The sequence below is a fragment of the Convolutriloba macropyga genome, chromosome 4, assembly GCF_964194025.1.
Source record: "Convolutriloba macropyga chromosome 4, txConMacr16.3, whole genome shotgun sequence".
NCBI classification, from domain to species: domain Eukaryota; kingdom Metazoa; phylum Xenacoelomorpha; order Acoela; family Convolutidae; genus Convolutriloba; species Convolutriloba macropyga.
This window is the reverse complement of record NC_134471.1, coordinates 60,243,969-60,378,823: the sequence shown is the minus strand read 5'-3', so window position 1 is coordinate 60,378,823 and position 134,855 is coordinate 60,243,969. Positions and strand designations below refer to the sequence as shown.

The window sequence follows — 134,855 nt, the reverse complement described above, 5'->3', positions numbered from 1 at the left end:
GAGAGAGAGAGAGAAATGAAAATTAGAACAAAAGAAGTACAACGCCAAAGAAGTACAAATCCACAAGTCAAAAGTTGATAAATGGAATTGCAAAAAACTATTGAACACAGTAAAGACATTAAGAATACCACAAAGAAATGATTATGAACTACTTTAACAATGATTATAGGAAATTGATTCTACGGATAACAAGGATGCTCCTCAATGTGCGTTTGCACATGAATTTCCGACCCGAGCTCATCTACATTCTTGACTTACCTGTCAACCAATTGAAGTGATAATCAAATATAGATATTTGAGCATTAAAAAATCGTTACAGAACCAAACTAGTCATTGAATTACATTATGCCATGCCTAATTACAGCGCTCACAAGATCTAAAATTACAAAGACGACGAAAAAAAAACAAACAACAAAATAAACAAAAACAATTAAAAACTCACGGCAAAAATCAATTTCTAAAATTAAAAGCACCTAGTAACAACGTCAAAAGTCAATAGGATAAAAACTTAACTACACAAATTTACTTTTTCCTAACTGCACAGCAGATGGGACTTTTAATTAATGAGAATAGGTAACAAGTCGACAAAAAGAAGAAAAAATGAGGCGAGTTCAAAAATCAATCATTTTTTGCCAAATATTTTCAGACGTCTTAGAAATCATTAGATTTTAACAAAATAATTTTTGAAAACGATATTGAAAAGTCATTACGAAACCAACAGGACTTGTCTCGGGTTAGACTAAGACACAGAAGCGGACTAAAATTTAGAAGAACTCAAAAATTACAATTTGCGTTAACACAAATTAATGAAGCCATTGAAATCATTAGCTATAATCTGAATAATGTGTTTTTGTTCAATTGCAATTTGCAATAATTCAGCTAAAAGCATACCGCAGAATTAAATAAGTTCACATGAACGGCATTTGAATTTAATTGGGATCTGAGATTACGCGAATGTGCTAAAAGAAGAGAAAAAGAGACACAAATATTTACCACTCGAAAATGTTTTATGAAAACGAGTATTGTCCAACAAACAAAATATCAGTTACAACACATCACAACACCTTATTTTTTGAAGTAAAAAAATGGATGGGACCTCTCAAGGATGAGAATAATAAGTTGACGAAAAAAGCAGCAAAAACTGAGAAGATATAAAGAAATTTTGAAAACGAATTATATCATAAACTTTCAGGCTCTTCGCTGTAAACGGACTGCAGTGAGTAACATCATTCATTCAATCATCAATTAGAAGCTTATGAGACAGTTTATTACTTTACGGCTACATAAAGAATAAAAAACAGGCAAAAACAGCAAACTCAAAAACAGAAAAGTTGAGAGAAATGTGTCGAAGCCATTAAAAAATTGAAATTTTCAATGAAAAAAATTCTATTTTGATTTTACAATGGCAATGGAAATCTTGTTTGGTTAACGAATTAATTTCAAAAGACCAAGAAACATGATTAAATGTTTTAAACCACGAAATTTTTGAAAAAACTCGTTGTATCAACGCCAATATTTCAATAGCGTTCAACGGAAGTCAATAAATACGCTAAATTATGCCTCTAGGGGAAGACAGGGTACCTCTCATCACGTATGTTGTCAATAAAACATCACAACAAATCTAATGACTATGAAAACAACGAAAAGTACAAGCAAAAAAAAGTCAACAGAAAAAGCGAGAAAAAAAGTCGAAGCCATTTAAATCCATACGCTTTCATCTGACATCATTATCAGTGATCCATTTAGCATGTTCTCTAAGCCAAGGGGAACTTTTAGTATTGGGATAATGTGATGAGATTTCAAAAGGAACCAAAATTACGGAAAATGTATCCCAATTCTTAAAAAAAAACATATGAGAACTCGTGAAATCGAAGTCATAAGACAATTAGTTAGAAAATGAAACCGCTAATCAGATTAATTTTGGTTGCAATAGAACGGAGGGGATCAATTCACTATTGAGATTGACTTAAGCTGCTTGAAACCAAGCTTAAAATTGTTTAACGTTAAAATAAGTTATGCCTGAATTGGATGACAAAGATATTGGTTATTCAGTAGTCATCAATAGGACATCACAATAAGTCTTATGACTATGAAAACAACAACGAATACAGACTAAAACCAAAATTCCAGTTGAAAAGTAAGAGAAAAAAGGTCGAAGCCATTAATCCAAAAGCTCTTCTCTGAAAATTTAATCTATGATGCAATGAGTGTTTTATTTAAGCCAATGAGAATAATCAATATTAGTATAATGTGATAAGATTTCAAAAGAAACCAAAATTACAAAAAATCCCAAATTTTAAAAACTATATATGAGAACTTGTAGCATCGAAGCCATAAAACTACTATTTATAAGATATAACCACTAAACAACGGAGCAATTTCGGTTGCAGTAGAAAGGATGTGGGTCCTATCAATTTTGAGACTGACTTACAGTTCACGAAAATGAGTTTAAGATCGGTTAAAGTTCAAAAAAATTTCCGAATAATTATTTTAAAGGCATAACAGCCTTTAGCTGTCCTCTCAAAGCTCTACATGGGTTCATTTATTGCTGATTAGAAAACGAATGACAGTTTTTGTCAACGAGTTGATGCCATAGGACTTAGAGACGAAGCCAAAAAAACATGAGCGATTACTTGAAAGCTAATGTTTTGTTCATTGGGCATCATTTGACTGCAAATGGGGTTTGTCAAAAAAGGATCTGCGATATGAAAAGTGACTAGTCCCTAAACGACTAAAAAAACAAAAACAAAATGAAAAATGTTCTAACAAAAACAGCTCTCAGATTGAATTCCAGTTTTTTATGGTAAACTTACTATGAGACCACAACTCGCCTTTTCATGGCTTTTTGTCTATTGGCAACACAAAATTGTTTCAAAATTGTTTTCAAACAAAAATTACGCTAAAAGTGAACAAAATCATGCCAAATATCCTGTTTTTACCCAAAACTTTTGTACCTCGTTAACTCCTCGAAAAATACGAAATACAGAAAAATCTTTTCATTTTCGAACTCTACGTTGGACGGGCTTTTTAATGATACCACTCATATTTCTCTACGTTGAATATATCGATCGGCCAAAATTGTCTGAACAAAAAAAAACCCGTTTGAGTATTTAGTTCCTCCCCTCCACAAGTGGGGTCGGAACAAAAATATTGTCTAACAATTGGAACAAAGTTTTTGATCAATTAAATTGTTTTGGCAAATTGGAGATTTGCCTGAACTGATGGGCCTGAACAGACTAGTAGCCTCTGCGCAAAAAAAATTAATAAAAACAAAAAATGTCAGCTAATAGTAACGGAGAAAAACCAATTACGGTAAAATATGAAGTTGATTTTTAGATCTATTCAATGCGCATTTATACCTTCTTCGTAATGCTAATCGCTGCGCCTTTAGAGAGTTCAGGGATGTTGGAAATTGAGCTTAGAGGGTACATTTCACAGAAAGTTGTGGGTTGAAAACCCGGTTTGTCTGAACAAATGAGTGCAACCACTAAGAATGAAAGATTTTCGGTTACTGAAAAAAAAGATAAATCTAAGGCGTCTACGGTAGCAGCTAGTATTAGAAAATTATCCGGGTCGAGGAAAAAATCGGAAAAATATGTAAGATAAGCGGTGAAATGTTAGTTTTTTCACCGCAAATTTCGTACATAATTTTGCGGTGAAATGTAGTGAATGCGGTGAAATTATGTAAGTTTACCGCTAGAGTAAGCGGTGATCTTACAAAAATTCACCGCAATTCACCGCTAAAATATGTAATTTCACCGCTAAATTAATTTCACCGCTATACAAATTCGAAATACAAGCAGATAAAACTCTATGTCGTTGAGAGTAGATGCTACGTGTCCTGTAACACGGTACTGTCGCATCTTTCGCATTTGAAATGGCAAGTGACTACATGAGTTAAAAATTAGTAAACATAACATAAATTCAAGCCAAAGTATGTACTAGGAATTGATGCACAAAGTTAGGGATTGATCCCAAAATACCCACCCTTTCTATTCTAAGATGCACAAAACATTGATCTTTTGGACAAATTATTTTATCTTATCTCCATTACTTTAGAATAAAATAAATAAAATATGGTGTTTCAAATCGTCTTCTCCTTTTGAGGGGTAACACCTTGTCCCATAATTATTCACACTCCAATTTTTGCCCATGTCCATCACATCATGCCAACATCGAAGCTGATTTAACGACAATCGGGTTATATGTATGTATTCATCGTACAGAGTTTGGAATGGCATCATTAGAAAGTCCGTACATAGTAAAATATCAAACTAAAACGACTTTTTTAGTTTCGAATTTTTACAGGCAGTTTTCTACTTTAAATTTTTTTAACCATTCGACTGATATCCGTTGTTTTTGTTCACTATCTCTTGAATTTCTGCTCAATTTTTCGTTGAGCAACGATTTTGTAAAGTTATTAATTTTTGTGCAATTTTGTGAAGCTATTTTGAAAACGTATTGTTTTTTTTGCAAATTTTGCAAAGTTACTGGTTTTGCCTATCAACAAAGAGAATGGTTGCTGACTCATTTTATCCGACACCTCTAGCTCATAATTGGCTGAAATTTTCAAAATTCCGCCTCTTTCATCAAAACCATTGTTTCCAAATATGTTTCCTAACCCCATTTTCTTTCAAAACTACAGCAAGTAGAGATCTCAACACTGCTGAAAACGTTTTGAAAAAACTCAAAGAAGGACCACTTGCATTTCCTTTTCCTCTAAGGGCGATCGGGATAGACAATTTTGCTGGTTTTTTGACAAGTTACTGGTTTTTCCTATCAACGCAGAGAATGGTTGCTGATTCACTTTATCCGACACTTCTACCTCATAATTCGCCGATTTTCAAATCTCCGCTGTTTTAACAATGTTTTGTTTCCAAACATGTTTCTTTACCCCATTTTTTTTTAAAATCTACAGCAAGTAGAGAGCTCAACGCAGCTGAAAACATTTAAAAAACTCAAATAAGGACCAGTTGCACTTCCCTTTCCGCTAAGGGCGGTCGGGACAACTATTTTGTTGGTTTTTTTTGCTAAATTGAAACAATTTTATACAAAATTTTTCATTTAGTTTGCAAATATTGAATATCTTTTCCAAATTATCTCTTTTGTTTACAACTGGATCAATTACCGGTTACTATCAGACTCGAAGCAATGTCAAGGCTAGTTCTCTTCTCCTGGTAGGTTTTGGCAAGCAAAAACTGTTATTGATCTATCGGGCCGCTGTTTTTTTTGAAAACTCTTCTTGAAAACATGTTTTTTCTATGTTTTATAGAACAGATTAGATTCGTGGCGATTACTGACAGCTCATATATATGCATAAATGAAGCCCCTTGATCATATTTTATGTTTTGAGAGGAACGTTCAGAAAGTTAATGGCTGAGGCAAAAAGCTTTCAGTAACTTGAAATGAATTTTTCTTGTTTTGCGCGTATTTGTTCAGGCAGCCTATAGAGTGCTTTCAGTTGATACCTAATGGTTTATATTTCTTTGAATATAATGATTTTAATGAAAAATCATTTATCTTTTGAACTTTGTTACTAAATTTTGTCAATTAATTGCTTGGTGCCAGTAAACACAAAGATCACCTTAATTTTAGAGGTGATTGAAAAGTTGATCATTGTTGCGGTTATAGACCACATTTAAAGTTTTCATGGCTTCATTGACACAACTTTCCATATTTATTTTTGCGTATAGACACTTGCATAATTTTGAAAATCATTTGTTGCATTTTCAGGTTTTTATTAAAATAATGGGTCATACTGCCTTTGAATCAAAAAGAAAACACAATGTAGCACAATGAACTTCATTGGCAATAGTGTATGGTTTTATGGGTTCGAATTTGTATTATTTTAAAAAATAAATGAGTTTCTGTTCTTTTTGTAGTCGTGTCACAGTTTATGGATAGTGATAGAACCCAATGATGGAGTTACAAAAGGATGCTTCAAATGACATCAGTTGATAGCTAACTGTATTTATGAAGATAAATGATATTTATTGAGATAAATTGTCCTTCAAAATTTTGAACGACACATTTGACCTACGCTTTTGCTATTCTTTCCGGCAAATTGAATCTTAGTCTTATTAGTGACAGGTCCATCTTCTTTTTTTGTGAAGGAATTTTTTTTAGTTATGTAAATATACTAAATATTTTATATGTTGTAGCTGATGTTTTATCGTTTTGACATTATGTGATTTCAAAAAATGAACTTTTTACTGGCAATTGCTTGTGGTTAGCTTTTGGTGCCTTTTTAGTACAATCTTGTTGAACTTAGTGCTCCTTGATGTTTAAATTTTACCCAATTGAGAACTCATAATTTTTTCAATTGATATTTTCAGCTTTTATTTCTACAAAAACGATTTGTTCTTGAATTGGTTTTGAAAACTTGAGTTATGACTGTATTCGTTGTTAATTTCACGCCTCAAAACATGGCCAACAGTGATAAAATTTACCAGTGGCTTCTGTGGAACTAAAAAACTATCTATGTAGTTGTTTTGAAGTCAAATTTTTGGGATGTTTTTAATTTCGGTATTTTCTTTGGTTTTTATGCTTGCTCAAATTTTTTAATCAAAGTTATTGTTTCTTTTTTCTGCCAATTTATGGCTTCGTCTCATTAAACACAGATTGTGTTTTTTTCTAGAGACGAAATTTATTCGTAATATTAGTTTCTACTTAACTGATAAATCTTTGGCTCTGATACTTTTCGTAATTTTGTTGTGACTTCTGAATATTTGAGGTTTTTGAGTTTTTTCTGTTTTATTCTCATAATAAAACTGATATGAGAGCACTTGTACTTATTTGTAGCTCTTTTCAGTTTCCAAGGTGGCTTTATTCTAATCATTGCTTCGATTCTTCCGTCATTGTGTTCGAATCTATGTTATATTTTTAATTGGCAGCTGATGGTTGCTATAAAGTTGCCGGTCAAATCTGTTAAATAATTTGCTGAAGTTTCAAAATCCTGCCTATTTTATCAGTTTTGTTTCCAAATACGTTTTCTTTCCCCTTTTTCTTCAAAACTACACCAAATGGAGATCTCAACAATGCTTTAAATGGAGATTTATTTAATTTAGGTTTTATTGATGCTCAATTGACTTCGTTATTTAATTTTTTGAGTAATTGGTTACTAAAATGACCATAATTAGTGTTTGAAATCATCTTCACCTTCTGAGGGGTAACAGCTTCTCCTGTAATTATTCACACTGCGATTTCCCCCAAGGTATATTTCATCATGCCAACAACGAAGCTGATTTGATGACAACTGAATTGTCGGGGTAAGATGTATGTATTCATCGTAGAGAGTTGTGATTGGTATCACTAGAAAGCCCGTACATAGTAAAACATTAAAACACAACGTTTTCCCTAATTTCGGCCATTTTCAAGCAGTTATCGTGTTTAAAGTACTGTGATCATTCGGTTGATATCCGTTGTTTTTGTTCCTTATCTGTTGAATTATTGCTCATTTTCTCAATTTCTCGTTGAGCAACGATTTTGAAAATTTTTTCGTTTTGCAAATTTTGCAAAGTTTTTGTTTTTTTTTTGCAAATTTTGCAAATTTATTGGTTTGCCTAACAACGAAGAGAGTGGTCACTGACTCAATTTATCCGATACCTCTAGCTCATAATTCGCTCAACTTTTCAAAATTATGCCTTTATTCATCAAAAAATTTGTTTCCAAATAATTTTCCTAACCACATTTTTTTTCAGAACTACAACAAGTAGAGATCTCAACACTGCTGAAAACAATTAGAAGAAAAATCAAAGAAGGACCACTTGCAATTGGTTTTCCTCTGAGAGCGATCGGGGAAAACAGTTTTGCTGTTTTTTTGCAAAGTTTATTGGTTTTACTTATCCACGCAGAGACGGGTTGCTGACTCAATTTGTGCGACTCTTCTATCTCAAAAATTTCTGAAATTTTCTACAAAATTCCGCCTTTTCATCAAAAGTTTTGGTTTGTAGATATGTTTGCTTACCCCATTTTCTTTCAAACCTACCTGTTTTTAATTCAAATTTTGTGGTTATTTTTAGTTTCAATAATTTTTTGGTTTTAAGATTGTGCGAATTTTTTAATGAAAGCAAATTTATATTATTTCTGTCAATTTAGGACTTCATCTCATTAAACATAGATTTTTTTGTAGAGACGAAACTTATTCGTAATAATAGTTATATTTAATTGATAAATCTTTAGCTCAGATACTTCGAGTTTTCATAATTTTGTTGTGACTTCTGAATATTTGAATTTTTTTAGTTTTTTCTGTTTTCTTCTCATGTTAAATTTGATATGAAAACACTTGTACTTATTTGCAGCTCTTATCAATTTCCATGGTGGCTTTATTCTAATCATTGCTTCGATTCTTCCGTTATTGTGTTCGAATCTATGCTACATTTTTAATTGGCAGCTGATGGTTGCTATAAAGTTGCCGGTCAAATCAAGTTGCCTGTCAAATCTGTTAAATAAATCGCTGAAGTTTTCAAAATTGCGCATTTTTAGCAGTTTTGTTTCAAAATATGTTTCCTTACCCCATTTTCTTTCAAAACTACTGAAAATAGAGATCTCAACAATGCTTTAAATGTTGATTTGTTTAATTTGAGTTTTATTGATGCTAATTTGACTTCGTTATTTATTTTTTTTGTAAAAATAGTTATTAAAATGACCATTATTAGTGTTTGAAATCATCTTCACCTTCTGAGGGTTAACACTTTCTCCCGTAATTATTCACACTCCAATTTCCCCCAAGGTCTATTACATCATGCCAACACCGAAGCTGATTTGATGACAACTGAATTGTCGGTGTTAGTTGTATGTATTTACCGTAGAGAGTTGTGAATGCTATTACTAGAGAGCCCGTACATAGTAAAACCTTAAAATACAACGTTTCCCTTAATTTCGGCCAATTTCAGGCAGCTATCGTGTTTTAAGTATTGTGATCATTCGGTTAAAATCCGTTGTTTTTTACAATATCTATTGAATTTTTGCTCAATTTCTCAATTTCTCATTGAGCAACGATTTTGAAAATTTATTCGTTTTGCAAATTTTGCTAAGTTTATGTTTTTTTTGAAAAATTTTGCAAAATTATTGCTTTTGCCTATCAACGAAGAAAATGGTCTCCGAATCAATTTATCCGATACCTCTAGCTCATAATTCGCTCAAATTTTCAAAATTAAGCCTTTTTTCATCAAAAATTTTGTTTCCAAATATGTTTTCTAACCATTTATTCTTTCAGAACTACAACAAGTAGAGATCTCAACACTGCTGAAAACAATTTGAAGGAAAACTCAAAGAGGGACCACTTGCAATTCGTTTTCCTCTGAGAGCGATCGGGGAAAACAGTTTTGCTGTTTTTTTGAAAAATTTATTGGTTTTACTTATCAACGCAGAGACGGGTTGCTGACTCAATTTGTGCGACACTTCTATCTCAAAAATTTCTGAAATTGTCTTCAAATTTCCGCCTTTTTTCATCAAAAGTTTTTTATTCTAGATTTGTTTCCTTACCCCATTTTCTTTCAAACCTACCTGTTTTTAATTCAAAAATTTGGTTATTTTTAGTTTTGATAATTTTTTGGTTTTAAGCTGCGAATTTTTTAATCAAAGCAAATTTATATAATTTCTATCAATTTAGGACTTCATCTCATTAAGTATAGATTTTTTTTGTAGAGACGAAATTTATTCGTAATAATAATTTCTATTTAATTGATAAAGCTTTGGCTCTGATACTTCGAGTTTTCATAATTTTGTTGTGACTTATGAATATTTGAGTTTTTTGCGTTTTTTTCTGTTTTCTTCTCATAATAAAACTAATATGAGAGATCTTGTACTTATTTGAAGCTCTTATCAATTTCCAAGGTGGCTTTATTCTAATCATTGCTTCGATTCTTCCGTTATTGTGTTCGAATCTATGTTACATTTTTAGTTGGCAGCTGATGGTTGCTATAAAGTTACCGGTCAAATCAAGTTGCCTAACAAATCTGTTAAATAATTCGCCGAAGTTTTCAACGTTGCGCCTTTTTTATCAGTTTTGTTTCCAAATATGTTTCCCTACCCCATTTTCTTTCAAAACTACGGAAAATAGAGATCTCAACAATGCTTTAAATGTTGATTTGTTTCATTTAGGTTTTATTGATGCTAATTTGACTTCGTTATTTATTTTTTTTTGTAAAAATAGTTCTTAAGATGACCTTTATTAGTGTTTGAAATCATCTTCACATTCTGAGGAGTAACACCTTTTCACCCGTAATTATTCACACTCCAATTTTCCCCAAGGTCTATTACATCATGCCAACACCGACGCTGACTTGATGACAACTGATTTGTCGGGGATAGTTGTACGTAGTCACCGTAGAGATTTGCGAATGGTATTACTAGAGAGCCCGTACATAGTAAAACATTGTAATACATTACATTTTTAGTTGGCAGCTGATGGTTGCTATAAAGTTGCCGGTCAAATCAAGTTGCCTAACAAATCTGTCAAATAATTCGCCGAAGTTTTCAACGTTGCGCTTTTTTTTATCAGTTTTGTTTCCAAATATGTTTCCCTACCCCATTTTCTTTCAAAAGTACTGAAAATAGAGATCTCAATGTTTTCTTTAATGTCGGCCATTTTCAAGCAGTTATCGTGTTTAAAGTATTGTGATCATTCGGTTGATATCCGTTGTTTTTAATCACTATGTCATGATTTTTTGCTCAATTTCTCAATTTATCGTTGAGCAACGATTTTGAAAATTTATTCGTTTTGCAAATTTTGCAAATTTATTTGTTTTGCCTATCAACGAAGAGAATGGTCGCTGACTCAATTTTTTCGATACCTCTAGCTCATAATTTGCTCAAATTTTTACAATTAAGCATTTCTTCATCAAAAATTTTGTTTCCAAATATGTTTCCTAACCACATTTTCTTTCAGAACTACAACAAGTAGAGATCTCAACACTGCTGAAAACAATTTGAAGAAAACTCAAAGAAGGACCACTTGCAATTCGTTTTTCTCTGAGAGCAATCGGGGAAAACAGTTTTGCTGTTTTTTGGCAAAGTTTATTGGTTTTACTTATCAACGCAGAGACGGGTTGCTGACCCAATTTTTGCGACACTTCTATCTCAAAAATTTCTGAAATTTTCTTCAAAATTCCGCCTTTTTCATCAAAAGTTTTGGTTTGTAGATAGTAGATATCTTTGCTTACCCCATTTTCTTTCAAACCTACCTGTTTTTAATTCCAAATTTTTGGTTATTTTTAGTGTCGATAATTTTTTTGTTTTAACATTGCGCGAATTTTTTAATCAAAATAAATTTATATTATTTCTGTCAATTTAGGACTTCATCTCATTAAACATAAATTTTTTTTTGTAGAGACGAAAATTATTCGTAATAATAGTTTCTATTTAATTGATAAATCTTTGGCTCTGATACTTCGAGTTTTCATAATTTTGTTGTGACTTCTGAATATTTGAGTTTTTTAGTTTTTTTTCTGTTTTCTTCTCAAATTAAAACTGATATGAGAGCATTTGTACTTATTTGCAGCTCTTATCAGATTCCAAGGTGGCTTTATTCTAATCATTGCATCGATTTTTCCAGTATTGTGTTCGAATCTATGTTATATTTTTAGTTGGCAGCTGATGGTTGCTTTAAAGTTGCCGGTCAAATCAAGTTACCGGTCAAATCTGTTAAATAATTCGCTGAAGTTTTCAAAACTGCGCTTTTTTATCAGTTTTTTTTCCAAATATGTTTCCTTAACCCATTTTCTTTCAAAACTACTGCAAATAGAGATCTCAACAATGCTTTAATTGTTGATTTGGTTCATTTAGGTTTTATTGATGCTAATTTGACTTCGTTATTTATTTTTTTTTGTAAAAATAGTTCTTAAGATGACCATTATTAGTGTTTGAAATCATCTTCACCTTCTGATGGTTAACACCTTCTCCCGTAATTATTCACACTCCAATTTTCCCCAAGGTCTATTACATCATGCCAACACCGAAGCTGATTTGATGACAACTGAATTGTCGGGGTTAGTTGTATGTATTCACCGTAGAGCGTTCATAGTAAAACAATAAAATACAAAGTTTTCCTTAAATTCGGTTTTTTTTCAGGCAATTATCGATTTTAAAGAATTGTGATCATTTGGTTGATAACCGTTGTTTTTGTTCACTATCTCTTGAATTTTTGCTCAATTTCTCGTTGAGCAACGATTTTGCAAATTTAATCGTTTTGCAAATTTTGCAAAATTTTTGATTTCTGTTTGCAAATTTTGCAAATTTATTGGTTTTGCCTATCAACGAAGAGAATGGTCGCTGACTCATTTTATCAGATACCTCTAGCTCATGATTCGCTCAAATTTTCAAAATTAAGACTTTTTTCATCAAAAGTTTTGTTTACAAATATGTTTCCTAACCACATTTTCTTTCAGAACTACAACAAGTAGAGATCTCAACACTGCTGAAAAGATTTTGAAAAAAAAATCAAAGAGGGACCATTTGCAATTCTTTTTCCTCTAAGGGCGATCGGGGAAAACAGTTTTGTCTTTTTTGCAAATTTTATTGGTTTTACTTAACAACGCAGAGACGGGTTGCTGACTCAATTTATGCGACACTTCTATCTCAAAAACTGCTGAAATTCTTTTTGAAATTCCGCCTTTTTTCATCAAAAGTTTTTGTTTCCTAGATATGTTTCCTTACCCCATTTTCTTTCAAACCTACCTGTTTTTAATTCAAAATTTTTTGGTTCTTTTTAATTTCGATAACTTTGGTTTTAAGATTTTGCAAATTTTTTAATCCAAGCAATTTTATATTATTTCTGTCAATTTATGACTTCGTCTCATTAATTACAGATTGTGTTTTTTAGAGACGAAATTTATTCATAAAATTAGTTTCTATTCAATTGATAAATCTTTGTCTCTGATACTTCCAGTTTTCATAATTTTGTTGTGACTTATGAATATTTGAGTTTTTTGAGTTTTTTTTCTGTTTTCCTCTCATATTAAAACTGATATGAGATCATTTGTACTTATTTGCAGTTATTATCAGCTTCCAAGGTGGCATTATTTCAATCATTGCCTCGATCGTTCCATCATTGCGTCCGAATCCATCTGTTATAAAGTTGCTGGTTGCCATAAAGTTGCTGGTCTTTTTTCTTGTTTTTCTAGACCTGACGTTAAGTCCCATTAAGGGCATGTTCTATATGCTTTGAATGTAGATTTGTTTAATATAGGTTTTTTTGATGCTGTTTTGACTTTGTTATTGACTTTTTTTGAAAAATAGTTCATGAAATTGACCATAATGAATGTTTTTTGTTGTTTCGTTGTTTGTATTGACTTGTGATCTTATTAATGCCAGGTGTCATCAGCTCTCCAATGCGGCTTTATATAATTCCTTCAGTGGTTTGGGTGCAAAATATCAATTTTCACTCATTAACCAATTAATTTGAAACAATTAAAATTCTTTCTCTTTCTCTTTTGGTAGACAATTATGTCAAAAATGTGGATGAGCGGGGTTGGAACACTGTGTGCCAAAGTACATCACTGGCTAACCTACAGTTCTCTTCCTGTTTTATGAAGCTCATTCATGTAAAGCAGTTCGTTTTTGCGTCGTTCAAAGCAATTTCTGACCAATTTTGGCATTAAGCTGAATCACTTTTCAATGTATCACATTTTGACTGATTGAAAATCAGTTATGATCAGAATTTGGCTCGTTCCATTCCATTTCAGGTATCATCGGTCGTTGGCTCGCTCAAAATAAGTTGTTCCTCGTACCTTCTAACTATATCTCAGGTATCATTAGATGTTGGCTTGCTAAAAATCTGTTATGATCAAATTTTACCTCAATCTCAGAGGCTAAACCATTGGGTTCTCAGAACCCCCCCCCCCCCCCCCTGCGTTATTGCTCATGATCGATTTTGACCAGCATGTTGACCTGCCCAACCACTTGGCAGCAGTCAATTCTCACAGACTTTTAACTTTTTGTCTTAAGTAAGCAGTCGGCTATGTAAACATCCGCCCTGTTAGAGTTTTAGTCTTTTCCCATTAGTAATATCGAGTGAATAGATCGAACTGCAGGTGATAGACTGTTTAGTTATTTCTGGCCAACCCTACTCACGCTAGAGTGCCTTTGAAATTCTCCCTACTAGTTGTCTACTACTAACTACCCTCTCCTTGTGACTAAATCTAATTATTCCACCCTCAAACCTAATTTGTCCAAAGCCGAGCAGTAGCTGATTTATCTCTCTTTTGGATTTGAACACTTTTTCGCGTGAACAGATTCGTGGTTGGATAAAACAACTCAGCGGTTAAAATAAAAACAATTTTGTCTCAAACTTTAAAGTTTTATTAATAATAGTTTCATTTTTTTTCAGAAGTTTTTTCATGGATCAGTGCGAAACTCCTTTTTTTTGATAACTGCCTGGGCTGCCATAATTCTCAAAAATTGAGGTTGAAACTTGAGTTATTGTTTTTATTTTGCCGATTTGAACTAATAACAATTTTAATTTGAACTATTTTTACATTGATTTTTTTTATTTTAACGGTTTATGAACCTCTTACAGTGCTACTTTCCATATTCAGAAGAAATCATGTGATCAACATAAATGATAAATGATTGTTATTTTTGTGAAAAATACAAACAATTTTAGCTGAATTATTGCAAACTAACTGAATGTTCTTTATGCTCAATTTACGAAACAGTTGCGGCGTGAAAAGGTGTCTGCTATTTGAGCTGTTGTGATAATAACACATTGTTCCAATTAAAATTTAACCTCGCTTTCAACTTGCTATTTTAAAGTTCATTTTATCGAATTTCACCAGATACAAATTAGTAAAAGTTGCGTATTTTGAACTTCTCTAACCTCCCTTTTTGTTATGTCAAATCTTAAACATACCGCCTATTTAATCCTCAAAAACTGTCTAGTAAAAAACAGGAATTATCCAATTTTTATCCCTACAAAACGGGACTTATTTATTTGAAACAAACCGCTTTTTAGCTTTACGAAGTGGTACGCTTTCTGTTTTTCTTAATTTCCTATTTTTAAATTTATGTGTACGTTTGTTTTGGTTTTAATTTTTTTAAATCTCAGGCTAAGTCAATGCGCCATGCTGACTGAAAACTAAGCGCCTCGCTGGGGCGTGAAATTAGAATTATTTCAGCTGCAGACTTCATTTATTATTTTGGGCATCTATTTATCACTACTGGGCTAAAAAAACCCTTCAAATATGTAAATTTTTGAAGCAAGTCCGGTCTTTTTTTATTTCATATACACAACATGAAAATAAAAACGACGCCGCGTTTTCTGTTCTTTTAATATTACAGAGGTAAATGGGGCTTTATATTTTGGGGAAACATTTTCTGTCTTTCGCTTTTCGTTACCCTTTCTTCCCATTTAATCAAATTTGAAATGTTTGATTAAATTTAACTTCCCCTCCAGCGGTTCGATTTTTCAGCAAGCCCAATTTTTACCCTCTATAGCCCCGCGGTCTGTATTTTTACTGCTTTCTTCGCTTTAACATTGGCTGTTTTTTGCCCGTATTGGTGTTGGCTATTTGAAAATGAACGAAAAAAGTATTACTTTTGTTTATCAATGGCCTTGTTATAACCGCATCGTGAGAGATTAAACACGGCTTAAACGCCATTGATAGTTTTATGTAGCGTTATTGAAAATGGCGTCAAACTGCTCGCGGCCTCACTTATGCGTTATTACTAATTCACTTTCATTTTGTTATTTTTATTACTTTTATTGTTCAATAGTCGCATTATTCTATATTATTTTCATTCTTGTAATATCTTGATGAGAAGAAATTGGCCAGCAAATGTTATTTTTGGGAAAGCATTCATACTCGAATTCAACGCAAAAGGAATTAAATTTTTCCTTGCCTTATATTATTTGTCCCTCGTTTTGAGTTACCAAAATATTATAATACTTCCAGGCATAGTTTCCAGCATAGAGTTGTGCGTAAAAAACAAACGTTTTAGTTACTATTTTGCTTAATTTGAACAGATTTTGAATAACATGAAGAAAATGTGAAACTCAACAGTTAATGACTTTAAGTTTCCTGCTGAGAAACATTGAGTTTCTTTCTTATAACTTTTTAAAAATAACAGCACTTGACAATTTGACCTTGATTTTGTCACTTCAAAATGCAGAATTTCATATTTCCAATGATATGTTGGTTCTTTGCCAATTGGACATGCGTAGTCATTTAGAACACTTTAAATTTGTATCAGAAAAGGCTAGCGAAATTATGTAAAAAGTTTTTTACACGGTGAGACCAACTTGGTGGTCTGGCATTACAACGGTGGCCTGGTTTAGAAAATCTAACCGGTGTTTTACCAATGACAACCCGACAACTAAATATGACATGGTTTCGATCTAGCTCATTACGTTCTAGCTACCTTATGTCATCTCGAAACCTACATCTAAATATTTTTTGGTTTGAATTTAACTCTACAAAAAGGTTTTCAAAAATTGTAAGATTCATTTTGACCAGCAGCATCAACACCTTATTCATCCCAGTGAATTGGAAATTGGTACACCTTGATAAGACATGCATGATCTTGACATTTCTTGCAAAACTTGAAACATCTTGCCAAGATCTTGAAATACCATTATTTCATGATGAATCTTGATAAGATCTTGGTAAGATCTTATCAAGATAGACCAAGAAGATTTCTTGACAGGTCATGACAAAGTCTTGACAAATCTTGATAACACTTATTATCTTTTTTGATGGCTGCTCGACTTATCTCGTCATCGGAAAATAAATCAAAGTTTTCTGAGAACTCAACACACGAAATAAAGTTCAGGTAAATTTACCTTAACGAAGTCAAGGTAAACTTTTGTTAAGATATAACTAAGTTACCGTTTACCTTAACTTTAGCTTCAACCTTGTTTAAAGGTGCTTTTCAAATTTAACAACTTGGTTTTTCTTGCCATCTCATGGCTAATCTTTCTTGTTTATATTGCCAAGATCTTGTTTCTTGACAGCCATGCAAAGATCCTGCAAGTTCGTACAAATTTTGATATTTTCATTGTATGTACAATGTCAAGATCTTGGAAAGTTTTAGCAGGATTTATTATACTTTTTATCAAAGAGTACCAAGTTTCAGTTCACTGGCCAGACACTTGAAAACGTTTTAATGAAGCTCAATTTTCACTTTTTGTACTATGTAAAAATTGACTTCAATTGAGGGAACAAACATTACACTAAAAGTCCAAAAACCAAAAAATGAAGGTTATGTTTGAAAATTAACGAACACCAAAAAACTTAGGTCCTCTGACAACTAATCAAGCTTCATGACGGCATTCATGCATGGATGAAAAAATTGAGAACATTTTGCATGGTGATCAATAATATGACAAAAGAAGAAGAGCAACTAACCATTAATGTTAAGGAAAAATTACTGAACTCTCAAAAATGAACATCTAACAGTTTTTAAAGAAATACTGTGCTGACTGAGGTCCAATTTTTCTATTCCAAAAGGGAAATCAATCTAGAAAGAAGAGAAGGAACTTTTCATCATTGAAATATTTTTTCTCTGAATTGTAAGAAAAGTTATTACTAAAGTTGTTTAGAGCAATACGAGACAACAAGTTTGCAATAAAACAGGAAGAAAAATCCTTGAAACACCTAGATCAATTCCTGAATCTTTAAATCACTGTGTCATATTTATTTCATTCAGTTAAACTACTAATTCCTTTTGATTATTTTCTTTTTTGATAATTCAATCATTTGCATTGCGATTTTTTATAACTACTTTAAAAATTCGTGTGCGTCAAAATGTTTTTCATCAATCAAAAGCCAAGCGGAAGTTTGGTTTGTGGGACTAAATTTAAAGAAAAATTAGATATTTTATAGGAAAAAACATGAAAAATTTTTATGATTTCGTCTTTGAGTAAATGCATTTATAATTAGCTGATTTTTCGCACAATAAAAATAAAACTCGGATAACAAAGAAAGAACATATCAAAAACGCAACCTGAGACCCAGTTGACTATTTTTGATGTTACGGATGTTTTTAAGTCGTTCCAATTCATGTATTCTTTCATATTTATTCATTCTAGAAAAATTTGTTTTGAGGGATTACTACTTTTTAGACAATTTAAAAGCGCTCATTTTGAATTATATTTTACTCTGAAACTCAATTTTTTCGTAACAATTTATCATTTTTGAATGCAGGGAAGACTGTACAAACATCGCAAAGAAACAAAGTTTTATTTTTTTTGTTGTCTGGATAACTTATAATTTGCGGCTATTGCAAAAGGTCGGTTTTTACAAAATTATGTCAATCTTTTCTCTTACCTTTTGCATGAACAAATAAAAACAAAAAAAGTCTTGACTAACAGACAGATTTGATTATTGGGTTTGTTTTGATTTACCGAGCCAACCAGCCAATACAAATCAAGAAAGAGAAGTTTTCATTGATACAAATACAATTTGTTATTCGACAGTCCTAGTCGTGCCTTTTTTTTTACATAAGCCACAAAATTGATCGTTTTTACGTTGCTTATCAAAATTAAGGAGTCTCGTTTAGTTTTGCAACATTTTCAAACCTGCATAATTATGTGCTAACAAGACTACAGACAAAATTTGTTCCATGTTTGTACGTGTTATAATTTTTTTGATCCAAAAATATAAGATCCATAAAAGCTCTTTCCTTTATTTACAAGTCCTCACATGAGTGAACTCCAAGTTCTCCCCAGAGTACAAGTACGGTTATACTTAGCGAATTTTTAGGAGATTTTTTCCATTTCTCTTTTGCACATGCCAGTTATGGTTTAATGTGCTGCTCTTGAAACTCACTTTTTACTTTTCCAATACGTAATTTTGTTAATAATCCTTTCGTGACGTCTAAGAATTCAAGCAATTTATATATGACATAGTATGGTTAAAAAATAATGTCGCCAAATATTGCAGCGTTGTTTTTTTTGGAATCAACAATTTATTGCATACAGATCTAAGCAGTTTGAGAGTTAGGTTGATATTTTGTCTGACTGCTAAGAAATCATACATCACCATATGACTAATAAAAATTCGATATGGTGAGCAACACGGGAACTCAATGAGGGCTATGCATTCGTGGGTGGGGGGGGGGGGGGGGGGCTCAATAAGCAATTAAAGAAGCAAAACTTTTGTGTTCCAATCATTTATTCTTTAAACTCACTTTCTTTTTGATTACGATTGCCAGTTCAGAATAAAGTGGTTGTATAATTGTATTTTATTGCGTCAATGTATCTATCTTCGGAGAAGATAAGACCTATATCTGTCTTCTTACTCATGTTAATCCTAAATTTCCAACCAAAATCCCCAGAAATTTATGACTACTTTAAGCAATCAGTTCTTTAAAGTCAGGGCTGATCTGAGGACTTTAAACAAAACATCGATTCAATATTGATTTACTATTTACTAATTTATGACTAGATTTACAACATTATTGTGGTAATAAAATGACACCCCTTCTATTGCTGGTTATAACTGTTGGTTGCTACATTTTTTACCCGCCATGCGAGGGCGCTCTTTCGTCTGAGCCGACTGATATCAAAAACGACACGACAAAATCAAGAATAATGGGATCGAAAAACGTGAACAAGAATGTGTCGCAAAAAATCGTGAACAAAAAGCGACATTTGTCAAACATGCATAGACTGATAGACGACTTGTTGTCGAACTATGATACGAGTGTCGTTCCGACAAAGAGTGAGAAAGAGAAAGTTGAGATTCGACATTTGATGGTGCTGAACAGCATAGTACAACTGGATTCAAAGGTTAGTATGCGGATCATCCCCCTTAGATCTCAACCATCTATAATTGTCATTTTAACACCTGCAAAATTTCATACAATAATTGCATTATCTTTCCCTTCATAACAAAGCCCGATACGGCATAATAAGTGCAAAACCACGCATTACTTTAATCACTGATTTTAATAAAAAATGGTTGAAAGTTCTTCACAGAATTAATATTCTTCACAGGAAGGGGGTGGTTGGGACAGTTGGAACAATTAGGTCTCTAGTTGTTTCTTCTCCTGCATTTGTAATGACTGTCGATGCATTAACTACAGAAATCAAGCATCGTTAGCTAGATTGGGTACACATTGCGATCGCTGGTTTTGATGTATAACTGAAACGTCTTTTCTGTAGAAAACGCGTCTTAAATTTTGTTGACTTTTTTTTTGCTGATCGATAAAGAACCTGAAATTCATTCGCCTCACAAAGCACGAAAATATATAATCCCACAAAGCCAGCTATTAATTCCAGATTATCCCGTCTTTGAAAATAATGAACTTAAAATTTCAGTATTGCTAGGCCTTGCAGGTTGCGTCTCCAGCATTGAGTTTTTGCTTCAATAAAAAGTGAAAAAACTTTTTATGTTTTGTTCATGAAAGAAAACAAAGATGCATTTGCACATAATGTTCCAACCCCGCCCAACCATACTTCTGACATAAATATCTAGTAAATGAGGAAGAGATAGAAGCATTTCAAAAAATTCATTTACTTTATACATTGTTCGAAAATGTTTGATTTATCCAATTTAAAAATTTCTTTTAACTCAAACACTTTATATATAAAACAATGTTTTTGAGGGCCCAAGACACCTGTCATTATGACCACTAAGGACAAGGCGGTCAAAAAAATCAAATAAAAGAGCCGGCACTAATTATTACCCAAACTCAATGTCAATCTGTTTATTAAAAAACCAATAACAGCATACAGAATAACAGAGCATCAGATAAAAAGTAAACCAAACAAACGACTTGCATTTCACCAAAATAGATATGGGCCATGTCTTTATTGACTATGGTTAAAGCGTGGACAAGAAATAAATGGGGCAAAGTTAAAGAGTACGTTTGTACTTTTTGAAAACAATTAATTTCAAAGTCATAAAAACCATTAACTATCAACTTAGATCATTAAATGGCGTCAGTTATACCTCCATAGGAAATCATTTAAACCTGCTGTTTTTGTTCAGAACGTCAAGCAACTACAAAATGGACAAATACAGAAAAACAAAAAGTCAATTAAGTTTCGTAAGATAACGGTGTCTGAGCGTTTAAAAATATAAAATAAAAACCTGAATTATAACCAATTGCGTTTTTAGTATAAGGTTTGATTTGTCATTATTGATGTAATTTTATAAGGCAGAAAAAAATCTCGAAAATTGGATGCAGTTGAACAAATCTTTGTGAAAACTTGCTGTAACAAAGCTTAGAAAACCATTATTTGAAAGATAAAACGTCAGTGAAGGCCATATTGCAAATCACTGGGAATAGTATGCAACCCCACAGCTTAGATTACACTGCAAGTTGACGGAAATAAGGTAAGAAATACCAAGTCTGAAAAAAAATCATTTTTTTAGGATAATTCTTTAAAACCATAAGTCATAACACTCTTAAGTTTTCAGCCACAAATAGTAAATAGTATAAATTCTTGCTGCATAATATATTATTCATTTTTGGTATGTTGACTTTTTGGTCGAATTCGTTACCTATTTGAACAATTTTTGTTTTACAGGTCTAGCAGCAATAGCAATACCTGAAGCTAACTGAACATGTCAAAACTGAAACACTTCAGAACTCACCATTTCAAAAACTTTATGGAAACAAATTGTTGCAGCCAAATAAACCATGAGACTTTTGCTGAAATTGTAATGTATGGTCATTGACCTTAATGTTCACATGAAGTTGGTTTGTCAATAATTCAGTTTTGATTTTTAATCATTTTGGTCTGTGAATTACTTTAAAAGAACAGAAAAAAAGGCTGACATATTTTTAAAAAAATTACAGCGCCTCATTACTTTCCGAAAAATTATCGAATTGTACAAGTGCAGAATTGGAGCAAAACTGTTATTGCTGTTGTTGCTTGTGAAATAAAATAAAAAAATTGTTCCAAATGTTACCCAAATATTTAATTTGACCATAAATTCAATATATCATAAATAAAGTTTAAACTTTGAATACTTATCGAGTACTTGTTAGCGAAAAATGAATGTGTGTCAATTGAAAGCTTTGGATAATTTCTTTAATAACTCCAGAGATACTGAATTCGACCATTGGCTAATTAAGCTCTTTATTAGACTACAAAAAATCAAATTATGGCAAGAAAAGAAATCAATAAAAATTATTCTGATTTTTTTTCTTCATTTTACATCATTTGATTTAAACTGGGACCTCCTATTAAATGAAATCATAACTGAAAACCAAATTGCTTGTATTGGGTGCAATAGATATCTATAAACCATAGACTCAAAACTCAATCTGAATTCTTTTTCATGGCTACATTCAAGACTAAAACTGGACTTGCTACTGCTAAACGGCTTTTACAGAATACAATGCTTCAATTAATTGCCCAAAGGATGTTTTGGTAAACGAAAATCTTAATATGTCAGAAATAAACGATGGGATGTTGATAGATATTGATTAAAACAACACGTTCGTGGGAACCAGATGTGTATAGGCGTCATCTGAACAATAAGGAGATTGTGTTAGTTCTTTAAATGTTAATGTCTGCATTACTTGTTAATTTGGATGAAGTAGGCTATTGGAACAACTGATAACATTTCTCACTATAATGTAAAAAAAAAACAAATTGCAGTACTTTTTTAATAATTCAGCCTAAACTTTAGCAAAAGGAGTTGGAAAACCAATAATTTTATTGTTAACACCTTCATCTTGTTTTGTGTAAAGTTGGTGACAATTTCAGTAGAAATTCTGAAAAATGGGAACAGAACAACGGAAATGAGCCCAACGTTCATAGAAGTTTCAACCTCAGTAACTCCTTGGAAAAAACGAATCTCAAAAAATCGTTATTATTTGATATTTGGCTCCTGGCAAAGTTTTCAGTGATGCCGCTGACAACTCTGTACTATGCAATGGATCTACCGATCGGCAAAAATTCACTGAACAGAAAAACACACTAATGCATATAGCTCTTCCCCCACCAAAGTGGGTCGGAACAACAAGAAAGCTCTTATGATGTTGTGCGTAGCACAGATTGTTCCCCTATTCATGTTTAAACACATTGCGTTATACCAGTCTTTTGAAAGGGGTATTGTTGCAAGGTTTTCATCGATCTGAAAAACAATTGTTTGCAGGTTATGGGAATTAAATTTTTTTGACAATATGACAAGTAAAACGTCAGACTTAAATTGATTGTTACACTCGACTTCATGTTTTCTCTTTGTAGGTAAATTTAAAGATCAGTTTTAGTAAGTAATGCCACACTCATCAAGCTTTGAGAATTTTTCAACTTTGAAGTTATTGGAAACTGTTCATCATTCATCCCGTCATTGCTTTTCAATTTCGACGGATTCAATATGCGGACAGATTGAACTACTATACTGCAAGAACAGCAAATAGAAAACTAACTCGCTTGATACGCAACTGCAATTTTTAAGACAAAACAAACCACTCTAGGAACATTAATTCTGTGTTTTTATTTTAAAAAAAAAGAAAACCCACAAAGGAAAAAAGAGTCGCCAAATAAATTGCGCCTCACGAAGTGGTTCTGTGCAATCTTAATCCCAAGATACAAAGCGGATTTTGCTAAGTTTGCAACTGGATTGCATGTCGACTCGTTGCCTGTTGCCTGTGGAGTTATTTTTCGAAAAAAAATGTTTTTTTTTTTTATACCATTTCGTGATAAATTTGGTTCAAATGACTTTTTTTTTAATTTGATTTGTGTTTCCCACAAAGAACATCCAAGATTCTTAAACACTTGAAAGCTAATGAAATGAAAACAACTCTGACAATAATAGTTGACTTGCGGACGCCGGCCAGAAAAATTTAATTTAAGAATCGCGAGCGTAGAAAAAATGGAATCTGAAAATTTAATTAAAGTAACCGAAATGGCTCTCCTTCAGACGTTTCTTCTGGTAGCAGTTTACCATTGCACATCATGCAACCTGGAAGTGTTTTGAACTTGAGAGCCGTTTCATGAAAAAAATCTTTCCTGGACAAAAATCAGAACAAAAACCATTAACTGCAAAAACATGTTACTAAAACTAAGGTTAAGTATAAAATGCAATTCTTCAGCAGTTTGATTTCACACTTTGGTTTTTTTTTACAAATTTCTTCAAGCCATATTATAAAACGCCGTTGTGTTTCGGGCACAAGAACTTACTGGTCTTTATTTTCTTGACTTGACTTTATCACTCAACTGAAGGTATCGCAATAAAAAACACCTAATGTTTTCAAATTATTTTTTTCTTATTAAGGAGATTCCAAATATGATATTTGCAAATTTGAAATAAAGTTTCTGGGGCTACTCGAATGGCAATTGGAGAGGGGTTTTGTGGTTACCGAAACTGGGACATAAGAATAATCAAACATTCCAATTTTGCAAAGACGTAGCTTAATTTTCATAAATGTGATCGAATGAATAAGCCAAACAAAGTGTGTTTTCGAAAACTTCCCACACACTTTATTAGCTAAGTTGCCTTGGAAACTAAGTTGAGCAACAAAGACTTTTTACGCAGTCACCTTTGCTCTATTAATTATATCAGATATAAGTCAAAAGTGGATAACATCAGCTAGTCACCTCTTCAACTTATTAAAGAAATGAGATCCTTTAGATTGAACCCGATAGTCTTTAAGCGTCTAGCAACAAAAAGGAACTTTTAATTTACACAAAAAAATTTTAAGTTAACTTTTACACAAAAAAATTTTCAACTGCAGTTAGAGCCTTGAAATAAAATATCGACGATTTAGATTCTACAAAAATACATTTTTGTTTGTTAAATTTTGAGCTTAGATACCAAAATTTTTCGCCAACATTTAAAAAACACTGACGAAGTATAAATATCAATTGCTTCAACACAGCTCAAATGATCTCATTCCCTATTATTGATAATGTGGATGAACCGGGATTATTTGCATTAAAAAGATCAAATTCGAGTTGACGTAACCAAAATGAATTCAAAAGTTTAAAACATTAGTCTTCGATATTTTCAGACTAGTTATTTTCTCAAGAACTAATAACTGGAGTTCTTGAGAAAAGAGTGGTTTTGCAAGTTTGGGCTCTGAGCTAGTACCGATATGAACTAACACAGATCGAACCGGGTGCCTCAACAAAAACTTCCTGACAAAAAAATTATGTAAGGTATTCTTTTTTTCATAAATGTTAAAAAAACAATGAATCACCAATTGCAGCATGATTCATATTAGTTTAACCGTCATTTCTTAGTAGTAGTCCAAATATAACCAAAGTTTTTAAATTGTCATACCTGTTAAACCAATTTTGTCGAAAATGTAAAGCAATTATCAAAAAATGAGACAAAAATATTCTAACTTTAACAGCTAACTTTTTTTAAGAATTGAGAAATCTTGCAAAATGTCCTTGTAGTGACATTTTGGAGGCAGAGAGTTTTGAAATGAAGCCACATAAGTTAGTCTGATACCGTAGAAAAATTCACTAATTGTGTCAATAAAATGTGGGGCTAACAAAATTTTTCAATAAATAGGGGAATGATCAAATTTAGACCATAAATTTAGGTCCGTCTTCTGGTTCACATATTTTGAACAATGGTTTTCTCGCTAGGTTCCCAAAACTAGCAAGTATATCTCTTAAAAAAACGTTACAGCTTTTCCCCATTTGAATAAATAAGCAGATCTCAAATTTAGGCTCAAAGGAACATTATATCTATAACATTTTCCTTAAACATTTTTTTCATAAATCGTTATATTCTGCTATCTGAATTTCTAATCTATTATTTTTCTACAAAAATTACACAGTTGACAAAAATATTAGTTTCGGTCAGCAAAACTTGCTTATCAGTTAATAAGATAATTATATCTTCACTTTTTAATTTTAATTGTCATACATTCTCGTTAAGCCATGCAAATGATCTATTTGCTGAATGTTTATTGTTTCATCTTAAAGTCCCATTTTTGTCTAATGCTCTCAATTGCTGCAAAGATTGCTCTCCGTGGCAAATCGTTGATCAAATTCGCTTTATTTTGACGTGTTTTGTTTGCCCTGCTATGTATTGAGGGGACTTAAAGTCGTAGTGTAATTAAAAAGTTGTAGTGTAATTAAATAGAACTATTCAGTTTTGAGATAGCAACTTTTCTGTTTTTGGTAAATCGCTGGTAAATGATTTTTTTTTTGTAATGGGTGCGGTTATTTTTTTGTATGAAACGATATAAGATTAACCAAAATGGACCATAACACTTTGATATAGGGAAGTACATAAATTTTGCGTCCAATGATACAGCACTACGCGAAAAGGTATCCATCCAGTTAAATTGATGATTTGAATTTTCAGCAAAACTACCCGATAGTAGACCGGAAATTCAAATAAAACAACATGGAAAATTTACAATATTCTGAAAAAATGGGCAGATTGTTTCTTTTATAAATGTATTACATTACATCGAAAAGCAGTAGTATAATGTATGTGAATTTTACTTCAGCGCCAGCAACTGAAAGTGTCAGTGTACGAGACATGGGAGTGGCACGACTTCTATCTCTCGTGGGATCCCTCCCTCTATAACAACATCACCCACACTTCCATCATGCGGGCACAGATCTGGCTGCCAGACCTGGTGATCTTGAATGAGATCCACAATGGCTTCACGCAACAGAGCAACATCCGGAGCAACATCATACCTGCTAATGTACACTATACAGGAAAGGTTAGAACTCTACCCAACATTGAAGGGTAAAATGGGCTCCTACGAAACTGTCTCGGACAAAAATTACACCTGATCCGGCAATCAAGCACGGGATCGAATAATACACTTCTGTGCTGTCATTCAATCGCTTTTGATCATTTTTTGCGCTCAAAATTGTTTTTGAAGAACAAATACGTGACTCCGATAAAGTCATTGAGAAAATTTTAACATTTGTCGAGAACCGCGTAAGACAATTCAATTCGTTCGACGCGCGAGCCAGAATTTCAGGGTGACTAGCAGAGTTGGGTAACATTACTTGCAACTCACACATCGCAAGTTTTAAAATCGGCTACAGTGTACAGCAAAATCTGACCCTCTTATAGTCTGGCACTGTAGATCTTCGCATTTTAAAACTTGGACGTGTCATTATTTCAACAGGACGTTTGTCTTAGCGAGAACAACGGATCTTGCAAGATCTTGTTAGAGTCCCTCAACAACAATGTATTATTTGTTGGTACTCAACTGTGGTATCTTAGCTACTTATAAACCTATGAGAACCAGACTCGCTTTTTAAAATGGCGAAGGCAAGTTCAAGTAACAGAAGTATGGTTCCAAGAGTGTCTGTCGTACAGATTTACAATCTGTAGTTTTAATTGTTTCGTAGCTCCAATTAATGTTCTTTATGACGGCCAATTTTAAGAGTGAATTGGCGGAGCGAAATGAGGCTCTATTTTGTTATTCGAATATTCGCTATTCGAGTTACAAGTTTCTAGGCTGAATTGGCGGAGCGAAATCGCGTTCACTTATTTGTAGTGTATTTCGCTTAGCGAAAGATACTAAATTTTTGTTACGTCTGAATTTAGACTTTAGCGAATCTGAATCTGGTTAAGAGAGAGAGTCAACTATTTTGAATTACGAATTTGAGAGGAATGAAATTAGACAAAATAACGAAACTGCTTAACAAATTGTTCATACATTAACATTACTAAATGCGGCAACAGACAACGTGATCAGACAAAAGATCATACGTAGGATGTAAACAAAATTTACAAGTATGAAATCTTAAAATTTGATCTTCAAAATTAAGTTAAATGAATGAACAAAATTAAATGGAGATAAATGAACTAAATTAAGTTAATTAGAAAATGAACCAATTTAGCAACACCAAATAACAAACTTAAACTAAAAATGGTACTATTGTACCACATTTCCCCCGTGGCGAAATTAAATAACATGTTATTTAACAGAAAATTAATAGTCATATGTACTTGTTTAGATATTTAATACTGTAATGTTTTAATCGGAGTTTTGCATGTAACAGTTTTACTCATTAATCGCTTTCACTTTCATAGAATCTCTCCGCTTCGCCAACTGTCATAGACAACTCTGGTTCCTCGTAATTTGGAGAAACGTAGAATTGAGTTGGATAGGAGGTTGTTGGAGAGCATGGGCCGACTGTGAAGTTTGACTCCTCTTGATTGGACTGTGATGCAGCAGTTTGTATTGCCGAGATTATAGACTTGTTTTCGATTTGCTGTTTCTTAAGGTTTTGCCGTCTTTTCTGTTTTCCAAGTGCTGCACTACTTGGTGTTGTGGGAGGACAGGATTGTATTGGAATTACAGATTCGTCCGATTCTGTGGTCGATATGGCAGAGCGTTTTCTCTTTGTGGGAAGTAGCGCTGCGGATGCTTTCGTAGCTGCCTTTCTCTTTGGTCTGCTTGGTGGCTCCGCGATAACGATACTTGAAGTCGGTAATTCCATTGGTATCGCGAGATTGTTATTTGACTGTGTGGTTTGATTTGGCGGCGCCGTTGTTTGTTGTTTCTTTGGCTTAGTCGGCATTCTTACTCGGAGGGCGCGTGTAACATTGGAGTGGATAGACGACACTGTGCTGACGTCATCTGCCACTTTTCTGTGTTTCATTTTCTTTCCGCCTTCTAACTTTTTCCTTGATTCCTTTGCATGGTGGTGTTTGAGTTCCTCCGTTGTTTTTCCCGTGGGGAGTTTTGGGCGTCTGTTTGCGTAAGTTTGCAAATCTGTGTTTCGTTCCGCCTTTGTGCCGAACTTTGCAAGATCAGAATTCCTAATTGTTACCTCTTTCTTGCCTGGTTCTTTGATTACTGAGGTGTTTTCGTTCGTTTTAATGACTGACGATCCGGGTGCGAGAACGTCATAAAGACCGTCGAGACTTTTCTTGGCTAGTTTCGTTCTTGGTCTCTTTTTAGCCAATTTGACCTCCAGTGACGATTCTGTTCTTGGTATCGGTTGGCCAACATCTGGATGAGAAATTAATCCCGATTCTTTGATCGGGTCATCCTTTTGTCTTTTCATGGCCTCTTTGCCTAGTTTGTCCTTGTTTATTTCCATTTCAATGTCACTTCGCTCATCATTGTCCCAATTTTCGTCTGTGATGAGCTGGTCCCATCTGACAGTCTCCAAATCTAAATATTTGTTAAGAATATTTTTGTATGTTAAACTTTTTGAATCGGGATTTGTTGTTATATTGCTTAATGGTGTGTTTGCTTTTCTGCCAAAATGTGCCTCAAAAGGTGATATTCCAATAGTCTTTTGACGGCATATTCGTAACTGATAAATTATTGAGTTTATTGATGCTTTCATATTAAATTGATTTTGCGCCGCCGTTTTAATACAGGCTAAGCGATTCTTGATTGTTTGAATGAGTCTTTCAAACAGACCAATAGCTCTGTGGTCGTGTATTGGTGCCTCGATTAGCTGTATGTTATTTTGATTACAAAATGTTTTAATTCGATGCCCCGTTTGGCATCTAGCCTGGTCCAATCTAATCGCGCGGGGTATACCGTGTAGCAAAACATATTCTTGAAGAAAGTTTAAAATATTGTCTGCATTAGCTCTATCAAATACTTCTGCTGTTGGGAATTTCGAAAATCGATCAATACATGCAAGAAAATAAATCTCTTGATTTTTTTCATTAAGATGGGTCCTCCAAAATCAATTTGAATCTCCTCATTAGGAACTTTACATAACTTTAATGGTGCCCATTTTTTTGCTGGTATAATAGGTTTTAAATTTTTACCAATCTTGACACAGGGGTTGCACTTTGCTGTTTTGGTTGCAATATCCCTGTGCATATATGGCCACCACGCGTGCGTTGCCATATCCGTCATTCCCCATGTCCCAGGATGAGTTGCGTGGATTGCGTCTAGATACGCATCCTTGATTGCATGGGGAAGAGCAATTCTGTCGTCTATGCAGACACACCCATTCTTCACGTGTAAGTCCTTCCAGAAGGAGTGGATGTAGGGTGAAATTTGTCTACATCTATCTTCATTGTCCGTCAAAATGCAGTCGCGAATCTCTTTCAAGATCGCGTCTTTGGTTGTCAGGCTGGCCATGAGAGAGCTTGAGAAGATCTTGGAGAGTGCGAAATTGAATGAATCTAGGTACAAATCGTCTACTGACGGCGAAGTGGCTGTTGTATCTGTAGTAGGTGTAACGGGGGTCACGGGTGCCGCTTGGGCAGTTGAAGGTCCCGCCTCTGCAAATCTGACTCTCGATGGGGTCGATTGTTTAACAGTCATTAGCGTTTCATCATCAGAAGGTGATTGTGACATCATGTAGACGTTCTTGAATTTTGTTGCAATTCGTTGAAAGTGATTTAAATTAGAGAGTGACTGTTCGGTGGTCGGTTTAAGGCAAAAAGCGAGTGAGGAATGTTAGTTGTATCGATTTTGGGGATGGAATTTAAATTATTTATCGTTAATTCGCTAATTGAGTTGTCGATTTGCGTGCTTGTAGAATGTTCTGGATTTCGCGGTGCGAAATCACTACATAAGTTATTAGTGGAATTTAGATTATTTACGACGCAATTTGTAGATGGATTTCGCGCTGCGAAATCGACGTAATTTTCGGCATTTAATAAGAAGCGTTTCGCACTACGTTTAATTACATCCAATTTAGCTACAATTAATTGCTCGTCGTATGTGGATATATTATCAGCTTGTTGATGCGGGTCGCGAGATATATAATCCACTAATCCCATTTTTGTGCCCGGAAGATGATCAATCGAGAAATCAAATGGTAGTAAACGATCTACCCAACGTGTCAGTCTACTATTATATGATTTATTAGATCTATTCTCTCTCATAATAGAGAGAAGTGCTCTTCGATCAGTTATCACAGTAAAGGGTTTGCCGTATAAATAATACTCAAAATGTTCGACTGACCAAACAACACCCAGAAGTTCTAATTCGTTTATACTGTATCTATCTTCAACAGAGTTCAAAAATCGCGACGCGAATGCTACAATATGCCACCCATTAGGTGTTCGTTGTTCCAATGCACATCCCAATCCTTTACGCGAGGCGTCACATTTAATTCGCGTTTCTAATTCTGGGTTGAAATGTTTAATTTCAGTGGTTTCCGTAATTTGTTCTTTTATTAAAGAAAACTGTTTATCGTGCTCTTCCGTCCAGAGAAATTTCGAATTTTTCTTAAGCAATGGTCGTAGGGGGTAACATAATTGTGACAAATTTGGAATAAATTTTCCAAGATGGTGTACAGAACCCATAAAAGAGCGAAGTTTTTTAAGATTAGTAGGTGCCGATAATTTTCCAATTGCATCTGTTTTACTTGAAAGTGGGGTTACACCTGATTGTGTAATATTATGACCGAGCCATTCAATCGTCTCTTTTGCGAAGTGACATTTTGCAAGATTTATGCGTAAATTTTCCTGATCCAGTTTTATTAACCATTTTCGAACCAAGTGGAGATGTTTTTCGATTCCACCTCTACTAACGATCAAAATATCATCTAGGAAACAGAAAGTATTTTCCAAACCGGCAAGAGTACAATCAATAGCTTTTTGGAACTCGGCTGGCATGTCCGTTAGGCCGTAAAATCCAGTTTTAAATCAATATGTGCCAGTCATATCACCACTGACTATGTTAAAGTTACAATGGCGGGCCGTATCACTGTGTAGCTTTAGTTGACTATAAGCGTATTGCAAATCAAGAGTTGTAAAATATGCAGTCTCCTGCGGCTCCGTTGACAGTGTTTGCGAAATTGTTTGAATTAGCGAATCTATATTAGGCATTTGATACTTGTTTTTATGAATAGCTTTGTTTAGGATTTTTGAATCAAGTGCTATTTTGATTGACTTGTCCTTTTTTACCGTAATGACAATCGGAGATATGAAGAATTGATCTGAACAGTTGTTTAACTTTTCGATATGTCCTTCGTTTAACAGTTTTTCTAATTCAATTTTTACTTTCGGTTGGAGGTGAATGGGTACTTTTCGTCCTTTTTGATGTATTACTCGGTAATTTTTGTGAAATTTTGAATTGACCGTGTGATTTTTTGATTTTCCAATTCGGGAGATCAAATCAGGAAATTCCTTTGCCAATGGTTTCTTGACTGCACAGGGTGGATCTATATTATTAACTTCAAGTTGTGGGCAAGGTTTCTGAGATATTGTGATACCTAACTGGTCAAAAAGGTCCCGTCCTAATATTGGTCGAAATCCATCGGATACAACTGTTATTTTTGCCTTCTGTATGCTCCAATCATTGCATTTTACCGGCGTTTTCAAAGTGCCAAGTGGTTGGACGATATCATTAGAAAATGACTTTAATTCCAATGGTTTTTTCTCCGACCATTGTGATTGAACACAATTGAACATTATTTCTCTTGCCAGTGACATATTAATAATTGTACAACCACTACCAGAGTCTAGAAGTAAATCATAGTTTGTGTTTCCGATTGTTAATGACAAATTTTTCAGTGTAAAATTTGGGGAACTCGTATTTTCAACAGTGGCAACGTAATTATCATCCGAAGAATCATAGTCTGAATTGATTTGCTCATTATAATTGATATAATTGACGTTTAAGCTTTCCTGGCTAGAATTTTGATTAGAGGTTTCTGCCGTATCTACATTGTTAATGCGATTAGTTTGTTGAGTGTTTCTTGTAGTATTGAGTCTTCGACGACAAACTTTAGCGAAATGGTTTTGTAAACCACAGTGGTTACATTTCTTACCCATTGCGGGGCAAACCTGACGATGTGTAGGTGTCCAGACTTGTCCACATCCACGGCATTGTCCAACGGATGCACGGTTTGTGACTGTTCTGCTTGATTGGGGTCCCCGTACTCCCGCGCCGCGAAATCGATTGAATTGTTGTACTGCGTTTACCGTACTGCCAGTTGCTCCGTTATTAGATGAAAGTCTTTGCTGATTCTGATTGCCCATTTCCATATTGACTGCAATGCTGAGTGCCCTCTCTGGTTCAACTGTGTCCCTTAGAAGCTCCCGCTGAATGTCATCATCTAGCATGTTAGTGATGAAAATGTCCCTGATGATTATTTCTTCACGGTTTTCAAAGTCGCAATTTTCAGCCAGTTCTTTCAAGATGCTGTAGAATTGCTCTACAGTTTCGCCCGTCTTTTGCTTCCGAGAGAAGAACACAAATCTATCGAATGTGATGTTTCTTGGGCGGATAAAGGCAATCTCCATCATTTCCCAGAGTTTGAGGGTAGTCAAATCGTAAATATTGTCGTGCGGGAATTTTTGTGTTAGAAGTCGTCTTCCTTCAGTACCAATACTTAGGTACAAGAGAGACACGCATTTCTGATCACACAAATTCCATGGACGCTCCCCGCATAGTATCCCCGCTTCGGTTATCTTTTGACACTTTAGTTCCCATTGCAACTTCAGCTGGTTGTTTCTTACTTTACGCTCTCTCTCTCTGCTTCCTCGGTGGTGTCGTCAATCGGCATCTCGTATCTCGGCTCTACTGGCAGACGAACAGTCGATGGTTTGGGTTGTAGCAATGTGTCTATAGTTATATTCTCGCGAGCGAGAATTGCTAGTTTTAGTTGAATTCTCCATTTCTCCCATCTGATTGGTGGGTCTGAGGTTGGTCGTTCCCAAAATGGCTCTATCGACAGCGGTGTTTTTCTCGATTCTCGAGCTGACTGCGCCATGTCGTACAGATTTACAATCTGTAGTTTTAATTGTTTCGTAGCTCCAATTAATGTTCTTTATGACGGCCAATTTTAAGAGTGAATTGGCGGAGCGAAATGAGGCTCTATTTTGTTATTCGAATATTCGCTATTCGAGTTACAATTTTCTAGGCTGACTTGGCGGAGCGAAATCGCGTTCACTTATTTGTAGTGTATTTCGCTTAGCGAAAGATACTAAATTTTTGTTACGTCTGAATTTAGACTTTAGCGAATCGGAATCTGGTTAAGAGAGAGAGTCAACTATTTTGAATTACGAATTTGAGAGGAATGAAATTAGACAAAATAACGAAACTGCTTAACAAATTGTTCATACATTAACATTACTAAATGCGGCAACAGACAACGTGATCAGACAAAAGATCATACGTAGGATGTAAACAAAGTTTACAAGTATGAAATCTTAAAATTTGATCTTCAAAATTAAGTTAAATGAATGAACAAAATTAAATGGAGATAAATGAACTAAATTAAGTTAATTAGAAAATGAACCAATTTAGCAACACCAAATAACAAACTTAAACTAAAAATGGTACTATTGTACCACAGTGTCACAGTTTTGTTTCAGCTTCAAAACAAGCTTGAGATCAACGCTGTTTTTCAGGTGAAGCTAGAAACACCTTCAGTTGTGGACACGATCTGTGAAATCAACATATCCGAATTCCCTTTCGACACTCAGGTACGCAAAACAAACAAACGGTGGTTCGGCTGACGTTTAATTCAAATGACCAAAAAATGGGTAACGAAATTTTATTTTTCTTCTGAGGTGCCTTTATGTTGGCTTCAGAAGCGTTCTATTTTTCAACTTTTGGATATTTATTTGTTTATTAAAAGAAGTGCGCTAAAGTCGATGCGTTGGAGCGCAAACATGAGGTTCATGCTATAAATAATCCCGTCCCAAATAAGGGTAGCATCTCGTTTTATGGCCATTTTAGTATCTTCATAATAATATATTAGTATTGTACTGGTTACTCATTGCTCTTATTTGACTGTACAAAACAATATCAGTTATCAAATATACTCCTGAATTTGTTACATAACGTTGCAATCTTGCTCATAACACTTTTTGCAATTTTGTTGAAATATTGTTGTGCGCTTGATTGCAGGTGTGTGAGTTGGTGTTTGGGTCGTGGAGTCAGGGTCTGAACAAGTTGCAGCTGAGGAATGAGACCCCAAAGATAGACCTGACTCACTATGTTGAAGATGCAGAGTGGAGACTCATGGACACCCACATACAGTCTGTGAACGTTAGTCAATTTATCCTCTACTCCACGATCACTTCGATTCGTGAAAAATTTAAAAAGAAATTGAGTCTTTACCATTATAGCCCGTCCAGCTTAGTGGTCAGATAACCTATAGCCCCACAATCATGTTAATTATACCATAATGGGGGGCTATAATTTCATGGGGGGGCTATAATGGGAAGTACCCAAGAAAATAATAATTGAAGACTTTTTAGTTCCCTAGTCCAGAAGCCATCGTTTCTAAACGTAAGAAAATCGTGGAGATATATTTGGTTTTATTTAGATAGAAACAACGAAATCCTATAGGATTTTTTCTTTGGTATCGTTGGTATGGTCCGTTTTTAAACGTAAGAAACTGTTGCTATGTATTTCCGTCTCATAGATTCGATATGTTTGGCTTCAAACGTAAAAACTATCAGTATCTTCGGTTTAAAAACGTAAGAAATTATCGGTATGTTCGGCTTCTGTACGTTCGGTCAAAAACGTGAAAAATCGTCGCTATGTTTGGTTTCTTAGATTCAGTATGTTTGGTAAAAAGCTTAGAAACTTGTCTGTATGAACGGTTTTAAACGTAAGAAACTGTCGGTGTTTTTGATTTTAATGGTAAGAAATCGTCAGAATGTTTGTTTTAAAAACTTCAGCAAGGTTCGGTATGTTGGGTTTAAAAACAAAGAAAACTTCGGTATGTTTGGTTTTAACGATATATGACATCCGAACGTAAAAACAATCCGAACTGAATTTGAATGCAAATCAATTCAATTGTTAAACAGCTGAACGGCTGTCACAATAATTTTTGCATTTATGCAACTACAAATTGTTGAAAATCTAACTATTTAGAGAAGCTGAACCAAAAAGTTTTAGTTTTTTCTCCTCTTATATAGGGAAACTTAAATATCAAGTTTGATTTCATTGGATAAATTCCTTGATTTGATGCATTTTCACTTTTTTCTGTTATCTGGTAATCACTTCATCAAAGCACAATCCAAACATACCGACGTGTATTTTACGTTTGAAACTAAACGTATTCTATCTAAGAGTAAGAGATCAAACATACGGACGATTATATTACGTTTAAAACCGTACATTTAAGAATTACCAAATTTAAGAAATCAAACACATCCAATCTAAGAGACCGAACTTACCGACGTTTTCTTACAATTGAAAACGAACTTACCGAATCAGCGAAACATACCCACAATTTCTTTCACTGAAATCGAACATACCAAACAATTCTTGCGTCGTTTTTGTTCGGTCTCCTGGACTAGGGTTTGAGTGAAAATCCCTATTAGAAAAACTGATTGAACCAGGCGCATATGAGGCAACTGCGTTAGAAAAATTTTATTTTCACACCAATTTGCGCAAAATTGAGGATCTGTCTGAAGTCATATTATCATCAGATACTCGAATTGTTATCTACCAATTCAAGATATCCTTTATTATCCTCTTATTCATGATATCACACGTTACTCATATTCTTGTGTCGAATGATTGGTCTTTTCTCAATGACCAATATTTATCATTTGTCTCGTTCACAAATAATACAGACTTGTTCACTTATATCAAGTTTTTTTAATTTAATTGTTAGCTTTCCAATTTTTTTCTATATTCAATTTTCTCATTTTTTGAAAAAAAATTTTGCATAGGCCTTTAGTTCGCCAGACGATTTAAACAAAATATTTGCAAATTTTCTATCCGCTTACCGCAATGACTAAACATAAAAAGTTACAGCATCTGAAACTCAGTTTTGAGATGAAGGCCACTCAATGAAAGGCGTTTGAAACGTCAAATTTGCACAATCAAATTATCTCATTTAGTTATCATATTATCATAGATCTGAATTTTTTTTCTGTGAGTTGCAGACAATAAAAATATGTGTATTCCATGAGAAAACTGAAACAAATTCTAAATAGCCTGTTTATCCAGTTGGTTACTACAGTCTCCGAATCCGTTACTGTGACACAAAATTACATTGAAGATTTTAAAATTATGTTCTTTTTTTATCTTTGCCATGAGTTTGTGAAAAATGTCATTTTGAACTGCTGATGAAATTTTGAAATTGCTGAATTGCTGAACAAAATTGAAAGTTTTTGAACATTGCTAATATCATATTCGAGATTTTTTATAAATTCAGCGAGAATAAACGATTTATTTTTTTATCTAACTAAGATAGTTATCAAAACAATTTTAAAAACTTAGGTTAACTTTTAAAAATGTGAGTTATGCGCAATTTTTCCAGTTGAGTTGCAAGATTTTTTTTCTCGTTATATTATTTATTGTTATAAAACAAAAAACTACCTCAACACAACTGGCCTTGGACCAGTAGTACAGAATCAATGTACTTATATTTGCATTTTTAAGTTTGTCATGAAAATCTTTTTAAAATTTATTGCATGGAGTATGTCTGTAAAAAAACAAGGCGGCTCGTTAATGTGCGTTCGCACATGATGTTCCGACCCGAGCTCATCTACATTTTTGACTAAAATGTCAACCAAATCAAGAGATAACAAAAATAGATGTTTGAGTTTAAAACAATCGTTACACATTCTATCTACTAATTGAATTACTAATGCCATGCTTCATTACAGCACCAACGTGACCTGACATTGAAGAGACTAGAAAAAAAATAGCACCAACAAAATTTTGGCGGCAAAAAATGAATATCTAAATTTAAAAGCACCTGGTAACAACGTCAAAATGCAGTCAGATAAAACCTTAACTACACAAGTTTACCTTTTACTAACTATACAGCAGATGAAAAGTTTTCTTAACGAGACTAGGTAACAAGCCGACAAAAAGAACGAACAGTGAGGCGAAACTTAAAAATTAATCAACATTTTTTGCACCAAGAAAATTCAAAAATCTTAAAAAACATTGGTTTTTAATAAAAAAATCCTTGATAAATTACTAAAAAGTCATTACAAAACCAAAAGCACCCGTCTGTGGTCAGACTATGCCATAGAAACAAACTAAAGAGAAACTCAAAAAATTACAAACGATTTGCGAAAACACAAACCTTTGCTACCATTAAAATCAATAGCTATCATCTGAATATGTATTTTTAATTCAGTTGTTATTTCTGCTATTTCAGTTGAAGGATTTATACTGAAAGATTAAATAAGTTTACTTGGGCCACATTTAAAAACCATTGGGATCTGTTATTACGCGATTGTTCTGAAGGAAGAGAAAAAGAAACGCAAAAAATGGCCATTCAATAAACGTTCAGAAAAACGAAACAACAGTGGCACATAATATCAATATATATGTTATTTCTTGAAATACACGAAATTCGATGGGACATCTGATTGATGAATAGAAGTTAAATTTGACGAAAGGAACCTATTCGCTATATACTGAATGTTTCGAGCAACATCATTCATTCAGTCCTCAATTACAAGCCTATGAGATCTGTGAGCAATTTACGGCTACCTAAAGAACAAAAACAGCGAATTCAGGAAAAAAAATTGAGCGACAAAAGGGTCGAAGGCATTAAAAAAATGAACTTTTCACTAAACACTCTTCAATTTTAAATTAATTTTTCAGGAGCAATGGGAAAACTTTTTTTATCAATATAATTTCAAAAAATCAACAAATATAAACAAATACATTAGACGCACGAAAATTGCGGGAAAACACGTATTATCAACGCCATTAAATTCATTAGCCTTCAAAGGAAGCCAGTATATACAATAAATGATGCCTCGAGGGGACAATAAGTTTTTTTGCCAATCGTATTTCATCAATAAGACCTTACAACAAGTTAATGACTATGAAAACAACAACAGAGGGAGGCAAAAACCACAAATTCAGTAGAAAAGTGCCTGAAGAAAATGTCGAAGCAACTCAAATCATTAGCTCTTCCCTGAAAACTTTATTTATGATCCGTTGAACTTCTTCCCTAAACCAATAGGGACTCTCAGCAGTAAGATGATGTGATAAGATTTCAAAAGGATCGAAAAACAAAATAAAGTACCCAAAAAAAAATATGAATTCTCGTGGCATTGATGTTTTAAAACTAATAGGTAGAAGATAAAACCGCTAACCAGATTAATTTTGGCTATAGTAGAACGGAAATGGATTCTGTTAGAACCAACAATGACCAAGAGTATTCACGAAAAAAAATTAGGAATGGTTGAATTTCAAAAAAGTTTCGAAAAATTATTTTTAAACCCTTAACAGCCAGTAAACTCAATCTTTCATCGGAGCTCAATGACGATGCTCAGATATAACCCATAGGGAGGAAAATGATGTCTGTCATGCATAGATAGTTAAAAAGACATCACAATAAGTCTTATGACAGAAAACAATAACAAAAACAGCAAAAACTAAAATTCAGTAGAAAAATGCGAGAAGAAAGTGTCGAAGACAATTAAACCATTAGCTATTCTCTGCAAACTTTCTCTGTGATCCACTGAACGTCCTCTCTAAGCCAATTGGATTACAATAATCTTTGGATAATGTGATAAAGAGTTCAAAACTGACCAATAATTCAAAAAATCCAAAAAAAAAATTTAAAAAAATTGAAATCTTTGTCATTGAAGTCATATAACCAATAGCTAGAAGATAAAACAGCTAAACAGAATATTTTTAGTCGCAGTAAAAAACAAGTGGGTCCAGTCAATACTGAAACTCACTAACAGTTCAAGAAAGATTTAGGAATTGTTATTGTTCAAATAAAATTTTCGAAAAATGATTTTTATTTTAACAGACATTAAATTCAATAGCTTTCAACGGAAGTCAATAAAAACGCTCAAAGATGCCCCGGTGGCAGTACATTTATGTTTGTCATGCATAGGTATTCATTATGAGATCACAGTAAGTATAATGACTATTAAAACAACAAAAAAAACAGGAGAAAACCAAAAAATCAGTAGAAAAGTGCAAGAAGAACGTGTCGAAGCCATTTAAACCATAAATTTTTGTTTAAAATTTTTATTGGTCATCCACAGAACATCGTTTTTAAGCTAATGGGAACTGTCAATATTTGGATAATGTGATAAGATTTCAAAAGTAACCAATAATACGTAAAAATCCAAAAAAAATTTTAAAAAATTGAAATTTTTTGTCATTGAAGTCATATAACCAATAGATAGAAGATAAAACCGCTAACCAGTTTAATTTTGGTTGCAGTAGGAAGGAAGAGGGTGCTCTCACCCCTGGACTGACTTACAATTCACTATAATAAGATTATGATTCTTTAATATTCAAAAAAAAATTCGAAAAATTATTTTTTAAGTCTTAACAGCCATTAGCCGCCCCCTCAATGAAATAGACATGTTCACTTAATGCTCATTATGGAACATATTGCACTGTTAGTCAATGAATCCCTACCATAGGACTCCAAAAAAATAGTAAAACTTCAAAAAGAAATTCAAAATTTCATTCAAAATTACGAAAACTCAGAATCGAAGCCAAAAAAACATGAGCAATTCCTTGAAAACGACGTTTTTTGTTCATTGCGCTTCATTCGACTATAAAGGAGTTTTGTCATTAATAGAACGTCGATATAAAATGTGACTTGTCTCTAGGTGACTTAAAAAAGCAAAAAAGAGAAAAGTTTTATTAAAAAAGGGCTCTCAATTAGAGTTCGATTTTTTTTTGATAGTGAACTTCCCTATGAGACCAGAACTAGTCTTTCTATCGCCTTGCATTCAACTTTTACGAACTCAAAATTTATTCTTTTTATAGAAATTTGAATTAATGTTTTCGTAAAAAAGATCTTAGTTTGAAGAAAATTGTACTAAAAGTGAACAATCATGCTAAAGATCCCATTGTTCACACAAAACTTCAATCCTCGATAACTCCTCGAAAAAAACGAAATTCAAAAAAATCTTTTTACTTTTGAATTCTACGCTGGACCAGCTTTTTAATGATACCACTCACATTTCTCTACGACGAATATATCGATCGGCCAAAATTCACTGAACAAAAAAAAAAAACCCATTTGAGTATATAGTTCCTTCCCCCACAAGTGGGGTCGGAACAATTAGTAAACTTTAATTTGGCTCTGTTATTTGGGTTCTCTAGAGAACCAATATGCCAAATGTTTACCATTTTAGTTGATTTAAATTTTTTGACCGTTGCCAGCTTTTATTGGAAAATGAACTAAATTAATTGTTTAAGTATAACTTTTGGCACAGCTCATTAATTGTTAGAAATTATTTCAATCTGGAATCTAAAAACTTTTCCTAGATGAATCAGAGTCATTTTGTTGAAATTTAGCTAATAATTAATGGTTCATTGATATTTCATATAGTTGAGAAATTCACTGATTACTATGAATCCTATAAATTATCACCGAGGAATCACAAATTCATGGAAGGTACCACCACTCCATTACTTTTGTTATACTCAATCAATGTGAGTTGGGTCAATTGCGTCGCGATTGGTATTATCCAAATAGAATGTGGCACTTGCGTCGCGAATGGCAAATGTGCTATCTACTTTTTGTCGGTTACTTGGCGATTAGGCAATCGCGTCGCGAATGGTTGATTTCTATCTAGTTAGTTCAATTGAGAAGCGTTTGACAAAGATTTAATTCAACTAAGCGATAGCGCTGAAAATGAGAAGAGTGACAACTGAATTAAGTAAAATGAAGAAAAGGGTTTGTTCAACATTTGATCAAACATCCGGGAAGTAAAATTAGATTTGTTTACAGTATGAAATCACTAGACAGCATGAACAGACATTACTTGCAAAGTGGGAGGAAGTTAATAAGAAATTAGCAACAAAATGAACTAAATAAGCATTCGCCCTTCAAATGGAGTAATCAGACACATATAGACTAAAGTACGAGTGTAGATACAAGAAAGGTATCTATCACCGTACGACATTTCTCCCCCCTTGGAAAGAAAATAAATTATTAATTAAAATCAGAAAATTAATAAATATTCACCGGTTAGTAAGTAGTAAAATATTAAATAATAAGTAAAATATAAGTTTGAGAGAAAAAGTTTGTTTTAACAAAGTTTTTATTCGCTGTCACTTTGTCCAGCCATTTCCGCTTGTAATACGGTCATTTCTCTCGGTTGTTCTTGTCGATCGTCAATGCTCTGGTACGAGTCTTCTACAGTTTCGATATCTTGATCGTCGACATATCCTTCAGTATTGCGAACCTTTTCAACAATTGTCTGAGTTTTCTTTTTCTTTAAATTTCGTTTACTTCTTCTGACAGAGGAAGTATCCGAATCCGATGTGTCGCTTATGGTTAAATTACGTTTTGAAGTTTTCTTCAAAATTGGTGTTGGGTGTGTAGGTGTCGGTGATGTTGTTTGTGTTGCAGATGGTCCTGCTACAGTTGAATCATCCATTTGCGGCGCAATTGGACTTATGTTGAGTACTTGTACTAAATCAGGTCTGTTTTGAAAGGCTGTGTCATATTTTGGATTCCTTTTCGGAATACGCATCTTTAGTGATCGTGCGATGTTGCTTGTTGTTGAAATACAAGAACGTCCAGAAGAAACTATGCTTACGTCGTCGGCTTGTCGTTTATTCCTCTTGATTTTCTTGTCCCCGGTGTTTTTCCGAATTAAGTCCTTTTTGTGAAGATGAATTTTCTGTTCTAATGTTTTTTCTGTTATTTTCTGTGGGCGGCGATCTATGTATTCTAGTAATTTTGTTTCGCGTTCGGCTCGTGTTCCGAATTTCGCGATGTCAGAATTTCGGACTCTAACTTCCGGTTTATATGGCTCCTTTATAACGCTCGTTGTCGGGCTTATCTTGCAGACAGTACTCCCTGGCGCTAATACTTCATAGAGACCGTCTAAATTTTTTTTCTGTCGTTGGCTTTCATGTCGCTTTCTGGCCAATTTAACTTGGATACTTCTTTCGGAGCATGGTATCTCGCGGCAAATAGCTTCGGGTTTGAGGAATCTTGTCTCTCCGTCCTTGCGTTTTTCTTGCTCCAATCGTGCGCGGGAACTTGCAGCGCAAATGACCTTTTCTATTTCGGTGTCGGAGCATAATGCAGTGTCGGCCCATTGTTCTTCCGTTAGGTACGAACGACCTGGGATTGTGTCCTCGTCTAAATAATAATTAATTATGGCATTATAGTTCAAATTTTTATTATTAGGTTTAGTAGTGATATTTGATATAGGTGTATTACATTTTCTGCCAAAGTGTGCCTCAAATGGTGTAATATTTAATGTTTTTTGTTTTGATATTCTTAAGCGTTGTATTATTGCTTTCAATGAATTTTCTAAATGAAATTTTTTATTTAATTGTGATTTCATGCAAGATAATTGTCGTTTAATTGTTTGAATAATACGTTCTACTAATCCGACTGCTCTATGGTCATTTGCTGGTGCATATATAGGTGTAATATTATTTTCAGCACAAAATGTCTCAAAATTTTTTCCTGTAAAACATTTAGCTTGATCTAATCTAATAGTTCTGGGTACTCCGTGTTGGTATATATAATTATTTAAGAATTTAACTACATTTGGGCCTGATGCATTGTTTACTATTTCTGCCGTAGGATATTTAGAGTATCTGTCTATACTTGTAATAAAATATTGTTCTATTCCTTTCTCATTTAAAATTGGTCCACCAAAATCTAGTTGTATTTCCTCATTCGGTTCACTACACTTAGGTAAAAGTGTCCATTTGCGGTGCGAAATCACTGGTTTAAGATTCTTACCTATCTCAGTGCATGCCTTGCATTCACTGGCTTTTGCCAATATATCCCTGTGGATATAAGGCCACCAAATATTCTGAGCCAACGATAACATTGCAAAACTGCCCGGATGAGTTGAGTGTATGTCCTCGAGTACAGCATCCTTTATAGCTTTGGGGATTGCTATTCTTTCGTCTAGACAGACGCACCCGTTTTTTACACTCAAGTCTCTCCAATATGAATGGAGATACGGACTAATTTCCTGCAGTCTTTCAGCGTCGTCTCGTAATACACAATCTCGTACCTCTTTTAAGATTGCATCTTTCCCCGTTAATATAGCGAGGAATTTTTTGCTGAACACTTTTTGAAGTGTTTCGTTGAACATCAGGTCATCTGTTTCATCGATCATGCTACCTGTTGGAGTTTCGGTACGACTTGTATTGTTTGATTCTGGGGTCGATGGGGTTGTATCCGAAAAGGTGACTCGTGCTTTTGCTGGTGTTGATTTTGAACGGACTGCTTTTGATTTCGACATAATTCTGAGGCTGTTTATTGTATTTTTTGATTTTAAAGGTTTATTCTCTTTATTTACGAAGTAATTGTTTGAACGTTGAATTTGGGCAAAAAGCGATTTGTTTTTTGGTGTGTGGTATTTATACTCGGATTTGGGTATTTTCGCGCTTAATTTGGTGTTATTTGGTGGATTATTTGCTTTATTGCCATTAATGGGTTGAGTTGGGACTAATTGTTCAGATTGTTCACATTCTTTACTGTCTGACATTTGCACCTCTTTTGCAATGAATTTGCTAATGGAATGTGAATTATTGACTTTATGCTGATTTGGTACGAATTGTAATTTGCTGGTTTTAAGTGGCATTTGCGGCGCAAATGGATGATCAAATTGATTATTAACATTTGAATTTCTAAGTGTTAATTGCGATGCGAATGGGGGTTTCAACTGTGAAGTTGTTAATTGCGGTGCAAATGGTAATTGAAATTTTGTCGAATTAATATTTAACTGTGTGGTTAATCGCGGTGCGAATGGAGGTTTTATTTGTTGTGGTGGCATATTTGACTTTAATATAGTCTGAAATTTTTTAGTTGTTGTTTCTTTATTCGTTATAAGATGTTTCATTGAATCACGAATTTTAGAAATTGTTGCTACAACAAAATGTTCATCATAAGTAGATATCTTTTTAGCTCTAGCGAAGGGGTTTCTAGAAATGTAATCAACAAGTCCCATTTTTGCACCTGGCATATGTTCGATTGTGAAATTGTATGGTAACAGTCTATCTATCCAGCGAGACAAACGGCTGTTATATGATTTATTAGATCGATGTTCTTTGAGTATTGATAATAAAGCTCTGTGGTCTGTTACTACCGTGAAATTTTTCCCGTATAGATAATATTTAAAATAGTCAATTGACCACACTATCCCCAATAATTCCAATTCGTTAACACTGTAGCGTTCTTCTGTTGAGTTGAGAAATCGTGACGCGAATGCAATTGGTTTCCAACCCTCTGGTGTATTTTGTTCTAAAGCTGCCCCTAATCCTGAGCGTGAAGCGTCACATTTTACTCGAACATCTAATTTGGGATTGTAGTGACTATTTTCAGTACTATTTGCTATTTTTTCTTTAATTAGATTAAAGTGTTTTGTGTGTTCATCTGTCCAGACGAATTTTACTGATTTCTTTAGTAGTGGTCTGAGAGGGTGGCATAATTGTGCTAGGTGTGGTATAAATTTACCAATATAGTGGACTGATCCTAGAAATGATCTAAGACGTTTTAATGTTGTTGGTGGTGGTATTGTGAGAATTGCAGCCGTTTTGCTTTCTAATGGTGATATACCTGTTTGTGTAAATTTGTAACCGAGCCATTCTATTTCTGGTTTTGCAAAGTGGCATTTTTGTAAATTAATTCTCAAATTATCGTCATCTAGCTTTTGAAGACATTTGAAAACTAAAGCTAAATGGTCTGCTTCAGTGCCTGTACTAACGATTATTATATCATCCAGGAAACAGTATGTGTTCTGCAAACCTACTAGAGTATAGTCCATGGCTTTTTGAAATTCCGCTGGCATGTCTGTGAGACCATAGAAACCTGTTTTGAATCTATATGTACCAGTAGATTCACCACATATTATATTAAAATTACAATGTTTTGCTGTTTCGTGATGTAATTTTAATTGACTATATGCGTATTTAAGGTCTAATGTGGTGAAATAAGCTTGTTGACTGTTGTGTGTACTTGTTAGGTGTTGTGAGATGGTATCAATTAACATTTCAATATTTGGCATTTGATATTTGTTTTTGTGTATTGCACAGCTCATTAATTGTTAGAAATTATTTCAATCTGGAATCTAAAAACTTTTCCTAGATGAATCAGAGTCATTTTGTTGAAATTTAGCTAATAATTAATGGTTCATTGATATTTCATATAGTTGAGAAATTCACTGATTACTATGAATCCTATAAATTATCACCGAGGAATCACAAATTCATGGAAGGTACCACCACTCCATTACTTTTGTTATACTCAATCAATGTGAGTTGGGTCAATTGCGTCGCGATTGGTATTATCCAAATAGAATGTGGCACTTGCGTCGCGAATGGCAAATGTGCTATCTACTTTTTGTCGGTTACTTGGCGATTAGGCAATCGCGTCGCGAATGGTTGATTTCTATCTAGTTAGTTCAATTGAGAAGCGTTTGACAAAGATTTAATTCAACTAAGCGATAGCGCTGAAAATGAGAAGAGTGACAACTGAATTAAGTAAAATGAAGAAAAGGGTTTGTTCAACATTTGATCAAACATCCGGGAAGTAAAATTAGATTTGTTTACAGTATGAAATCACTAGACAGCATGAACAGACATTACTTGCAAAGTGGGAGGAAGTTAATAAGAAATTAGCAACAAAATGAACTAAATAAGCATTCGCCCTTCAAATGGAGTAATCAGACACATATAGACTAAAGTACGAGTGTAGATACAAGAAAGGTATCTATCACCGTACGACATTTCTCCCCCCTTGGAAAGAAAATAAATTATTAATTAAAATCAGAAAATTAATAAATATTCACCGGTTAGTAAGTAGTAAAATATTAAATAATAAGTAAAATATAAGTTTGAGAGAAAAAGTTTGTTTTAACAAAGTTTTTATTCGCTGTCACTTTGTCCAGCCATTTCCGCTTGTAATACGGTCATTTCTCTCGGTTGTTCTTGTCGATCGTCAATGCTCTGGTACGAGTCTTCTACAGTTTCGATATCTTGATCGTCGACATATCCTTCAGTATTGCGAACCTTTTCAACTATTGTCTGAGTTTTCTTTTTCTTTAAATTTCGTTTACTTCTTCTGACAGAGGAAGTATCCGAATCCGATGTGTCGCTTATGGTTAAATTACGTTTTGAAGTTTTCTTCAAAATTGGTGTTGGGTGTGTAGGTGTCGGTGATGTTGTTTGTGTTGCAGATGGTCCTGCTACAGTTGAATCATCCATTTGCGGCGCAATTGGACTTATGTTGAGTACTTGTACTAAATCAGGTCTGTTTTGAAAGGCTGTGTCATATTTTGGATTCCTTTTCGGAATACGCATCTTTAGTGATCGTGCGATGTTGCTTGTTGTTGAAATACAAGAACGTCCAGAAGAAACTATGCTTACGTCGTCGGCTTGTCGTTTATTCCTCTTGATTTTCTTGTCCCCGGTGTTTTTCCGAATTAAGTCCTTTTTGTGAAGATGAATTTTCTGTTCTAATGTTTTTTCTGTTATTTTCTGTGGGCGGCGATCTATGTATTCTAGTAATTTTGTTTCGCGTTCGGCTCGTGTTCCGAATTTCGCGATGTCAGAATTTCGGACTCTAACTTCCGGTTTATATGGCTCCTTTATAACGCTCGTTGTCGGGCTTATCTTGCAGACAGTACTCCCTGGCGCTAATACTTCATAGAGACCGTCTAAATTTTTTTTCTGTCGTTGGCTTTCATGTCGCTTTCTGGCCAATTTAACTTGGATACTTCTTTCGGAGCATGGTATCTCGCGGCAAATAGCTTCGGGTTTGAGGAATCTTGTCTCTCCGTCCTTGCGTTTTTCTTGCTCCAATCGTGCGCGGGAACTTGCAGCGCAAATGACCTTTTCTATTTCGGTGTCGGAGCATAATGCAGTGTCGGCCCATTGTTCTTCCGTTAGGTACGAACGACCTGGGATTGTGTCCTCGTCTAAATAATAATTAATTATGGCATTATAGTTCAAATTTTTATTATTAGGTTTAGTAGTGATATTTGATATAGGTGTATTACATTTTCTGCCAAAGTGTGCCTCAAATGGTGTAATATTTAATGTTTTTTGTTTTGATATTCTTAAGCGTTGTATTATTGCTTTCAATGAATTTTCTAAATGAAATTTTTTATTTAATTGTGATTTCATGCAAGATAATTGTCGTTTAATTGTTTGAATAATACGTTCTACTAATCCGACTGCTCTATGGTCATTTGCTGGTGCATATATAGGTGTAATATTATTTTCAGCACAAAATGTCTCAAAATTTTTTCCTGTAAAACATTTAGCTTGATCTAATCTAATAGTTCTGGGTACTCCGTGTTGGTATATATAATTATTTAAGAATTTAACTACATTTGGGCCTGATGCATTGTTTACTATTTCTGCCGTAGGATATTTAGAGTATCTGTCTATACTTGTAATAAAATATTGTTCTATTCCTTTCTCATTTAAAATTGGTCCACCAAAATCTAGTTGTATTTCCTCATTCGGTTCACTACACTTAGGTAAAAGTGTCCATTTGCGGTGCGAAATCACTGGTTTAAGATTCTTACCTATCTCAGTGCATGCCTTGCATTCACTGGCTTTTGCCAATATATCCCTGTGGATATAAGGCCACCAAATATTCTGAGCCAACGATAACATTGCAAAACTGCCCGGATGAGTTGAGTGTATGTCCTCGAGTACAGCATCCTTTATAGCTTTGGGGATTGCTATTCTTTCGTCTAGACAGACGCACCCGTTTTTTACACTCAAGTCTCTCCAATATGAATGGAGATACGGACTAATTTCCTGCAGTCTTTCAGCGTCGTCTCGTAATACACAATCTCGTACCTCTTTTAAGATTGCATCTTTCCCCGTTAATATAGCGAGGAATTTTTTGCTGAACACTTTTTGAAGTGTTTCGTTGAACATCAGGTCATCTGTTTCATCGATCATGCTACCTGTTGGAGTTTCGGTACGACTTGTATTGTTTGATTCTGGGGTCGATGGGGTTGTATCCGAAAAGGTGACTCGTGCTTTTGCTGGTGTTGATTTTGAACGGACTGCTTTTGATTTCGACATAATTCTGAGGCTGTTTATTGTATTTTTTGATTTTAAAGGTTTATTCTCTTTATTTACGAAGTAATTGTTTGAACGTTGAATTTGGGCAAAAAGCGATTTGTTTTTTGGTGTGTGGTATTTATACTCGGATTTGGGTATTTTCGCGCTTAATTTGGTGTTATTTGGTGGATTATTTGCTTTATTGCCATTAATGGGTTGAGTTGGGACTAATTGTTCAGATTGTTCACATTCTTTACTGTCTGACATTTGCACCTCTTTTGCAATGAATTTGCTAATGGAATGTGAATTATTGACTTTATGCTGATTTGGTACGAATTGTAATTTGCTGGTTTTAAGTGGCATTTGCGGCGCAAATGGATGATCAAATTGATTATTAACATTTGAATTTCTAAGTGTTAATTGCGATGCGAATGGGGGTTTCAACTGTGAAGTTGTTAATTGCGGTGCAAATGGTAATTGAAATTTTGTCGAATTAATATTTAACTGTGTGGTTAATCGCGGTGCGAATGGAGGTTTTATTTGTTGTGGTGGCATATTTGACTTTAATATAGTCTGAAATTTTTTAGTTGTTGTTTCTTTATTCGTTATAAGATGTTTCATTGAATCACGAATTTTAGAAATTGTTGCTACAACAAAATGTTCATCATAAGTAGATATCTTTTTAGCTCTAGCGAAGGGGTTTCTAGAAATGTAATCAACAAGTCCCATTTTTGCACCTGGCATATGTTCGATTGTGAAATTGTATGGTAACAGTCTATCTATCCAGCGAGACAAACGGCTGTTATATGATTTATTAGATCGATGTTCTTTGAGTATTGATAATAAAGCTCTGTGGTCTGTTACTACCGTGAAATTTTTCCCGTATAGATAATATTTAAAATAGTCAATTGACCACACTATCCCCAATAATTCCAATTCGTTAACACTGTAGCGTTCTTCTGTTGAGGTGAGAAATCGTGACGCGAATGCAATTGGTTTCCAACCCTCTGGTGTATTTTGTTCTAAAGCTGCCCCTAATCCTGAGCGTGAAGCGTCACATTTTACTCGAACATCTAATTTGGGATTGTAGTGACTATTTTCAGTACTATTTGCTATTTTTTCTTTAATTAGATTAAAGTGTTTTGTGTGTTCATCTGTCCAGACGAATTTTACTGATTTCTTTAGTAGTGGTCTGAGAGGGTGGCATAATTGTGCTAGGTGTGGTATAAATTTACCAATATAGTGGACTGATCCTAGAAATGATCTAAGACGTTTTAATGTTGTTGGTGGTGGTATTGTGAGAATTGCAGCCGTTTTGCTTTCTAATGGTGATATACCTGTTTGTGTAAATTTGTAACCGAGCCATTCTATTTCTGGTTTTGCAAAGTGGCATTTTTGTAAATTAATTCTCAAATTATCGTCATCTAGCTTTTGAAGACATTTGAAAACTAAAGCTAAATGGTCTGCTTCAGTGCCTGTACTAACGATTATTATATCATCCAGGAAACAGTATGTGTTCTGCAAACCTACTAGAGTATAGTCCATGGCTTTTTGAAATTCCGCTGGCATGTCTGTGAGACCATAGAAACCTGTTTTGAATCTATATGTACCAGTAGATTCACCACATATTATATTAAAATTACAATGTTTTGCTGTTTCGTGATGTAATTTTAATTGACTATATGCGTATTTAAGGTCTAATGTGGTGAAATAAGCTTGTTGACTGTTGTGTGTACTTGTTAGGTGTTGTGAGATGGTATCAATTAACATTTCAATATTTGGCATTTGATATTTGTTTTTGTGTATTGCTTTATTTAGAACTTTTGAATCTAGTGCTAGCTTTATTGACTGGTCTTTCTTTACGGTTATTACGATTGGAGATATGAAGTTTTCATCCGAACAACTAGATAATTTTTCAATATGGCCTTCTGTCTGTAGTCTTTCTAATTCATCTGTAACTCGTGGTTGTAGATTTATCGGGACACGTCGGCCTTTTTGATGCTTTGCTGTAAACTTTTGATGAAACTTTGATTTTGCTACATGTGTTTTAGATAGACCAATTCTTGATACCAAATGTGGAAATCGCGTCGCAACTGTCTCTTTAATTTTACATGCAGAATTAGTGATGTTATTAACACATTTACCAGTTTCTGGTTGTTGTTGGACAACTGCAATCCTCAGTGAGCCAAACAGATCTCTTCCAATTATGTTTTTGTGGCCGTCATCTACCACTGTCAACATTGCTGATACATCTTTCCAATGGTTGTAGGTCACTGTAGTTTCCAAATGTCCAATGACTTTGATTGGTTCGTTGGAGAACGTTTTTAGGTTCCTTTTTTCTGACAAATCTGTCCATCTTGCAGATTTAGTTGATTGTAAGATTCTATTTGCTAGACTTTTCGTTATAATACTCACAGCACTACCAGAGTCGATCATTGCCGAAGTTTGTATTTCTCCAATCTGTACTGCTACATTCAATGGTTCCAGTTGATGAACTGAATCTGAGGATATAGCTGCCACGTAGTCGTCTGAGTCACTTTCGTAGTTTGAATCGTATACTTGTTGGTACAATTGTTGGTAGCTTGTTATATAGTTTACTGATTCCTCGTCATCACTTTTTTCTGGTGATTGTTCAATTTGATTTACGTTTGCTTTTTGATTTTTCTGTGTTGAATTCTGCTGCTTCTTTGGTTTTCGGCATTTCCGAGCAAAATGACCCAATATACCGCAATTGTGGCATTTTTTTCCATTCGCAGGGCAAATCTGTTTGTGGTTGTGACTCCAGCGAAGACCGCAATCAGTACAAATACTTGTATACTGATAGTTTGCAGGGATAGATGGATAGCGTGTGAAGTCACGTTTTGCTGGAGGTGCATTCGCGTTGCGATTGCGAATATAGCTATTGTTGATGTAATTTACAGATGTATTACTTGTCATTAAGTTTTGGTTAATTTTCTGTTGATTTTGTGCTCCCATTTCCATTTGTATGGCAATTTCTAGTGCTTTCGGTGGTTCCACAGTTTCCTTCAACAACTCCTTTTGAGTTTCGTGATCAAGCATATTGAGTATGAAAGCATCCCGAATTAGTGTTGTTTCTTCGCTTCCGAGGTTGCAATTTTCTGCCAGTTCTATGAGGCGACCATAGAAACTCTCTACTGACTCTCCCTTTTGTTGTTTGCACGAATAAAATACGAAACGATCGTAGGTTATGTTACGAACCTTTGTAAATGACTCCTCCATTGCCTGCCACAAATCTTTTAGAGGTTGTTTCTCTACTTGAAAGTGTGGGTATTTGCTCTTGAAGATACGACGCCCCTCTGTGCCAATGCTTAGATACAGCAGCGATATCGTCTTCTGCTCACAGAGTGTCCATGGTTTGTTTCCACAGAGAATTCCAATTTCATCAGCCTTCTTGCATCTGTTTTGCCAGTTCACTTTCAACTGCTGGTTCCGAACCTTACGATCTCTTTCTGTGGCCTGCGTATGATTTTCTACTGGTTCTTCATATGTAGGTTCGGGTGGATAGTTTACTGATACAGGAGGATCATCTAAGAGAGTGTCAAGTTGTATTCCTTCTTTGGCGAGAAGAGCAAGTTTCCAATTTTGTGTCCATTTGTCCCACGTTAGAGTGGGTGTTGCTGTGGGTTTCTCCCAGAAGGCTTCTATGTGCAGTGGAGTTTTCTTTGAGTCCGCTGCTGACTGCGCCATGTTATACTCAATCAATGTGAGTTTGGTCAATTGCGTCGCGATTGGTATTATCCAAATAGAATGTGGCACTTGCGTCGCGAATGGCAAATGTGCTATCTACTTTTTGTCGGTTACTTGGCGATTAGGCAATCGCGTCGCGAATGGTTGATTTCTATCTAGTTAGTTCAATTGAGAAGCGTTTGACAAAGATTTAATTCAACTAAGCGATAGCGCTGAAAATGAGAAGAGTGACAACTGAATTAAGTAAAATGAAGAAAAGGGTTTGTTCAACATTTGATCAAACATCCGGGAAGTAAAATTAGATTTGTTTACAGTATGAAATCACTAGACAGCATGAACAGACATTACTTGCAAAGTGGGAGGAAGTTAATAAGAAATTAGCAACAAAATGAACTAAATAAGCATTCGCCCTTCAAATGGAGTAATCAGACACATATAGACTAAAGTACGAGTGTAGATACAAGAAAGGTATCTATCACCGTACGACAACTTTCAAAAGATATTACCATTGATTCACGCTGCTCTCATAAGACCCAATATAATCTATCAATGTATGTATGTAATGTTGAAAAATTTTTTTTGGCTGAGTTTTTGCGTAATTTATGTAAAATTAGTTATGAAAGCAGCGTGAATTTGCCATTAGTTCGTTTGTATTGTATTCATTCAATACCTATCGCAAAAATGTGAAATTGACTCACCGCTACGTTTCCAGGCTCATCATTATCAAAAGATTTTGAAATAGGTCTTAAAAATAAAAGAAGCATAAAAAAGTTGGGAGCGAGAATGGAAAACGCACCTCAAAACTTTTTTTGAAGGTAGTGAGAGTGATTGCATTGTTGATTCGAAGTGAATTGAAAATAATAACAATGATTCCTTGTGAACCAAGATTTTGAACTAAGTTTTAATAGATTTTTTTCTTGCATATCTAGATATAATATGTTAACAAGGCAGCTCGTGCAAAACTGTGCATAGCGCAGATCATTCCAACATACGTCAAACATTTTTCTTTACGTGTTGAGTAAAAGATATTCTGACAATTAATTTTCCAGAGCTCAAATTGAAGCACTTTTCTGAAAGCACTTTCTTCAAAATGAATTTCCACGCTAGAAGCAGCAAAGCATTAAATGGTAAATGACAGAATTTTGTCAATCGTTTTATTGCCAAATTGATGAACCTATTATGAGTTATTTATTATTGAAAGTTTTTCTCAAATAAAATTTACGAATATCATTATGTCATCAAAGATTGGAGTTGTTGATTGCCATGATGTTTCGTTGGCAAAAACTCTGTTTAGAGTAAAATTTGTCCCTCTCAAACATTTTCTAATTTTCAACATTTTAACTCAAACAATAAAAAATTATCCAAAAAATAACTCACAAATCAATTTTTTAAACAAAATTTTGCTCTGAATTACTGAAATGTTCGAATTTTTTTCACCTAAAGCTGGTCTATTGTTCAATTTAAAGGTTCATCCATTTTGAGTCAGTTGGAGAAAAAACATTTTAATGCCAGGCAAGCACTAATTGAGAGGACGGTTCCAGAGTTGACAAAGATAATACTCTGATTCGTTTTAGTCTTCAATAACTGCTTTTATATGATCGTTTTTTAAACGAATTCCCCATAAAAAATCCATTGTTTTATCATAGTGGTATCTTTACTCGTAAAGCTTCCTTTAGCTAGTGTTTTTTAACAATTGACTTCTTCCAGCCTTAACCAAAAATTGACATAAGTTGTTTGTTTGAAGTGAACAAATAAAAAAAATTGTAGTCTTTTTTTCAAAGATTTGTAGTACCATTAATGTCAACAATATATATATATATATATATATATATATATATATATATATATATAAACATATTTGAAAACAAAATTGTTTTTTTTTTTATCACCACATTAAATTTTTGTTGTCCCTCTTAAAGAATTCCTATCGTTAAATTCTCGGATAGTTCGGTCGAATCAATCATCTACCATTTAAAAGAAAGTAGGTTGGAGAATAAGCTTACGCCACATCAGACTCCTGCAAAAAATTGTTTAAATGAACTCAGTCTATCTGTTTTAATCCTGAAACTATTGCTTTTGAAACAAATAGTCTCTGGCAAAAAGATCCTCAATTACAAGAAATTAGTTCGTTTGAGAGGCCAGAGCAAACAGCAGAGAGATAACAAAATTTTTCCATTTTTTTGGTTTTATCCTGTCTCTAGAAAAATTGCTTTCTGTCGTTTTATACATAAGGTGTATCCCAGTTGTTCGTGCTGATAAGCCTTGTGGCGGAATTGAGGGGAACTAGTTATAGAGCAAGAATAGTCTTGAAAATTGCTTCAGATTTTCAACGGAAAACAAAACTAAATTTTTTATAAAATTTCATATCGGATCTCCTCGGTTTGTGCCCCCCCCCCCAGATCAGTGGGTGCATATTAGTTGCATCAAACAGACACACGTGCCATATTTTTACAGAATGGTTAACTGTGTAATGACACGTTCTCTGTAACTGGGGAGCATAACGTACTGGGGGACACAAACGGAAAAGATCCTTATAGTCCCCTAATTTTTCTATTCCAATGCACCCAATAAATTTGTTATTTTCGTTAAATCAAAATCTTTTTTGGTTTTTCAATATATAATTTTATTAATTTTTCTTTGCTTTTTCTTAGTTTCTCTATGTATTTCAGCAAATTCATATAATTCAATTAAAATATATACATACAATTTGGTTAAAATTTTTCCTGCAATTATTTTGCTATATTTTAATGTTTTGATATCCTCCTCAACCCTCCTCAACCCACTTAGCGCCCCGCCCCAACTAGAATTATCACTTTTTTAGGCAGCTCAATTTTTTGACCTTCATTAATTTTTGTAGTTTTTACTTAAAAATTAAGCAAGTCAGCCCTAAAGGGCATTTTGTTCTCATGTTTCTCTATGATACTTAAACAGACAACTGACTAAAGTCGGGCGAATTGCTTTCACATGACCTTTTGAGAGGTTGGTGTCTGCAGTAGCCAGCTGGAGTTTAGGGATGCTAGCATTAGAGGACTGTGTGTGCGGGGGGTAGGGTTGCGATGGCTAGATGAGAAGGGATTCAGGAGGTGGAGGAGGGTTGACAGTTTGAGTATTGAGGAGGGGAGGGGTTAATGGGGTGGTGGGGGAGTAATGGGGGAGGCGGCTGATAACCTGGGGGTTGGGTGGGGGGTGGGGGAGAGATGAGTTGGGGTGACTTAGATTGTCACATTTCTAAGAATAAGAACCGTTCTCCGCACCATGAAAATTGTCAGCTCAAAACAGTTTTGTTGAATCAATTTTTGAGAATCTGAGTAGTTTGTGTTAATACAGTTCTTTAACAAATTCATAAAAACCATAATAAAACAGCATTAATTCCCCCAAATCCACCTTTCAACCCCAACACTTCTCTTTTCTCTTTACCTGTTTTCCTTCAAATTGTTAAACAACTCCTTTTTTTCAATCTGATGACATTTTTATTTTACAAGTAAAAATCAAAGCTAGCCTACAATGGCTACAAATTATTGTTTTTCTTTTTTCTCCTTGATTCGTAAATAAAAAGTGAAAATTTGACTCCAGAAAAAGTAAAAAGCCAGCCTTGCATATATATTCCCCCATTTTATAAAAATGATGGAACAATTAAACATGCTGAGAATAAATTTGTCGTAGTAGAAAGAGACCCACCGCAGAGCTTAACATGCTTGTGCAATACAGTTAGAAATATGACAGCATAGGCAAAGGGGAGCCAGAAACAGTACCGTTTTTGTCATTGCGTACTTTTTAAAATTTTTACGAGTACTCAACTAATTTCTAGAGAACAATTTTCAGTGTAATTAGCTACATTCTCGAAAATTAATTTGAGATTATTTTGAGAAAATATTAAGCCCGAAAAACGAAAAGAATTTTGCTCGACTTGTACTTGCATGATTCACCGTTTAATCACAGCCAGCCTTCTTACTTGACTTTTAGAGACTTTTAGAAAAAACTGAGTTTCAGACGTGGGCTTTTTTGTTGTTTAGAGCTCCTACAATGTGAAATCTATCAACTTTTCCTTCTCCAGACTACATTACAAAATGACTCTACGCAGACGTATGGCCTTCTACTCGTGGAATATTGTAGTGCCTGCTATTCTTGTCAACACTATGTCCATCCTTGTGTTCCTTCTGCCACCTGAGAACGGCGAAAAAGTAAATAAAATTGGTAATTTTGTAAGTTTTATGCTACAAATCATCTGAAATGACACGAATTTTATGGTATATAATCTAGGGTCCAAATGCTGATTTATGAAAGCAAATAATGAGTTTACTGGGACTCTTGGAGTTTACTGGTCACAGAATGAAAAGCTCATTTTTGGGTTGTCGAGCGGAATTGTTTTCTTTCGCCCTGGTATATTATTGGCATGTTTACACCTTTGCAATGGTATGTCAACTATAATGGCTATAGTTTACCCCATTTATTATTAGGTACGCCAACAACTATATCTGTAAAAAAAATCGGATTTGATTGTTCCCACGTGAATGCGAAAGAAAATTGTTCAAAGATTTGGATTGAAGGTTTGCTTACAGTTTATACCCAATTCCAAATTACCCAATTTGGAGAAGATACCCAATGGTGGTAATCCCAATTTATTCCCTTTGATCTTTTTGTTCATTATGACACAATTACAAATTAGAATTATTAAAAGCATGATTTAGCATACTGAGGCGGATAATTTATCCGATGTTCGGTTGCGATGATTTCAGTTTAGTTGGGCTCGGTCCTGGAATGAAAGAAATATAGATTTCAGAGAAAACTGGCAAAGGAATGCTTCACTGATAAAACATATGTGGATTTTGAAACGAGGCCGGCTGGCCACATAGTTAGATTTAAACCAGCCAAATCTTGGCCAAGACTTGGATTTAGACTGGCAAGTGTGCAAGAGTGACATGATCATTGTTCCGAATCAGTGATGAAGTGAGACGTCAAATATAAATTTTCATTGGCATTAGCTTCGGGGAGACCATTGAAAACCAGGGTCAAGAAGCAAGTCAAATTGTAGCCTTAGTCTTTTGTTTTTCATTTAGAAGCGTGTGTAATTTTAGTGTCCACCTTTAATCAGTTTCGATCTTTTGTGGAATAGTTGAGGTATTAGATAGTTGAATTATTGAACAGTATCATTTCACAGTTCCGCTCGTATTATTTCACTTACGGCACAAAAATCACATACGTCTGTAAATCAATACGTTAATGTGTAAAAAAGTGAAACTGTAAAAGTGTTTTAATCTACCATGTTTCAAACCGCCAGTGTTTTAAGTATTTTTATGACCCTTAATTACAAATAATATGTTGTTAGACAAAATTGCTATATGAAATTGGCACAGAAATTGCTCTTGGGGACATAAAATTTATGTGTCCGATGAGGTATTGGACACCATAGTGCGCCTATTCACGGCTTGTAGATGAAAATTGTTTCTCAAACCCATTGATGAGCATTATTGCGCCAAAGTTAAGAGAATTTATGAAAAGCTATGAATGATTACATTTTGAAGACAGAGCTGTTTTTCTAGCCAGCCCTCTTCTTTAAGAGTTCTTACCAGGCTAGTATATATCTCATTAAATTAATGCTCCCTGGCTAAAAAAATTTACTGCAAAGAGAAATTTTACGAAGTTCTTGCACGCGGAAGAAGTGTTTAAGCATTTTCATGCTGATTTCGCCAAAATTGCATCCATATTTGTCAAAAAAATCGTTCTTTCGACGATGATTTCAATTAACTCAAGGAGTTTTCATTGGCATCCCACATCAATATAATAATTTCAAATAGCTTCAGAATTTTGGAAATCAAGTTCATCAAAATTTGCGAGAAAGCAACAAGTTTTGTTCGCATTTTATGACAATTTAGCCTAAGTTTTCTTTTTTTTCGAACAGTTTTGTTTGTTTCGATCATAGATATAACTAGCTAACTTCTTGATTGAATCTCAAAACAACAATAATAATAACCTTCTGACACTTCCTTTAACAATAGTAAAAAAACAATAAACAATCGAGTTGCGGAGAAAAAATTCAGAGAAAATTTCCACCCATTTTTACCCAGTTTGGTACACGAAACTTTACAAACATTCTGGATCGTTTCGATTTTTTTTTCATTTTTCCGAAACTACAAGAAGAAAATATTTTGGAACCTGTTCCAATTGTATAAGTCTTCTGGAATTTTTTGGAAGAATCGCAAAGCTTATACAGATATTTTTTTAATCAAATCTAAAGAACTAGATAAATGTTTTAAAGCGTATTTTAGCCCAGACGCAACTTTGACTGGATATCATCCAAAGAGTAATTGATACGCATTAAGTTTTCTTTTGGCGAATTTGTCTTTTGAAAATAAAGCTTAGATGAAAAATGATTTGAGGCTTTTTTCAGTTTGATCGCATTCTCAACACAATTTGTGACGTCGCATCCTATTTTTGCTTTCTCTATTTGTCTATTTCAGAGATCGGCTAACTATTTTTGTTTTAAAACTCATTTAAAGTGTCAATTGGAAGCTAAATTAGTAGAAAAATGCAGAACAGTTGTCAAAAACCGAGTAACGTTATTGCGTGCAATGCCACTTTTGAAGTGAAACAGAATTTAGTTTCATAGTTTTTTTGTGATTTGGCTGAGTATCATCAATGACAGGTTTTATCTGGTCTATATGTAAAGCAATATCTAATTTTACGTTTTTCTACGTTTCTGTTAACATGCAGCGCGTTTCTTATATGACAACATCTGTTATTTTTAAAATAGCATTTGTATGCGTTTTGAATAATGTCGGAAACAGTTCTCCGCCTTTTTTATACTTTCTTTGTCGCCTTGTTCAAAACTGCTTCAATACTTACCTTACTGCTGAACATTGATTAATTATAGAACTCAACTGTACCTTTTCTGTGAGTTTTATTAATTCGAATCTGTTAGTTCGCAAAACAAACTTCCACATTTTAAGCCACTTTAAAGGATTCTTGTTTTTTGTCATTCTTCATCAAACCGAATAAATTTCAACGTTGTTATGAATGAAGTAAACTGTTATAGCGATGCTGCTATTTTTGTTCAGAAAGGTTTTCGAAAGTCTGATTTCCGAAAAACTTTTTACGACAGTTATTTTGTGCTCTATTGTTTTGATTAGTGAAATTATTTGCGTTTTAGTTGTCGATGCTTATTTGGTTTTTAATTGCTCTCAAACGATGTTTGTAGGAATTATATTTGTCCTGTCTGTCTTTTTATGCGATTTTTCGCATGACCGATTTTTCGTCTGACGCTTTTGATTTTTGGTCCTCAAAAATGGGATAAACAGGTAGCGCCCGGCGGGTATAAAGTGCTCTTAGAATGTTTCAGCTCAAACTGTTTTGGAGACTTATACTTATGTTGCGAAGGGCGGTTCTTAGAGATTGAAGACAACGCCACTGTTGACATCCCCAACTATTGACCCCACCCCCACCGCACTGTTGCCCCCACACCCACAGCGCTGCCACTGTTGCGCACCCTCCCTCATCAGCCCCCCGGTGCCCCCCACCCCCGGTGCCTCCCCCCCCACCCCCCGTGGCTACGTTCGAACAACCGATCGCTAAAAACACGCTTTTCAAGCTTTTTGATAAATTTTGTCGTTTTTTGAGTTCTTTCAGCTCTAAGTGTCAAGGAACCTCCTCTATGGTTTTATTATAGTTTACTGCTTAGTTTCAACATTTTAACATTACGATTTTTAGCATGTTTTTGACAAAACGTGCAAATTTATCAATTTTTTGACATTTAATGTCATTATTAAGGTTTTCAAGCCTGACAAAAATTCTCCGTTAAAGTTTGCCAATAAATTACTGGAAAAAGTTTATTGGCCAGGGATTAGTTTTCAACTTTGATACTGGATATGATCACGCTATGATCAGACTATCTAGACGCTGGACGGGGCTCTGATCAGACTGTCCAAACCGTAGGTAGTGCCCTGATCAGAACGTACAGACACTTGATGGGGCCCTGATCAGACTATCCTGGCCTTAGAGAGTGCTGGCAGACTCCGTGGAGCGGTCGCGGATAACCCCCCGTGCGCGACCCAAGTTGGTGTGATCAGGGACGGTCTGGGTTGCGCACCTCATCCTGGGTGGACTGTTCTATCAGATTATTTGTAATTTTTCCAAATTTATTTTTAATTGCTTTATTTAAAATCAACAGCTCCTGTTGTAATCAAGTGAAGCAAAGCAGTAAACCTCTATCTTTTTGTCCACTTTCTTTTTGTTTACTCATCTTTTGTTTACTTATGTTTTAACAAAAGTAAACAAGATTGGTGTAGTTATGTCTTTAAATTCGTTTAAAAGATCTTACTTTCGCTTTACATTTTTTAACGAAAATTGCTGCTGTTGTAATCAAGTGAAGCAGGAAACCTTTCTTTCTGTTTTTTTTTCTTTTCATTTATTCATGTTATGTTTCTTTTTTTAACATAAGTAAACAGGATTGGTGTACTTATTTCTTTCAATTGGTTCAAAAGATCTTATATTCGCTTTACATAATATTGCTTTACATAATTCGCGTTCCAAGCATTTGAGAGACAATTTGCTTAATTCTCCGTCAAATTGTAAAATTTAGCCAAAAATCGGAAAATTTAGAACGTAAAAGCAATAGAAGCAGTATATCGCAACTTTTAACCAAAATTTTGGGCTCTAAGTACGCTTTGGTTATAATTTTACGAATATCCAGTTAACGCTAGTAAAATGGCTTTCATATTAACATTAATGAATATAGTCGCGTTTGATCATCTGTTTGGGTGCTCCAATTGAAAATGTTGCAATGATCTATTGAACTGAAGCCAATCGTTTTCAGCATTCTATTATTTGAGCTATTTTGCCCTCTAACGCGCCATTTTGACCTTGCCATTTTTTTGAAAGAACTTTTCTGTTTGTCTTCAATACAGAAGCTTATTTTGATCGCTAAAATTTTTAACAATTTTTGTTTGTTACATCGGTTTTTTTTTAATTTCATTCATCGGAAAACAAAATATTATCTTGTAATCATATCGGCAACGTAGTGAGCATGTAACATCGATACTTTTTAAATGGTTTTTCAAAAATAGATTCTGCAGAATTCAGGTTGGACTAACTAAAGAAGAAACTGCTGCTGATACCTTTTCATAACTGCAGGTGGACTACAACACATTGAATAACAACTTTATAGTTGTAGTAAAATTATTGAAACACTTCAGTCATTTTTGCTTAGGTTTTTGCATAGAGAGAACTTTCTATGTACGCACATAGCATCAAAAACAGTTGGGTACTCAATCAACAACTTTGGTTGGGTACTCAATCAAAATTACAATATTTGTTTTAAAAAAATTCACGCATTTGATAAAAAATATATAAACGCCAGATAAACCGTTGAAGAAAAATCAAAAACGTAACTGAAACAAAAATGAGGTTGAATTAGATTAGCAATACCAATTTGCCAAAAATTTTCAAAAAAACTGGTTATCTCGCGATGGAATCTTATTTTTTGTTTTTTATTCTTCGAAAAACTCCAATATTTCCCCCTCTTTTATTCAAACCTGCATTGCAAAACGGATTTCTCAGAAACCCGAAAAAAACATTAAATTTTTGCCAAGTTAAACTTTTCTGCAATCTTTTGTGATTTGATCAAAACGCAAATGTGGAAACTATCTCTGCCACACACAATCGTGCGATTATTTTTGTTTAGTTTCGATTATGCTCTGTTTTCTAAAGTCGATTTAGAAAAGCTCTGAAATTCTTCAACGTAGTATTTTTTCGTAAAAATTGATTCAACATGCTTTATGGCATCTATTGGCGCAAAATTCTTGAAATTTCAAACCTTATTAACTCCTCAAAAACTCCTCAATACGTCGGCAGAATTATGCACAGTCTTGGCAGCATCTTTTGAGGCTATAATTCGTGTCACAAACAAAATCAGCCAAACTGCCAAAATTTTGCGCCGAATTTTCTAAAATCTGTCTACTTTATTTCAATATTGGACCTGTTCGATAAAACTTTGGTCGAACCATATGACTAAGCCACCATTCATTATTAAAAGGGCAGAAGCTTCTTCTTTTGACATTTTAAAAAAGGGTCTACGTTTTAGGAAAAATGTCTACACGTGAGCTGAATTGATCCAAAATGTCAACGAATTTAGCGTGAATCATTGTTCACTCTTAGAATCGTTCACAAATTACTGAGCCTTGATAAATGCTCAAATAAGAACGAATTCAGAAAACTCTACAATTAAAATTTTTTACTTTCGTCGAAGGGCTTTCTTATAATACCACTTATGTCTTTCTACTTCAAATATTTCTATAGGCAAAAATTGACTGAAACTCAGTTGAGCACATAATGCCTCTCCATTATGTGGGTCGAAAATCGGAACTTTCTGAAAAAATTTTTCATAAATATTGTTACTAATATTCAAATTATAGAGTGAAACAGGGTTATCAATGATATTTTTCAATTGTCTTAAACTCATAGTTCTTTATAACGAAGAGTGCCGGGTAGCTATTTAAAATTTTCATACATATTTTCACTAATGTTCAATTCAAATGATAGAGTGAAACAGGGCTATCAATGATGTTTTTCAATTGTCTTATACTCATAGTTCTTTATAACGAAAAGTGCCAAGTAGTTATTAAAAATTTTCATTCATATTTTTACTAATGTTCAACTGATAGAGTGAAACAGGGCTATCAATGATATTTTTCAATTATCTTATACTCATAGTTCTTTATAACGAAAAGTGCCAAGTAGTTATTAAAAATTTTCATTCATATTTTTACTAATGTTCAACTGATAGAGTGAAACAGGGCTATCAATGATATTTTTCAATTATCTTATACTCATAGTTCTTTATAACGAAAAGGGCCAATTAGTAATTAAAGTTTTCATAAATATTTTCACTAGTGTTCAAATGATAGAGTGAAACAGGGCTATCAATGATATTTTTCAATTGTCTTATACTCATAGTTCTTTATATCGAAAAGTGCCAATTAGTTATTAAAAATTTTTATACATGTTTTCACTAATGTTCAAATGATAGAGTGAAACAGGGCTATCAATGATTTTTTTCAATTGTCTTATACTCATAGTTCTTTATAACGAAAAGTGCCAATTAGTTTTTAAAAATTTTCAGAAAATGTGACAATAGAAGTCCGCAGCCAGAATTTTTAGCAAGCTTTTCGTACACAATTTATTTTTTTTCCATAGAGAGATATAGTCAAGTCATCTAATCGATGCTTTATGACCCTGAAGTTAGACTTTTAAATTGGAGCTTTTTTCTAACTTCGTTGTTTTTAGCTGCAAATAAACGCAACCTTCATCTTTTGCACACTGAAAAGGAGACAAAATTTTGTCATTTGACATGCCAGCTTGAAATGTCCAAGGATATGAAGAGCAAAACAGAAACCACCTCATGTTTCACAGGTACATTACTAGTAGTCTCATTTAGAAATACAGTTTACGATGAGCGGCGAAGCCTTTATTTAGTATTTGTAATTAATATATAGTGATCATTAATTAAATTATTTTGAGAGGGCTTTTAGTTCAGATGTGGAATGTTTTCGGAATGTGGAAATTGGTTACGTAATAGACTTATGTAAATTGCTTACGTTTTCAGTTAGATCATATCAAGAGGTTTTCACGCGAATCTTTTTTCGATTTGTTTTTGTGGTCTTGCATAAATTTCAATTCCAAACATCACCGCCTGTCGTTTTCAATCAGAGTCAGTATTGTAAGTCAGACCAATTTAACTTAATTCAATTTATTCCATAGTAAACCTTGGGGAACACCATTGATGGTTTGATTCATTGCCATAGGTTTCCCTGGGGATCACCATTCTGCTGGCCTTGTCAGTGAACATGATGGTGATCCGGGACTATGTGCCAGCGAACAGTCTGCAGACGCCAGTGTTGAGTACATACACTCTGGTGTGTATGATTGCAACTACCCTCACTCTAATTCTGTCCCTGCCCGTTGTTCACGTCAAGTCCATGGGCAATAAATGTAAGTTAAAAGCTGGGCTTGTATGTTATGTGATCTGCGAATTTCTCTCCTAGCCTTTTACATGTTACTACCATTAACCTCAACAGAGATCTATACCTCATGCAACCGGAGGTGGAGGCGTCCATTGCATTTACAAGTCTTCAGACTTTATTTTAAAAAAATGAGTGGTTCAATTTATTTTTATAGAAATGTTGGTCATTTTTTTGAAGACCCCGCTTAGTTGGTCTCGAACTAATATACATAGCAATTACTGAAGTTATAAAATACTTCTGTATGTATGTCGAAATTCTATTTGAGCGTCAGTAATTTCAACGCGGAGAAAACAAACTTTCATAAATTTGTTTTTCGTACGCTACATTGACCTGCATAAAGGTATTCATTCATTAGTGATTGCACCGCACTGGACTGGCAAAGAATCGCATTTGGACTGCTAGAATTTCCCTTCAAAAGAATCTACAGTTTCAGAGCTGTTCAGTGACAAAATTTGATTAGAGATCTGCATCTGGTAACGCCTTTTTCTATGCAGAGAAAAAAGTCTGACAGTTGAACAGATAGGTTGCACTTCAAAACACCCAGAAAAAGGAATAAGTTCTACAAATAGAAACAAGAACATTGTTTGGTTTGACTTCTATAAAAAACTAATAAAGGCGCAAAGCTAAATATGATTTAAAAAACCGTTTTTTTTGCTCAAATTTTAAAAAAAATTTTGCCTAAGAAAATGCTAGGTCAAAACATTAACCATTGAAACGGAAAGTTTAAATAAATTAACCAAATAGAATCGAGCTTGATAGAAACTATTTTGCAAGTTCTTGCTAGACATTCGTTCGCCTTGCAATTTTTAAATTTTTTGCCTTATAAATGTTTGTTTTGTAAGATGTTATGGTATAAACTTTGATTACACCATCACTAGATTATATCCTGCTAGAAGGAATTTAAAAATTTCTTCAAAGTTTTTGCAACAGAATAACGAATGAAGCAAATTTGACTTCAATATAACAGAGAGTTGGGGATATGACATGGAAGTTCAATTGAATTTACTTGAATACAATAGTTTTATTACGCAGAAAAAGATGAGTCAATGATAAAGCTTTATTAAAAAATATACAATTTTCCAAAATAACATGAGCATCACTTTGTTATAGTTTCCCCTAATCATTTATTGAGATTTTGCTAAGGTGTTGGGTGGTTTCATGTAATGATAAACAATTAATTGTAAAGTAATTTATTATAGTTTAAGATTTGTTTCAGTCAATTTGTTCTTATAAGGCATTATTGGTGTTTCATATTTTGAATTTTATTCTTTCTTTCTTTGTTGATTTTATAATTGAGTCTACCGTACTCACTGCGCTGAATCCATTAAGCTACCAGTGTTTTCGAAATGCGAATTTTTATAGCTTGATACAACTTTTTGTTAAAAGCACTCCCAACAAATTTGTCGGACAGTCAATTTTCAGACATTGGTCTGTTATATGTGTCGAAGTTCTCGCACAAAAAGGTTAAACTTTATCAATATAAAAATTATTTTATGATACAAGTAAAAATGAAAGCGTTTTAGTTGTTTCATAGCGTTCATGAAAAACGATCAAGATACAGAGAAGTTTTAGATTTCTATAACATTACTGTGAGCTGTAAAACTTTTTTGTACTAGGGATTGCACCAAACAAAATTTGTATTTAGAATGCCAACATTCGCTTTAGAAGGCATTTATATTTTCAAAACCGTTCAATTTAAGTTTAGAATTGAGCTCCGCTTGTGTTAAAGCCTCTTTTTCCATACATCAGGCCCGGCAGACAAAATCAAGTCGGGCGGACAAAAATAGGGCAAGAATCAAAAGAATCATGATGGCATCTGGAATTGGACCAATTAAAAAAGAAGATTGCATCGATTGAATTCTACGAAAAACAACATTATAGAATACTTAAGAATATAAAAATTATTTTTTTTGCTCAACTGCGAGAAAATGTTTCCCCACAAAATGGTGCAGCATAGTTTTCAAAACTTTAATCATTGAAAATAAAGCTAAAATGGCCAATTAAAGTAGATTTTCACAGATGGATTATAAATATTCTTTCACGATATAACTGCGCCTTGCAATTTTGTAATGTTTGATATGATAAACTATTGTATTGCATGATCTCATAAAAAACTTTTTTACACTAACTTCTGCATATTATACACCGCTAGAACCAATTAAAGAATCTATATAAAGTTTCCGAACGGAAAAAGAAAATTGCATTGCTTAGATTCAGAAAGAGTGGAAATATGAAAAAGAAACATTAAATATGAATTGCCTTGAATACGATGATTTTATATAGAAATTGCTGAGTCAATGATAAAGATCCGATGAAAAAATATAGTTTTTCAGATATAACTGAGTGTCAATTCGTTATAAGTTTGGTTTCTTAAAATGCGTTTTGAGCGATCTAACATTTGATTATAGCTCTGCGCGTTTCAGCACTTTCTTTTCCGTACAGAGATCAAGGTTGGGCAGTTATAATAACTTGTTACATTTTAAAAGACATGAAATTGGGCGTGCTACAAATGTAAACTGCAAGATTTTAAATCTTTTTTTCCACTACAACTAACAATGCAGAAAATTCTGAAAGTTAAAATAGTTTTTGGATCGAATGCGTAAAGGAAAACTGCGTCAAAAATTTAGCTTATGAAAAATTGAAATTCTAATTAAATTAAACAATGAAAAATTGACTACATTAATCGAATATAGAGGAGCTTGACGGGAAAAACTCTTTGATTGATAAACTATTGTAAAGCCGGATCCTATAACATAAGCTTTCATTACACAAATGACTTCAGATCGTACCCTGCTACAAACGACTCAATTTTTCTTAAGTAGAAATAAGAAAGTTGCATGGCTTCTTTTCTCTAAAACTAATAACAGAGAGACAAATGTTAAACAAAAGTAAGCCTGATTTTTTGAATATAATAGTGAGTTTGAAAACATTGAAAATATTTTTTTAAGAAATTTTAATGAGCGTTAATTTGTCATAAAATTTTTTAAATTTTCTATGACCATTTGCTTCTAAACAAGTAATTGTCAAGCTCTTAATGAGCAGTTTAAACTTCATTTCAGTATTTTTTCCCTTATCATCATAATTGAGATTTCGTTTTTCGATTTCTATTGACTCGATTTTCGTTGATTCTACAATTTAGATTTCTCTACTTTATGATTTGGTTCTGTTATCCTACCAATGCTTTCTAAATGAAATTTTATATCCGCCAATTTTTTAAATTTAAAATCACATGACTTAAATTTGATTATCAGACGTTAGTTTGTTATATATTTCTAACGTCTTTAAAAATTGTTCACTTTTAGTAAATTTGAAATCTTTTTTAGCTAGACGCATGTTTCGGCATTTTTGTCGATAAAAATAATGAAAGTTTTTCAGTCAATGATATTGCGCAATTAATTTTTGGCTAAAAAATGACAAAGTGGCGTTATTGCAGGGAGAAATTGGTTTATTTTGTTGATTTTATTTTTAATTAAAAAAAACATTGACCAAATTTTCGGAAAAAGGTTATTTGTTAATTGATTTAAACATGGTTTTTTCAATGATTTTGTCTAAGATTCTTTATCAATGGATTTGTAATTTATTCGGTTTTTCTTTTTCAGTTTTTTGTTTCATTTTTCTTTTTTCAGTTCTCAAAGTTTTAGCGCCATAATTAAAAATTGGTTGTAAGGTCACAAAAATTATACAAAGTTTTTTATCACCTTTCTCCTTCATTTATAACTGGTTTTTCTCTTTGTAATTTATTAAACAACAATTTGGAAGAGTTTTCCAACTGATCAAGTGGCAATTATGATGTTAACAACTCCAGTTCTTGAAAAGGTCAATTGTCGTTCTATAAAGCTCTATAAACTAGCAGTTGTGGTTCGAGAAATGAATTGGGTGTTGAGCTCATATTGAGTCAGTGGGAGCTCTTTTTTAAAAACAACAATTTCTAACCTATGTCTTCTCGACAAATAACTGATTAAATTGAAATCATTAATGCTTCACTTGCTTACCTATATAAGATCTATATGAGTCTCTAGTCAAACAAGGCGGCTCGGTAATGTGCAATGGCACATAAGGTTCCGACCCCGCCCATCCACAATTTTGGCATAATTGTCTACCAAATGAGGAACAGATAGAAAAGCCCAAAAATTATTTTTTGCGAATCCCAAAAAAGCCCAAGTCTTTTTCAAAAAATTCTGTATGAACGATAAGATAACCTCCAAAACAAATAACTCAGTGGAGTAAAATTTGATGCATTAGATTGCTGTAATATGTCAATATTAAGAAAGCGAGTCAAAACGAACAGCAAAATCAAACAACAACAACAACAAACATTAATTACATCAAAAAAATTATGTCCCTCTTAAAAACTAAATTTAATAACAAAGTCAACATACCGTCAGATAAACCTGAAACTAAACAAAAGTAACTTATAAATCACCAGAAAACATATGCGACCAGTCCATAAAAAGGATTGGTAACAATTATACAAAAAAGAACAAAAACAGTAAAGTAAAAAAAATTAACTTATTTTTTTGAAACAATTAACTTCAAAGTAATAAATACCATTAGGAATAAATTAATATTACCACAAAGTTGCGATTACCACTGCTTCTATAGAAGGGCATTAGGACCTGACCTTATTCATTTTTTAGAGCGGCTAAAAAGAACAACAAAGAACAAACTAAATTTCAATTGAAACTTGCCAGAAAACGCTGTCAAAACCGTCAAGCCAAATTTTGGCACTCAAAATATATTTGATTTCGCCTTCTTCAAACAGCTATAATGTAGTACGTGGCCATTCATTAGTAAGACTAGGTAACAAGTAGACAAAAAAACGAAGTGCTAAAGTATGTAATACTTTTAATTTTTTTTTCGAAACAAAATTACATTCAATGTCATGAAAGGCATTAATTACAAAAAGAGCTATTTAAATATCGTCGTTTATTCATGAAAAGGAAACCCTCGAGACCTGTAATTATCCAGATTATTTCTTGCATCTACAAAAAGAACGTCAAATATGTCAAAAATCAAATTAATTTACTTTTTTTTTGTGAAAAAGCGGTGTCGAAGCCAGTAAGGTCATAACAAACTCTTTAGAAAAAAGATTTTGGGACACCAATCCTTTTTATTCCCTTGACACCCATAATGTCATATTTGACCTGTAATCAACTAACGAGATTAGGTAACAAAAAGAAACATAAAAAGAACAAAATTGCGAAGTTAAAAAAGTTTTTTTTTATTAATTTTGGAAAACGATGGGTTTGAAAGTCATCAAAGCCATCAGCTATCTGCTAATATCAGAATATCGGTTTTTCTATTCTTCCATGAAAAGCCAATGAAAGCTATCACTATACAGGAAATTTCATACGACCGAAACGACAAAGTATAAATGACAGTTAAGACAAAATTAAAAAAATCAATTGATTTCTTCAAGAAAGAGGCGTCGAGGCCATTAAAACGATGATTTATATCTTTCAGGATTTTAATATGTTCAATTGTGATTTAATTTGAATGCCAATAAGGTGACATGAGAACTGTCAATAATGTGATAATGTGACAAAATTAGAAAACGTGAAAAACTGGCAAATATCAAAACAAACAAAAATCTAAAATCTTGTAGTATCAAAGCCAGAAAACAATAATTTCAGGCTTAAAACTGCAACCGAGAATAAATGTTAACACAGTATAAAGAAGAAGCAGTCTTTTTATGCTGACACTAAGCTGGAAGTTGAACAAATTAAGAAAAAAATAGAGGAAAAGTTGATTAAGCCATTATTTATTGAAAAGTCAATTATTTTTAAAAAAGAAACGACCATAAACTTTCAATTAAAAAACTAAATGCATTAGCCTGGAGCTGTTTAGCAAGCGAATTGGTTGGACCTATCACTCCTGAGCTTTGATTTGATATGTTCTGTTCTTTATTATTAAAAAAAAAGTCTTTTTTTTTAAAAAAAAGACCGACTGATTACAACCCGATTTTTTTGGATTGTAACAGTCCAAGAATGGCCCAAAACTACCCCTGTTAATACTTATTGTCCGTTAAGAACAATTGATTTTCCGAATGTTGTAGATATAGATAATTTCTGAGTTGAAACTCAAAATAAATTTTGCATTTTTGATAATCAACGAGTAAAGTTAGCAAAAAACGGCAAAGTTTTAACTACAAGGCACTCTCTGCGGACTCTGAAGTAGAAATAGACCCCCTCTGAGTCTACAAAGATTGTATGAGTGTTGTTTGTGGGTGTACTGTAGGCAAATTCAATCAAAATGGACTAAAGTAGCTTATTTCGTGCTGTTATTGATGAAAAAGGCTAAATTTTGAAATGTTTATCCAGATTTTTTGACCAAAAAATTAAATCAAAACAATCAACAATGCTTGTTCGTCTTCAAAAATAAAATCAACGACACTATTCTTAAAAATTATAACAAATTTTAGCAAAATTGACGAAAATTTAGACAAAAATTCCGGAAAATGTGAATAAAAACAACGTGAATTCACTCTTCTTTTCTCAGAAGTTTAAGCCTCGATAACTCCCTGTAGAAAACGAAAATTAAAAAAATCTTTTTAATTCCATATTCTACGCTGGACGAGCTTTCTAATGATACCATTCTCAACTCTCTACGATGAATATATCGAGCGGCGAAAATTCACGGAACAAAAAAAAAACCCAGTTGAGTATATAGTTCCTCCCCCCTCAAGAGGGTCGGAACAATAAACACGGATTAGGCTCAGGTGTAAACTACGTCGCAGTTGAACCAGACAGCTGTCTTTTGAACCTCTTTCAAAATTTAGACGGTTTTCTTGTAATGATATTGCAAGAATGTCGTTTATTTTGCATGAATCTTGCAAGGCTGTTGCATGCATAATATGTAATCTTGCAAAAATCTTAAAGGAATCATGCAAAATATACTTAGGTTAGTTTTATTTCATGTGATATACCCTCGCAAAAAATGCCTTTAAGGGGAAGCTGAACATTCGATTGAAAAACTTATTTTTTATCTTCAACGGCAAATCGAGAAATTTGCTGAGTTTTGGCGAGCAGAACTGTGTTAGTTTTCGGTCCATAAATTTGGGAAAAATTAGGGTGTTAAAGCTCATTAATGATCCATGTATTGAGAAAATTATTTATTTTAGGGTTACAAATTCGGCAATAAATTACAAAAAACAAGGTCGTTAGCCATAAATACAAATTGTAAAATTGAGGGTCTGCGCTTAGTTAATGGCCGCATGAACTTTTAATACTACTTTTGGACATTGTCGGTTTTTATTATAAAAAATGTATCCATAATTTGCAAAACTGCAACCAGAGTTTTCAGTAGCTTTTTATACGGTCAAATATAGCTAGAGTTTTTTTTATTGTTGCTCAAGTTGTTCGTATTTCACGTCGTAAATGGCACCCTCTTGTCACCGTTTAACATAAATTTTAGACTTGCTATTTTGTCTAGAGTAAAGATAACTTTTTGTGTCACTTGAAGTTATTCCCAGCTCACTAGTTTTCCTACAAATGGTTTTACAACTCTGAATCATTAAACAAATCGATTTCCTCCTAAAGCGTATTGTATTTTGGAACATTTTGGCAATTAAGCCGGTAATATAATGTGAAATCCAGTGCTTTGAACAGGCAAAGATCAATAGAAGTCAAATCAGAGAGAAATCTCAAAACATGGTTTGAAACTAAGCCATAAAATAAAACCAGCAAACTTACAAAGTAAATTTAGTTTTTGTTAAAAATTAATGAAAATCCACAAACAAAACTCGGCTTGAAAATGCGGTTACTCAAAATATATGAAAACTGCAGAAATAGGATTAGTTAGAGAATACATAGAATTGTATTGGGAAAAGTGGTGGCCAGGTCAATATTTTCCACTAAAAGCATGTGAGCGGGATTGCTATGAGAGGGCCTATGTGGAAAAAAAGATCAAAAATTTTAGGATCTATTCTAGCCTCTATTCTGGCGTAGTATAATGATAAGAGTCAGACTTTAATTGGAAGAATTTCAAGGCAGCCACATGAAGATAATATAATTCCCAGCATTTGGTGTCCTAATCGGTGATGTATTAACTCCCAGCAAAATATGCTTGATCAAAACCTTAAAGCACACACTTAAATCAACTCAATTTTTAGTCAAACAGTTGCAAAAAATGCCAATAAAATGTCAATTTATTAAAAAGTGAACAAAAATTTACTAAATCGGTCCTTATATTTCGTAACTAGTGCAGTACCGAACATTTTTACAAGATTGTGAAAAACATTACTTGATTAATCTTCTCCAGATTTAACTTCTTACGATTGCCAACAACAGATATCTTGCTAAATGCAACAGAATTTTCCATAGACAATGTTTACTTTTACAGTTATGTAACTGCTGCGTCTCTAGATCGCCCAAGAGCTTTTGACGTATTTTTGAGTAACCATAAAGAATTTTAGGAGCTTATATTTTTAGGTAGTTATAAATAATATTAACAAATTATACATGACAGAAAACTTTTTGTTTGATTGAAACGGAGCTACCTTAGAGACCTTTTTAGTGTCTATATGAATGAAATTGGCAAACAGTTTAGTGGTTTATCATGACTTAACGGACAAATTTTGTTATTCAAAATTTGAAATTTTTTATTTAGACAAATATTTTTTCGAAAAGCTTTTTTTCTCTAGAACACCCTGCCAGTAGAACTAAAATCGAACAATTTATGCTACTCAATTTTTTAGGCTAAAAGTTAGAAGTCACGTGCACAAGACGGGTTTGAGAGACCCGCGCCAATTTTGTCGAGCAAAAGAGCATTGAATTTAAGACCAATTTTAGTTTCTGTTACTAAATTTTTAGGCCTGACTTCGGTTTTTAAATTATTTCTTTACTGATTACAGAGACGGTTTAAATTATAGTTCTTTTTGGTCTAAATGATCTTTTCATTTGAATAGTCTACCTGTCTATTGTATATATTCCGTATATGTACTACAGCGGAAATTTAGCGTTCTGTTTTTTTAGTGGGAGCGCCTCCAAACGAAAAACTTTTGTCCATATGTGTGCTAATAAGCAAATGGTTGTGCCTGAACAAATCTACAAATGACAAGTTCAAAAACATTTCACTCAGTCTCAACCATCAGAAGTTATTTCTGGAGCAGTTACGCAACACTGACGTCAGTGGAAAGTTCCTGCATGGTGGAACGTTTTCAAATGGTCAACATGTGAAACGAATTCAGCGAGGAAGTGAACAGTTTACGTTGTTTTGTAACAACAATTGGCTCATCGGCGATTCGGGGTAAAAACACTTTGCCAAATCTCTAGGAGTTAATTAAACGGGGATTTGTAGGATTTTTATATGCTCTGGAATTTTTGTACTGATCCGCACTTTAGTTGGGAGGGAGGAACTATATACTCAAATGGGTTTCTTTTTTCAGTCAATTTTGGCCGATCGATATATTCATCCTAGAGATGTGTGAGTGGTATCATTAGAAACCACGTGCATCCTAGAATATTGAAATCATAAGAATCTTTTCGAAATTCGCTTTTTTGCAGGGAGTTATCGAGGTTTACTGTTTTGTGAATATTCGACAGTTTTTATTTACTTTTTTTCAGTAATTCAAAATTTTCTCAGTTTTGCTATAATAAGTCAAAGTTTGTTGAAATCTTTTACGCTAGGGTGTTATTGTTACCTTTAGAGATGGAAGTGCATTGCTGAATTCTTTGATTGGAGTTCTGTTCAAATAAAATTTTTGATAAAAATATCAACATTCAGTTTTTTCAACAAAAATGGGACAAAATATGCTATTTTGGTCCATTTTGTTTAAGTTTGCCGGAAGTAGAGAGCTAGAAACCGCTGACAAATTCTCCATAAACTCTAAAGGAGACCTAGATGAATTTCGGCCCCCTGTAAAAGTGTTCTTTTATTAAAAAATTGCCGTTTTTTGCAAATTTAACTCACTAAAGATAAAACTTGCATCGTTGTTTTTTTTATTTTTCAGTTATTTCACTTAACAATTGTTGTTTTTCGCAAACATTTAGAACATTTGGGTGGTTTTCTAGGCGTGCGGTTAAGTCAAGGATAGGATGCATAAAGTATTGTTACAATAGAAATTTTTTATTTGGCCTCTGCTCTTTTTCAAAAGTTTTTTTGCTTTCAATGTTTTAATCTTCATTACAGAAAAAATTTTCAATTCACGGCTCGATTAATGAGAACTCCTATATACAAGCCAAATGTTGATATAGTTTGTTTACAGAGAAATTCTAACGGTTTTTCAGGCTTTGTTTTAAGGAAACTTCTGTGATTTTTTGAACTTGTCAATATGTTATCGTATTACTGTCCTTTTAGCTTACTTTCAATAAATATTGTCCAATCTTTCTTTCATATAAGATACAATATAATCTTTGTAGCGGTGTGTTTTTAAATAACGGTTTCTTGGTTTTGATACTACGAGTTTTCATACAAATTTTTGTCTTTTTTGTGCATGATTGCCCATTTTTGCTGTTACTTTTTAACTCTTTGTAAATCTGTCACATTATAGAAAAATCCAACTAAAAAAGTGTTAAAAATCTGCAATTGAACATATCTATTGTTTTATGGTTTTACGGGCTTATGGTTTTAAGGGCTGCGATACCATTCTATTGCAAAATTTTGCAGAGTTTTTTTTGTCCTGTAATGATTGTTTGTTTTGTTGTCAAATGCCATATATTAGTTAACTTACGGTCTCAATGGCCAACTATAAACATAAAATTGAAATCAATATCTGATATCGGTATATAGCTAATGGTTTTATTGACATTCAAATAATTTTTTTCAAAAAAGTAAAAATTATTCTTCATTTTTCTTTTTTGTCTGGTTTTTGTCAATTTTTTGTATTTTACAATTTCGTTTGGTTTTCGAAAAATTTTTGTAATTTACTTTTTTGAATCATTTTCGGTACTTGGTGTCATTATTGACAAATCTCATGATGTTTTTTGTTGCACAAAACTCTAATTTCTCTGTTTGTTAAGCGTTTTGACTGATGTCTTTAGGGCTTAGACAATTTGTTTTAGAAGTAGTTTGTGAGCCTTAGACACCTTTCAAGGTTTGTTTTACTCTTTTTTGTCTTTTTGAAGTAGTCTCTTTACAAAGAAAATTATGATGTCCAAAGGAGACGAGAGTGAAGATTTAAATCTCTAGCGGTTAATATTTACAATTTTAATGATTTCATCACTGTGAGTTTGTGTTCAAATAAATTTTAATCAAAAAAGTAAAATTATTCTTCAGCGTTTCTTTTTCGTCTAGTTTTTGACAGGTTTTTTTGTTTTTTCCATTTGGTATCATTTTTGAAACTTGGTCTCATTATTGAGAGATCTTGTTAAGTTTTTTGTTGGACCAATCATTAATTTATATGTTGGTTTAACGTTTTGATTGACGTCTTTGGCTCTTAGACAATTTATTTTAAGAAAATTGTTTTGAATTGTTTTGAACAAATTTGTGAGTCTTAGATACCTTTCAATTCTTGTTTTGCTTTAATGTTGTCAATTTGAAGTAGTGCTTTTACAAAAAATCATAATTTTCAAAGGAGATGAGAATGAAGATTTAAATTTCTCACGATTATTATATCAAAGTTTAATGGCTTCAACACTGTGTTTTTGTATTGTTTGTGAGTTTTTTTCAGTTCTGCTTGTAATTATTACCATTTTATAGTCCTATGACCCAGTCTCACTAATGGCAAGCTCAATTAATTTCCTAAGGAATTGCAAGATAAACTGTCTATTCTTTCTGTTGAAAAACGTTTATTTTTTTTAATGACTTTCGAAAGCATTTGAATGAAAACAAGGATTTTTTGGGCTTCGCCAATCTTGTTACTGTTTATTTGTGTCTTGTTATCTATATAGACAAGTCAGAATCTATTTCTAAAGAACTACAAGTTGCTCTTCAAAAGGGTTTTGTTTTCCTCAAATGGCCTTTGTTCTTGGTGCTACGAAATTTCGAAAAATAATCGTTAATTTTGTTTCTTTGCCCATTTTTTTAGGTTGTTGTTTTCTTTTCGCAGTATCACAGTAATGGGAGGAGCTTGAAAAAAACTCAATCAGAATAAGTTTTCTGAATGTCCTCAGTAAAAAGTCTAACTTTTAATTGGCTGGGACACCGTTTTCATGCAATTTTTGAATTTTGTTTTTACTTTTTTTGTCGTTCTTTTTGTAGTCGTATGACATGTCCTAAAAAAAGTCTTAATAATTTTTTATGGGGGTACAAGTTATTCTAGAAGTGAGTGAGTTCAGATGATGTATAATGATTTTAATCAGTTTGAAATTTATTCTTTTCAAAAAAGCAATGTTTTTTAAACTTTATCTGTTGCTGTTTTCTTGTCGACTTGTTACCAAGTCGCATTGGGGAAAAGTCCCATATTTTTCCCAGAAAAATACAGGTTCATTTTAGTATAAGTTCTATCTGATGCCGTTTTGATTTGATTATTAATTGTTTTAAAAATGGATAACGAGTTTTTATCTTAACTAATATTTGTAATTATTTGAGTTTTATCGCCATCTTTTCTGGTAGTCACATTAATTACAGGTCTCATCGGCCCTCTAAGGTAGATTTGTTTATTCATTTAGTGATTTGTTGAACGATGTAGATGAGTGGGGTCGGAACATTATGTGCAAACATACAATTTTCCTGCAAAAAAGACACACGATTTTGACATTTTTTAAACAAAGAACTGCTTGCAAGATGATAGTCAAAGTTCAAATTGAAATAAAAATATTGAATAGTTTCAATTAAAACCTCTCAATTTTAGGGAGAATTTTAAGGCGAGATACAAACAATGTTTCAAATCACGACTACCCGAAAAACCCATAACCGAATGCAACTCAAAATCATCACCAGTTTCACCCCATTCGAACGGATTCGCTCACCCCAACTTTTCCCCTCAGCTTCAAAACTCTGGCTATGTGAACAAGTTGCAGCTCTCAGACGATGAAGACACTTTGCATAAAGATTCAACATTCGCGGATGTTTGCTCAAATTTGGCCTTGAACTTTGAAGTGGTTTTAAAGTCGGTTATGATTCAGAAACAACAAGTTAAAATATCCAAGTTAAACGCACACGTAGTCTATTTGAAATGGATTTGTGTGGTAATGATATTCGATCGGTGCTTAGCCGTGCTATACGCTGCTATTAATATCTGTTACATGGGCTACTTTGCACCATTCTATCTGTCAAGATCGGAACGGTGGTTTTAGCTGGCTCAATAATTTGGTGTAAATTTAGAATGTTTAATATCGATAAACTTGATAGTAGCAAATTTAGTTCAAAATTTATTAAAAAATCTTCCTGAATTTACTCCCAGTGATCCGATTCCCGGAAACCCTGCCGGGAAAGCCGGGAATCTTATAATTTCTCGGTAATCTTGGCGGGAAACCCGGGAATCTTATAATTTCCCGGTAATCTTGGCGGGAAACCCGGGAATACTATAATTTCTCGGTAATCTTGGTGGGAAACCCGGGAATTAATTTTTGTCCGGTTTTCTTTGTGTGAAACCCGGGAACCTTTTTTTTCGGTAATCTTGGTAGGAAACTGGGGAGTGTCAACTTTTCCAATGATCTCAGCCGGAAGAAAGAGAATAGTAAGTTTTTTAATTAGTTAAGCTGGAAACCCGTTAGTTGCAAAATAGTCAATCATACGTTTTGTGTTCCGATAACATAACGTTTTCACTGATAAAAATTGGACCCTTCTAAAATCGTAAACCGTAACGTTTCTCAACCCTCCAATCCGTTTTAAACTCATCCTATAACAGGACGGCACACCGACTAAACTTTGAACATTCTTTACAGAAGAAATTAGGGATCTAAAACATTTTTGCTTCATAAAGATTTTTATCTCGGGTCAAAACGGAAAGTTTCGTATAAATTTTACCGTCGAAAACTAGTTCATTGATCGTTTGAATAGTTCGATGATCGTTTGAATAGTTTTTTCTGTTGAAATCAAAAGTTTAAACCAGACAAATGGGCACAAAGATAAACAACTAGCAGTTTTTGACAGTTTAGTTAGGTTACGCTTTCATTGAAATTCTAATGAGCTATTAGCTACAAGTTACTAATCTTTTTTTTACGAGAAATAAAAGAAAATTTAAACCAATATGCAAAAATGGTCGTAAAGCGCTGATAAGGGCTGTTGAGCCATTTTTATTAACTTATACCAATGGAGGCTTCTATTGTATCTCCTCTAGGATCAGTGGAAAGTGAAATCTCTAGTGTTGACAACTTGTTTAAAAAAAAGCATTTTTGGAACACTCTTAATAAAACAGCACCAGGTGCCTTGGGTTTGTAAACAACCTTTGAATAGACAGAGGCGCTAGAATAATAACATAACAATTTTTTACCGTTTTGGTATGTAACGTTATTTTAGAAATTTTAGTCAGACTTTAGTCTATAGAAGCGTGGAATTTTTCTGTTATGCGATTAATTCTGAGCATTTATTAGGTAGCAAGTACCACAAAACACAACTGCCATACGTCTGTTAAAGTGACAAAGCACGTAGTCCCTGTAAAATAGTCAATCATACGTTTGGTGTTGTGATAACATAAAGTTTTCTTTGGTGAAATTTGTACCTTCCGAAAATCGTAAACCGTAATATTCCTCAACTTTCCGATCCATTTTCGATTGATTCTATAGTTGAACTGCCCTCCCATTCAAATTTAAACTTTCTGTAAAAAAAGATTGGGATCCAAAACTTCTTCGCTTCATAATGACTTTTCTCTTGGTCCTAATCCAAGAGTTTCATAAAAACTTTAACGTCGAAAATTAGTTGGTTGATCGTTTGAATAGTTCACTGCCCGTTTGAATCATTCAATTTGTCAATAACAAAAGTTTATTATAGACAAATGGGCAAGGGTAACAAAATTAGCAGTTTAAGTAGGTTTAAGTAGGTTTAAGTAGGTTGCGCCTTCTTTGAAATTTTAGTGACATATTCCCGACAGGTCACTAATTTTTGTTCTGGAAACAAATGTCGGAACAAGCTGCTTTATATAATAATCGTTGTAGAACCTGGACAAAAAAACAGAGATAACGAAGATAGAACTGCTCATTTACATTGCTCCGACTCATTTCTGGAGAAAATGGGCTGCGCTTGTGCCCAAAAACGAGATAATAATCACTATCTCAAGAATATCTCAATAGTACCATATTTTCAAAGTACCGTACCAAATGAATCGAGGTTGGTCACATATTCTTGATACTGATTAGCTCTTGTTTTCGCATCTGTGCAGTTGCCTGTTAAGTTCTGGTAAATAAGTTATTCAATGACAAAGGTGAAAAAATAGATATCTGTCTCTCAGAGCCTGAAATCGAGGTTTTAGTTTACGTTTTTCACGATATCTCCCAAATTACCATATCAAGCCGAGCTTGAGAGCTTTTTTTTGTTGATCCTAAACCCTTATTGCCTGCACATCTATTTGATTTTTCCATTCAACCTGATCAGAAAAAATATTAAGCTGCAAATTTGAAAAATTAAAAATTTTAGCGTTTTGTGAACTGATGTAGTATTTCAGGAGTATTTTTAAAGTACTTTTCCAAATTAATCATTTTTAGTCGCTTTTGATTAACATTGACTTGCTCTTTTTCTTTCTTTTGTGCTGTAGCCTGAACTTTTCTGGTAAAAAATTTATTCAAGGCCAAAGACAAGAAATTGATATCTGACCTGAGGTCTGAAATCGAGGTTTTATTTTACGCTTTCATCGATATCTCCTGATTCACTTCAACTTATTAAGCTTGAGAGGAAGCATTTTGTTGCTGCTAAACTCTTCTTTATTGCCTGCATTGTTGACTTTTTATATCAAAATGACCGAAAAGTTATTAAGGTGTAAATTTGAAAAAAAAAATTTAATAAACGTTTTTTTGAAATGATGTAGTCGATCTCGTAATCAGCAATGTTCGTATTTGAAAATTCTGTTATTTCACCGTCTGTTGGGTCCATGAAGCTATTTTAATCGTAAAACTGGTTTTCTTAGGTTTTTGAGGACCATTTTGCATTGCTTCTCTTTAAACTTTCTTTTTTTTCAGATTTCGAATGTCAGGTTACAGTTTACTGTTTCATCGATATCTCCTAAAGTACTGAATCAAATTCAACAAACGAGGTAGCATTTTGTTTCTATTGATCTGTTCTTGCTAGCCTTTTGCGGTCTTTTTTTTGTGTCGGCCTGTGCAAATAACAATTAGGGTGTAAACTTAAAAAATATATGATTTTAAGCGTTATTATAAATTTATGTAGTTTTTATTGTAATGAGGGTTGTTGTTACTTGCAAATTGTGTTATTTACGCTAGTGTCGGGTCCATGAAGCTATTTGAATCAATAGTTTTTATCAATTCAACAATTTTTCTGTTTTCACGATTTCATCAAATTTTTGTTGATGTTGTTTTATGTCAAAACACACAAAACATCATAACCTTCATGGTGAGGTGGGAAATTTTTTCCCACCTCACCATGAAGGTTTGCCGTGACCTAAAACGTGGAAGTGGACCAGAATTACACCCACAAATACGCCGGGAACGCTGTTTCACGTTGTTTTACGTCGGTTCCGGAGATTTTGGGCTTCGATTTTAGCCCAAAAAATGGGGTACAGAACAGTACTTTGTTAATATCTTCTAAAGTACTGGACCAAATCAAACGGGAGTGGTCGCATTTTGTTGACACTGAACCCTTCTTGCTTGCAGTGTTTGATTGGTTTCCCAAATCGGCCTAATCAAAAAGTTATTAATGTTCAAAGTTGAAATAGGTCGAAATTTTGGGCTATTCGGGATGACCCAAATTTCGGTACAACAAAACAGCTGATTTGCGGAATAAATGTTAGTGTTTTAGAATCCTCAGTTAGTGGGGAGTATCCCCATATATATTTTCCATAGCATTTTACGGAATTGAGATGGTCAAATTTGGCTCTGAAGTCAGGTCACCATGCTTTATTGGTCATTTGGTACCGTACCTTATAATTGCTATTACTCCTCGAAGAATGTACCGATTGGGTTCATTTTTTAATATGACGCGTATCTCAAGCAGTGCTACAAACTGTACTAAGGGCGTTTATTTTTGTTCGGCCGTTTTAGAGAAATTGGCCAGTGAACTTGCCCTCGATTTTAGCACCCGAAGCGGTTGACACCATCCGGCGCCACTTTGAAGCTTTGAATTTTATCACTTCGGGTGACAAAATTAGTGTTCTGAACAGCCCGTCTAATGTAGATTCCGAATATGTGTACTTTGTATAGCGTTTTCGCAGGTTTAGATGCTCAATTTTGGGTCTGGAGCTGGAGTACTCTGCTTTTATGGTCGTTTGGTACGGTACCTTATTTTTGCTATAACTCCTTGAATAATGCACCGATTGGGTTCATTTTTTAATATGATGCGTATCTCAAGCAGTGCTTCAAACTGTCTTAAGGGCGTTTTTTTTTGTTCAGCCGTTTTTGAGAAATTGGCCAGGACATGTGCCCCAATTTTGACCTGATGAAGCAGGGTACCTGTACGGCGGATGGGGTACACCTTGAAGCTTTGAATTGTTACTTGTGTTGAATTTCAGTTTGCTGCCTTAGAGTGGAGTCTCCCCATAATGGGGACTGTCCCCATATATATTTTACAGGTTGTTATAATGAGTGGTGATTGGTTATAGTAGAGAAACCGGACCCGAAATGGGTCACTTTGGTCGTTTGGTACGGTACCTTGATGTTGGAATATCTCCTTGTAGAGTGAACCGATTTTTGATTTGTTTGTTGATTTGAACTCAGCTTGAGCCGTACTTGAATCCCTGTAAATAGCGTTTTGTTTCTTTCAGCCGTTTTCGAGAAATTGGCCAAGACACATACGGTCATTTTGACCTTTTAGTGACTGGTACGTTTCACGTTTCTACAGGTGAAATGTTGAAATTTATGACTTTGACTGCAGGAATAGGCTCGTTGAACTCCATTTGTAATGGGGAATCTTCCCATATATATTTTGTATAGGGTTTTCCGAGATCTAGGGGGTCAATTTTCACTCTGCACGTGACCCCCCCAACCCCCGTGAATATATTCCCAAAATCACGTAATTTCCTTGGGAAAATGGGAAAATTGTTGTTTTGGAGTACCAGTATAAGCACTGTAGTCCCCATGTAATGTGGGGAAACTCTACTCCAATTGTCAGCCATATTGGTTGAGGGGTTGATGTTCACTCCCCTTATTACTTATATGTATACTATTATTCTAAGGTGAGGGCGTTTCGCCCCATGGGTTGCACCCCCCCCTGTCCCGTTGAGACGCCGGCTAGTCGGCTCCCCCCCCGCTGGGCTTTGGTGCACCCCATGATGGGGATGTAGGTGCGGTGCGTGCGTGCGGGCGTTTTTCGGGCGTCTTTCTTTGTGTTTGTGTTTCGCTGCGTCTGTGTTTGTTTTCGTTTTGAGCTGAAGCTCTAATTTCGCCGTGGGTTCCGTGCGCTTTCTGTGTTATCTATGTATATTAACAAAGTATTTTTTCAGAGTTTGTTTGCTTGTCTTGTCTTCTCTTCTCTCTGCTGTCGTCTCTGCTGCTAGGTGAGTTCTTCCCGCTTCTTTGCTTGCTAGCTTGGCTAGCTGGCGCTTTCTTTCGGTCTGGTTTGCTCTGCACCGCAGAGCTGCGGTTTTCGGACCGGTTTTTTGGTCCGTGTTCCCACATCGTGGGAATGTGTTCTTGCAAAGCAAGAAGGTTCGCCGAAGCTTTGCGCTCTTCTTGGTTTTTCAATTTTGCGCTTTTTTTGTTTGCTTCCGCTTTTTTTTGGTCTGGTTTTCTGTGCAGCGCACAGTTTCAGTTTTTACAGCAAAGGACTTATTCTAAAAATTTGACATTCTACCTAAGAGTGTTATAGTCCTATTAGTTTCTGAAAAAGAGCTAATTGCTGGTCTAGCTGGTCTGAGAAAAAAGTAATTGATACGTTGTCAGATTTCGAGCTCAAAAATTATTTTTGTGCGTTTTCATGAAAACTGAATTTCACTGCAGTCAAGGACTTGTTCAATTGAACTGAGGGTCTACCTAGGAGTGTCATAGTCCTAGTAGGTTCTGATAGAGGGCTAATTGTTGATCTAGCTGGTCTGAGTAAAAAGTACTTAATACATTGTCAGATTTCAAACTCAAAAATTATTTTTGTGCGTTTTCATGAAAAGTGAATTTCACTACAGTCAAGGACTTGTTCAATTGAACTGAGGGTCTACGTAGGAGTGTCATAGTCCTAGTAGGTTCTGATAGTGGGCTAATTGTTGATCTAGCTGGTCTGAGTAAAAAGTACTTAATACGTTGTCAGATTTTGAGCTCAAAAATTATTTTTGTGCGTTTTCATAAAAAAGTGAATTTTAGTGCAGTCAAGGACTTGTTCAATTGAATTGAGGTTATACGTAAGAGTGTCATAGTCCTTGTAGGTTCTGATAGAGGGCTAATTGTTGATCTAGCTGGTCTGAGTAAAAAGTACTTAATACGTTGTCAGATTTCGAGCTCAAAAAATATTTTTGTACGTTTTCATAAAAAGTGAATTTCAGTGCAGTCAAGGACTTGTTCAATTGAATTGAGGGTCTAAGTAGGAGTGTCATAGTCCTAGTAGGTTCTGATAGAGGGCTAATTGTTGATCTAGCTAGTCTGAGTAAAAAGTACTTAATACGTTGTCAGATTTCGAGCTCAAAAATTATTTTTGTGCGTTTTCATAAAAAGTGAATTTCAGTGCAGTCAAGGACTTGTTCAATTGAATTGAGGGTCTACTTAGGAGTGTCATAGTCCTAGTAGGTTCTGATAGAGGGCTAATTGTTGATCTAGCTGGTCTGAGTAAAAAGTACTTAATACATTGTCAGATTTCAAACTCAAAAATTATTTTTGTGCGTTTTCATGAAAAGTGAATTTCAGTGCAGTCAAGGACTTGTTCAATTGAATTGAGGGTCTACTTAGGAGTGTCACAGTCCTAGTAGGTTCTGATAGAGGGCTAATTGTTGATCTAGCTGGTCTGAGTAAAAAGTACTTAATACGTTGTCAGATTTTGAGCTCAAAAATTATTTTTGTGCGTTTTCATAAAAAAGTGAATTTCAGTGCAGTCAAGGACTTGTTCAATTGAATTGAGGTTATACGTAAGAGTGTCATAGTCCTTGTAGGTTCTGATAGAGGGCTAATTGTTGATCTAGCTGGTCTGAGTAAAAAGTACTTAATACGTTGTCAGATTTCGAGCTCAAAAAATATTTTTGTACGTTTTCATAAAAAGTGAATTTCAGTGCAGTCAAGGACTTGTTCAATTGAATTGAGGGTCTAAGTAGGAGTGTCATAGTCCTAGTAGGTTCTGATAGAGGGCTAATTGTTGATCTAGCTAGTCTTAGTAAAAAGTACTTAATACGTTGTCAGATTTCGAGCTCAAAAATTATTTTTGTGCGTTTTCATAAAAAGTGAATTTCAGTGCAGTCAAGGACTTGTTCAATTGAATTGAGGGTCTACTTAGGAGTGTCACAGTCCTAGTAGGTTCTGATAGAGGGCTAATTGTTGATCTAGCTGGTCTGAGTAAAAAGTTCTTCATACGTTGTCAGATTTCGAGCTCAAAAATTATTTTTGTGCGTTTTCTTAAAAAGTGAATTTCAGTGCAGTCAAAGACTTGTTCAATTGAACTGAGGGTCTACCTAGGAGTGTCATACTCCTAGTAGGTTCTGATAGATGGCTAATTGTTGATCTAGCTGGTCTGAGTAAAAAGTACTTAATACATTGTCAGATTTCAAACTCAAAAATTATTTTTGTGCGTTTTCATGAAAAGTGAATTTCACTGCAGTCAAGGACTTGTTCAATTGAACTGAGGGTCTACGTAGGAGTGTCATAGTCCTAGTAGGTTCTGATACAGGGCTAATTGTTGATCTAGCTGTTCTGAGTAAAAAGTACTTAATACGTTGTCAGAATTCGAGCTCAAAAATTATTTTTGTGCGTTTTCATGAAAAGTGAATTTCATTGCAGTCAAAGACTTGTTCAATGGAACTGAGGGTCTACATAGGAGTGTCAAAGTTTTTTAAGAGGGCTAATTTATTGACCATTTTTACAGGTCACCCAAACTTTTTAATTTTCAACTCATGTTGTTTGAAAGGTTGTTTGTATCGAAAGCTCCATGACATTCAATCTTGTCTTGTCTTATGTGTTGATATTATGTGTGTATGTATAAATAAAAAGTGGGTACGAGTGGGCTACGTTTTTTAAGGGGGCTATTTTATTGACCATTTTTACAGGTCACCCAAACTTTTTAATTTTCAACTCATGTTGTTTGAAAGGTTGTTTGTATCGAAAGCTCCATGACATTCAATCTTGTCTTGTCTTAGGTGTTGATATTATGTGTGTATGTATAAATAAAAAGTGGGTACGAGTGGGCTACGTTTTTTAAGGGGGCTAATTTATTGACCATTTTTACAGGTCACCCAAACTTTTTAATTTTCAACTAATGTTGTTTGATAGGTTGTTTGTATCGAAAGCTCCATGATATTCAATCTTGTCTTGTCTTAGGTGTTGATATTATGTATATATAAAATCTGGGCATAAACAAATTTAGAAAAAAGTTCAATTCTGTTTCAGCTAAAAATGAGCACTTTTACAGAGAAAAAGATTGGAGTTTTTGGGGACAGCCATGTTCAAAGGCTCCAATTACCCGAAAATGTTGTTGCTCTGGGCAAAGGCGGAGAGAGAGCCCGCAATTGGAGGAATTACACAAATGAGCTAAGAGGTTACGATGTATTAGTCATCATGATTGGGGGAAATGATATTTGCCCCAGGGATATCTTTACACCCGCTGATATGTCCCTGAAAGAGTTAACAGCGGAAATCCGCGATTTGTTCAGTTACTGCCAGCAGAACAATACTGTAGTGTTGACGGCAGATATTATTCCGCGGTTGAACAATCCTGACGGAATCCGCAAAATGAATAGTAGGCTGCTGAACAAGTACAAGAGAAAACATATAGAATTAGCGGAAGCCATTGGTCGCGATTTCTCTGATGGGGTTCACCTCAGTTCTTATGAGTTTCTGAGCCAATATCTTATAAAGAAGATCAAGCTACTCGCTGAGAATGTGAATTAAAAGTTTGCTCGCCTGAAATTTGTAACTGTTGCGTGTGCTTTTGTTGTTGCACTTGAAATTAGTTTTGTGAATTACGTAATTTTGAAGTTTTGAGCTGTAGTTTGAATTTTTTGACACTTGCCTTTGTTATGCCATTTTTGCCTGATTCAAAGTAATTAAAAACTCTCTCCGTGAACATAGTTTTCGACTGAGCTGTTATATTACACTTTTGAATTTTTGCTCATTTGAGTATTCTGTGTATATGGTGGAAGAATAGCATGAACATAAACAATAAATAAACTGGCTTAAACATAAAGAAATAGCATTAAATAATAGCATTAAAAAAAGAAATAGCATTTGAACAGCCGATCGCGTGGCTGGCTGAAAAGCCGACGGTGTGGCTTAAACAATAGGTAATTCGATAGTTTGAACAGCCGATTGTGTGGCTGACTGAAAAGCCGATTGTGTGGCTTAAACAATAAGTAGATTAATAGAATTTGAACAGCTGATTGTGTGGCTGGTTGAAAAGCCGATTGAGTGGCTTAAACAATAGGTAATTCAATAGTATGAACAGCCGATTGTGTGGCTGACTGAAAAGCCGGTTGTGTGGCTGAAACAATAGGTAGATAAATAGAATTTGAACAGCTGATTGTGTGGCTGGTTGAAAAGCCGATAGCGTGGCTTAAACAATAGGTAATTCAATAGTATGAACAGCCGATTGTGTGGCTGACTGAAAAGCCGATTGTGTAGCTTAAACAAGTAGATAAATAAAATGTGAACAGCTGATTGTGTGGCTGCTTGAAAAGCCGATAGCGTGGCTTAAACAATAGGTGATTCAATAGTATGCACAGCCGATTGTGTGGCTGACTGAAAAGCCGATCGTGTGGCTTAAACAATAAGTAGATAAATAAAATTTGAACAGCTGATTGTGTGGCTGGTTGAAAAGCCGATTGAGTGGCTTAAACAATAGGTAATTATATAGTTTGAAGAGCCGATTGTGTGGCTGACTGAAAAGCCGATTGTGTGGCTTAAATAATAGGTAGATAAATAGAATTTGAACAGTTGATTGTGTGGCTGGTTGAAAAGCCGATAGCGTGGCTTAAACAATAGGTAATTCAATAGTGTGAACAGCCGATTGTGTGGCTGACTGAAAAGCCGATTGTGTGGCTTAAATAATAGGTAGATAAATAGAGTTTGAACAGTTGATTGTGTGGCTGGTTGAAAAGCCGATAGCGTGGCTTAAACAATAGGTAATTCAATAGTATGAACAGCCGATTGTGTGGCTGACTGAAAAGCCGATTGTGTGGCTTAAACAATAAATAGATAAATAGTGTTTGAACAGCCGATTGTGTGGCTGGTTGAAAAGCCGATTGAGTGGCTTAAACAATAGGTAATTCAATAGTATGAACAGCCGATTTTGTGGCTACTGACAACCCGGTATTGTGGCTGAAACAATAGGTAGATAAATAGAATTTGAACAGCTGATTGTGTGGCTGGTTGAAAAGCCGATAGCGTGGCTTAAACAATAGGTAATTCAATAGTATGAACAGCCGATTGTGTGGCTGACTGAAAAGCCGATTGTGTGGTTTAAACAAGTAGATAAATAAAATGTGAACAGCTGATTGTGTGGCTGCTTGAAAAGCCGATAGCGTGGCTTAAACAATAGGTGATTCAATAGTATGCACAGCCGATTGTGTGGCTGACTGAAAAGCCGATCGTGTGGCTTAAACAATAAGTAGATATATAAAATTTGAACAGCTGATTGTGTGGCTGGTTGAAAAGCCGATTGAGTGGCTTAAACAATAGGTAATTATATAGTTTGAAGAGCCGATTGTGTGGCTGACTGAAAAGCCGATTGTGTGGCTTAAATAATAGGTAGATAAATAGAATTTGAACAGTTGATTGTGTGGCTGGTTGAAAAGCCGATAGCGTGGCTTAAACAATAGGTAATTCAATAGTATGAACAGCCGATTGTGTGGCTGACTGAAAAGCCGATTGTGTGGCTTAAACAAGTAGATAAATAAAGATTGAACAGCTGATTGTGTGGCTGCTTGAAAAGCCGATAGCGTGGCTTAAACAATTGCTGATTCAATAGTATGAACAGCCGATTGTGTGGCTGACTGAAAAGCCGATCGTGTGGCTTAAACAATAAGTAGATAAATAAAGTTTGAACAGCTGATTGTGTGGCTGGTTGAAAAGCCGATTGAGTGGCTTAAACAATAGGTAATTATATAGTTTGAAGAGCCGATTGTGTGGCTGACTGAAAAGCCGATTGTGTGTCTTAAACAATAAGTAGATAAATAGCATTTGATCAGCCGATTGTGTGGCTGGTTGAAAAACCGATAGCCTGGCTTGAACAATAGGTAATTAAATAGTTTGAACAGCCGATTGTGTGGCTGACCGAAAAGCCGATTGGGTGGCTTAAACAATAAGTAGATAAATAGTGTTTGAACAGCCGATTGTGTGGCTGGTTGAAAAGCCGAAAGAGTGGCTTAAACAATAGGTAATTAAATAGTTTGAACAGCCGATTGTGTGGCTGGTTGAAAAGCCGTTAGCGTGGCTTAAACAATAGGTAATTAAATCATTTGAGCAGCCGATTGTGTGGCTAACTGAAAGGCCGATTGTGTGGCCAAAACAATACGTAGATAAATAGCATTTGAACAGCCGATTGTGTGGCTGGTTGAAAAGCCGATAGCGTGGCTTAAGCAATAGGTAATTAAATAGTTTGAACAGCGGATTGTGTGGATGACTGCAAAAGTTGTTCATATCTGATTCAAGTTGAGGGAAATAAGTTTTTTGATTTTTTCTCTTGTTCTTATGCGGTGAAACAATACGCTACTAGCTATCTGATTGAAGTGGAGGTCAGCAAACTTGTTTCTTAACATCTGTTCTGAAATTTTTTGAGTAACTTAAAAAGTTGTTCCTATCTGATTCACCTATCTGGTTACATGTCCTGACTTTTGTTGTTTGACCTCAGATTCAATGGAAAATTCAAGTGCTCAAAATCAACTTACGAAGTCGCTGGAAAATCTAAATCGGAGCAGAATACGCTCAGAAGCAGAGCACAAAAGGTTTATTGTTGTCCTGAAAAAGTATAAAAACTCCTTCAATGGGCAGAACTGTTTGCAATTAAATGCGAGATCTGATTCGGCAGTGTCTTCTTCAGTCGTGGCTAGTGGAACCGTTAGTGAGCCCGTTCAGGACGTTCAACGAGCAGCTGAAAACAGAACGGGGTTGTCAGCAACCCAACTTGGCCTCAACTTGGCGTCAGATGCTTTCACTGAAGACGAGCTCATTGAGCAAATAGTCAGTCCACAGAAGTCTTCTAGACCCCCTCTGGACAAAATGAAGATTACTGAAATCAAAAAGAATGTTCTAAACCAATTCCCTGACTCCTGGCCGGAAGTGCGAGAGTCAATAAATCAAAAGGGAAGGGACTTGAAAAGAAAGAAAAAGGCAAATGAGAGATCAGAGCAGAAGCGTGATCGTATGGAATCCAGTGCTGATTAATAACTCTGAGATAGATGACTGTTTTTGCAGCAATTTTTGTTAAATCTTGTTGTCAAATTAACGTTGTCTTCGAAATCTACCAAAAATTGAGTTTTAGGAGCGTACAGTTGTTTAGTTTTTCTGCATTCTGCATTTTTGAAGTAAAATCTACACCGTTGCTTTGTTTCAGAAATACTGATGTTTTCTAAATCCATCACGAAATTAGGGAGTCAGAAATCCCATTCGTCTCGGGTGAACGATAAAAAGTTGTTAGAGCAGTTCAAAGACATTTATTTTGTATTTTTTTTTGAAAAAGGAAAATACAGAGAAATCTCTCTTGATAGCAATGCGTGGCCCGACACATTAAGTTATACGGAGAGAACTCTTGTCAAGAAAGACGAAAAGATTCTTCTCTACTTCGAGAACGATTTCCATTACGGGCGTTTTGTTGCCAAGGGTGATGTGGACCTTGTGAAATTGCTCAGTGATAAAATGGATGAAAAAATCGACAAAGCGAACACGTCGACAGAGGTTGCGAACTTGTCCTTCGGACGTGAAACTCTTGAATTGGAAAATGACAGGAGAGCGGCCAGTCAACCACTGTTGAAAAGAAGCTTCGGAGATTTACGGTCTCTAAAAGAAAACGTGGATCCCGCCAAGGCAAAGAGAACTGCCGATGAGGATATACAGGTCCTGTCGCAGTCCTCCTGTACCCCACCTGCTAAAAAGCTGTTCCAATCTAAACTTCCCCTCGTTGAAGCTGCGAGCCTTACTTTGAAGAGAAAAGACTATCCCGAAAATGGAAATCAAGATCATGCTCAGAGTCATGGTATTGGAGATCCCGTTGAAGATGTAAATGATTCCCCGGCTGTCGTTGTCCAAAGTGAAACTGAAAACTCTGATAACGATGAGGATGATGACGACGATGATGATAATGAGGTCGGTGATCTTGATGATCAGAACAGTGACAGCTCAAGTGGTATCTTGAAAAGTGTTTGTAAGGCAGTAAGAAGTGTGAAGAAAGTGATGGATGCTCAACGTAGAGAAACTCGTCAACTGCGTTTGTTTCTTGAAAGTCAACTAAAAGAATGTCCAAGTGTTTCTCATTCTGTAGCTGTTACTGGAAATTCGTTAGCACCTGTTTTGAGAAATGGGGAAGACATGACTAAAGTTCAGGGAAAAACGCCAAAGAAGTATGGTAGAAATCTGGCACGAAAATTTTTTACCGAAGAAGAGATTCTAAATCAGCGATCGAACCCCCGCAAGAGCACCTCTCTACCTTCCCTTGATCCCAATGATTTGGAGGTGATAAGGGTTTTAGTTGAAGGAAGGTTTCCTGGACAATGGGCTGATGCTTTTGAGGCCATTGACGATCTCGGGAGGGACATTAAGAAAAAGATGGTTCGACAGCAAAAAAATTCTGAAACGGCCAAAACGCAAACACAGTTGTCGCAAGATACATCGTCCACTGAATGAGCTTGATGATTTGAGCTGGGAATTTAAAACGTCTGTTTGTGATTTTTATGTGACTGTTATTGCCTTTATATTGCCTAATGAGGTCTCAGTTATGTTTCTTTCTTAAGCTAATTTGATGCTCTGTTCTTTAATTATTAATTGCTCTCAAACGGAGTTTCTAGCGACTATATTAATGCTGCTGGTCTTACCTTGTGCGATTTTTTGCTAGACCGTTTCTTTTGTCTGACACCCCCCCCCCCCCCTGGCACCCGCCAGTCCCCCCTCCATATAGTAACCGCCTCGCGGAGCCGTTAGTCGTTTGAGAGCAATTCTTTTATGTTCCTGTTCCTGTGCATATATTTGATTGCCAATCTACGTATGCAAATTTATAAAATATTGCTTTGTTTATCTCATCTTACACCTATTTTGTTTTGTGTGAAAAGAAAGTGAAATCTGTTTGTCCGATTTCATTTTGCACACTTGAAGTTATCCAGTTGTTTTAACTAAAAACAAAGCTTGCTTTCAAACTTGTTTTTTTTTCAACCGGCGTGTTGAGTTTTAAGCACGGCTTTTTAAAGTCATGCGAGTCTTTTTCCACAAAAGATGGGAAATCTGGCGAGTTTCTGATAACAGCTTGTTTCGGGTTTCAACCGAAACTTTTTCTCCAGATGAGAATGTGTAATAAATTATCTTGGAAAGATTTAGCGCGAATTGATGCCAAACTTACAGCAGAATTTTTTGATGGTGAATTGATAAGAACTCACAAAGTTCCAATCGAAGATGACACTGATCATTTAAGTGGGTTAGAGAAAGAGTGGGAAAATAAAATGCGAGCCGATTATTTATCTTTCAGCGAGTTCTTTGAGCTGAGACCCCTTACTGATTCTTTTTCTAAAGACAGTCAGCATTCAAGCTTAGGCGTTTTCTCTAAAATCAACCTGAAGAAAAACGAAATTGTGAAGGGCCTAACTGGCTTTCTTGCACCAATGCCTCAGTCATCTATTGTTCCCGGTTTAAACGACGTTTCCATTATACAGCATGCATCTGGTCCTAAGCTTATGTTAGGCGGAGCTTCCTTCATTAACTCCAGTTGCAAAGAAAACTGCATCTACGTGCCAAATAAAAGCAAGACAATGATACAGATTCGAGTGACTGCTGTGCTAGGTGTTCAGAAGGGAGAAGAAATAACTGTCAATTATGGCGGAGAGTATTTCGGACCAAACCGTATGTTCTGCGAGTGTCCCCACGCATCCCTACACGGTCACCAACCAGTCACAAATTCGTGGACGAGATCGGGACGAGTGAAGCCCGTTGTTGCAATTCCCACCTCCTCATCGTTAATTGACGAAACAGCGTCTCCTCTCGTTGTGTTTCCGTCAGTTTCGAGCACGCCTTATTCTCAATCGAAACGTCAATTCAAACAAAGGTCAAATTGTAGTTATAACTCAAGACGCATTCGAAAGCGCCGTTACCTTAGCAAAAAGGCTAAAACTTTGATATCAGATTCGGAGTCGGAAAAAAGCGAATCAAGCAGTTGCAACGGTTTTATTGAGCAACCCTCTCTTAGTCAGGTAACACAGAATACAGATTCGTTTCAGCAAGTTTCAGAAAGTTCGGTGTTAGCAAATCCTTTTCCGGTAGAGTCATCAACCCCGCGTGCACTGGGTAGAGTAGATAACATGATCGACTCTTCCAGTTTGAGCGAATCCGAAACTCAGACCGACGAAACTCTTAGTGACTCTGATAGTCTCATTTGTGATAATTCGAAAATGTCCGTGTCAGAATTTACCGATACTTTTTTAAGCCTGTCTGATGAATTTGCCATTAGTGACCGCTTTGCGAAGTCTCTGATTTCACTGATGGATAAGTGTTTGCCAATGAAAAACAATTTGCCGACATTTTATCGTCTTCAACAAATTGAGAACACGTCTTTCACTTGTGAGGAAGAAAAAGTTCCCGGTGGCGTTATCTGCCATTTGAACGTTGAGTCTCAGCTGGTTGGTTTGATTGAGCGGAATTTAGATTTACTGAGGGCTCCAAACTGGCAGCTAAACAATGATGTGAGATTAGAGACAAAGAGCGTTTGCGAAGTGCTTCACTTTGTAATGAGCACTGACGGCGTCTCGCCGGCGAAATCGAAGAGGTTTAGCCTTTATCCTGTCTGGTTGATGCTGCTCAATTTGCCGCGGAAGCGACGTGTCTCTTACAGGAACTTAATTCTTGTTTCACTATTCGGAGGTGATAAAAAGCCTGATTGTACTTCTTTGGTCAAGAATTTGGTCGGATTTGTGAATTCATTCAACAAACGGCGTCTGCTTACTGTTTGCAAAAATACATACAACGTTTTAGTAAACATCCGTTTGGTGGCAGTTGATGCGATCATGAAAGCGCCACTCTTAAATCAAACTCAGTTCAATGGTTTGTACGGATGCAGTAATTGCTATATACCCGGTGCCAGTCACCCTTCTGGTAAACCCTGGCTGTATAAGTATGAGCCGACGCCATCAGATATTCGAACTCATACTGAACGTCAGAATGACCTATCCTTCAATCCTTCGCAAAAGGCCCCAAGATTTGGATTGAAGGGTATCTCGTGTATCGAGCAGTTAGTGTCAATTCCTGAGGATGTTGTCATTGACTACATGCATCAGGTTCTCCTCGGTGCTGTGAAGCGATCATTATACAGTATTGTGTGCCAAAAAGGATTTAACAAAATACTAAAAGAAATAGCGTCTAAGCGTCTTCTGAATTGCAAGCTTCCTAGCAATGATTACAATCGACAGTTAAGGGGCGTTGATTCGGTGAAGTTGTGGAAAGCCTCAGAGCTGAAACTTTTTCTACTGTATGGCTTTATTTCTTTCTATGGTCTCCTTTCTGATCAAATGTTTACGCATTTCTTTTTATTGAGCGCTTCTATTCGATTATTGTTAGATCCTGATACTGAAAAAGACATTGATGTTGCCGCTAAATCTCTTGCTACCTTCCGCAAGCAACTAGTGAGGTTCTACGGTGACAAGTCCGAAACATATAACGCTCATTCCTTGAGTCACTTGGCTGACCAAGTTAAGCGGTGTGGTCCTCTTTCAACAAGTTCCAGCATTGCTTTCGAAGCTGCTCACTTTCAGTTGAAAAGACGAATCAGTGAAACTACTTCCACATCTGTTTTCACGCGATTAGCGATCAAACGACACAATAGGCTTGCTGGTCGAAAGCGCGACTTCCATACAAATGTAATGGCAATTGGCTCTGTTGTTTTGAGGAACAGTCATGAAGTTGCAGTTAACGTTGGGGACGAGCATGCTATCTTCCGAAGCTCTTCCGCTTTTTCTTTTCTCGAGAAAAATTTTTATTGTCACAATTCGAAATGTCGTTACCTCGAGAATGGTTCCTGCGTGCATATTGTTAAGTTTGAGCGCGAGGATAAATGCGTTTCTTTTGGACAACTCTTGGCTATATATGTTGACATCGAAAATTGCTGCGGCGTTGCACATGTAAAATTTTTTGAGGAATTCAAGTCGTTTCGTGAACTACTCAGCGAACGTTTTCAACAGCTCGAGGCTTCAAGCATCGACAATATAGATATGGATTCTGATTTAGATGAGAGCTTGGAGCTACTAAACTCTACGGCAGAAAGGCATTTTGTTGTAGAATCTTTAACCAGCGAAATTTTTGAAATAGATATAACAAAACTACTAGCTCCGTGTATTGTTCGATCCATTGGGGACCTTGTTGTGATTTCCGAGATTTGCTCTGTGTTTGAAAGAGATTGAAGTTTTCTTATATGTTCTTGCACTGTTTACGCTATTGTTTTGTCATTAATGTTTGTTTTCAATTTATTTTTTATGAGGTGGAGCACATCATAAAAAGGTGAAAAAGTTTAAGAGAGTTATTCGTTTTTTAGATTGTTTGTAAATGCCTCGAAATTACGTGAGGAAAGTGAAGCGCAAGTATTCTGAGAAGGACATGGAGGTTGCTCTGTCGTTAGTCAGAGATGGTTATCCTGTTGCTGATGTTGCAAAGCATATCGGCATACCCAGACAAACGTTGTACGACAACTTAAAAAAGAAGCGTGACAGGTCAAGGATGCATATCCTCGACGAGCAAACGGAGAAAGACCTATGCAAATTTTTTTCTAAAATACAGTAGGTAGAAATTGTAAATTCTTGGAAGGTGGCACGGGAGAAGTTGTTGCAACTCATTTATGTCATAAAGGGAAGGAATAGCGTGCCCGAAAGTTGGAAGAAAAACGGCAAAGCATCGAAAGATTGGCTTTCTGGTTTCCGTAAACGGAAGAATGTGCTGCTTTCGGACAAAAAGCCGAGCTGGCTTCCCGATCAAATAATTGCACCTGTCGGCGAGTGTGCTTGTGGGAGGAATCCACTCTCCATCGACTTCTTCTTGTGTCTACATTGCTCGATCTGGAACTGCAGTATTTGTTTCGGAGAAGACTTGGCTTGCTCCCAGTGTATATCTAAAATTTCGTAAGCCGCAGTTTAATTCGCAGAAGACTATCAAATTTGTTCACTGATTCAATCTTTCAGTCAATAAATAGGTAAATGCGTTTTTTTAGCAAGATGAGTCGGCCAGGCACATAGCAGCGCGTGTTTAGATACCTTCTGTTGTGAGAAATGAAATTTGACGCCTCTTCGTACGCAATTTTATTTTTGAAAATTTCAGATTTGGAATAACTTGTCTCAAAAATGAATTTGTGAAGGCCATAATTTTTGCTTCAATTTTGTGTGTGTCTGTTTTGTTTGTGCCGTATGTGTTTTGCTCCAATTTCGGGTGATCAAATACTGCGCTCGTCGAATATCAAAAACAGTTTTGTCTGTTTTGCGGAGAAAAAAAACGTTTCTTATCTGTCTCCAAGAAAAAAACTTGGCGACCGTTCTTGATTTCACTCAGAACAATGTCCTTTTTTAACTCAGACATTGAGTAGAGTATAGCTAAGGACCCTCTGTTGTGACAGATGAATTAAGGCAGCTTTTTTCAACTTGCGCGTTTGATTAATGGAGAAAATTCCGTTCAACTTGTGTTGGTGGGGTGATTTCGTACAAGCGTTCTGGTGCTCTTCCGAGGAAACCTAATGTCATTCTAACGTGCTCGGCAATAAGTTATGCAGTTGTGTGTTAGTTGTGCTAGTTTTCCCTACAATTTAGCGTCTGCTAATGCTTTATGACAGTATTGAACGTTTAATTAAGTCCAGAAAAAAATGAAGTTTTTAAAGAAAAAAGTTTTCGATACTTCTTACTTTGGTTTTTCGGGTCGTAAGATGTTAAGTGCGACGAAGTCGGTTGGTTAGGTGACCCGGTGACAAAAACAGTTTTCCTGGATAATTTACCTTGTGCTTTTGGGTAGGAATATCGTAACTGTTTGAGATAAAAAAACACGGCGGGCCATGGGGTACATCTGCTCAAAATCCAAATTTCAATGTTTGCATGTTTGCAAACATTGGAATTTGGATTTTGAGGAGATGTACCCTAATGCCCGCCTTTTTGTTTGACACCTACAAACAAAGGGCTATCTAGATCGTTATTTTGCGCTAATAAAAATTTTTGCCCAGATTTGGAATAACTTGTCTAAAAAATGAATTTATGTGAAGGCCATAATTTTTGCCTCAGGTTTGTGTGTGTCTGTTTTGTTTGTGCCGTATGTGTTTTGCTCCAATTTTGGGTGATCAAATACTGCGCTCGTCGAATATTAAAAGCAGTTTTGTCTGTTTTGCGGAGAAAAAAAAACGTTTCTTATCTGTCTCCAAGAAAAAAACTTGGCGACCGTTCTTGATTTCACTCAGAACAATGTTCTTTTTTAACACAGACATTGAGTAGAGTATAGCTAAGGACCCTCTGTTGTGACAGATGAATTAAGGCAGCTTTTTTTAACGTGCGCGTTTGATTAATGGAGAAAATTCCGTTCAACTTGTGTTGGTGGGGTGATTTCGTACAAGCGTTCTGGTGCTCTTCCGAGGAAACCTAATGTCATTCTAACGTGCTCGGCAATAAGTTATGCAGTTGTGTGTTAGTTGTGCTAGTTTTCCCTACAATTTAGCGTCTGCTAATGCTTTATGACAGTATTGAACGTTTAATTAAGTCCAGAAAAAAAATGAAGTTTTTAAAAAAAAAGTTTTCGATACTTCTTACTTTGGTTTTTCGGGTCGTAAGATGTTAAGTGCGACGAAGTCGGTTGGTTAGGTGACCCGGTGACAAAAACAGTTTTCCTGGATAATTTTCCTTGTGCTTTTGGTTAGGAATATCGTAATTGTTTGAGATAAAAAAACACGGCGGGCCATGGGTTACATCTGCTCAAAATCCAAATTTCAATGTTTGCATGTTTGCAAACATTGGAATTTGGATTTTGAGGAGATGTACCCTATTGCCCGCCTTTTTTTTGACACCTACAAACAAAGGGCTATCTAGATCGTTATTTTGCGCTAATAAAAATTTTTGCCCAGATTTGGAATAACTTGTCTAAAAAATGAATTTATGTGAAGGCCATAATTTTTGCCTCAGTTTTGTGTGTGTCTGTTTTGTTTGTGCCGTATGTGTTTTGCTCCAATTTTGGGTAATCAAATACTGCGCTCGTCGAATATTAAAAGCAGTTTTGTCTGTTTTGCGGAGAAAAAAAAACGTTTCTTATCTGTCTCCAAGAAAAAAACTTGGCGACCGTTCTTGATTTCACTCAGAACAATGTTCTTTTTTAACTCAGACATTGAGTAGAGTATAGCTAAGGACCCTCTGTTGTGACAGATGAATTAAGGCAGCTTTTTTTAACGTGCGCGTTTGATTAATGGAGAAAATTCCGTTCAACTTGTGTTGGTGGGGTGATTTCGTACAAGCGTTCTGGTGCTCTTCCGAGGAAAACTAATGTCATTCTAACGTGCTCGGCAATAAGTTATGCAGTTGTGTGTTAGTTGTGCTAGTTTTCCCTACAATTTAGCGTCTGCTAATGCTTTATGACAGTATTGAACGTTTAATTAAGTCCAGAAAAAAAATGAAGTTTTTAAAAAAAAAGTTTTCGATACTTCTTACTTTGGTTTTTCGGGTCGTAAGATGTTAAGTGCGACGAAGTCGGTTGGTTAGGTGACCCGGTGACAAAAACAGTTTTCCTGAATAATTTTCCTTGTGCTTTTGGTTAGAAATATCGTAACTGTTTGAGATAAAAAAAACACGGCGGGCCATGGGGTACATCTGCTCAAAATCCAAATTTCAATGTTTGCATGTTTGCAAACATTGGAATTTGGATTTTGAGGAGATGTACCCTAATGCCCGCCTTTTTTTTGACACCTACAAACAAAGGGCTATCTAGATCGTTATTTTGCGCTAATAAAAATTTTTGCCCAGATTTGGAATAACTTGTCTAAAAAATGAATTTATGTGAAGGCCATAATTGTTGCCTCAATTTTGTGTGTGTCTGTATTGTTTGTGCCGTATGTGTTTTGCTCCAATTTTGGGTGATCAAATACTGCGCTCGTCGAATATTAAAAGCAGTTTTGTCTGTTCTGCGGAGAAAAAAACACGTTTCTTATCTGTCTCCAAGAAAAAAACTTGGCGACCGTTCTTGATTTCACTCAGAACAATGTTCTTTTTTAACTCAGACATTGAGTAGAGTATAGCTAAGGACCCTCTGTTGTGACAGATGAATTAAGGCAGCTTTTTTTAACGTGCGCGTTTGATTAATGGAGAAAATTCCGTTCAACTTGTGTTGGTGGGGTGATTTCGTACAAGCGTTCTGGTGCTCTTCCGAGGAAACCTAATGTCATTCTAACGTGCTCGGCAATAAGTTATGCAGTTGTGTGTTAGTTGGGCTAGTTTTCCCTACAATTTAGCGTCTGCTAATGCTTTATGACAGTATTGAACGTTTAATTAAGTCCAGAAAAAAAATGAAGTTTTTAAAGAAAAAAGTTTTCGATACTTCTTACTTTGGTTTTTCGGGTCGTAAGATGTTAAGTGCGACGAAGTCGGTTGGTTAGGTGACCCGGTGACAAAAACAGTTTTCCTGAATAATTTTCCTTGTGCTTTTGGTTAGAAATATCGTAACTGTTTGAGATAAAAAAAACACGGCGGGCCATGGGGTACATCTGCTCAAAATCCAAATTTCAATGTTTGCATGTTTGCAAACATTGGAATTTGGATTTTGAGGAGATGTACCCTAATGCCCGCCTTTTTTTTGACACCTACAAACAAAGGGCTATCTAGATCGTTATTTTGCGCTAATAAAAATTTTTGCCCAGATTTGGAATAACTTGTCTAAAAAATGAATTTATGTGAAGGCCATAATTGTTGCCTCAATTTTGTGTGTGTCTGTATTGTTTGTGCCGTATGTGTTTTGCTCCAATTTTGGGTGATCAAATACTGCGCTCGTCGAATATTAAAAGCAGTTTTGTCTGTTCTGCGGAGAAAAAAACACGTTTCTTATCTGTCTCCAAGAAAAAAACTTGGCGACCGTTCTTGATTTCACTCAGAACAATGTTCTTTTTTAACTCAGACATTGAGTAGAGTATAGCTAAGGACCCTCTGTTGTGACAGATGAATTAAGGCAGCTTTTTTTAACGTGCGCGTTTGATTAATGGAGAAAATTCCGTTCAACTTGTGTTGGTGGGGTGATTTCGTACAAGCGTTCTGGTGCTCTTCCGAGGAAACCTAATGTCATTCTAACGTGCTCGGCAATAAGTTATGCAGTTGTGTGTTAGTTGTGCTAGTTTTCCCTACAATTTAGCGTCTGCTAATGCTTTATGACAGTATTGAACGTTTAATTAAGTCCAGAAAAAAAATGAAGTTTTTAAAGAAAAAAGTTTTCGATACTTCTTACTTTGGTTTTTCGGGTCGTAAGATGTTAAGTGCGACGAAGTCGGTTGGTTAGGTGACCCGGTGACAAAAACAGTTTTCCTGAATAATTTTGCTTGTGCTTTTGGTTAGGAATATCGTAACTGTTTGAGATAAAAAAACACGGCGGGCCATGGGGTACATCTGCTCAAAATCCAAATTTCAATGTTTGCATGTTTGCAAACATTGGAATTTGGATTTTGAGGAGATGTACCCTAATGCCCGCCTTTTTTTTTGACACCTACAAACAAAGGGCTATCTAGATCGTTATTTTGCGCTAATAAAAATTTTTGCCCAGATTTGGAATAACTTGTCTAAAAAATGAATTTATGTGAAGGCCATAATTGTTGCCTCAATTTTGTGTGTGTCTGTATTGTTTGTGCCGTATGTGTTTTGCTCCAATTTTGGGTGATCAAATACTGCGCTCGTCGAATATTAAAAGCAGTTTTGTCTGTTCTGCGGAGAAAAAAAAACGTTTCTTATCTGTCTCCAAGAAAAAAACTTGGCGACCGTTCTTGATTTCACTCAGAACAATGTTCTTTTTTAACTCAGACATTGAGTAGAGTATAGCTAAGGACCCTCTGTTGTGACAGATGAATTAAGGCTGCTTTTTTTAACGTGCGCGTTTGATTAATGGAGAAAATTCCGTTCAACTTGTGTTGGTGGGGTGATTTCGTACAAGCGTTCTGGTGCTCTTCCGAGGAAACCTAATGTCATTCTAACGTGCTCGGCAATAAGTTATGCAGTTGTGTGTTAGTTGTGCTAGTTTTCCCTACAATTTAGCGTCTGCTAATGCTTTATGACAGTATTGAACGTTTAATTAAGTCCAGAAAAAAATGAAGTTTTTAAAGAAAAAAGTTTTCGATACTTCTTACTTTGGTTTTTCGGGTCGTAAGATGTTAAGTGCGACGAAGTCGGTTGGTTAGGTGACCCGGTGACAAAAACAGTTTTCCTGAATAATTTTCCTTGTGCTTTTGGTTAGGAATATCGTAACTGTTTGAGATAAAAAAACACGGCGGGCCATGGGGTACATCTGCTCAAAATCCAAATTTCAATGTTTGCATGTTTGCAAACATTGGAATTTGGATTTTGAGGAGATGTACCCTAATGCCCGCCTTTTTTTGACACCTACAAACAAAGGGCTATCTAGATCGTTATTTTGCGCTAATAAAAATTTTTGCCCAGATTTGGAATAACTTGTCTAAAAAATGAATTTATGTGAAGGCCATAATTGTTGCCTCAATTTTGTGTGTGTCTGTATTGTTTGTGCCGTATGTGTTTTGCTCCAATTTTGGGTGATCAAATACTGCGCTCGTCGAATATTAAAAGCAGTTTTGTCTGTTCTGCGGAGAAAAAAAAACGTTTCTTATCTGTCTCCAAGAAAAAAACTTGGCGACCGTTCTTGATTTCACTCAGAACAATGTTCTTTTTTAACTCAGACATTGAGTAGAGTATAGCTAAGGACCCTCTGTTGTGACAGATGAATTAAGGCAGCTTTTTTTAACGTGCGCGTTTGATTAATGGAGAAAATTCCGTTCAACTTGTGTTGGTGGGGTGATTTCGTACAAGCGTTCTGGTGCTCTTCCGAGGAAACCTAATGTCATTCTAACGTGCTCGGCAATAAGTTATGCAGTTGTGTGTTAGTTGTGCTAGTTTTCCCTACATGTTAGCGTCTGCTAATGCTTTATGACAGTATTGAACGTTTAATTAAGTCCAGAAAAAAAATTAAGTTTTTAAAGAAAAAAGTTTTCGATACTTCTTACTTTGGTTTTTCGGGTCGTAAGATGTTAAGTGCGACGAAGTCGGTTGGTTAGGTGACCCGGTGACAAAAACAGTTTTCCTGAATAATTTTCCTTGTGCTTTTGGTTAGGAATATCGTAACTGTTTGAGATAAAAAAACACGGCGGGCCATGGGGTACATCTGCTCAAAATCCAAATTTCAATGTATGCATGTTTGCAAACATTGGAATTTGGATTTTGAGGAGATGTACCCTAATGCCCGCTTTTTTTTTGACACCTACAAACAAAGGGCTATCTAGATCGTTATTTTGCGCTAATAAAATTTTTTGCCCAGATTTGGAATAACTTGTCTAAAAAATGAATTTATGTGAAGGCCATAATTTTTGCCTCAGTTTTGTGTGTGTCTGTTTTGTTTGTGCCGTATGTGTTTTGCTCCAATTTTGGGTGATCAAATACTGCGCTCGTCGAATATTAAAAGCAGTTTTGTCTGTTTTGCGGAGAAAAAAAAACGTTTCTTATCTGTCTCCAAGAAAAAAACTTGGCGAGCGTTCTTGATTTCACTCAGAACAATGTTCTTTTTTAACTCAGACATTGAGTAGAGTATAGCTAAGGACCCTCTGTTGTGACAGATGAATTAAGGCAGCTTTTTTTATCGTGCGCGTTTGATTAATGGAGAAAATTCCGTTCAACTTGTGTTGGTGGGGTGATTTCGTACAAGCGTTCTGGTGCTCTTCCGAGGAAACCTAATGTCATTCTAACGTGCTCGGCAATAAGTTATGCAGTTGTGTGTTAGTTGTGCTAGTTTTCCCTACAATTTAGCGTCTGCTAATGCTTTATGACAGTATTGAACGTTTAATTAAGTCCAGAAAAAAAATGAAGTTTTTAAAGAAAAAAGTTTTCGATACTTCTTACTTTGGTTTTTCGGGTCGTAAGATGTTAAGTGCGACGAAGTCGGTTGGTTAGGTGACCCGGTGACAAAAACAGTTTTCCTGAATAATTTTCCTTGTGCTTTTGGTTAGGAATATCGTAACTGTTTGAGATAAAAAAACACGGCGGGCCATGGGGTACATCTGCTCAAAATCCAAATTTCAATGTTTGCATGTTTGCAAACATTGGAATTTGGATTTTGAGGAGATGTACCATAATGCCCGCCTTTTTTTTGACACCTACAAACAAAGGGCTATCTAGATTGTTATTTTGCGCTAATAAAAATTTTTGCCCAGATTTGGAATAACTTGTCTAAAAAATGAATTTATGTGAAGGCCATAATTTTTGCCTCAGTTTTGTGTGTGTCTGTTTTGTTTGTGCCGTATGTGTTTTGCTCCAATTTTGGGTGATCAAATACTGCGCTCGTCGAATATTAAAAGCAGTTTTGTCTGTTTTGCGGAGAAAAAAAAACGTTTCTTATCTGTCTCCAAGAAAAAAACTTGGCGAGCGTTCTTGATTTCACTCAGAACAATGTTCTTTTTTAACTCAGACATTGAGTAGAGTATAGCTAAGGACCCTCTGTTGTGACAGATGAATTAAGGCAGCTTTTTTTAACGTGCGCGTTTGATTAATGGAGAAAATTCCGTTCAACTTGTGTTGGTGGGGTGATTTCATACAAGCGTTCTGGTGCTCTTCCGAGGAAACCTAATGTCATTCTAACGTGCTCGGCAATAAGTTATGCAGTTGTGTGTTAGTTGTGCTAGTTTTCCCTACAATTTAGCGTCTGCTAATGCTTTATGACAGTATTGAACGTTTAATTAAGTCCAGAAAAAAAATGAAGTTTTTAAAGAAAAAAGTTTTCGATACTTCTTACTTTGGTTTTTCGGGTCGTAAGATGTTAAGTGCGACGAAGTCGGTTGGTTAGGTGACCCGGTGACAAAAACAGTTTCCTGAATAATTTTCCTTGTGCTTTTGGTTAGGAATATCGTAACTGTTTGAGATAAAAAAACACGGCGGGCCATGGGGTACATCTGCTCAAAATCCAAATTTCAATGTTTGCATGTTTGCAAACATTGGAATTTGGATTTTGAGGAGATGTACCCTAATGCCCGCCTTTTTTTTGACACCTACAAACAAAGGGCTATCTAGATCGTTTTTTTGCGCTAATAAAAATTTTTGCCCAGATTTGGAATAACTTGTCTAAAAAATGAATTTATGTGAAGGCCATAATTTTTGCCTCAATTTTGTGTGTGTCTGTTTTGTTTGTGCCGTATGTGTTTTGCTCCAATTTTGGGTGATCAAATACTGCGCTCGTCGAATATTAAAAGCAGTTTTGTCTGTTTTGCGGAGAAAAAAAAACGTTTCTTATCTGTCTCCAAGAAAAAAACTTGGCGACCGTTCTTGATTTCACTCAGAACAATGTTTTTTTTTTAACTCAGACATTGAGTAGAGTATAGCTAAGGACCCTCTGTTGTGACAGATGAATTAAGGCAGCTTTTTTTAACGTGCGCGTTTGATTAATGGAGAAAATTCCGTTCAACTTGTGTTGGTGGGGTGATTTCGTACAAGCGTTCTGGTGCTCTTCCGAGGAAACCTAATGTCATTCTAACGTGCTCGGCAATAAGTTATGCAGTTGTGTGTTAGTTGTGCTAGTTTTCCCTACAATTTAGCGTCTGCTAATGCTTTATGACAGTATTGAACGTTTAATTAAGTCCAGAAAAAAAAATGAAGTTTTTAAAGAAAAAAGTTTTCGATACTTCTTACTTTGGTTTTTCGGGTCGTAAGATGTTAAGTGCGACGAAGTCGGTTGGTTAGGTGACCCGGTGACAAAAACAGTTTTCCTGAATAATTTTCCTTGTGCTTTTGGTTAGGAATATCGTAACTGTTTGAGATAAAAAAACACGGCGGGCCATGGGGTACATCTGCTCAAAATCCAAATTTCAATGTTTGCATGTTTGCAAACATTGGAATTTGGATTTTGAGGAGATGTACCCTAATGCCCGCCTTTTTTTTTGACACCTACAAACAAAGGGCTATCTAGATCGTTATTTTGCGCTAATAAAAATTTTTGCCCAGATTTGGAATAACTTGTCTAAAAAATGAATTTATGTGAAGGCCATAATTTTTGCCTCAATTTTGTGTGTGTCTGTTTTGTTTGTGCCGTATGTGTTTTGCTCCAATTTTGGGTGATCAAATACTGCGCTCGTCGAATATTAAAAGCAGTTTTGTCTGTTTTGCGGAGAAAAAAAAACGTTTCTTATCTGTCTCCAAGAAAAAAAACTTGGCGACCGTTCTTGATTTCACTCAGAACAATGTTCTTTTTTAACTCAGACATTGAGTAGAGTATAGCTAAGGACCCTCTGTTGTGACAGATGAATTAAGGCAGCTTTTTTTAACGTGCGCGTTTGATTAATGGAGAAAATTCCATTCAACTTGTGTTGGTGGGGTGATTTCGTACAAGCGTTCTGGTGCTCTTCCGAGGAAACCTAATGTCATTCTAACGTGCTCGGCAATAAGTTATGCAGTTGTGTGTTAGTTGTGCTAGTTTTCCCTACAATTTAGCGTCTGCTAATGCTTTATGACAGTATTGAACGTTTAATTAAGTCCAGAAAAAAAATGAAGTTTTTAAAGAAAAAAGTTTTCGATACTTCTTACTTTGGTTTTTCGGGTCGTAAGATGTTAAGTGCGACGAAGTCGGTTGGTTAGGTGACCCGGTGACAAAAACAGTTTCCTGAATAATTTTCCTTGTGCTTTTGGTTAGGAATATCGTAACTGTTTGAGATAAAAAAACACGGCGGGCCATGGGGTACATCTGCTCAAAATCCAAATTTCAATGTTTGCATGTTTGCAAACATTGGAATTTGGATTTTGAGGAGATGTACCCTAATGCCCGCCTTTTTTTTGACACCTACAAACAAAGGGCTATCTAGATCGTTATTTTGCGCTAATAAAAAATTTTGCCCAGATTTGGAATAACTTGTCTAAAAAATGAATTTATGTGAAGGCCATAATTTTTGCCTCAATTTTGTGTGTGTCTGTTTTGTTTGTGCCGTATGTGTTTTGCTCCAATTTTGGGTGATCAAATACTGCGCTCGTCGAATATTAAAAGCAGTTTTGTCTGTTTTGCGGAGAAAAAAAAACGTTTCTTATCTGTCTCCAAGAAAAAAACTTGGCGACCGTTCTTGATTTCACTCAGAACAATGTTCTTTTTTAACTCAGACATTGAGTAGAGTATAGCTAAGGACCCTCTGTTGTGACAGATGAATTAAGGCAGCTTTTTTTAACGTGCGCGTTTGATTAATGGAGAAAATTCCGTTCAACTTGTGTTGGTGGGGTGATTTCGTACAAGCGTTCTGGTGCTCTTCCGAGGAAACCTAATGTCATTCTAACGTGCTCGGCAATAAGTTATGCAGTTGTGTGTTAGTTGTGCTAGTTTTCCCTACAATTTAGCGTCTGCTAATGCTTTATGACAGTATTGAACGTTTAATTAAGTCCAGAAAAAAAATGAAGTTTTTAAAGAGAAAAGTTTTCGATACTTCTTACTTTGGTTTTTCGGGTCGTAAGATGTTAAGTGCGACGAAGTCGGTTGGTTAGGTGACCCGGTGACAAAAACAGTTTTCCTGAATAATTTTCCTTGTGCTTTTGGTTAGGAATATCGTAACTGTTTGAGATAAAAAAACACGGCGGGCCATGGGGTACATCTGCTCAAAATCCAAATTTCAATGTTTGCATGTTTGCAAACATTGGAATTTGGATTTTGAGGAGATGTACCCTAATGCCCGCCTTTTTTTTGACACCTACAAACAAAGGGCTATCTAGATCGTTATTTTGCGCTAATAAAAATTTTTGCCCAGATTTGGAATAACTTGTCTAAAAAATGAATTTATGTGAAGGCCATAATTTTTGCCTCAATTTTGTGTGTGTCTGTTTTGTTTGTGCCGTATGTGTTTTGCTCCAATTTTGGGTGATCAAATACTGCGCTCGTCGAATATTAAAAGCAGTTTTGTCTGTTTTGCGGAGAAAAAAAAACGTTTCTTATCTGTCTTCAAGAAAAAAACTTGGCGACCGTTCTTGATTTCACTCAGAACAATGTTCTTTTTTAACTCAGACATTGAGTAGAGTATAGCTAAGGACCCTCTGTTGTGACAGATGAATTAAGGCAGCTTTTTTTAACGTGCGCGTTTGATTAATGGAGAAAATTCCGTTCAACTTGTGTTGGTGGGGTGATTTCGTACAAGCGTTCTGGTGCTCTTCCGAGGAAACCTAATGTCATTCTAACGTGCTCGGCAATAAGTTATGCAGTTGTGTGTTAGTTGTGCTAGTTTTCCCTACAATTTAGCGTCTGCTAATGCTTTATGACAGTATTGAACGTTTAATTAAGTCCAGAAAAAAATGAAGTTTTTAAAGAAAAAAGTTTTCGATACTTCTTACTTTGGTTTTTCGGGTCGTAAGATGTTAAGTGCGACGAAGTCGGTTGGTTAGGTGACCCGGTGACAAAAACAGTTTTCCTGAATAATTTTCCTTGTGCTTTTGGTTAGGAATATCGTAACTGTTTGAGATAAAAAAACACGGCGGGCCATGGGGTACATCTGCTCAAAATCCAAATTTCAATGTTTGCATGTTTGCAAACATTGGAATTTGGATTTTGAGGATATGTACCCTAATGCCCGCCTTTTTTTTGACACCTACAAACAAAGGGCTATCTAGATCGTTATTTTGCGCTAATAAAAATTTTTGCCCAGATTTGGAATAACTTGTCTAAAAAATGAATTTATGTGAAGGCCATAATTTTTGCCTCAGTTTTGTGTGTGTCTGTTTTGTTTGTGCCGTATTTGTTTTGCTCCAATTTTGGGTGATCAAATACTGCGCTCGTCGAATATTAAAAGCAGTTTTGTCTGTTTTGCGGAGAAAAAAAACGTTTCTTATCTGTCTCCAAGAAAAAAACTTGGCGAGCGTTCTTGATTTCACTCAGAACAATGTTCTTTTTTAACTCAGACATTGAGTAGAGTATAGCTAAGGACCCTCTGTTGTGACAGATGAATTAAGGCAGCTTTTTTTAACGTGCGCGTTTGATTAATGGAGAAAATTCCGTTCAACTTGTGTTGGTGGGGTGATTTCGTACAAGCGTTCTGGTGCTCTTCCGAGGAAACCTAATGTCATTCTAACGTGCTCGGCAATAAGTTATGCAGTTGTGTGTTAGTTGTGCTAGTTTTCCCTACAATTTAGCGTCTGCTAATGCTTTATGACAGTATTGAACGTTTAATTAAGTCCAGAAAAAAAATGAAGTTTTTAAAGAAAAAAGTTTTCGATACTTCTTACTTTGGTTTTTCGGGTCGTAAGATGTTAAGTGCGACGAAGTCGGTTGGTTAGGTGACCCGGAGACAAAAACAGTTTTCCTGAATAATTTTCCTTGTGCTTTTGGTTAGGAATATCGTAACTGTTTGAGATAAAAAAACACGGCGGGCCATGGGGTACATCTGCTCAAAATCCAAATTTCAATGTTTGCATGTTTGCAAACATTGGAATTTGGATTTTGAGAAGATGTACCCTAATGCCCGCCTTTTTTTTGACACCTACAAACAAAGGGCTATCTAGATCGTTATTTTGCGCTAATAAAAATTTTTGCCCAGATTTGGAATAACTTGTCTAAAAAATGAATTTATGTGAAGGCCATAATTTTTGCCTCAATTTTGTGTGTGTCTGTTTTGTTTGTGCCGTATGTGTTTTGCTCCAATTTTGGGTGATCAAATACTGCGCTCGTCGAACATTAAAAACAGTTTTGTCTGTTTTGCGGAGAAAAAAAAACGTTTCTTATCTGTCTCCAAGAAAAAAACTTGGCGACCGTTCTTGATTTCACTCAGAACAATGTTCTTTTTTAACTCAGACATTGAGTAGAGTATAGCTAAGGACCCTCTGTTGTGACAGATGAATTAAGGCAGCTTTTTTTAACGTGCGCGTTTGATTAATGGAGAAAATTCCGTTCAACTTGTGTTGGTGGGGTGATTTCGTACAAGCGTTCTGGTGCTCTTCCGAGGAAACCTAATGTCATTCTAACGTGCTCGGCAATAAGTTATGCAGTTGTGTGTTAGTTGTGCTAGTTTTCCCTACAATTTAGCGTCTGCTAATGCTTTATGACAGTATTGAACGTTTAATTAAGTCCAGAAAAAAAATGAAGTTTTTAAAGAAAAAAGTTTTCGATACTTCTTACTTTGGTTTTTCGGGTCGTAAGATGTTAAGTGCGACGAAGTCGGTTGGTTAGGTGACCCGGTGACAAAAACAGTTTTCCTGAATAATTTTCCTTGTGCTTTTGGTTAGGAATATCGTAACTGTTTGAGATAAAAAACACGGCGGGCCATGGGGTACATCTGCTCAAAATCCAAATTTCAATGTTTGCATGTTTGCAAAAAACATTGGAATTTGGATTTTGAGGAGATGTACCCTAATGCCCGCCTTTTTTTTTGACACCTACAAACAGAGGGCTATCTAGATCGTTTTTTTGCGCTAATAAAATTTTTTGCCCAGATTTGGAATAACTTGTCTAAAAAATGAATTTATGTGAAGGCCATAATTTTTGCCTCAATTTTGTGTGTGTCTGTTTTGTTTGTGCCGTATGTGTTTTGCTCCAATTTTGGGTGATCAAATACTGCGCTCGTCGAATATTAAAAGCAGTTTTGTCTGTTTTGCGGAGAAAAAAAAACGTTTCTTATCTGTCTCCAAGAAAAAAACTTGGCGACCGTTCTTGATTTCACTCAGAACAATGTTCTTTTTTAACTCAGACATTGAGTAGAGTATTGCTAAGGACCCTCTGTTGTGACAGATGAATTAAGGCAGCTTTTTTTAACGTGCGCGTTTGATTAATGGAGAAAATTCCGTTCAACTTGTGTTGGTGGGGTGATTTCGTACAAGCGTTCTGGTGCTCTTCCGAGGAAACCTAATGTCATTCTAACGTGCTCGGCAATAAGTTATGCAGTTGTGTGTTAGTTGTGCTAGTTTTCCCTACAATTTAGCGTCTGCTAATGCTTTATGACAGTATTGAACGTTTAATTAAGTCCAGAAAAAAAATGAAGTTTTTAAAGAAAAAAGTTTTCGATACTTCTTACTTTGGTTTTTCGGGTCGTAAGATGTTAAGTGCGACGAAGTCGGTTGGTTAGGTGACCCGGTGACAAAAACAGTTTTCCTGAATAATTTTCCTTGTGCTTTTGGTTAGGAATATCGTAACAGATTGAGATAAAAAACACGGCGGGCCATGGGGTACATCTGCTCAAAATCCAAATTTCCAGGTTTGCATGTTTGCAAACATTGGAATTTGGATTTTGAGGAGATGTACCCTAATGCCCGCCTTTTTTTTGACACCTACAAACAAAGGGCTATCTAGATCGTTATTTTGCGCTAATAAAAATTTTTGCCCAGATTTGGAATAACTTGTCTAAAAAATGAATTTATGTGAAGGCCATAATTTTTGCCTCAGTTTTGTGTGTGTCTGTTTTGTTTGTGCCGTATGTGTTTTGCTCCAATTTTGGGTGATCAAATACTGCGCTCGTCGAATATTAAAAGCAGTTTTGTCTGTTTTGCGGAGAAAAAAAAAACGTTTCTTATCTGTCTCCAAGAAAAAAACTTGGCGACCGTTCTTGATTTCACTCAGAACAATGTTCTTTTTTAACTCAGACATTGAGTAGAGTATAGCTAAGGACCCTCTGTTGTGACAGATGAATTAAGGCAGCTTTTTTTAACGTGCGCGTTTGATTAATGGAGAAAATTCCGTTCAACTTGTGTTGGTGGGGTGATTTCGTACAAGCGTTCTGGTGCTCTTCCGAGGAAACCTAATGTCATTCTAACGTGCTCGGCAATAAGTTATGCAGTTGTGTGTTAGTTGTGCTAGTTTTCCCTACAATTTAGCGTCTGCTAATGCTTTATGACAGTATTGAACGTTTAATTAAGTCCAGAAAAAAAATGAAGTTTTTAAAGAAAAAAGTTTTCGATACTTCTTACTTTGGTTTTTCGGGTCGTAAGATGTTAAGTGCGACGAAGTCGGTTGGTTAGGTGACCCGGTGACAAAAACAGTTTTCCTGAATAATTTTCCTTGTGCTTTTGGTTAGGAATATCGTAACTGTTTGAGATAAAAAACACGGCGGGCCATGGGGTACATCTGCTCAAAATCCAAATTTCAATGTTTGCATGTTTGCAAAAAACATTGGAATTTGGATTTTGAGGAGATGTACCCTAATGCCCGCCTTTTTTTTTGACACCTACAAACAGAGGGCTATCTAGATCGTTTTTTTGCGCTAATAAAATTTTTTGCCCAGATTTGGAATAACTTGTCTAAAAAATGAATTTATGTGAAGGCCATAATTTTTGCCTCAATTTTGTGTGTGTCTGTTTTGTTTGTGCCGTATGTGTTTTGCTCCAATTTTGGGTGATCAAATACTGCGCTCGTCGAATATTAAAAGCAGTTTTGTCTGTTTTGCGGAGAAAAAAAAAACGTTTCTTATCTGTCTCCAAGAAAAAAACTTGGCGACCGTTCTTGATTTCACTCAGAACAATGTTCTTTTTTAACTCAGACATTGAGTAGAGTATTGCTAAGGACCCTCTGTTGTGACAGATGAATTAAGGCAGCTTTTTTTAACGTGCGCGTTTGATTAATGGAGAAAATTCCGTTCAACTTGTGTTGGTGGGGTGATTTCGTACAAGCGTTCTGGTGCTCTTCCGAGGAAACCTAATGTCATTCTAACGTGCTCGGCAATAAGTTATGCAGTTGTGTGTTAGTTGTGCTAGTTTTCCCTACAATTTAGCGTCTGCTAATGCTTTATGACAGTATTGAACGTTTAATTAAGTCCAGAAAAAAAATGAAGTTTTTAAAGAAAAAAGTTTTCGATACTTCTTACTTTGGTTTTTCGGGTCGTAAGATGTTAAGTGCGACGAAGTCGGTTGGTTAGGTGACCCGGTGACAAAAACAGTTTTCCTGAATAATTTTCCTTGTGCTTTTGGTTAGGAATATCGTAACAGATTGAGATAAAAAACACGGCGGGCCATGGGGTACATCTGCTCAAAATCCAAATTTCCAGGTTTGCATGTTTGCAAACATTGGAATTTGGATTTTGAGGAGATGTACCCTAATGCCCGCCTTTTTTTTGACACCTACAAACAAAGGGCTATCTAGATCGTTATTTTGCGCTAATAAAAATTTTTGCCCAGATTTGGAATAACTTGTCTAAAAAATGAATTTATGTGAAGGCCATAATTTTTGCCTCAGTTTTGTGTGTGTCTGTTTTGTTTGTGCCGTATGTGTTTTGCTCCAATTTTGGGTGATCAAATACTGCGCTCGTCGAATATTAAAAGCAGTTTTGTCTGTTTTGCGGAGAAAAAAAAACGTTTCTTATCTGTCTCCAAGAAAAAAACTTGGCGAGCGTTCTTGATTTCACTCAGAACAATGTTCTTTTTTAACTCAGACATTGAGTAGAGTATAGCTAAGGACCCTCTGTTGTGACAGATGAATTAAGGCAGCTTTTTTTAACGTGCGCGTTTGATTAATGGAGAAAATTCCGTTCAACTTGTGTTGGTGGGGTGATTTCGTACAAGCGTTCTGGTGCTCTTCCGAGGAAACCTAATGTCATTCTAACGTGCTCGGCAATAAGTTATGCAGTTGTGTGTTAGTTGTGCTAGTTTTCCCTACAATTTAGCGTCTGCTAATGCTTTATGACAGTATTGAACGTTTAATTAAGTCCAGAAAAAAATGAAGTTTTTAAAGAAAAAAGTTTTCGATACTTCTTACTTTGGTTTTTCGGGTCGTAAGATGTTAAGTGCGACGAAGTCGGTTGGTTAGGTGACCCGGTGACAAAAACAGTTTTCCTGAATAATTTTCCTTGTGCTTTTGGTTAGGAATATCGTAACTGTTTGAGATAAAAAAACACGGCGGGCCATGGGGTACATCTGCTCAAAATCCAAATTTCAATGTTTGCATGTTTGCAAACATTGGAATTTGGATTTTGAGGAAATGTACCCTAATGCCCGCCTTTTGTTTGACACCTACAAACAAAGGGCTATCTAGATCGTTATTTTGCGCTAATAAAAATTTTTGCCCAGATTTGGAATAACTTGTCTAAAAAATGAATTTATGTGAAGGCCATAATTTTTGCCTCAGTTTTGTGTGTGTCTGTTTTGTTTGTGCCGTATGTGTTTTGCTCCAATTTTGGGTGATCAAATACTGCGCTCGTCGAATATTAAAAGCAGTTTTGTCTGTTTTGCGGAGAAAAAAAAACGTTTCTTATCTGTCTCCAAGAAAAAAACTTGGCGAGCGTTCTTGATTTCACTCAGAACAATGTTCTTTTTTAACTCAGACATTGAGTAGAGTATAGCTAAGGACCCTCTGTTGTGACAGATGAATTAAGGCAGCTTTTTTTAACGTGCGCGTTTGATTAATGGAGAAAATTCCGTTCAACTTGTGTTGGTGGGGTGATTTCGTACAAGCGTTCTGGTGCTCTTCCGAGGAAACCTAATGTCATTCTAACGTGCTCGGCAATAAGTTATGCAGTTGTGTGTTAGTTGTGCTAGTTTTCCCTACAATTTAGCGTCTGCTAATGCTTTATGACAGTATTGAACGTTTAATTAAGTCCAGGAAAAAAATGAAGTTTTTAAAGAAAAAAGTTTTCGATACTTCTTACTTTGGTTTTTCGGGTCGTAAGATGTTAAGTGCGACGAAGTCGGTTGGTTAGGTGACCCGGTGACAAAAACAGTTTTCCTGAATAATTTTCCTTGTGCTTTTGGTTAGGAATATCGTAACTGTTTGAGATAAAAAAACACGGCGGGCCATGGGGTACATCTGCTCAAAATCCAAATTTCAATGTTTGCATGTTTGCAAACATTGGAATTTGGATTTTGAGGAGATGTACCCTAATGCCCGCCTTTTTTTTTTGACACCTACAAACAAAGGGCTATCTAGATCGTTATTTTGCGCTAATAAAATTTTTTGCCCAGATTTGGAATAACTTGTCTAAAAAATGAATTCATGTGAAGGCCATAATTTTTGCCTCAATTTTGTGTGTGTCTGTTTTGTTTGTGCCGTATGTGTTTTGCTCCAATTTTGGGTGATCAAATACTGCGCTCGTCGAATATTAAAAGCAGTTTTGTCTGTTTTGCGGAGAAAAAAAAACGTTTCTTATCTGTCTCCAAGAAAAAAACTTGGCGACCGTTCTTGATTTCACTCAGAACAATGTTCTTTTTTAACTCAGACATTGAGTAGAGTATAGCTAAGGACCCTCTGTTGTGACAGATGAATTAAGGCAGCTTTTTTTAACGTGCGCGTTTGATTAATGGAGAAAATTCCGTTCAACTTGTGTTGGTGGGGTGATTTCGTACAAGCGTTCTGGTGCTCTTCCGAGGAAACCTAATGTCATTCTAACGTGCTCGGCAATAAGTTATGCAGTTGTGTGTTAGTTGTGCTAGTTTTCCCTACAATTTAGGGTCTGCTAATGCTTTATGACAGTATTGAACGTTTAATTAAGTCCAGAAAAAAAATGAAGTTTTTAAAGAAAAAAGTTTTCGATACTTCTTACTTTGGTTTTTCGGGTCGTAAGATGTTAAGTGCGACGAAGTCGGTTGGTTAGGTGACCCGGTGACAAAAACAGTTTTCCTGAATAATTTTCCTTGTGCTTTTGGTTAGGAATATCGTAACTGTTTGAGATAAAAAAACACGGCGGGCCATGGGGTACATCTGCTCAAAATCCAAATTTCAATGTTTGCATGTTTGCAAACATTGGAATTTGGATTTTGAGGAGATGTACCCTAATGCCCGCCTTTTTTTTTGACACCTACAAACAAAGGGCTATCTAGATCGTTATTTTGCGCTAATAAAAATTTTTGCCCAGATTTGGAATAACTTGTCTAAAAAATGAATTTATGTGAAGGCCATAATTTTTGCCTCAGTTTTGTGTGTGTCTGTTTTGTTTGTGCCGTATGTGTTTTGCTCCAATTTTGGGTAATCAAATACTGCGCTCGTCGAATATTAAAAGCAGTTTTGTCTGTTTTGCGGAGAAAAAAAAACGTTTCTTATCTGTCTCCAAGAAAAAAACTTGGCGACCGTTCTTGATTTCACTCAGAACAATGTTCTTTTTTAACTCAGACATTGAGTAGAGTATAGCTAAGGACCCTCTGTTGTGACAGATGAATTAAGGCAGCTTTTTTTAACGTGCGCGTTTGATTAATGGAGAAAATTCCGTTCAACTTGTGTTGGTGGGGTGATTTCGTACAAGCGTTCTGGTGCTCTTCCGAGGAAACCTAATATTTTCTGAAACGTTTTTTATCTGTCTCTAAGAAAAAAACTTGGCGAGCGTTCTTGATTTCACTCAGAACAATCATAATTTTACCGGTTTTCCCGGTAAGACCAGCAGCTCATTCCCGGAAATACTTGCGGGAATTTTAAATTTCCCAGTTTCCCCGGTAAAATCCCGGCCGGTAAATCCCGGAAATACTGGCGGGAATCTTAAATTTCCCGATTTTCCCGGTAAGAGCTCGGCGGAGAAATCCCGGAAAAACTGGCGGGAATCTTAAAGTTCCCGAGTTTCCCGGTAAGATCCCACTGGTGAATCCCGGAAATCCCGCCGAGATTTAATTTTTTCCCGGTTTTCCTGTCAGGATTCTTAAATGTCCCGGATTTCCCGGCGGGAAATGCGGGATCCTGCTCTATCTTGGCACATCTTGAAATTCCCGGTAATTTTCCCGGTAAGATCCCCGGATCTTCCCCGTGTATTTCCCGGATCTTGTCGGGAAAAAAACCGGGATCTTAATAAGATTTCCGGGATTCGACGCACTGGGCTCCTACGGTAGCGAATTTATTGTGGGTATTTGCCATTCATCAATCAGACCAAGTTTTATTAAAAATTAGAATTGGTGTTATGTTTTTGGAAGCGTAAACTGCTCAATATTAGATCAGAAAAGAGGCGAGTTCTGTTTAATTGCTCTTGAACGCAGTTCATAGCAATTATTGTAAACGTGTGTGTCTTTTTTTTTATGCAAAATTTTCGCTTGACGGTTTTGACTTTTCGAGTGACTTTTGTGCCCTTGACTTTTTGCATTTCGCGTGATCTAAAATTCTCTCTCAATCACAATTTCAAGCAGCTGAACTCAATTGGCGGCAATTTAATACTAAAAGTCAAATAAAAAGTGCGCCGAAACTGGTGTCATTTTTTTACTTTAAATCTTAATAGTGGTATATGTTAACCTCTAATATGGTTATTTGAAGCCCACTATAGAACTTCTTAGTCCCATTTAGGCTCCCCCTCCCCCCCCCCCCCCCGACTGAAGCAGGCTGCAATTGATTAGAGCTCCCACTAGTCGTTCAAGAGCAATTCTTCCGACGTTTAGTCGGTTATGTTATTTTTGAGCTGCCCGGGTCGAGATGTCAGCGCCGTTTCAGCGCATTATTTTGTAAGAAATGCGCTGAATGCGCTGAAATTATGTAAGAAATGCGCTGAATGCGCTGAAATGCGCTGAAATGTGGAGAAGGCGCTGAAAATTCAAAATTTCAGCGCATTTTCAGCGCATTTCTTACATAATTTCAGCGCTTTTTTAGCACATTTCTTGCATAAAATTCAGCACTTTTTTTCAGCGCATTTCTTAAATAATTTTCGGAAAATTTCTCAAACCGGGTGACTATTTCTTCTATTTTCAGCTGCAAAACAGCATTTCATCCACAGAAAGAGCAAAAATTTGCAAATAAAGTTTCCCAAAACTTTTGTATTAAAAGAGAAAAAAACAATATCTCGGATCCCAATATCATTTATGATCACCTCTGATTCATAATAACGTTTTTTTTTTTAAATTCTGTGAATTCTGAGAAAAAGGCTGAAAAACAATTGCGAACAGTTTAAGCGACGTTTCAGAATTCAATACTGTTTTTTAATCGGATTAGACTTCATTTTTTTTGTCTGAATTTACATTTTTCATAGTAAAAAGTGACATGATCAGAGTATGCTCATAGCAAAACTACAGACTGACAAATACTATGATTCAGAGCTGATTTACAATATTACTATGGCTCGGTATCAAAAAATCAAGAAAATGGCAAAAATAGTTGGTAAAACAGTGAAGTAGAAGGAAAAACGTCGAATACAGCAGAAAGAATACAACACTGTAATTAAAAGAAGACCCAAGGGGTTGTCATTCTAATGGATAATGATATATCTGGGCATAATTTGGCCCTTTTGGCTACACTCCAGCTTATCCTCGGTGGAGTGTGGATTTTAGGTCTGAATATTGAGGACAAACAAACATATATATCAAGGAAAGATACGCCTATGCGGACACTGGAGAGCTTGAGAACTTGTACTCCTGCATCCTTTTTCACAAAGTTAATTGCTTCAAAATGTTTCCAGTTCTCTTAATAAGCAGAGCACTAGTTTTCAGCTGGAAAGTATTGAAATACTATAAAAATGCTAATGACAGTGTCAACATGCCTTACACTGACTCTCTTCTGTTGCTAACTCATCGTTCGGGAGTTTAATGAGGCGAATCTCAAAAGAGCACAGACACACATTAGTTTCCGAGGAAAAAATATGTATTCGCTGAAATCACGCGTTACTTATGGCTCTAGCCTAGCAACAGGCGAGGAGTAGATATAGCATTGCTGTTTCTGCACAGTAAGAGCTCATTGGGGTGTAAAAATATTATTCCAACTAAGGTTATATGAGGGGGGGGGGGGGTACACTTGTTCAATCACAATTTCAAGCAGCTGAACTCAATTGGCGGCAATTTAATACTAAAAGTCAAATAAAAAGTGCGCCGAAACTGGTGTCATTTTTTTACTTTAAATCTTAATAGTGGTATATGTTAACCTCTAATATGGTTATTTGAAGCCCACTATAGAACTTCTTAGTCCCATTTAGGCTCCCCCTCCCCCCCCCCCCCCCGACTGAAGCAGGCTGCAATTGATTAGAGCTCCCACTAGTCGTTCAAGAGCAATTCTTCCGACGTTTAGTCGGTTATGTTATTTTTGAGCTGCCCGGGTCGAGATGTCAGCGCCGTTTCAGCGCATTATTTTGTAAGAAATGCGCTGAATGCGCTGAAATTATGTAAGAAATGCGCTGAATGCGCTGAAATGCGCTGAAATGTGGAGAAGGCGCTGAAAATTCAAAATTTCAGCGCATTTTCAGCGCATTTCTTACATAATTTCAGCGCTTTTTTAGCACATTTCTTGCATAAAATTCAGCACTTTTTTTCAGCGCATTTCTTACATAATTTTCGGAAAATTTCTCAAACCGGGTGACTATTTCTTCTATTTTCAGCTGCAAAACAGCATTTCATCCACAGAAAGAGCAAAAATTTGCAAATAAAGTTTCCCAAAACTTTTGTATTAAAAGAGAAAAAAACAATATCTCGGATCCCAATATCATTTATGATCACCTCTGATTCATAATAACGTTTTTTTTTAAATTCTGTGAATTCTGAGAAAAAGGCTGAAAAACAATTGCGAACAGTTTAAGCGACGTTTCAGAATTCAATACTGTTTTTAATCGGATTAGACTTCATTTTTTTTGTCTGAATTTACATTTTTCATAGTAAAAAGTGACATGATCAGAGTATGCTCATAGCAAAACTACAGACTGACAAATACTATGATTCAGAGCTGATTTACAATATTACTATGGCTCGGTATCAAAAAATCAAGAAAATGGCAAAAATAGTTGGTAAAACAGTGAAGTAGAAGGAAAAACGTCGAATACAGCAGAAAGAATACAACACTGTAATTAAAAGAAGACCCAAGGGGTTGTCATTCTAATGGATAATGATATATCTGGGCATAATTTGGCCCTTTTGGCTACACTCCAGCTTATCCTCGGTGGAGTGTGGATTTTAGGTCTGAATATTGAGGACAAACAAACATATATATCAAGGAAAGATACGCCTATGCGGACACTGGAGAGCTTGAGAACTTGTACTCCTGCATCCTTTTTCACAAAGTTAATTGCTTCAAAATGTTTCCAGTTCTCTTAATAAGCAGAGCACTAGTTTTCAGCTGGAAAGTATTGAAATACTATAAAAATGCTAATGACAGTGTCAACATGCCTTACACTGACTCTCTTCTGTTGCTAACTCATCGTTCGGGAGTTTAATGAGGCGAATCTCAAAAGAGCACAGACACACATTAGTTTCCGAGGAAAAAATATGTATTCGCTGAAATCACGCGTTACTTATGGCTCTAGCCTAGCAACAGGCGAGGAGTAGATATAGCATTGCTGTTTCTGCACAGTAAGAGCTCATTGGGGTGTAAAAATATTATTCCAACTAAGGTTATATGAGGGGGGGGGGGGGGGGGGGTACACTTGTTCAGGCCCTGACTATGATTTAACATTTCCCAAAAACTCGACAGGTCAATAAAGGTAGAATAACTTAAAGACACCAATAAAATTGTCAAAATTGTACAGAAAAATGGCCTTTGGTAAAACTTGAACATCAAAAAAAAATGTAAATTTAAAATGAAAATTAGAAAGAAAACAAATCAATATGCTGTAATTAACAAAGGGCATAGGACGCGTTCTCTCACCAGTTGATATGCGCACAGAGCGATTAAAATTTCTTGGCTATTTTGGTTAGACTTGGACCTGATAATGGCCCTAGGGCTCATTTACAGTTGATCAACGGGGACAGAGAGGGGCAGATAACAAATTTTGGCTACTTGGATGGGGCAAGTATTTCACAAAAGTCGCAGCATAGGAACCTACCCCAGTTGAGCATAAGAACCTACACTGCAGCACCCTTCTTTAGAATTGTCGATCGCTTTGACATGTTTGAAAATCTTTCTATCTGAAGAAAAGTATAGTCCATCAATTCAGCTACAGACGTCTGAATTACCCTTAAAGTAGCAATGTCTGTCATTAAATGCTTACCTTTGACCCTCCCATGATGCTCCTCGATAGTTTGGGAGTTTTTGACCTCTTTGTTTAAGGGCTTGTAGGAAAACGGATGCAGATGCAACTTATACTTTTCTTCAATTTTTTTGAAAAAAAGTGTTTTTAGAGCCTTCGGGACAGTCATCCAAATAAGACTACAGGCGATTGGAGAGGCAAAAATGGCATAGACATTTGAAGATGAAACAACCTAATTTGGGTATTATGAATATTATGCCCACTGCGGGGATGTAAGGGGATAATCAGGTACAATTTCAGTCCTGAGCCAAGTCAGTTTCAGCACAGAGCAAGCGAAATTGCAAGTCCAGTGCCAGTATGCACTTAGTATGGATTTAGAGTCTTCGTCATGTCATTTCTTTAAATTACCGGTCTTATACAGTTGATAACAAAGACCTGCAAGTCGGACACCCGTTCCTGATGAGGATTTGGCATATTATAAAATAACACAGACGCATATTAGTTTTCGGGAAAAAGTCTGTTTTCAATGAGTTCGATTGTTACTGATGGCTCTTTGAGTAGCAAATGGCGATGTGTAGGTAGCTTTGCTGTTTCTGGACAGTAAAAATTAAAAACTCATTGGATGGTGGAAATATTGTTTCAACTACGGTAATAAGACGGGTAACTTGGTTCAAGCCCTGGCCAAGACTTAACAAATTCAAAAAGCAGACAGTTCGAGAATATCAGGAAAGCGTACAGTCACACTGAAAACTTACTTTATTCTAAAGAAAAATGTGTAGTAATATTTCACATTTAAAGAAAGAATGAAAAAAAAAAACAGTCGACAAAGGTATGCTAAAATTGTAACCTCATCGTGTTGTTATTTGCAAAATGGGTTGGGGAGATACGGCAGCTACGGGAGATGGCAGCTACGGAAGAAAAGCAATCAACGAGGAAATATCTAAATTCAATGATAATCTGGAGATTGATTGTTGCTATCCTTGGTCACGGATTGAGGTTGAGCAAAATGCGCCATCATTCGATTGTATTTGATTTGATGAAGTCATATAATTGGCGGTATAAAAAAAATCTGGTAAAAAGCTATAGTAAAAAACATATTTTCGCAGCAATAAAGAATACACTCTAAAATTTGAAATTTTTTGTACTGGGTTTGAGTTTAGTACATTTTACATGATATTTTTACCTTTTTTTTGTTAGTTTCCTTTCTTTGGGAAGGTTGAAAGACCAGGTATACATTAAGCAACGTTACTTAACTCAAGTATAAAAAGAAACATGACAACTTTCAAATTGTGCCGATTTGTTTTCAAAGAAAGCTGATTTTTTATTCATTTCGGCTCTTCTTAGCGCTTTATTTTTTCTTGATGAAAATTTTAATTCTTGTGGTGCCATAGAAAAAACACCAGGACCATTTCTTGCTTCAAAGTTTTCTACTTCGAACGATGCTATAATTGGCGCTCATAATGGCAATAAATGACTACTTTTCAATGCTCACACCATAAAAAAAAGAATCAAGAAGCTGCATCGGCATCTGCACTCTGAAACTATTGCTATGGTAACTGAAACTTGAATGAGCGATGATCAAAGCTTAAATATAAGCTTCAGCGCTGACCACAATATTATGCATAAAATTAGGTCTCAACAAACAGGAGGAGCTAATCGCGGGGATGTAGGAATATGGATTCATAAAAAATTAAATTAAAAACGTAGAAGAGAATTTGAGTTAGCTGATCAGAGGTCTTTTGAAACGTTGTGGCTGGAACTAGGCAATCCTTTACTGGAAAAATCTCTCATTAACCTCTTTTATTGTCCATATCAGAGCGTGGGTGACTTCTTTTTAGACAAGTTAAGTGCCGAGGTTTCTAATGCGGTCTCAACAATGGATTTTATTCCATTATTTGGTGGTTACAGCATTGATCAGTTGAGAATAAATGGGCAGTAAAATCTTCATACTTTGAACTAGGACTACAGCTATCCAACATTGATATTCCTAAACGTATATGCAACAATAAGAAGAATTTGATAGATCACTGTTTTTCGACTAATGAGCGAATCACTAGTCGGAAAATCTAATGAACTTCCTTCAATATTGATCATAATTTTTTTTGGATCTATTCTGTTTTGCCCCCCCCAGCTTGGTGAGCATAAATTTTTTATGACCCCCAGGTACACGTGCTAATTTCTTAAATAGTAACGTGCTATATAACACCATATAATTTGTAACTTGGGGTCATAAAAAACACTGAGGGCCGAAACAAAAGGGATCCTTTTCAGAGCAAACTTTTTAAAGGAAAAAAACAAAACTATTTTCAGGTGAGATACAAAAGTTTTTGTCGATGAAATTTTTAACAGAGATCCGGTTATTTCATATCGGAGAACTGTTTATTAACAAAGAAACTGAAATGATATGTTTGCAGAGTTTAACACAAATTTTTCTCCAGAAAAACGCACAACAGGAAAGAAATCCTCTTCAGATAAACCTTGCGTGATGGAAATGATTAAAACGTTTTTCTTCTGAAAAACATTAATTCTTCATTGACTAGAAATTGACACAAAGTGCTGATTCATAAGTTCATTTAAAAAGTAATGCAACCTTGTAACTGAAAAATTAAAAGGGGCACAAATTGTTTTTCAAATGTTTTTATAAGAAAATTTAAACCTCAACAGACAAAAGGAATATCAGCAGGAAAAAAACTGGAAAAAATAACAGTCCACACACCACTGAAATTGATGAAAAAAGTCAAAAACGAAAACCAAAAATTGATCTGCAACGATTTTAATAGACTTTTCAGCGAAATGGGCATCTACAGAGGGCAAGTTGTTCCATTGAACGTCACAAAAATAAGTAATAATTATCATGAGTTTAACCTTAGAACTTTTACTTTGAGGAAAATCTGTAAAGTTATTGACTATTTAGGCGACAACAAAGCACCAGGGCCGGGATATAAAAATGCTTGGTCATTGAAATCCTGAAAAAACGCTATTGGAACAAATCTTCAGATTTTATTTAACGATTGTTTTCAAGATGACAATTGTGCAACAATTCTAAAGGAAGCACTCATTTAGTGGAAGCACTCAAACAGTTATCAAATAAAGAGATATTTCTGGTTTAACTACTTGTTGTCCAAATTCCGTAACACCAACTTTTCCGAAAGATTTTGAATGACTTTTTTTAGTCACTTAGTTGAATATCTTAAAAATTATGCGTTCTTGAACAAAAACAATTCGGCTACCAAACTAGAAGGTCATGTAGTGTTGCTGTGCTTTATCGTTTTTTAAAAAAAAATATGGAAAATATTGAAGATAATCACGACACAGGTGCTGTGTTCTTGCACCTTGCAAAGCGTTCAATTCAATTTCACATGGGATCTTTCTCAAGAAGTCTGATATTTTCAGTCTCTGCCAATCAACACCTTGACTCAAATCTTTTCTCACAAATCAAACACAATGCGTAAAATTGGGTATTGAGTTCTCAGATAAAATATCTATTAATCATGCTGTTCAAAAAGAAACTGTGTTAGGACTTCTTATTTTTTGTTCTACGTCAGCGATCTAAAATGGATGTTAATCTGCGCAGATCATACTCCATCGGATCAACAGTGTACATTAAAGGTAAATTTAATAAACCAGCTCATGCTGGTTGCTATCTTGGAGTACAAATAACGCAGACACACATTAGTTTTTGGGAAAAAGTCTGTTTTCAATGAATTCGATTGTTACTGATGGCTCTTGCTGCTTCTGATTAAATGACGTTGTGTAGGTAGCTTTGATGTTTCTGGACAGTAAAAATTCATTGGGTGGCTGAAATATCCCGGGCCGACGAAATGAGCCAAATTTATGTAAGATCAGCGGTGACAAATCGGAAAATTCACTGCAATTTTCTTACATAATTTTGCGTTGAATGCTTTGAAATTAACTTAGATCTTACATATTTTGCGTTGAATTTAGCATAGATCTCACATATTTTGCGTTGATTTTACAAAAAATTCTACCCATTGAATTCTGGGTATGCGACTTGAACCATTAACTTCCTGCTTACTTGTCACCTCTTCTACCACTGTGCCACAGATTCTTATTTTTATTAGGAACCGCACTCTTGACAAATCGGACTGTAACATCACGTTTCACATATTTTTGGCGTTTCAAAGCGTAGATCTTATAAAATTTCGCATTGACTTTATGTAAGATCTACGCTAAATTGAACGCAAGTATGTAAGATCTACGCTAAATTCAATGCAAATTTTGTAAACGCTAAATTCAATGCAAATAAATGTAGAATTGGCGTTGAATGCGTTGAATTTTTGTAAGATATACGCTCAAGCGTTGATCTTAAATAAACTCAACGCATTCAACGCCAATCATACATAATTTTGCGTTTTTTAGCGCTGACACCTCGGCCCGGGATTGTTCCAAGTACTGTAATATGACGGATAACTTGGTTCAAGCCCTGGGCCAGACCTAACAATTTCAAAAAGCAGACAGCTCAATAAAGTCAAGAAAGCTTATAATCACACTGGAAATTTACTAATTTCTAAAAAAATGGGCAGTAAAATTTCCTATTAAAAGAAGAAATAACAAAATTAGCAAGAAAACAAAAAAAAACGCTTTTACTTACAAAGAACATTAGACGTTCCTTTACTGCGTGATATAGGCGTACATCATTGAACAATTGTTGGCTATTTTGGCTAGACTTGGAACAGATCATAGCCCTGTGGCTCATTTAGAGCCTAAACAATGGGGGCAGAAAGGGGGCATGTACATAATGTTGGCTACCTGTACTCCATTCGAGCGCAGAAACCTAAACTGCATATCCTTTTTGCAGAATCTTCGATCGCCTTGAAATGTTTGAAAGTCTTTCAATTTGAAGAAATATAAAGTTCATCAATTCAACTACAAACTTCGGCAATGCCAATAAAATAGCAATCTTCATCATGAAGTGCTTACCACGACCCACACTGGACGTTTCGCAAAGTTTTTGGGAATTTTGGCTGGACCTCTTTTTTAAAGGCTTGTTACAAAAACTGATGAAACTTAATAGTTTTCTTGAACTTTTTGAAAAAGATGTTCTTACGAGCCTTCTGGACAGCCATGTAAATAAGACTGGTGATTGAAGAGATAGACTTCGTGTGGGATTTTGAAGATGAAACCAGCTCACTTGAGTATTTAAAAAAACATGCTTACTGCGGTGATGTGAGGGGATATATACATACAATTTATGTCCTGAGCCAAGTCAATTTCATCAGAGAGCCAGCAAAATTGCAAATGTTATGTCAGCATGGAATTAGATCCTTGATCATATGTACCTCTGTACCTTACGGGTCTTCTACAATTCTTAACAAAGGCTTTCAAATCTGACACCAACTCTTTATGAAGATTTGGCAAATAAAAGTCCAAGTTAAGATATTGAAATAGATTTACTTTTAGATTCAAAATTGTGTCAAAATTGCTGTAATTTTTTTATAAAATCAAGCCAGCTGAACTTTCATAAATTGTTTTTGTTTTCAAGAATCTGAAAAAATTTGATGAATTCCCTTTGCAAAAATTTGAAAAACATATCGCATCAAAAATTATTCTGACGAAATCTGAGTCCTGAAAATCGTCTATTACTTTTGTTAAGTGCTGCTTTATAGAAACACCATAGATGAGTCTGTATTGATTTTGCGTTGTTTAAAAGCAGAAAATCAATCATTATAGACAAGCGAAAATGAGAAGTCAACAATATGGATAGACAATTTTTTGCCTCGTTTTATTCGCCTCCTTTTGAATTCGCTACCGAACAATCATAAAAAATTACACACAACAAGTTTTTGACGTTTTTTTTTCTGTTAAACTGTTACTTTTAATGGTTTTTCTTTCACATCATTGAAATCTCGGAGTTATTGGATATTCTACTATACGACGATCAAAAACTCTTTTGTTTTTGAATCCATCTGAACAATTTTTCGTTTTTTAAAGACATCGTAAACAATGAAGATTTTAATTTCAAATTGGGCATTCTGCTTTCTTCATCACCTGTGAGATCATTTCAGTCTCAACCCTCCTCACATTTTAAGTTCATTTTCAGGTCGCAAACGAAAATTAGCATCCATTAAATTTTTTTCAAAAAAGTCCCAACTAAAGGACAAACGCGTTTTCACCACGTTTTCAAAATAAGTTCGCTAAATGTTTTTGAAATAAATGCAACAAAGGAGAAATCACTGCAAAGGTTTTGGAGACCTATAGAGAAATGCAGGAAAAAGACAATATCATAACAATGCTTGGAAAAGATCTTGTTAACTATTAAATGCAAAAATTAACTATCGAACCTCAGAAAAAGTATTGATCGCATGGAAAAGGATATGGAACTTTTCAAAACTCAAAATTCAAAACTCGAAGATAAATGATGATTTACTTGAGAGATAGAAGACGCCAAAGAGCAACAATTCTGTTGATCCTCCACAGAAAATTTTCAAACCAAAAAAGATATCGGATTTGCCAAGATTTTAGTTATATCTGATAGTACATTTCGGAAAATAAATAACCATGGTAACTCGCGGCACTATACAAACCACTCATTTTCATCTGCAGCAATAGGAAATAGTTCTCATGGAACTGGTTGCTGTTCTCCTTGGGCAAAATGGAAATACTATTTATTTATCTGAAAACAAACGCAAAGAAAACAACTCAACTAAAACAAAGAGTCGACAAATGTATGCTAAAATTCAAACCTCATCGTGTTGCTATTTGCAATTTGGGCTCGCTAAAAAATAGTTTCTCTGGAGGAAAAACAATTCAACGTCGAACATTAAAGAGAATGTTGGTGCCACTTCAGATCAGCTAGAAAAGCCATCAGACAGCAAGAAATAACTTTTGAAATTGAAAAAACTTAGAATTTGTCAAAACTCAAAAATGGTCAAAACTGAAAAATTTTATAAGTTGGGACCGAAAATTTGTCCACCCCCTCCGGTTTTGGGAAGGCAAAACCCGAGCAACCCGAGGTTATGGCAGACGGTTAGGGTAACCTCTAAGCTACTCATGGACCCAACAAACGTTATTGCATCAGACCCACAAGTGTGTCTATTAGCACTTATATGGTGCAAAATTGGCATTTTTCGATATTTTGTTATTTATTATTAATTTTCTTAAGTTGTTTGTTTTATGATACTTTAGATGATCATTAAAGGTGAATTACCGTATATTGAAGGCAATCAGAGCCACGTAATAACCATCCGTGCTTATGTCAACAAAAGTAAACATTGCAGTAATTTGACATTTACTATGTAAACAATGACCTAAATCATTCTCTTGATTAACCAATAAGAGGCAAGTAGCAATTATGTTATAATTGATAAAAATTTGATTATTTACTTTAATCCAATTGTTTGATTAGTGAAACCGTATTGTATTTAGAACCATTAGAAACTGTTACAAAGAGCAGTTGGCTCTCAGCTAGACTAAAATTTGATTCTTAACAATTTTAGTCTTTTTTGCTAAGTTTTGCTAGATCTTAAGATCTTGCGAGTTCTAAGTTAGTTGAGCTTACTTAACGAGAAATTAGCAACATTACTAGCTACTGGTTGAAGCCTTACAAACTTCAGCACGAGATTGAACATAGATTATCACTAAGGATTTTCTTAACTTCAATCAACAAAATTAAAGTTACAGTCCTTTAATACGTCCAAGCGACTAATTATTTCTGCGAGATCGTTAGTCAATCGAACCCAGTGAAGGTAAAACTCGAGTAACTAGGCCGGCGTAAAACTCGAGAACCAGGCTTTGATATATCAGTTCCGCTGAGATTCTTGAGCAGCCGCAACATTTGGTCCGCTGACCCGGACAACAACAGCAGTAGCACGAACAACAACGAATCTTCGATTCAACCTGGTGGACAAAAACACAACCAGCAACGATGGCCAGCAAAAGTCCCAACAGACACTGGCAGACAGCTGATTGGAAGGCGAGTGGTCAACTCAAGACGTTAGAGAAAGAGCAAGTTGATCTACTCAAGTCCTTCTCCAGATACCTCAACGAGCTAGAAGGCTTCCTGGCACAAAACAAAACAATGACGGCCGAAGGTGCTTATCGATGTTTCTTCGAGACATACGACAACTTGGAAGACAACCGACAACAGCAGATGTTACTATTAAAACCAAAGTATTTTGAAAGCTTTGACAATGACACCAAGCGTATGTTAGAAGAAAAGAGGAAGGTCTTGCGATGGGTAGTTGACAAAGTACCAGATCTCCGAGGCATTGAAGATTGTCGCGCAATAGTCGTCGACTACCGGAAAGATACACTGAGAGAGTACAAATTATTGGGAGATTATGTTCCAATCGCGAACGAATTGTTAGAACTCGAAGAGAAATTGAAAGCAGAATATTTAAGCGAATCCGAAAAACAGATACTGTGTGATCAGGCGGAACGGTTATTAGAAAAGCTAGATGAAATTTGTGCAGAAGCTCTTCGAATAGCGAAGACAGAAGCTTGTCATCATGGGTTTACGAATTTCAGTAATGCTAGGAGTCACTACCAAGACCTGATCAAACAGTACAGGCTCAGCAAGGATTGTGGAAACCAAACATCGTTAGTGTCAACTACATCGGCTGGTGACAAAGACCCAAACGACAAAACTGTAATTGATACAGGTAATGGAGCAATAGAAAACGCCGAGGAGAAGAACGAGTTCTCTTCCAAGCATTCTGCTACACATGGAAGCAGAAAACAACCCAGTATCGCCAACTCACGATCATCAAAAAGGCGACAGATCGAAGAAATGGAGCTCAAACACCTAAAAGCAAAGAAAGAAACAGAGCTACGACTGCGAGAGCGCCAGTTGGAGTTAGAGCAAGAGCGTGAAGAAATAGAACTTCGTCGCCAGCAAGAAGAGTTACGTTTGCAACAGCAACAACAACAACAGCGGCGAGAACAAGAGTTACAACAACAGCAACAAGAGCAAGAGTTACGTCTGAGGATGCAACAGCAAGAAGACGAACTGCGTTTTCGACAGCATGAGCGAGCCCTCGAAAACGAAAGAAAGAAAGCAGAGGAAGAAGAAGAACAAAGACGTATGAAACTTGAGCTGACCAAAGGAAGCTCAAGAGCATCCGGATCGGTGGCAGATGAGATAGAAAGTGTTGGATCAAAACGATATCAAGAAAGGACAGCAAGATGGGCAGAAGCAGGGGCTGAACAGTCTGTCCCTTAACGGCCACTCTCTCCAAATGTTGTTATCGACCCTCCAACGAACGTCACCAAGGACAGAGCTGACAAACGTTTCAGCACCTACCCGAAAACTACCCCGCTGTTCCAACCAGGCGAAAGGCTTTTCTCAACGCAACTGGCTGAACCGAGCATTCTCAAGAAACCAGAAGTTCGTAAACCAATTAGAGTAACGGACCCACCAGCACCACCGTTGACAAGGACGACGTTTCAGCAGCAGCGAACGTCAGCAGTTCGAGACAGAAACAGGAGTCAGAGTCCCATTAACAACTTTCGGAACAGGTCTGCCGAGAGCACAAACAGGAGCACGATGAATCACACCACTCCCCAAGTAATCTACCAACCAGTACCAAGCAGTGGTGCCAGTGGCTTGCCAAAACTAAAACTGACTGAGTTTTCAGGAGACCCACTGGAGTGGCCAGAGTGGTCAGGTCTTTTTGATGTTGTTGTTCATCAATAGCCAATCAGCGATACAGAAAAGATGCAATACCTCAAGACCAGTCTCACGGGTCAAGCAAAGCCAGCAATATCGGGAATGGGATTCAGCTCGCAATCATACTATCACGCTTGGGATATACTCTGTGAGAAGTACGGCAGATCAGATTTCATAGTCAACGCGCAATTCAAGAAAATACATACTCATCCTCCAGTTCGGCATGACGATTCTACGAGCATTGTTAAATTTGCAAATGTGGTTACAAATGTGGTGAACACCTTGACTCAACTTGGATACACATCAGATCTAGAAGCAGAAGCAGGGCTAAGTTCAACAACGAGAAAACTTTCTCCGCAACTGAGAGAACAGTGGTTGCAGTATATGCAAGATCGTCGACTACTGAGAGGTAACCTGATTATTTTCAAGGAGTGGCTTGCCTCCAAAGCTGCAATTCATGAGAACTTGTTAGCACAGACAAACTCGTCGTTTTACAGAAACAAATTTCAAAGCCGTGATAAACCGAAGACGAGTACCTTTGCTTCAAACGCTGAAGAGTCAAGCAAACCCAAGAATTTCGAATGTCCCTTCAAAGACAGACAACATCCGATTTGAACGTGTGAAAAATTCAAATCACTGAAAGTAAATGAACGACGAGAGCATGTCCAGAAGTTCCGACTGTGTTTCAATTGTTTGAAACCAGGCCACATGTCGAAGGACTGCAAAAGCAGGACATGCAGTGTACACAGCTGTGGAAGACGACACAACAGGCTTTTGCACAGTGAACTACCGAAGCAGGAAACTACAAAGAATGTCTCAGATGCTACAACGGCAGTAGCAACTAACATCACCCAAGTAGGACTTCCAGTGGTACGAATCAAGCTGACAAACAGAGACTTAAGCCTAAATGTAGTAGCAGTGTGTCATTTGGGATCCTCAATCTCATTTGTGGACAAATCAGTGGTGTCAAAACTCCAACTCCAAGGCCGAAAAGCATCTCTATCAGTAGCAGGGATCCATGGCTCACAAGATGTCAAGACTGAAATAGTGCCGATAGCTGTTTCAGCGCATGAGAAGTCTCGACCACCGACAACAGTGCAATTCTGTGTGCACGAGAAACTGAAATTGGGGGACCAGGTTGTGGAACTGCAAGAGTTGAAAGACCGTTACCCACATTTGAGGAATTTGCCAGATCAGAGCTACAATCTAAACGATGTTCAAGTGATTCTTGGACAAGATTGCTACGACATTCATCACCCTTTTGAATTCAAGAAGTCAGAAGACAAAGCTGCACCATGGGCAGTGAAATCAAAGATTGGTTGGGCTTTAAGTGGACCCCTACCAGCGAAGCAAGCAGCAACTCTTGCGACCACAGCAACATCAATTGCAGATGACAAATTAGCAAACCAGTTGAGTAAGTGGTGGGATATCGAGTCCTACGCTTCAAACTGCGATGTCGCCGGTCATTCGAAAGAGGAACAAAAAGCAATCACGACGTTGGAGCAAACAACGCAATTCATTGGTGAAAGATACGAAGTTGGACTTCTGTGGCGAGAGGACGAAGTGAAGTTACCAAACAACTTCTACTCTGCAATGGGGCAACTCAAGTCCTTAGAACGACGCCTACAGAAAGACGAGGCGCTAAGGAAGCGCTACCAAGAAACAATCGACACAGATGTCAACGCCGGATACGCTCGGAAAGTAGATCATGCTGAACTGAATGAAACCAAAGACAAACTGCAATGGTATTTACCACATCATCCCGTCATAAACCCGAACAAACCCGAAAAAGTCAGAAGAGTGTGCAACGCAGCAGCAAAGTATCAAGGTGCAGCCCTAAACGACAAACTTCTACCTGGGCCAGACCTGCTGCAGAGTTTGATCGGAATCATATTTCGCTTCCGAGAACACCAAATAGCCTTATCAGCCGATATAGAAGCAATGTTTCTTCAAGTAGCTGTCCCAAAGGATGACAGCCGATGTTTACGATTCTTCTGGAGAGAAGACCCAGAGCGGAGAATAGAAATCTACGAGTACACACGACACGGTTTTGGGGCGAAAAGCTCGCCGACTTAAGCAAATTACGCCTTGCACCAAGTGGCGAAAGATAATGCAGTCAACGACGAAAATCTTGACAAAGCTGTCCAGCGAAACTTCTACATGGACGACTTCCTCAAGTCAGTCAGAACACCTCAAGAAGCGATTGAAAATTATCAGAAAGTCAGAGACATCCTCATCAAAGGTGGATTCAAGTTGACGAAATGGATAACAAGTGACAAAGAAGTCAAGTCACACATTCCAGAGACAGACAGATCAAAGAAAGTTGTGAAAACTTTCGCAGCAGAACCACAATCATCCTCAATCCTAGGACTCAACTGGAATGTGGACACAGACAGTCTCATAGTCTGTCGTGGAACTGAGCAAGAAGTTCCAGCAAAAATAACTCAGAGAATTGTCCTATCCTTTGTCTCAGCATTGTTCGACCCACTTGGATATGTTCACCATTCACCATACGAATGCGGTTTCTACTCAAAAGCATCTGGGCAGCAATGGGACAAGCATGGAACAAAGAGTTGTCAGCAGAACACTCAAAACTGTTCAGTGATTGGTGCTCTGAGTTGAGAGAAATAAGGACATTGTCAATAAATCGATTTTATTTTGAAAACGGATGCACAAACTTGAGACTACACATCTTTACAGATGCATCAGAGGAAGCAATGTGCATTGTGGCATATCTGCAAGATGAAGCAACGCTAAAACTGACATATGTAAAAGGGAATTGTCGTGTGGCATCCATCAGACATATGACGGTACCGAAATTAGAACTTCAAGCCGCAGTCTATGGAGTTCGTCTCAGAAAGCAGATACTCAATGAACATGATGTCAAAATTGACAAAATCTATCATTGGACCGACTCATCAACAGTGCTACAGTGGCTACAGGCAGCGCACAAGAAACAACAAGTATTCGTTGCGAACAGAGCAGCGGAAATATTGGAAAACTCATCGATGGATCAATGGAGACAAGTCAAAGATGTCGAAAACCCTGCCGACATCGGAACCAGAGGAATGTCCATCGAAGGCCTCAAGGAGTCCGTATGGCTAAACGGGCCGGCATGGCTCCAGGCAGATGAAGAAAAGTGGCCGAAGCAGTGGTGCCAAGTGAATGAACTCGAGCCTGAGCAGGTTATGAGTACTGTAGCAACGAAAACAAAACTAGACCAAATATTTGACTGGAGACGATACAGTTCCTTCAACCGAATTAGAAACTTCATTACCTACTTCAAGACAAAGCAGAAGGGTCCCCTCAAAGCAGACGAAATTCATCAAGCAGAGCAAATACTGTTTCGATTTGTTCAAAACGAAAGCTTCCCGAATGTTTCGAAGTCTATAGCAAACAGCAAAGAAATCTCCAAAACTTTAAACATTGCCAAATTGTCACCCTTGATAGAGGAAGATGGAACAATTAGAGTAAAAGGCCGACTGAAGCATTCAAACCTTGACTACAATGCAAAACACCCAATATTGTTAACAGCAAAACATCCAGTTGTACAACTTCTGTTGGAGAAAGCACATCAAGACAACCTACATGAGGGCACAGAATATGTGAGAAACATGCTCCAACCAAAAATACTGGATCATCGGGCTGAAAAATGTTCTAAGGAAAATCAAGTCGAGATGCATCAGACGCAGACACAGTAACGCCAACCCAATTCACCCACCGATGGCAGATCTACCCCGAGAACGACTTGATGAACATGTGTTCCCATTCACTCATACCGGAGTCGACTACTTCGGGCCCTTCGAAGTCGAATTCCTACGACGTACCTTGAAGAGATGGTGCTGCCTCTTCACTTGCCTGACAACGAGAGCAGTACACATTGAAGTTGCTCAGTCGTTGGACACCGAGTCATGTCTAGCTGCAGTGACAAGATTCATTGCAAGACGTGGCTACCCAAATACCATCATTAATGACAACGGAACAAACTTTGTTGGAGCAGAGAAAGAGCTGAAAGCATTCATGAACGAGTGGGACAAAGCTAAGATTGAGAGTGACTTAGCACAGAAAAAGATTGTTTGGAAATTCAACCCTCCCGGAGCTCCTCACTTTGGTGGAATCTGGGAAAGACTGGTTCAAAGTTGCAAGAAGGTCATGATTGCAATTTCGGACAACAGAAGCCTCACCGACGAGGTACTCAGTACAACAATGTGTCTTGCAGAGCAGACTCTCAACGCAAGACCCCTGACGGCAGTAAGTGACGACCCTGAAGATTTGACAGCACTCACACCTAATCATTTCTTGCTAGGACGAGAGAACGCGAGTGCACCATTCATGCCATCCAGTGAACGCTACCATGACCTGAGAAAATCATTGAAAACGGCTCAAGCATATGCCGAGATGATCTGGAAAAGATGGACTCGCGAATATCTTCCACAATGAAACCAGAGATCGAAGTGGTCAAAAGAACATGTGCGAAACCTGAAAGAAGGCGAGTTAGTGTGGCTAGTAGCTGACAAATCATTGAGATCTTCACTGGCAACGACGGAGTTGTGAGATCAGCGAGAGTCAAAATGGCACATGGAGAGCTAAACCGGCCAGTCGTGAAGTTAGCGCCAGTATTCTACGATGGTGTTTCCGAGATCGAAAACAGGGCCGGCGATGTTGGCGCCACTTCAGATCAGCTAGAAAAGCCATCAGACAGCAAGAAATAACTTTTGAAATTGAAAAAACTTAGAATTTGTCAAAACTCAAAAATGGTCAAAACTGAAAAATTTTACAAGTTGGGACCGAAAATTTGTCCACCCCCTCCGATTTCGGGAAGGCAAAACCCGAGCAAACCGAGGTTATGGCAGACGGTTAGGGTTACCTCCAAGCTACTCATGGACCCAACGAACGTTATTGCATCAGACCCACAAGTGTGTCTATTAGCACTTATATGGTGCAAAATTGGCATATTTCGATATTTTGTTATTTATTATTAATCTTCTTAAGTTGTTTGTTTTATGATACTTTAGATGATCATTAAAGGTGAAATACCGTATATTGAAGGCAATCAGAGCCACGTAATAACCATCCGTGCTTATGTCAACAAAAGTAAACATTGCAGTAATTTGACATTTACTATGTAAACAATGACCTAAATCATTCTCTTGATTAACCAATAAGAGGCAAGTAGCAATGATGTTATAATTGATAAAAATTTGATTATTTACTTTAATCCAATTGTTTGATTAGTGAAACCGTATTGTATTTAGAACCATTAGAAACTGTTACAAAGAGCAGTTGGCTCTCAGCTAGACTAAAATTTGATTCTTAACAATTTTAGTCTTTTTTGCTAAGTTTTGCTAGATCTTAAGATCTTGCGAGTTCTAAGTTAGTTGAGCTTACTTAACGAGAAATTAGCAACATTACTAGCTACTGGTTGAAGCCTTACAAACTTCAGCACGAGATTGAACATAGATTATCGCTAAGGATTTTCTTAACTTCAATCA

The 134,855-nt window shown here is 35.7% G+C and overlaps 1 protein-coding gene across 2 annotated transcripts; it reads left to right on the top strand.

The window, feature by feature from the left end:
- The first annotated feature begins 14,360 nt into the window (after positions 1–14,360).
- LOC142338578 (neuronal acetylcholine receptor subunit alpha-10-like) lies at positions 14,361–77,727 on the top strand. Of its 2 annotated transcripts, none has more exons than XM_075388381.1 (9): positions 14,361–15,915; positions 19,153–19,729; positions 26,374–26,595; positions 34,179–34,253; positions 34,681–34,821; positions 56,466–56,633; positions 64,248–64,434; positions 73,439–73,712; positions 77,197–77,727. In XM_075388381.1, the coding sequence occupies exons 2-9, from the start codon at positions 19,412–19,414 to the stop codon at positions 77,639–77,641; spliced, it is 1,830 nt and encodes a 609-aa protein (XP_075244496.1). In that variant the 5' UTR covers positions 14,361–15,915; positions 19,153–19,411; the 3' UTR covers positions 77,642–77,727. The 2 variants fall into 2 exon arrangements, with proteins under 2 accessions (XP_075244496.1, XP_075244497.1); XM_075388382.1 differs by having other exon boundaries at positions 15,903–15,915; positions 19,317–19,729.
- Positions 77,728–134,855: the final 57,128 nt, after the last annotated feature.

Excerpts from the sequence above, each read along its gene's own strand:
- LOC142338578 (XM_075388381.1), top strand. The coding sequence starts at position 19,412 with ATGACACCCCTTCTATTGCTGGTTATAACTGTTGGTTGCTACATTTTT. Across the intron at positions 34,254-34,680 it reads AATTCCCTTTCGACACTCAG|GTGTGTGAGTTGGTGTTTGG; the intron begins GTACGCAAAACA and ends GCTTGATTGCAG. Across the intron at positions 64,435-73,438 it reads CAAGTCCATGGGCAATAAAT|TGGGAGCGCCTCCAAACGAA; the intron begins GTAAGTTAAAAG and ends CTGTTTTTTTAG.